This window comes from Neolamprologus brichardi, chromosome 8 (genome assembly GCF_056152115.1).
Source record: "Neolamprologus brichardi isolate AB-2024 chromosome 8, ASM5615211v1, whole genome shotgun sequence".
In the NCBI taxonomy this organism is placed as follows: domain Eukaryota; kingdom Metazoa; phylum Chordata; class Actinopteri; order Cichliformes; family Cichlidae; genus Neolamprologus; species Neolamprologus brichardi.
In genome coordinates this window covers 4,699,235-4,805,658 of record NC_142111.1, presented here as the reverse complement: position 1 = coordinate 4,805,658, position 106,424 = coordinate 4,699,235, and the positions used below count along the sequence as shown (strand labels likewise).

General features: G+C 39.4%; 2 protein-coding genes across 2 annotated transcripts; both read right to left on the bottom strand.

Moving 5' to 3' along the window:
- Positions 1-7,233: 7,233 nt before the first annotated feature.
- rasd1 (RAS, dexamethasone-induced 1) lies at positions 7,234-8,911 on the bottom strand. The gene is made up of 2 exons (XM_006796985.3): positions 8,557-8,911; positions 7,234-8,302 (listed from the first exon to the last, which is right to left on the bottom strand). The coding sequence occupies exons 1-2, from the start codon at positions 8,825-8,827 to the stop codon at positions 7,773-7,775; spliced, it is 801 nt and encodes a 266-aa protein (XP_006797048.2). The 5' UTR covers positions 8,828-8,911; the 3' UTR covers positions 7,234-7,772.
- Positions 8,912-16,789: 7,878 nt separating this feature from the next.
- pemt (phosphatidylethanolamine N-methyltransferase) lies at positions 16,790-98,031 on the bottom strand. Its single transcript, XM_087845303.1, has 7 exons — positions 97,773-98,031; positions 95,901-96,008; positions 64,013-64,128; positions 50,201-50,346; positions 38,495-38,606; positions 21,807-21,881; positions 16,790-18,637 (listed from the first exon to the last, which is right to left on the bottom strand). The coding sequence occupies exons 1-7, from the start codon at positions 97,878-97,880 to the stop codon at positions 18,583-18,585; spliced, it is 720 nt and encodes a 239-aa protein (XP_087701429.1). The 5' UTR covers positions 97,881-98,031; the 3' UTR covers positions 16,790-18,582.
- Between the last annotated feature and the right edge of the window lie 8,393 nt (positions 98,032-106,424).

The following is a 106,424-nucleotide window of genomic DNA, read 5'->3' as shown; positions in this document are numbered from 1 at the left end:
CATTCTGCACTGTATTCTTCATAAATTGGTGTTCATAGTTTTTCTCATTGCATGGTAGAGTTTGAGTTATGTAAGAGTTGGAAGCGTTGTTATAATTGAGGAACAGGACTTGAGTTCTGTTGGGCGTCCAGCCCAATCCAGCCCTGATCCGGTTACTTTGTAATCAAGACTTACACTGTCAGTTTGATCTCGGCATGTCTGAGCTGCAGTGCTCTGCTGAAACATAAATACATTACAGATTAAGACAGCTCACCCAGAGCCCGGGCTACTCATCATCCCTGCATCAGTCAATCATTTCGTGCAAGTGGACAGTCTGGTGTCTCAACAACTGGTCCACTCAGTCTGGTATTATATGATAACAGTCCACGGGCCTGTTGTCTTAGGCTGCAAATAAAACATCTTCCTCTGCTACAAAATCTCTAAATTTTAAAAGGACATAATGAGCTTATTTCTCACTAAATGTTCTGTGCCAACTCAGTCTGTTGGGCAGTGCACTTATTTACAGTTACATAAGGTGGCTCATAACTCAGAGGGCTCAAAGGTTACTAAAGAATCCAGACGAGCTTTGATTTAATTATGCCCAAATGACAAATTACAGTCGCACAGTTTTCCAGTTGACCAGCCTTTTATTAGAAGACTTAATTTGGTGATGTTGCCAGTGAACACAAGGGAGCAAAGTTCCCCTCTGCTAGATAGTGATATTGTTATTTGAACAGCAAATTAAATTTGTGTGGCAACGTTATAAGAAGGCTCCATGAAACAATGTATCTATCCACTTAATCAGGACAGCGTCTAAGAGAACTAAAAATAAGTATTCACTTCATTAGTGCAGAAGCCCGTTGTTTACACAAATATCTAATAAGCCAATCACATGGCAGAAACTCTACATTCAGGCGTGTGGATGTGGTTTAGGATGACCTGCTAAGGACAGAAATTTCACAAATTTTATAGACACTGCCGATCTAGTCGGATTTTCACACAGAACTGCTAAACGAGGGTATCCACAAAAGCCTCTCTGAATGCAACACATGGACCCTTGAAGCAGATGGGATACAGACAACACCGTAACTGACGCACGTCAGGAAACCGACCTATGACTTTGGGATGTGGTGGAACAGAATATTTGCAATATGATGGATGTGACAAATCTGCAGCAGCCGTGTGATGCAATCACATGTTGAATCTATTCAATGAAAAAAACCCAGACAGGTCTGAAGGCAAATGGAGGTCCAACATGGTATTAGCGAGGTGTACTTAAGAAAGTGGCTGGTGAGTCTATATATGTTGTTTGTGCCTGAAGAATGGAGTACATTGCATGATAGCGCAAAACTTAGAGTAGACTTTTTAGCTTCCAGAGGTATATTTTTGGGAAGTAAAGTGAGACATTCAGCAGTAATAAATTATACCAACTGTTAGCATGGTGGTGGTAGCATCGTGTTGGCAGAACTGCTAAATTAAATGAAGTGAATACCAGAGATGGGCAGTAATGTGTTACTGTAATCCGATTACTTTTTCAAGTAACGAGTAAAGTAAGGGATTACAGTTGCAAGAAAGTAATTAGATTACTGTTACTTTCCTGTAAGCACGCTGTGTTACTGCGTTACTAAATTGTGATTTTGTTTGTGAGAGTGTCTCATGATGATGACGTACGATCATGTGACGTCACACACACAGACGTGTGCAGATCAACAATGGATACTATGGAGTGGGGGAGAGAGTACGACCATGCGGCATTTAAAGCGTGGATGTACTTACATTACTTTGAGTTTGATTCCGTAACAACTGCACTGCATGGGAAGAAAACTTGTTTTTACAGCAAAAAATTAAACTTCAAATCTGAGCAAGCAACGAGCACACTGCCACAGGAATGTGACATTCACAGAGAAACCCCCGGATCCCCCCACTGACATGACCACTGCTGCACCGGGCAAACCTCCACCTGCCCCACTGACAATAGATTTAAGAGCGACAGGACTTAGTGCAGCTGGATGTTTGATTTTATTTATTCTTTGCTGTGTTTTACTTGTATCTATTTGAAAGAGTGTAAACACAGAACATTATTTTATTTTGTATGCTGGAATATGCAGAAAACAGGTAAGTTTAAATGTTAAATAAATTTTTCAAAGACAGTTGTGTAGAATTTATTTTTTGCTTGATACAATGTGCATCAAGTTAAAAGATTAAAACTAATAAAACAAGTTTAAAAACTTTTTCATTTGATTCAATTGTACATGATGGATTATGCAGAAAAAATAGAATTGGGCTGAAAGGTCTGTTGCTTTATAAAGTATTCAGGTTGTGTATCATGTTTTTTTAAAAGTAACTAAGTAATAAAGTAACTAATTACTTTTGAAAAGACGTAATCAGTAAAGAAACATGATCACTTTCTTAGAGAAGTAATCAGTAATTAGTAACTAATTACTGTTTTCAAGTAACTTGACCAACAATGGTGAATACTATAACAAAAGAGATAGACCACCCTATAATTTTTTGCATAACCTCAAACTATTGGTTGAGAACTCTGGACAAGAACAAATCAGGAGTCGATAACAATCCTGGCCACATCCTCAGAAAGTCCAGCAGTAACTTCACCAGCCAGGACGGCCTGGAAACCACAGTGAAAGAGGAAGAGGAGGAGGCCCAGGAACACATGGCGCATTAACAGAGACGAGTTTTGGAGAATATTATCCAGAGTCAAAGGCAGCAGGTCATCGGTGGATTATGGGGTAAAGGGACTTAAAGAGCTAAGACGGGTAGAAACTTGTGAACAGGGGTGTTTATTTAGGAAAGTGACCCCAAACACACATTTAAGCCAATTGTGGAATGAATTAAGTTGGCTAACAGTAAGCTGGCCATTCATAAATATGTCATACTTCTTGACCTCTTGCAACCATAGTTATACAAGAAGCTTGTTGATGGCTAGTGTCTAGTTAAGGTGCAACTTACTAATGGAATGTTTACCTGAACATAAAATTTGGACAAGAATATCGACATAGCTATATATTGTATGCTATTTCTGCCTCAGAAAGAGAATGATGCAAAGAAATCATAGACAGTCATTCATGTCCACGATACATGTAAGTAAAAATCCAAACTCCACTCCATCTAATAAAGTGTTTTTATGTTCAGCACTTGGTTAGATTTATTTGTTTACATTCCAACACTGCTCTTCTTCCTTATCTCCCAGAACACCTGTGACAACATCCCTCCACGCATAAAGTTACCTCTTCACCCCTGCTAACTACCTAATGTTCTCAAGCTCTCTGTAAATACGGCATAGTGTTGCATAAGTAGGATCCCACAGACGTCCACTGTATCATTAGTCATCAAGTAAGTAATTACAGCCCCATCTCTCTCATCGTGTCTGCCTTTGATGACGCATGTCAGGCCTGATTGTTACATCACGTCATGACAGCTCTTGCTTCTGTAATAAACTTCTAAGAAGTCTAAGAAACTCAACGATTCTTTATATTTTGGATTGTGCGCAGACTTTATGCAGGCCTTGTACTGTGTGTGTGTCTGTGAGTGTATCCCTATTTTGTATTTGATGTAAATACTTACTATTTCTTTCAAAACAGTTTGGACATGATTATGTGTATTAAGGACAACGCTGTGAATGACAGTTAAAAGGATTTATGGTTTTGCATTTGGTTTTGAAAGAATCAACATTTCTTGAAGGTAAAAATGTTTTGGTTGGTTCTTACTTTTTGGACATTCCTCTAAAGTTGAGATTAGTCCAAACAAACCATTTGCAGATTTACATTTACATTATGCATAATAAACTGAGAAACGTGTACACATATTCCATTTTGCAGAAGTTCAAGGACTGCTTAAACCTTGTAAACGGGGATTCAATACGATACGAATACGTCTTATTTGCAGCAATTTAATTATTATTACTATGATCGGTGACTTAGACGACCTTTTGCAAAACTGATCACACACATAGGTGGCAACACCTGTGTGAAAGTATACCCTTAGATCTGACTTTGTCCTGTGAGGAGCACTTTGAGTTTTAGAACTTGTTTTGTGCTAAAGAAATGATGCGCTGTGTGCAGCAGTAAACATCAATCATGCTGAAAATAGACTTAATTGGTAGACAACGTAGTGAGTATGTTTAAACTACTGTTTATTTTCCATACCTGGGCTTCCAAAGATATCTAGTTTGATTATACAAGGCAGGCCTCTGGCGTTTTTCAAATTCTTTATTCCATATTTAGTGGTGAGTAAAACAAAACAGATTTGGTGACAGTTAAGTTAGGTACAGACAATGTACGTTGAGCGTGAAACAAAGGCAAACGGAGAATGTGTCATCACATTCAAAGAGGATGAAATGACCATAATATAAAAATGAAAATCCAAAGAATTGGGAGTTATAATGAAGTTAATAATCACTGTATGTGTGATGATGTCCGTGCAAAGTTTAGTTGAGAATGCATCCACCTGGCGAAAATAGAGTACATACAGACAAATATCACTATAGCATGTATATCATACGTCATTATAGCAGTAACGTAGATCATTATAGTAAGATTTATATGTACATAAATATGAAGGATGTGTCAACACTTGGAAGTAAAGCCAAAATATGGCAGAAACATGCAGGACTGAAATCTTCTACTGGGGAGACCTGCTGCCTGGCCCAAATGTGAGCACATACCTTGAACTTCGTAAAGTCCAACTGCCGCAGTCTTCGCTGTACTTTTATGTTGCTCACTGAGCACTCATCACTGGTTTTTATAGATAAAGAAAAATAACAATCGGCTTATTAGCTAGCATAAATATCTAATTAGCTAGCTACACATCAGCTAGCTGCTTTTAGCTGATGTGTAGCTATGCCATTGATTAGTTGTGTTCATAGACATATTAAAAAGACATGGACACAGTTAACATTGTCAGCAGTTGGTGAAGTTCTGTTTAAAACCTTGAGAAGTCGTTTTAAAAGTCGTGATCTTGGAGCTTTGAAAATCTATGTGATTATGAGGGGTTAGTCTGACCGAGAAACATAATGCACATCGGCTAACAGCTTGTCAACCAGCCAATCTGGATAATCCTCCTTTCTGATTCTTAGAAAGACTAATAGTTTTAACACCAGACTTACTGGTTTTCTTCCTACGATCAGGGCTTTAAATAGACTTTTTTTTGCCAAAAAAGATTGGAGGTTTAACTTTTCACCCCCGGAAGCTACATCCATCTGTTATACTTTCTATGGATGTGTTCCTAGCTTAACAGCTATTATGTTAGCATTGACTTTATAGTGTGTCGAGCTTCATAAAAACAAAACTTTAAAAAAGGATGCTTTTCACTAACAAACATGTCACTTTGTTGTTTGACCAACAACAATTGACACATTCAAATAAGTTAAAACAATATTTTAAATAATTACAGAGGCACAAAGATACTTAAAACTATACTTAAACAAAGTTAGTGGAAAAACAGAGAAATATAACTTCAAAAAACGTACTTAGATACTTGGAAACCGGAGGAGAAGGGGTTTATCACCTATGTTGAAACCAGCTGATCATTTGCTGTTACCCCTGGGGAGCTGTTCAGTAATTCATTTTTATGAACAATTTATGATTTTTTTTATGCTTTGGAGCATCACTTCTTATGCTTTCTTGATGCACAAGAAAGCATCACTTTCTTGTGCATTGCATTATGGAACAGCACAAATAGATGTGAACACAGACTGCTGGTAGCCAATTGTCTGAGGCCAACCGACCATCAGGGGTGCTAGAGACTAGATGAGTGTCTGAGCATAAATGCACTCATCACGAAGACATGTAGCGTCCTGATTTGATAGAGAGTAATTACTGATGAAATGGAGCAAAGATGCTTGAGACTAAATACCTGCTCTCAGCATGATAAGAAACACCAAACCACTCTTTATTCACTGGAATGTCTGCAATACCTGAGAGTCTGTCATTAAAATACTTCCAGCTAACAGCATTTGTAGAGACATTCTGAGATGAAAAAAGAAAGAAACAGAATTCCAGCGCACTTCCTCGTTGTGCAGCTGCTGCTGGCCCGTGTGGCACATTCTGTCCTTATTTACAATGTGTCACTGGCCTTCCTCCCCGTTCTGATGCTGGTGCGCGTGTTGACGCCTTTGGCATATGTGATGGTGCTTGTTGATAATAATGAAAAATGTGTGTTCACGGGGAGTTGCTGTGTGTAAACGTACATTGTGATCTTAGGTTTTTTTCACTCGAGCGTCACACCAGGCCAATTAGTGTTGCCGTCGTCTTATCAGTGTGGAGATAATAAGATCATTAGCCTGCTGATCTTCACAATGAATGCAGTTGGGAGCACATGGTGTAACTGAACAGTTAGAGGGCAGTGTTATAGTACAGCCCTCTGACCCTGGCCTTTGAGAGACTTTTCCTCTCTCTCAGGTTAACGCAAGATGTTCTCTGTCTCTTTGCCAAGATACAGTATGCAGAATTATTGCTGATAGCACTTAAGACATCACACACAGAGAATGTACCGAACATTGAGTCTCTGCCTTGTCTCGGGGGGAGAAGGCTGGAACTTCTAAATGCAGGTGGCAAGGTAGAAAAACATAAGAACAAATTATTACTGTTTTTGTCCTGAATTTTACTATTACGTTTTTAAAATGTTCCAGAGCACTCAAGGACAGAAGAATCTGGACATTAAAGGGACATGATTTGCATATTTGTATCACAAGCATCCACCGTGTGATGCAAAACAGCTCACTAAAATGCTTTTGAAGCATGTTTTTAATAGTATTTACAATTCCTGGATAGACCTCAAATTATTTTGCAGGTGGGGTAGAGTGATTTTCACATTTTAGATTGCCTTAATTTGGTCTGTTTCAGTCTTCCTGCAGTTAGTGAGGTACTAACACATATGACTTGTCCCCAGTGAGAGCAGTTTAAATAAACATGAAAGCATTGATTTTCTCTGGGTAATAAAGCCTGTTTTTCTGCACTATATTGTCTTTATTTGATTGGAATTAGGGGCACAAGTAACAGATCCTGCTCGGTTCTGCAGGATAAGTGCAAAATGTAGATATTTGCATCAGTTATACTGAAGCGTCCCAGTCCCAGAGAGCATGACATCTCAGAATGACAAGACCAAATGGGAGATGTGAAGGATATTATTTTGGGCTGTGCTTTTTATCCCCCTTCCTTGTTTGAATGCATCTATTTATAAGGTGCCTACAGAAATGTTAACATTATAAAATAGAAGAAACAGAGATAAATATTTGTGTTGATTAGTTTTTTATTACATTTTATATTTTTTACTGCAAAAGAGAAAATTGACAGTGACAATAAATATACATTCACAATAAAAAATACTCTAGATTGCAACGAAACATTCAAGTGTACTTAGCCTTTAGAAAATCTAGAAGATGTAAACATGACCTCCCCGAAACACTGCACCTCCTCACCCAAAGAGTCTCTCTCTCTCTTTCTCCCGTCTGTAAAGGTATAACGTCAACAAAACACATTTACGCATCTATGCGCGAGTCTCACAAAGTATGAAGCCACGTCACACATCGGGCTCTGGTTGACGGAGCAAGCTAACATTCTCGAATGTCTGGTGGGAAACCTTTTTTTCTTTTTTTGGTAGTTTTAGCGGACTCGTGTCCAGTCTGTGTCCTTTATAAACGGAGCTTCACCGGAGCGCGCGGCGGCCTCGGCGTCTCCAAACCTCCGGTGTCAGTTTGAGCGCTGCCGGCTGCTCTGACAAAGGCCGGGCTCTTCTCCCTTCAAACGTGTCATTAGAGTCTGAGCTTCAGCGTCCGCTTAACTGATCACGCACCTCTCTTTGTCTTTGCCGTGGCCGCCTCCGATGGCCTTTTCTTTAATGTACATGAGGTCGCTGTGCACGCTGGGTCTCCGGGCGCACGGGGTCACCACGCCGTACGCTTCCCCGATGTCCTTCAGCTTCTTGTTTTTCAGCGACTTTCTGTGCAGCATGTCACAGTACTGCACCGACACTTTCCTGTGAAGGTCGGGGCTCATTTCGTGAGGTAGTTTGGCCAGGGTAAACAGAGTCTGAAACATCTTATCCACGTTCTCGTTGCGCTTTGCGGAGATCTCGAAGTACGCGCACTTCTCGTCCCCGGCCACCAGCTGCTCGATTTCCTCCTGCTGAACCTCCCGGTGAAACTCTCTGTCACCCTTGTTCCCGCAGATCACGAGAGGGACGTCGATGTTCTCTTTGATCTTGTTTTTCAGGCACATTTTGGTCTCGTAGATCTGCCGCTTGAGCCGCTGCACCTCCTGGAAGGAGTCTCGGTTGTCCAAGCTGAAGACGAGGAGGAACACGTCACCTGAAAGCAGAGAATATTATTTTGTTTAACCGCCTTTGCTTTTGTTTAACGTGTTTTCATTTTCTCCCTGTGTGTATGCACAGTTACAATAAAGCACAGGATGCTCTGCTGCACCCTGCAGCCACGCGCTAAAGCGCTCGAAGTGCGCTCTGACCGAGTGCGTGCAGCATTTAGAAAGCCCGCATTTGCTTTCTGAGTTTACATAAGGATTGTCTGGTATAAAAAAGGAGACTGATAGGAATGTGGATAAGTACCTGTCAGTATTGAAAGCCTCCTCATAGCAGGGAAAGGATGGTTTCCGGACGTATCCAGTATGTCCAGCTGGTAAACGTCCCCCTTGATGCTGTACACTTTCCTGTGAAAGTCCTCGATAGTCGGCGTGTACTGCTCGTCGAATCTCCCGTTCAGGAATCGGGATACGATTGCACTTTTGCCAACTTTGGTGGATCCCAGAATCACCATCCTGTAGCAGTTCTTTGCTGGGATGTCAAAATCGCTTTCGGAGGGCGACATTTTTTTGATCATGTTTAAACCCGGGGCTGGATGTGCACCGTTCGTCTGTGCGTAAAAGACAGGTGAGCAGCTTTCTGTGTGTCTCGGTGCTCTCACTTGCGCTCTAGTGTGTTTCTGTCTAGATGCTGAGCCATATTTATGCGCGAGGCTGACCCCGCCTCTTATCCGCGTCACAGCTCGGTGAGTACTCGGTGCCCAGTTGAGTGCAACGAAAAGCGGAGCAAACTCCCACCGGTGCGTCAGTCTGCCACTTCCAATTAAGATGGGGAGAGAGCGCCGGGAAACAGAACCAAACAGACCGTGCGAAAAACAGAACATTTGTAACAGTGCGGGGCAGGGCGGCGGGGTCTGTGCGTAACAGCCAAACTAAAAAAAAAACTTCCAGCACTATTACCGAGTTAATAATTGACGCTTTTTTCCGGCGTTTAAAACCCGCTTTGGCACACTGTGTTAATAAACAGGCTGGACCTTAGACACCATTAAAGCAGAAAGCGGATACAGGTTCCTCTAGACTGAGCAGAGCAGGTCACGTTGACTGGAACATCATCATCTAAGGAGAAAAGGGAAAAAAGAAAAACATGCTGAGCAATAATCTAAAGTCTCCACAGCTGTTTGCCCACCGCTGTCTTTTACAAACAAGGTCACATTCATTGATTTATTCATTCACATCTTCAGCAAGTCCAGCAGCTGCTGATTCATAATCACCATGCAGCAGCAGCAGCAGCAGCTTGAACGGCTGATCGAGATGCTGCAGTTACTATGGAGACCGAAAGGGGGCACTCAGGGCACGACTTTCATCAAGGTGTCTGCCACGACTTACCTAAAAGGGAAAAGGGGGACAAAACTCAGCGTGGAGTGACTTTGCGTGTCTGTGCGCATGTGTCAGCGTAAACGCAGTCTCCGTTTAGTTTCACAGCAAATGCAAAAAAAAAGGAATTCATCAAACCTTCGATGACCACACGCAGTCACCTGTCACTGTGAAAGTGTGCAGTCGAGGTGGCAACAAAGATTTCTTCAGCGGTTCATAAAATTAGTCGTAAATAGTCGCAAAGTGGAAAGTGTGTATCTATGTTGGGGGTTTGGGGTTTATTGGGCAAAACAGGAGACAGCAGTTGATTTTAATTTTAGCTCACTGCTTCATTGTGTCTCATCCCGTCAGGTGTGGGGAGTAACGCCCTGACTCGGTGACACAGATGTGGAAATGTGAGAACATCTGCTTGCACAGATATGAGATTCTTCTTCTTTTTCAGCTGCTCCGTTTGGGGGTCACAACAACAGATGATCATGCCTGCGCCTCACCCGGTCCCTCTGCGTGTCCATGAACCTCCTCTTTGTGCAGCAGCTCCATCTCCAACGTCATCTGTCCACTATATCCACTATCCCTCCTCTGCACATGTCCAACATGTTCAAATCTCAGTCTTGCCTCTTTAAAAAAATGTTTTAAAAATGAAGCAGTGCATCCTCAGCTAATGTCAAAATGAGCAGCAGGGTTCCATCGGGAGTAGTCTGCTCCATCAAAGCGCGCATGTGGTCAGCGCACATTAACGCTGTGGATAAAAACATCAAGTTCACCAGGGAAGACACAAAGGACGACTGTTTGCCTTTCCTGGACTGCGCCATGCACATTGAAGAGAATGGCAACCTCAACATCGAAGTTTACCGGAAGCCCACACACACGGACCAGTACCTCCTGTTTGACTCCCATCACCCTCTGGAACACAAACTTGGAGTAATTAGGACCCTACACCACCGGGGAGAACATGTTCCCTCTAAGCCTGAAGGGAAAAAGAAGGAACACACACATGTAAAGGAAGCACTCAAAACGTGCGGCTATCCTAAATGGGCGTTTTTAAAGTCAGCAAAGAGGCACAGAAAAGAAGATCAGACACCAGCGAGGGAGGATAAGAAGGACAGACGCAACAACATTGTCATCCCCTATCTAGCCGGTGTATCAGAGAAACTCAGGAGGGTTTTCTCCAAGCATGACATCCCGGTGCATTTCAGACCCAGCAACACACTCAGACAAAAACTGGTTCACCCGAAAGACAAAACGCCAAAACACAGACTTAACAATGTGGTGTATGCCGTACAGTGCAGCGAGGAATGCCCAGACCTCTACATTGGAGAGACCAAACAGCCACTTCACAAGCGCATAGCACAACACAGAAGAGCCACCTCCACAGGACAAGATTCAGCTGTCCATCTGCATCTTAAGGATAAAGGTCACTCTTTCGAGGATGCCAATGTTCACATTTTGGACAGAGAGGACAGATGGTTTGAAAGAGGAGTGAAAGAAGCATCTATGTCCACTGTGAGCGACCATCTTTGAACAGAGGCGGTGGTTTACGACACCAACTCTCTGCCATCTATAATCCAGTTTTGAGATCCCTTCCCAGACGCCTTAACGCCCACTCACACCCTGGGCCATCTGACCTCAGGAATTCGCATGATAAGGTGGGGCCAGGTTTCACAATGAGCTCACCCGAAACTCTGGCTGATTGGGACCCACACCCAGTTTCACACCTTGGCTCAGGCGATTAGAGGATCATCAGGAGGTCCTTTTGTCCCTCTGTGGGGGGAAACTCCCACTAGATTTATATCTGGGACTCTCCACCATTTGACCTTAGAACTGAAGAAGCTTCTCGGATGAGAGGTGAAACGTCTTCAAGTAACTTAAAGAAGTCCAGACGCTTTTCTTTGCAAGCTCCTTTGGCTGTGCTCCATCAAAGTAAGTCAGTGCACCACTGACCAACAGTGATTTCCCAACTTCATCCTCGATGGAAGGAAATAACAACTGACTCATCACAGACATGAAGGCTGTCCGGCTGGAAGCAGAGGGAGCCTGGACTTTTAGTCCCAGGGACAAATATCTGTGAACTTTCCAACTAAATAAAAGCTCATCCACCCCTTTTAGTCTTAGCTAATTTTGTGGTCAGATTTACGAAACAGTGACGGTGCAACCGAAGTAGATCTTTCCACCAAATGCTTTTCTCTACATAATAACAAATGCTGGATTTTGCTGTCAGATTTTTCCTGTGCACAGTGAAGAAAACTGGCTCAGCATCTGCAGTTATGTTATGCAGAGCCATTCTGTTGTGGTGAAGGAGAAGGCAAAGCTGTTGATTTACTGATCTGTGTGTGCTTTCACCCTCATCTATGGCCAGAGGCTGTATAGACTTAAAGAATGAGATTATGGGTATAAGGAGTGGAAATGGGCCTCCTTTGATGGGATGTCTGGCCTCAGTCTTGGAGACGGAGTGAGGAAGTGGGTCATTAGGCAGCACGTCTGACTGTTTGCTCCGCCACAGTTAAAGGCATCTGACTAGCAGGCACATGTCCAGTGTGTGGGCACAGGGTGGGCCCGCCTCATTAATGAATCAATAATTACGATCAAGTAATGTAATGCAGCTGATTCTGAAAGGGCCAATCTAAATAATGACTTCTATGATTGGGCTTCTGCTTCCATGTATGGGAGTCTGATAACACATATGTGACACAGAGGAATTTAATTGGTCTAAGGGTAGATGATGAATGACTGAGAAAGAGTGGGATCCTCCTGCTGCTCGATGTGTAGAGGAGGAACGCTCAGGAGTGCACTCCTGTGGTAACGTCTGCTACGAAGACCGTAATCGAGGAACTGAAAGGTCAGTGTTATAGGCTAATGAGACTAACATTAAGTGGCTCCTGTCTATCTGCTTTGTGGAAAACAAACAGATATGCAATACATTTAAAGAAAAGAGAGTGAAAGGCTAACAAGGCCAGTTAAACTGGAAAATCTGTGCAATCAAAATAGAAAAGTGGGAAAAGTACCATGGAAACAGATGCACACAGACTGCGATCTGCTTCTCAAGCTTCCACATCGCTGGGAAGACAAACAACGGCACACAGATACACAAGAGGAGCAGCGAAAAGAGGAAAAACATGCAGCTTACACACTAAACAAACACATTTATGATATTTCCATAACGCTCCATTTTATTTGTTTCAACCCACGGCGCACGCGGCTTCTGATGTTTTCATAACTGCAGTGCATTCATTTGCATCTTCGTTGGACATTTATCTGAGAGTCGGGGTTGAAATTGGATGGAAATGTAGCTACTGACATTTGACAGCTATCACTTTTGCATTAAAGCCAAGCAATGAATCACCTTGGAGCCTGAATGAGAGATGAGCACATCCATTATGTGCTGATTGTGTTCAGCTAACAGAGTGTCACAGAGACACGTTAAATCCTGAGCTGATACTAAAGTCCTGATATTATTATTTTTTCTTATCTGGTAACATGGAGTGGACTCGACTCGTTTTGGCCACCGTCACAGCAACTGATCCAGGAGTTCATCATCGGTATCCTTACATCTGTCCATTGCTGACTGTTTTATTTTGCACAACTCTTCCACGTTTGTGTGATTTTTCCTTCTTCATCTTTCTGCATCATCTCTTCAATGTCTTTGTACTCATCACAGTAGCATCAAACACGTTTAATGTGTTGAAAGCAGAAACAAAGTGTTTAATGGTAATCTCAAACTACAGAGTCACTCACTCAAAAGCTGCTACATTTCAGATATATATGTTTTAACTTAAGGCGTCCTGCTCAGATCATCAAGGCTTGTCTTTGATGATCCGCAAATAGCCACAGTGACCTTCTGCGTCCCATAATGTGGAATATTTCTGAGGCCTCCAGAGCATTTTGCAATTATAAGAATGTGTACTTTTATCAGTGTGTTGTCCATTATAATCACCAAATGGGAAAAAAGGCACAAAATGTACAGTCCTGCTCACAGGAGCATCAGAGCAAAGAGAAAATTAACCAAAATAATTTCTTTCTCTCCTACACGTGATCTAAAAAACACGTGTAATTATAAGAGGTGGCATGTGAGAGCAGTGAACGGCAGACAGATAATGCCACTCCGAGGACGTCCAGCCGTGGAACGGGAAACGCAGAGAGGCAGTGGAAAAACAAACGGGGCAGACGGCGAGCGGGGTCGTCTGCCAGGCGGATGCACGCTACGTGGAAAGATTTTAGCTGATGATGGTAACACCAAATCATAGACCGCATTTCCATTTTTCATCTGAGAGAGAAAAAAAAGCCTCAAAGCAACACTCAGACAGGTGTCAGTCACCTGTACACGTGGTCACACACACACACACACAGACACAAACACTACAGAAATGTGCCTCTGCCTCACATAATCAGATATAATGGAAATGCACTTTGTGATGTAAGCTGCAAACAAATGCTTGAAGCATCTTAATATGTTCGTCATGCCTGTTTTTGTTGTTAAAGCTCGAATCTCTGCAGCCGGGTGCTTTTGTATTTTCTTTCAGCTGCTGATAAAAATTAGGAAATAAGAATTCATTCTCCAGCCTTTTGGGGAAAATGTGATGGTGATTTTTTATTGTTGTTAGAGCATTCTTGTTAAGAGCTTGAAAAAAGGAGCTTACAGGCTGGAGGAAATGAGGAAGACTACAGAGAGGGTTCATGGATGGAGTGAAGGCATACAGAGGATTGGTGTTACAATGAGGCTGCTCCCCTGAAGGACCAGCTGGAAGAAGATTATTCTGATTTAACCATTAAGTGAAACTCTTGAGATACATCATTTCCTTTGTAATAGTGTTCTGAGCAGACCGGGTAGCGAGAAAACTCGCTAACCAGATGGGGACATTTTTGACCCTTGAGGACCACAGGTGTGATTATGTGCTGACGTTCACTGGATGTTTTCTCTTTTTCAAAGCCTCATCTGTATATTGTAGACGGCTGTGTGGGAAAGTCCCAGCAGATCAGCAGTTTCTGCAGTACTCAGATCTGCCCATCTAGCACCAACAACCATGGCACATTCACTTAGATCACCCTTCTTCCTCATTCTGATGCTCAATTTGAACTTAAGCAGGTCATCTTGACCATCTCTACATACCTAAAAGAAAAACTGTGATGCATCTTAATTCATTAAATAAAACTGTGACGTCTGGTTTATGATCATTTGATTATTTGTACTACGTAGCTTAGCCAAAACCCAGCACCATAATGGTGACCTGGTGGATATCCATCCATCCATCCATTCGCTTCCGCTTCTCCTTTTCAGGGTCGCGGGGGGCGCTGGAGCCTATCCCAGCTGTCATAGGGTGAGAGGCGGGGTACACCCTGGACAGGTCGCCAGTCTGTCGCAGGGCCAACACACAGGGACAGACAATCATTCACTCCCACATTCACACCTAGTGACAATTTGGATTATCCAATTAACCTATCCCCACAAGCTGCATGTCTTTGGACGGTGGGAGGAAGCCGGAGTACCCGGAGGGAACCCACGCAAACACGGGGAGAACATGCAAACTCCACACAGAAAGACCTGATGGTGGAATTGAACTCAGGACCTTCTTGCTGTGCGGCAACAGTGCTAACCACCGTGCCACCGTGCTGCCACCTGGTGGATAGTAAGAGGATAAATGCTCAAAATACTTGTCACATGTTTAAATAATGGATTATAAAAGAATGAAACTGTCCATTTAAATAGTCGTAGGATTTGGATGAAAACACATTTTTAATGTGGCAGAAAGTAAATGAGGAAAATATTTTTCTTTCATCGGGGCTGCTGCTGAGCACACCCTCAATGTGCCGATTGTTTGGCAGTGACATCTCTTAGCCTCAAAAAAGAAAAACCGTGTTGCATAGCGGCTATGAGATTTTTTTTATTAGTATTTTCTTTGATAATGCCCACGATATTTCTCTCTTCCTTCAGTACAGTCACATTAGGCCACTGTCCAACAAAGCTGCACTCCACAGTACTGACTGCAAAATGATGTCACCGTCCTGATGTAAGAAATAAAGAAAAGGAAAGATGCTAATTTGTTCAACACTTTAATAGGTTTCCAAATTTATTTGTAGCACAGATTTCAGCTTAAGTGAATAGAAGTGAAATTGAGTGTATTGTACCCACATGATCACCAGTCTGTTTGGCTTTTCTTTCCACACGTGCTCATTAGTGATTTTTCAACTTTTTAAAAATTCACTTTTTTTTTGTCTATCGTCAAAATGAGTGTTTCAGGGTAACCTGATCAAACCCTAACTATAAGCTTTGTCAGAAAGTAAAGTTTGAAGCCTACTCTTAAAAGTAATCAGGGTGGCTGTCTGTCTAGAGCAGGGGTCCCCAACTCCAGGCCTCGAGGGCCGGTGTTCTGCAAGTTTTGCATCTCACCCTGGGTCTACACACCTGAATCAAATGATTAGTTCATTACCAGGCCTCTGGAGAACTGCAAGACATGTTGAAGAGGTAATTTAGCCATTTAAATCAGCTGTGCTGGATCACGGACACATCTAAAAGCTGCAGGACACCAGCCCTTGAGGCCTGGAGTTGGGGACCCCTGGTCTAGAGCTTTAGATCACCCATGTTTTGGAATAGCACAGAGTCCAAAACTCAGTAAGTGCAGAAACTTCCATCCTTTCAAATTCTTCTGCTTATTCAATTCAGGTTTGCTGTGTGGCTGGAGACTATACCATCTGTCATAGTCTGAGAGGTGGAGTACACCCAGGAATGGATGCCAGTCTGTCACGCAGTTAACTAAATCCCATGCATGTACATGGGGAGAACATGCCAACTCCATACAGAAGTGCCCCAGCTAGTCAGATTTGAACCCACTGTAAAGTGACAGTGCTAACCACAGAACCACATCACTGAATGTTCAATCTTCAAGATCTGAGCTGTGAAAGCAGACTTGGATTGGACACTTGTCCCTGTAGTTTGCAGCTGTATACCAGCACAGTGAATTTTAAATCCAGCAATCTTTAGCCAATCTAATTCTTGGGGTTTAGTAAAATCATTGCATTGTTTAGGAGTTAAACATTTTAAGGCATTGTTATACATATTCCCACCTTGTCATCTGCCCTTTTGGAGACAGATATGCAAAGTCTTGCCTTAAGTGCTTCCATTAGTAGTCTGTATTTCTTGAAACACAAGGAGACCAATGCTTTGCACTCTGACTCATTCCTTTATTACATAAAACATTTCATTAGCATAAAGTAGCAGGCAGTGTGCATTGTTCACTTTGGAATGATTTGCATAGTTGCACTGTAAAGCCAGCAGAGAAACAGCTCCTCTGAAATTTGAAATGATTAACATAATAGAGTAAATACAGTACCATGCATCTTAACACTGAAACCGTCACACAGTGTGTGAAGCCACAGCAAATGCATATACATGTATATTTTTACTATAAAGTACGGATCAGTGGCCTTAAAATTTCTGTTTTACTTTAACAGACATTGAAAATGTTCGTCTCAGTAGGTTTCAGAAATATTGTTTTTAAAAACAAGGTAGTTATCATGTTGGCTTTTGAGTGAACTCAGATTAAACTGGGACCTTGTTACACTGTGGTTTCAGTTTTGGCTAACACTTTAAAAATAAGCAATTTACATCATGTAATATCTAGAACAGTTAACTTCCTACAGGTAAAATTCAGTCATTCAGCCAGGAAAGCGCACAGACACACCTCTGTAGGACGATACACTTGGAGAGTTATAAAACAACAGGGGTCACTGGGACTTTTAATAATAATAATATACAGTTGGAGATCTTAAACACAGATATAATTAAAAAGGTTATTCATGAATTTCTCCAGTCACTTCAAATGCATTTGAATTATACATTCTGACTCACCTGCATAATTCACTAGCACATCTCAACTGAGCAAAGCCCTCTGATATCCCTGCAGGACTGCCCCCTCTGTTTGCTGTTTTGATAGATGTAGATTATAAAAAACATTGAACTCTTTGTCAGGCAGTTATGCATGTTGCACAAAGCGGTTGCAGCAGGTTTGTCTGGCACTATGCATCTGTAACATCTTATCTGTGAAAAGATTTCTGCGCTCCACCTGCCTTGAAGAATATTATGGCTTCCTGTTTTCTGCTGCTGATCTTTAATACACATACAGATAAATATGATACAACATGTTGATAGGTCAAGCAGATTTGCCCTCTGGCAGTGCTGTGCAATACTGCAAGGTTTAGTGTTGATCTGATACCAAGTACATACAGAGCCAGTATTGCTGATACCGATACCTTTAACTTATAAAGGCAGCTTATGTAGGCTGGAGCAGTGCGTCATGACTTAAGAGATGAATAATCATCATTTTGCAAATTCTGAACACATTTTAATGACCACTAAAGTCACTGTGATTTTTACTTTCCACAGTAACACAACAAAAGACACCTTTCAGATTTTCATGTATTTTCAGACTGGGTTTTTTTGGAGCTGGAAGGTAAACGTGTCGTCTCTGAACCACTTCGGGTCAGCTTCTGTTGTTTAAATGCGCTATAGGTCCTAAATTAAACAGACATGACAGTCAACACAAAACGGTTCAGACATGTTTCACAGTGCATGTTTGAGGTATATTTTTAATTTACAAAAAAAATAATTATTTAACACGATTAAGTGGGTTACACACTGAACTGTGGGGATAGAAGCAAATTATTAATCCGATAATAAACCAGCGTTTGAATCGATACTATCGATATTTGGATTCTCGATCTCAAAAGGACTGGTTCCTTTTTTAGCACATCTAAAGTATGTCAGTCATGTGACAGGATCAGAAAAAATCCTGCATGTAGATTCCCCTTTCACAAAATCACTTTGAACTAGCAGAAAAACACACGGATCAGCAATGGGGATGTTTCCTTCGTATCCATGGAGGAGGTCAAATAATGACCAAGGCTCTCAGTCTGTTCACACCGGAGGGAATCCTCATCTGAACCCGAAATAGGACGTGTCCGGGGGAAATTATTCATGCTTGTGGCGCAGACTCCTCTCTCGATAGATCTGTTCGGTGAATGGTCTGCAAATACAGAAAAACAAACATGTAATGGGACAATAAATGAGCCTTGAAGGCTGTACCACTCCGTGCCAGGAGCGCGCCTGTGTGTTGAACCGTGAGGGAGCTTGAGTATATGAGTGAATGATAGCAAGATGCCCTCGTCTCTCCACGTGCTCCACCACTCTGCTGCAGATGGATGCAGAACAAATCTTTGGAGTCCAAGAGCAAAACAGAGTTTGAAGCATTTCTGTGGTACTAATGGCTAACACAAGAATCAGAATCAGTGGACACGCTTAAAGAATTTGTGTATCGTGAACATTTTATAACATGATGTAACATATTGGGACACTGCCTCTTGGTCTCAATGTGTCGTTGCAATCAAGTTTACTGGCAAAAGGAATCATATCCATCCCATTAATTAGGCACACCTTGCTAGTACTGGGTTAGACCTGTTTTACCTTCATTCTTCATTGTATAGCTCCTACAAGGACTGCAGCATCACACAGAAACACACAGCGGCTCCAGGTTTGTCAACTGCACACCAATGATGCAAATCTCCCAATGCACCAACTGTTTATGCAAGGCAGGATGGATCCATGCTTACATATAGTTTACCCTAAACCCTTTGGTGAAGTCATGCAATGCAGGCTTACTTTCCTGCTCTGAGCTAACCGGAGTGTCACCCAGCATGCTCCTATAGCCCATCTCCTTCATGGTTCAACACGCTGTCCATTCAGAGATGTTCTTCTGCATCTCTTGGTGGTAACAAGTGGTTATTTGAGCATACTCAAAGCAGTCTGGCCATTCTCCTCTGACCTCTGGCATCAACAGGTCAGAGAACTGCTGCTCACTGGATATTTTCTGTGCTCTTCTAGACCATTTTCTGTAAACCCTACTGATGGTTGTGTGGGAAAACCCCAGCAGATCAGCGGTTCGTGCTAATCTACTAACACCAACAACCATGGCAGAGTCAGCACCATTGAAATCACATTTCATCCCCGTTATGAACCTCGGGACGCATTTGGAACCATGCTGTCATGTGACTGGCTGAGATATTAGTTAATGGTTAGTTAAACTGTGTCTCTAGCATGGTGACTACTGAGTATATCATTAAAGCGAGGAAATAAGGAACTGAAGTATGATAAAAGTGAAAAAACGAAATGCACAGCGCAGCTTTTTAGGAGTACTCTACAGAGCTCCTGCAGTACTGGATGTCACAGCACTGTTAAGTAATATTTTGTTATCCTGCTGACTTTCAGAGCACCCAGGCTGTGGATCTACCACCATGGCCAGTCATCAGTTTCTCGCTTTTCAGGAAAGTCCATCTCAGCTCTTGCCTGGGTGGAGTCATAGTAATATAATAAACTGTGCCTAAGAATAGATGAAACAGTGTCGTTTCATCCTGGTGTGAGCTTTCACCGCTGCACTATTTGTATCATGAAGATGGCGATTACGAGCTAAAACAAATCCAAGACGCTCTCTGAACTCACTTGACACCAGTTTCCATTCCCTGCATGGCATCAATCCCACCGCCACTTTTACCAATTCCAGTCACCGTGTGAGGTAGAATCCAAGCAGACACCCTGCTCTCCACGTATAGTTTAAACAAATGAGATCATCCTGAATCTATTCCAGCAGCGAAACACAAATATAGCACATGAATCCCAGTCGCAGTGTGTGGTAAAATCTGGCACCTGCCTATCCTTCAATTCACATGTTCAAGCTAAGTGAGACAGCGATGGATCAGTGTTGCCGGATGTAAATCTGTGCGCTCATGCACAGCTTGTGTTTAATGCCTGACACTTTCGGAAAAGCATGCCTCCGACTCGGCCAGGGTTAAAAATCTATTTTTAGACTTTCATTTTACTCAGGTGGAGATTTATTTGGTCTATTGAGGCTACTCAGAAACGCTCAGCTAGACAAGGATAGCAGAATCATTTCTTGCAATCGCTGGGTGAGTTGTGCTGCAGAAGAAGTTGTCCATGAGAAGCAGTGAAGGAAAAAAGTTATAAACCAATCCAAGTTTTGTTGGATTGGTGAGATAGAGCAGGATCTTTTCACATCATGGTGATGCCACATACATACATTAAGTGGGCCGGCCAGTGAAAAATCCCCTTTCTGTTTAATGTAAATAAGTTTAACTGCATATTTAATCCCAGGGATATATTAACATTTCAATAATATATCAATATTATTTATTTATAAAACTATTGACACATTGTAAAAAAACAGACATTTCTATAGTATACTGATAAATACACAGGAACTCTGTAATGTGGATTTAACTGTATGGGTTGAACAGCTACATGCAATATTGTGATATTCCAGAATTTCTGATGCTAGAAAAAGTAACACTGTTACCATCTACATCCTCAGAACTTGATTGCATTTTTTGTAAGTGGAGGCTTTCCAGTTATGTTGCTGTTATTCCCTGTATCCCATATGTTGCTGATTCTTGTTTTTAATCAACAAATGTAATTTTCAGTCTTTTCTAAAAGCTGCTGATGTGACACGTGTCATGAGTAATAACACCAGACCTTCAGGATCCTGTGTTATAATCTGTGTGACTCAGCAGATGCAGGTTGACTGCTGAATAAGTCTGTGCTGAAACAATACTTAAGTTTATTTGCATATTTTTCACATTATCATTCAGCCTTCATTTTTTGACCAGAAAGGTTTTTTTGATCCATGCCCTCTCCTCCTTCTGGTTATCTGCATATTAGAGTCTAGCGCCCATGACTCATAAGTCTCTGCTTTTTTCCTCCAGGTGTCTCTAGTTTGGTTTAATGAGCTGGAAACCAATAAAAAAGGGAGCAGGAAGTTGTTTTCTTCCCTCCTCCACCTTCTAGCCACTACAGCTGCAGGTTTGGTTTTTGTTTTATAACTGATGAATCAAGTCAGTGTATTTGCACATCTTTTTTTTCTTATTTCTTTTGTATGGTGAGTGAATTACTGTTACAGGTCTTTTAGATGTTACTAAATGTTAGGGGTCTTGAATCTCTTTGACTCTTGTTGGTTTTTTGGATTTTATAAGACCTCATTTGTAGCGAGCATTTCTGGGGGCTGTAACCTACAGTTATTATTTAAGGTTATTTTCAGTTGTCACATGTTGCCCTCACTAAACCCATATATAAATGATTTTAACAACAAATGTGATTTAATGACAAATGAGAGATTTAGAAAGACTTACCCTTCAAAGCTTATTGCCACCTTATATGCCACGGCCACTATGGCAGTAAGAACTAGACCGACAGGACTGGCACCACTGCAGACAGAGGGGGAAAATGACTTCGTTAGAAGGGTCTAATTACATATGCTATATACACTAGACCACAGGTGTCAAACTCCAGGCCTCGAGGGCCGGTGTCCTGCAGGTTTTAGATGTGTCCTTGATCCAACACAGGTGACTTAAATGGCTAAATTACCTCCTCAACATGTCTTGAAGTTCTCCAGAGGCCTGGTAATGAACTCATCATTCGATTCAGGTGTGTTGACCCAGGGTGATATCTAAAGCCTGCAGGACACCGGCCCTCGAGGCCTGGAGTTCGACACCCCTGCACTAGACCATTTCTCAGCAAAGTATCCATTACATGCAGTGTAATGTCATTCGTTACCTAACACCCCCCCCCCCCCCCCACCCCCCACCCCGCCCCCAAAACATTCATTCTCTTCCGCTTATCCTTCTCAGGGTTGTGATGGGGGTCTGAAGCCTATCCCAGCTGTCTTAGGGCGAGAGGCAGGGTACAACCTGGACAGGTTGCCAATCTGTCGTAGGACCAACATACAGAGACAGACAACCATGGGCCATTTTGAGTTACCAATTAACCTATCCCCACTAACTGCATGTGTTTGGACTGTGGGAGGAAGCAGGAATACCTGGAGAGAACCCATGCAAACACGGGGAAAACATGCAAACTCCATGCATGGCCCTGGCCTGATGGTGGAAGTGGAAACTCAGGACCTTCTTGCTGTGAGGCAACAGTTCTAACCACTGTGCTACCCTTATGCTTTAAAAAAAGAAAGAAAGAAACAGCCACACAGGTTGAGGCACTGGTTGGGGACTAGCTGGAAACCACTGATCGCCAGAGAAACATGTATTCCACAACTGGATGGTAAGTGGTAGGTTGCTGGCAGTCACTGTGAACTCAGTTACTAAAGGCCCATGGATTAATCTATGCAAATTACAGTGAGAGCAGCAATATGCTAGCTACCCAAGCAATTACAAAGAGGTTTTTGGTGTCACATAAACACTAACGGTCAACAACCTCCAGCAACCACTTGCATACTAGTTGGGGAATACTGGTCACCAGGAAAATACTAGGGTAGCAGACTGCTCTCTAGGCATATGTGACTGATTTCACTAAATAAACATTTCCCACAAAAATGATGTGCAGGGTGGGCCATTTATATGGATACAACGTAATAAAATGGGAATGGTTGGAGATATTAAAGTCCTGTTTGTGGCACATTAGTATATGTAAGGGGGCAAACTCCTCAAGATGGGTGGTGACCATGGTGGCCATTTAGAAGTCGGCCATCTTGGATACAACTTTTGTTTTTTCAATAGGAAGAGGCCATGTGACACATCAAACTTATTGGTAATGTCACAAGAAAAACAATGGTGTGCTTGGTTTCAACGTAACTTTCTTTTGTGCTGAAGCTGGCACATTTCCTGAGTTTTTCCAGCAAGATGGTGCACCACCACATTATGGGTGCCAGGTCCGAGCATTCCTAGATGAACAGTTTCCTGGAAAGTGGATTGGTCGTCGTGGGCCAGTTGAATGGCCCCCAAGGTCTCCCGATCTGACCCCCTTAGACTTTTATCTTTGGGGTCATCTGAAGGCAATTGTCTATGGTGTGAAGATACGAGATGTGCAGCACCTGAAACTACGGATACTGGATGCCTGTGCTGGCATTTCTCCTGCGGTGTTGCTATCAGTGTGTGAAGAGTGGGAGAAGAGGGTTGCATTGACAATCCAACACAATGGGCAGCACATTGAACACATTTTATAAGTGGTCAGAAACTTGTAAATAACTCATGAAAGAATAAAGTTACATTGAAACCAAGCACACCATTGTTTTTCTTGTGACATTACCAATAAGTTTGATGTGTCACATGGGCCTCTTCCTATTGAAAAAACAAAAGTTGTATCCAAGATGGCCGACTTCTAAATGGCCACCATGGTCACCACCCATCTTGAGGAGTTTGCCCCTCACATATACTAATGTGCCACAAACAGGACTTTAATATTACCAACCATTCCCATGTTATTACGGTGTATCCATATAAATGGCCCACCCTGTAGAAGCTTTTTCAGCCGTTTTCACACAGTGCTAACAGCTACAGCATGGCGATGAGCAGCTCAGTGTAATGCTGTACGCCAAGTGTTTATTCAGGTTCCTGACAGCTGAGAAACATTCAACGGTTCGCTTTTCATCCAGCTGTACAATTACACTGTGGAGCTGGAAAAACGCCAACCATCGTATCCTATTTATACAGGTGGAAAACAAGAGTGGAGGAATTAAAATATAGACAACTTAAATGAATGAGTGACATGTATTTTACTTTTTATTGTAGCATTGTACCTTCTATTAGTCTTTTTTACGCTAATAACTCAGAAAGCACCTGTATGTGTCTGAGGAGCTACGCCTTACTCGCAAGCCATCTGTGGGTGGGCATCAGAAACAGCAATCTTACACTCACTCGACACACTGACCTACATATATCTGATCAGGAAGTTGCACAGTGACACACATTCATTGTATGTTAAAGTGTGCTTTTGCACAGTAGCACATGCAGTCTTGCATAAGAGGAGGAAAAGCAGCGGGCATATTTAAGCAAAGACTTGACCATTTTTGACACACCGTCTATTGAAGCTTACCATTCAACGACTTGTTTGCCATTAGGATAAAGAAAAAGGTTAATCAGAATCAATCAGAGCAGGACACGGGGGCAGCTGAACTTGACTTGCTGAACAGGCTTATGAAACTATCCACCCTGACCTAGATAAATGGGCAGTAATAAATTCAGTGCTTTCCCAGACTTTTTCAAATGCAAGACCATGACAAAGGACACTGCACTGGCTCTCTATCTAAAAAACTCAAAATGAAAGAAGAGGAAATTTGTCCTTCAGCTTCAATATGCCACATTTGAACTTTAACTAATTTTAAATCATACAGCCATTCAGTACTCAGTAACCTGTCGCCTTTTTAATGTCAGTATTGTAAGCTTTTTACATTTTGCAGATAATAACACTTATACAAGTTATCTAAGGGGGGACATTACTGTTTTACACATACTAGTTTGAGACACACTTAATCTATCACATCTGGGAACCGTGTGAATGTGTTTGACGTGGTGAGGAGGGTGAGGTGAGGTGCCTCAATGAGGAGACATGATGTTGACAAGATATCTGAATAGGTTTGTGTCTGTGGTATCAAACTGAAAGACATGCACAGCAAATCCTTTAACTTTTCAAATATGACACGGGACCTCTCTGTACCCAACTTCTTATTCTTCTTTTTTTTTTGGGGGGGGGGGGGGGGGGGGGTGTGTGACTTGGATTACAAGTTAACACCCCGAGCCTCTGAAGTTTAGAGTCTCAGCCACACAGACCTAGACCGGTTTGTGACCTCTGGCAATCTCCAGCTAATAAGGTAAAATGTCTATTTCCCTTTTTTTTTTTCAGTAGTTGCTGGCAGTCCAAAGGTGAGATTGGTGAGAAGGTACACACCAAAATGCTTCCTGTGATTGCTTTGATTGCTAAAAGATTAGTTTGGTCGCCCATAGTTTGCATGGAAGATGTTTATGTAAAATGACTTTTGAGTAAAACTTGTGCCTTACTTCTGTAGCCAACATTTTAAAATGCACAACTTTTACTTTGAAGGTGAAAGGTTTCTTGAATGTGTTGCACTTTTTACAATTCCCCCACCACTTGGTGAGAAGTTTGTACTTGAAGACAAGTTGGCATCTTTCTTGCAAACTACTGACAAATGCTGAAAACTGCTAGCTATCGGCAGGGATGGTTTTGATGCAGCACAATTTAAATCTCTGTAACCAACTTTACACTCGTGACACTTCCAGCAACCTCAGAGTCCACAGAAGACACACTTTTCCCTCAGTGTGCTAGGGTCAATAACCAGTCTTTAGGTCTACTTGACAAAGGTTTTAGTAATCAGTTTGACAGCGACTGCCAGCAACCTCCAGCAACCACTCACCTAGTTGGGAGACGCACATGTTTCACTAGTTATGGTAAATGGTAAATGGACTGGTTCTTATATAGCGCTTTTCTACTCTTCTGAGCACTCAAAGCGCTTTATACACCCATTCGCACAAGCACATTGTTCTAAGTGCTTTCTGAGTAACATTCACACACATTCATACTCCGATGGATGCATTGGAGAGCAATTTGGGGTTAATATCTTGCCCAAGGATATTTGGCATGCAGACTACGGGAAGCCAGGAATCGAACCACCAACCTTCCGATAAGTAGATGACTGAGCTACAGCCACCCCAGTTGCTGGGTGCAGTCTTGGCACCTTGTCAGTGTCAATATAACCTTAACCCCAATTCTAACCCTGTGCAATCAGAATATGTAATTTCTGTTGCTATTAAATTGATTTCAAGTCTTGGCAATCAGAAACAAAGAGAGTAATCATACATCAAACATGCAGCAAAAATTATTTAAATTTTTCCAAAAAAGGCTGTTTTGCCTTTCTCCAAAATATAAGGGTAGGTAGAGTCGGTTATTCACTAATCATTAAGTCAGCCAGCGATTCCTAGCATCTCCAGTCTGCATATCAAAGTGTGGTCTAATAGCAAACCCCAATTAATACTGGGACTGGAGAAGCACGTCTGAAGTGATAAGACTGCTGAAAGAGGCCAACACCGTCAGAAAACATGTTTATCACAAAAAGATGAAGATGAAGGCAGCAAAATTGTTTAGTTAGGACAAACAGACACTCGAGTGATCCAGTGATGTGCAAATCATGAACGAATCACTCACAATATATATTTGACACATTTGAGGAAAATACTAATAAAATAAAATAAAATAAATGTTCCCTTTAGAAATCTTCATTTTTTTTGCTCTATAAAAATAGTTGTTTTTCTTTTTCAATCACTCATCTTAGCAGTAGGATTTACATGAAAGGAGAAACAAATTAAGTTTGAGTGAAAATGTAAATTTTTTGTACTCTCCTATAAGGGAAAATATGGATGTGGGGCATAGCCACATTACATGTGTTGTATGTTAGTGATTAATAGTAGTAACCCAGTAAGGTTTATGTTGTATGCTTAATGGAAGAAGATGAGAGCAACAACAGCTCTCCCGTGACTTTAAATTTCTGTGTCAGTTTAGTAATAACTGGGATTATATTTGATTCACATCTTTCCCCAGCTTCAAATTTGACGCACGACACTGGCTTCTGTGAGGCCCACTGATTGCAACAGACCAATCTGACATGGTGAGTCAGTAGACCTTGTGTAAATTTCTATTTAACACTGACCCATATAACAAACTCTCATAATTACAAACAAACCCCCCCAAAACTCCTCATGCCACACTGGAACATCATCGCCATTTATTGGTATGACGCAGTGTTATATTCATCCCATTTTTGTGATTGAAACTGCTCTAGAAAAAGAAGCAGGATATTTCTTATTAGTAGTTCATGACCTTTTAGCTGTCTGGCTTCCTATTCTGAGACAGAATGTTAGAGGATTTATATGAAACAATGGTGATCTCTGAAGCATACGATTCAATGAGACAGCAGTTGTCAGTTTGCTGTAAGTTAAATGTCTGAATAAATGAATGCTATATTTGAATAATCGCAGCATTTTATATTCAGTCCATCTGTAAGTCTCGCTTGACATGCTGTTAGCTAAGTCTCACTGGAAGTATTGTTTATGAATATGAATGTGCACAGTCAGTGTGAGCGATTCCATATGTGCTCTGTGTACGAAGCAGGCTGCAGACGTGCTAATCCTTCTTTGGCATAAGCTTGGACAACCCTGTGTAGTCCTAAAAGTTAGCGTTTCTTTTAAAAAAAGAATAAATTTAAATGTAAAAGAAAAACAACAACTTGCTCCTCAGCTCACGGTTGAGAAAGAAGTAAAAGTATTAGTACTTTGCTATAAAAACTGTAACATGAATAAGATGTAACTGACAGACTACATGTGTATTATACAGTTTGCACACTGAACATGAAACCTTTAGTCTGCAGGAATATTTAGGTCACACACTCATCTCTCTGGCTCTCATTGATTTTCATTGGCACTGACACTGTTCCTGGATAGACCTCAGCCTGGGAAAAATATGGGTTAATGAGTATTGATCTAGGAATAGGCTACTTAGCTAGTCACTGAGTAATGTGGCTGCAATCGACGTCAAGATGTCAACAAAGGCTGATTTTATTTATTTTTGAAATATGGGTTACTATAACAAATAAACTATATTACATTCAGGTTAGCAGCTTTGTGAAGCTCCTTCATAGTCAAGTTATACAAAGAGAACATGTCACAACTTGATTTTTTTGCTGACCACTGTTAAACAACAGAAAAAGGATGTGCTAACTATCAGGTGTATGACTGAAAAAAAGATTTGTAATGTGGTGATATTTGGTGGTCCCATACAAACATGAGAGTCTTACAAAGCCAGTGATGACTGTCAACTGGGTTAAACTCCTCTAAATAGAAATCTGAAATGGGATCCAGTACTCTACAGTACCTCCATCATGTCACAACAGATGTATGAGAGCAGTTTGTTGTGGTGGTGACCTTTGAAGAACAGGTGTTCTAACATGCTGTGAATGACAAAGCTATCATGTTTACTTTCAGCACATTGCTACCTTAGGTTAAGTATGTAGCATGATAATATTTGCTAATTAGCATTGTTTTGCTATCTGGCTGTAAATCAAGATTTCAAGTATTAACAAGAATATTAATATTAACATTTCATCCTATTTCATCCTGATGAAGGCAGACTGCTGGGACGTCTGTGGCATCGTGCTCGTATTTACATGAACACTCCAGTTAGCAAACATGCTAAAATCTCTGCATTCAAGTGTGGTCACCATTATTGGGTAATGTATTACACATTGCTAATTACTTACTTAATTACTCTCTGGAGAAAGTAAATCTACTCGTTACATTACTTTTTTGTCACTCTGTAAAATTACATGAAACCTACTGTCACACAATTACCAGTTAAATCTATAAACCAGAGGCTACAGTTCCAAACTCCAGTCTGTGGATGGACTCGGGAAACTAAGCTAAATCAGCTTATCTGGTATCTTAGCATTATAACCTCTCAGCCAAATCAGGTCTCTGAAAACAAACAAACAAACAAATGAACCAAAAAAACAACAAAAAAAAGCTATAATTAACCATAATGGTAAACATGAGTTTAAACAATTCACAGCATATTTGAGCAACTCATAGAATTAAAAATACTTTAGATGTCTGAGCAAAAACTTCGAGATGAGGAGAAAAAAGTGAATGTCAGAGTCTGTGTGTCTCTCTGGGTCCAATTTATACTATAATCTGACCTAAAATAGCCATTTAAAAAAAGCTTAGCACTGACCATCCACTATCACCGGAGGACATCAAAATCAAGTACCATGTTGGGCTGGTAGTAAAGTCAAGCAGTAATTGGTATAACCTTTGAAGAAATGAGGAGAACAGAAAACATCCTCTGGTCTCAGGTATAGCCGGTTGATGACGACATTGTGCAATTTATACGTAAAACACTGACATGTGGGTTTAAAGGAAAGATTCACAGAGGTTACAGCTTGAGCAAAAATCTAGTGAGTCATACAGTCACACAATATCACCATTTTATAATTGAACAGCACCTTAAAGTGGTGCAATTATATTACCTATGATTGACAGCTCATGTGGAGGTGGGAGATAACAGAAATGTTTATTTGGCACATTCTCCTCTCTACATAATAAGAAAGAGAAGCAGTCTTAATGGGATATTGCACTTCCATAAGTATCATCTCTGATAAGTCTTTATCAGGTCATTTCTTTGAAGCAGATATGACGCATATGTAGATGAAAGATTTATTAAAGCAAATGAAAGTGACAAAGGTGTCACTTCACATCATAAATTCTTCAAGAATTTTATATTATGTGGAAATGGCTTTTAGTGGATCAACAATACCTTTAGAAATATAATACAGTGCTTCTGGACAGTATTCACAGAGCTTCATTTGTTCCACATTTTGTTATGTTACAGTCTTCTTCCAAAATGGATTAAATTCATTTTCACCTTAAATTCTATGCCCAATACTCACCAAAGTGAAAAAAGCTAGTATTGGTTTTCTTACAAATTTATCAAAAATAAAAAACAACAATATAACAAGAAGATAGCCATTGACAGCCTTTATAACATGACACTCAAAACTGAGCTCAAGTGCTTGATGTGCATGTGAGTCCGTCTGTGGCAAATTCAGTTGATTGGACATGATTTGAAAATGCTCAGACTTGTCAATATAAGGTGCCGTAGCTGACAGAGCATGTCAGAGTGCAAACCAAGCCATCAAATCCAAGGAATTGACTGTTGACCCCTGAGAGATTATATCGAGGCACAGGTGTGGGTAAGGGTATAGAAAACTTAATACAGCACTGAAGGTCCCCCAATCGTCAAAGTGGCCTCTATCATCTGTAGACGGAAGAAGTTTGGAATCATCAGAACTTTTCCCAAAGCTGGCTGCTCAGCCAATCTGAGTGATCAGGAGCCACAGGCAGAGATGTGACCAAGAACCTGATGGTCACTCTGACAAAGCTCCAGCATTGCTCTGTGGAGAGAGGACAACCTTTCAAAGGGACAATCATTTCTGCAGCACTCTATTGATCAAACAATGGCAAAGTGGCCAAATGGAAGCTATTCCTCAGTAAAAGGCACATGGAAGCTCACCTGGATTTTGCCAGAAGATACCTAAAGGACTCCAAGACCATGAGAAACAAAATTCTCTGCTCTGATGAAACAAACATCTTTGGCCTGAATGCCAAGTGGCATGTCTGGAGGAAACCAGACACCACTCGTCACCTGTTCCTACAGTGAAGCATGGTGGTGGAAGTATCATGCTGTGGGGATGTTTTTAGGCAGTACAAACTGGGAGACTAGTCACAGCTGCAGGAAAGAGGAATTCAGCAATGTACAGAGACATCCTTGATGACAAACTGGCCCAGAGCACTCTGAACCTCAAACCCTAAGCACACAGCCAAGATAACAAAGGAGTGGATTTGGGACCACTCTGCTGAAGATCCTTGAGTAGTCCAGGCAGAGTCCAGAGTGGAAACTAGGGCTGGGCGTTATGGCCTAAAAGTCATATCGCGATATAATCTGAAGCATGTGCGGTAACGATATATATCGCGATATATTCTTTTCTTCTGTATAACGTATTTTCCACACTATAAGGCACACTTAAAATCCTTTAATTTTCTCAAAAATCAAGATTGTGCCTTATGTATGAATTCTGTTTGTGCTTACTGACCTCGAACCGATTTTGGCGTGCAGAAATCTGTTAAAAAATGTTTTAGTACAACTGTGGTAAGCTGCACTGCTTGATGGATTGTCAGAGCATTACGGCTGCCGTAGTGAAGAGCTTCGCGGAGTAATCTGGGTCCAAAACTCCGTCCATTTCAGGTCCCAAAGTCAAACGAACATTGAGAGTTAAAAACCGTCTAAATTCTTTAATCTTTATTAAAATCATCAGCGTTGCTGCTTTACCAGGTGTAACAATTAAGTTTAACATCCAGGCATCCATGAAAACAGAAGTTATTAAATTTAACAGAGTTAGAAGTTAACAGGAAGTTAGCTCGCTAGTTTCCACCTAAACATTCCATACCATGTTCTGAGAGATTTTTGAAACTAATTCAAACGTACAGCTCTGCTACCACTTCCAAAATAATGAAGACAGAAAATTAAACAGCAGTGGCGTTTGCAGGGTTACTGAAGTTGGATTACCTGGTATATAATGTTGTGCTACGTGATTGCTAGCAACACAGCTATGTTAGCATAACATTAGCACAGTGAGGCTGGAGGATGAACGCCAACTTTTTCCACTCAATAAAAGTTAATGTGAGGGATTCTGGTGGTCAGGGACAAATGCAATCGCACAGCAGGATGGTATACACGGGCCAAACTTCAGTCAGGAGAACAACTGAGATCATTCATCCACAATACGAGGTTAGTTATTAATATACTGCAACAACATGGGAACAGAACAGCTCCGAGAGAATTCAGCATTAATGAATCAATGTTACGGAAGTGGAGGAAGCGCAGTTTTTGGCTTTCCCCATATTTCAAAAGTGCTTCATCTCTTTGCTATGACTGTCGGCATAATTTGCAGATGATAATGGTTGTAGCCACTGCGATGCTTTCGACCAAAACAGGCGCAGCTTGATGACATCATCAACATGCGCTATTACGATAGAGCGGTATAGTCACAATCTCTATCGTTGGCCAAATTTATATCGTTTCTATCGTATATCGTTTATATCGCCCACCCCTAGTGGAAACCCAATTAAATATCTTGTGAGAAATCTAAAAATGGCTGCACACAAATGTTGCCCATCTAACCTGATGGAGCTTAAAGCAGTTCAAAGAAAAATGAGAGAAACTACCCAGAAACGGGTGCACCAAGCATCATACTCATAGAGGCTGTAATTGCTGCCAAAGGTGCTTCAAAAAACTGTTGTTCAATTCTGTCAATACTTATTAATGTGTTATATTTTTGTTTTTATTTTTTTATAAATTTGCAAGAATTTCAAGCAAAAGTATTTCACTTCATGGAGTATGGAGTGTGCAGACTTTTTAGGTGAAAATAAATGTAATCCATTGTGGAATAAGGCTTTGACATGACAAATGTGGAATATGTGAAGGGCTGTGAATACTGTCTGGATGCACTGTACATTATCACTGAGATAGAAAGATAAAACCATCAGCCATCTGCGTATTTTATCTCCCTTTCTTTATCTTCACATTGTAACTTGATAAATCAGCTGCAATAACCCTTTCCAACACTATTTGAGTAGTCTGAGGAATACAAGCATAGATCTAGGCTGTTCCATTGTATTGATTTATGCTGGATAGTCTTCTGTACTGAGTGCCCCACTTGTTGAATGCTGCTCAGCACCCTAATTTTTAGATGAAAGTCTGTATGTCTGATCGAGCCATTTGTTGAACCACCTGCACTCTCTGTTCACATCTATTGATCTTTCTTTTTGCCAAACAGTGGATGATTCACAAGTTATTGCCAATAGATCCCGTTTTTTCTTTCTAAGCCTCATTTTTATATTCTTCACCAATGCTTCAATGCTCAGTTTATGTCTCATATTTAAAAAAAACAAAAAAACAAAAAAAAAAACAACTCCCTCTATTCTGAATGGCATGAACTATGATTGAAATGACACACAGTGGTAGCTAACAACTGGTTGGAAAAATGTCTTTTGTCCAAACTGCAGGAGGTTGCTGGCTGTCCTGGGATGAAATGGGTCACAAAGAGAGTGCAAACTGACAGTGTCCTGATCGCTGTGGTTGCTAACAGATTGCCACAGTTACCTGTAGTCTACATGGAAGTTGCCGAAAGGTCTACGAGCGCTCACTAACTTACCACGGAGCAGAAAATGGAAACCATTTGCTTTCCAAGTAAAACTTGTGCTTCACTACTGAAGCAAACTTAATTCAAAAAGTGTTACATTTACTTTAAAGACAAACAGTCTCTGTTTCTGATTTGTGTCACAGTCTTCACAGTTTCACAACTACCTGATCAAAAGCTGGCAAGTATTTGCAGACAAGTCAGTGTTTTCCAAAGAAACTATGTGCAATCACGGTGATCTGCTAGCAAGCAAACCAATCACGAGAAGGTTTTTGGTGTGACCCCATACACCTTTTTGTAACCAATTTCACCTGGCGACAGGCAACAATCTCCAGTAAACACTCTCAAGCGATCAGTGAATAATTATTTAATAATCATCATCAACTCAGCCACAAAGTAAAGCTACAGATCAGGGTCGCACAGTGCTGAGGCAGATAATGTGGAAAAGTTGCTAATGCTCTCCAGACTCAGACCTTTGCTGGTATTACCTTCAACACAAACACTGTGAGATGGGAGCTTCATGACCTTGGTTTCCATAGACTAGCAGCTCCTGTAGGTCTAGTCTGTTTTTTTGTCCATATAGGGTATATATATTTAAGGGCTTATTGGGGGATGACAAACAGGTGGGCAGCACATATGAAAGTACTTAACAACAGGTGAAAACAATATAGAGAATCTGAGAAAGACAAAGAGAGGAAGCGAAACTATCAGGGTACAAAATACATCAGATTTTCTAAGTAAAACAAGAAATAACCAAAACACACTGACACAGACATGGTTAACAATGTCAAGAGGACCAAGGTGACAACAAAACACAAGGAGGCACAAACTGCTACTAAAAATAGTCAAGGTGTTAAACAGAACACAAGAGATCACAAAACGTTAAATGGTAGAATAACCATTAGAATCAAAATCATAAGAACTAAAACTTCCAATATACTAGAATATGAAACAAGAAATCAATTCAACAAATACCAGACTAATATGACAAAACTAAAAACTATTAACCAAGGATCAAAAATATAATGAAGACAAAACAAAAAAACAAACGTAGGAGCAGTGAAACTGCTTCACGCTGCATTTCAGAGATTTATGATTACACACTGCCTCTGCTGGGACACTCTCCACATATACACCGAAGTAGGAGCCACAGCTGTAAAGCAACAGGCTAGTGCACAGTTGTGTGATTTTGCCAGAAGCAGAGAGTGACCTTCTGAAAGTCAGTGTTGTTGTTCTCTCTTAGTAAGAAATAATAATCCATCCCACAAGCATAACACATGACTGTGGTCAATGATGCAGCTAAAGAGCAGCATTCACCACACTTTTTAATCAGCTGGATTTTACAATTGTAATAAAACAAATGATATTTACTTAGTTCTTATAAAATGTGAGGAAAAAGAGGGAGTCACAGAGGGGTACTATCTGATATTCAATGCTCTTTAAGCAGCTGGTGTTCTGTGTACGGTGAACTAATGTGGACTAAGTCGTGACAGATGATGATGATGATGATACAGACTGCAACTCCAACGCTATGCCATCAGAATTAAGAACTCTCTTTAAGAGAATTAAGCTGAACTCTATGATTAGAAATGTAAAAATTCAACTGCATTTCACTTTAAAATCAAATTTCTGTTACTGTAACATTCCATTGCAAACCTCTGGTACCAGTGCTGTAGCAGCATCATTATTGCAGACAGTCACGGTCATAAACCTGAAGGAAAATACGAGGGCAATTCCAAAAGTAAGGTCTCCTATCATTTTAGAAATACAAACAACCATTTATTTTCCATAATATTGACATCATTTTAAAGCTTGAAGACTTATTTATTTTTCTAAATAATCGCCATTTCGGTTGACGCATTTTTGTAGACGCTGTAGCAGTTTTACAATACCTATGTCATATCCGCTCGCCGCCGTCGCTTTCCGAACAAATGTTCTTTCAACTTTGGGAACAGGTCGTAGTCACTGGGTGTGAAGTCCGAACTATAGGGCGGGTGGGTGATGAAGTTTCAACCAAAGTTTTGCAGGAGAGCGACAGATTGACGGGAGACACGTGGACGCGTGGTGTCGTGGAGAATGCTTACGCCCTTGCTCAGCATTCCTCTTCTCCAGTTCTGAAATGCCCTTCTGAGTTTTTCCCCGTGTTTCACAGTGCCTGTCAGCATTTATTGTGGTCCCAACAGGCAGAAAGTCAACCAACAATGCCCCATTTCGGTCCTAAAACACAGTTCCGCACTGCGCGGAAGAATTCTCAACGACACTGTGCATCAAACTGTTGCTCTCCTGCAAAACTTTGGTTGCAACTTCATCACCCACCCACCCTATTGTCCGGACTTTGCAGCCTGTTCCCAAAGTTGAAAGAACATTTGTCCATAAAGTGATTCTGCAGCGGTGGCGAGCGGATATGACATAGGCATTGTAAAATTGCCACAGCATCTACAAAAAGCCATCAACCGAAATGCTTGATGCATTTTTATGTAGAAAAATAAAAATAAATTATGTAGAAAAATAAATAAGTCTTCAAGCTTTAAAATAATGTCAATAGTATGGAAAATAAAAGGTTGTTTGTATTTCTAAAATAATAGGAGGCCTTACTTTTGGGATTGTCCAAAATTAGCTTTATGTTGTGGATACATACTTGGCTCTATATGAAAAAGAAACTGCTCTCTGTTGTTAAATCATGATTAACCTGATTACTGTCAGACCAGGTGAATTTAAAAAAAAGAAATCAGAAAAGTAGAACAAAGTGAAGTTGTTTAAAAACCTCAAAAAGCAGTCACATCATGATCTAAAGAAACAGCTGAGATATAAAGTCACTGACATTTTCAGTCTGGAAAGGGCTACAAAGCTAAACTCCAGTGAGAGCCACTAGCTACAAATGGAGAAAACTTGTAACACTTGTTACCTCCCTAGAATTCCGGCTGACCAAAATGACTCCAATAGTGATTAACGACTCATCCAGGAGATCACAGAACAACACTGAACAACATCTAAAGAACTACAGGCCTTACTTGTCTCGGTTAAGGTCAATGTTCATAATGCAACAATAAGAAAGACACTGTGTTATTTTTCGTCAGCAGTGGTTTTCTCCTTGGAACTCTACATGGATCCCATTTTTGCCCAAAGGCTAATTTCAAATTTGCCATAAAGCATCTTGATGATCCCCAAGACCTTTAGGAAAATATTCTGTGGACTGACGTGACCAAAGTTGAACTTTTTGGAAGGTTTGAGTCCCGTTACATCTGCTGTGAAATGAACACAACCATTCCATAAAATGGAACAACAATCACGGTACCAACATGGTCATAGTGTAATGAACGGGGCCTGCTTTGATTCTTCAGAACCAGGACAACTTGCTGTATTTATGGAACCAGGAAATCTACGCTCTATCAGAAAATCCTAAAGAAGATTATCTGGCCATCAGTTTATGCCCTGAAGCCCAACCTCACTTGGGTTATGCAGCAGGACAATGACCAAAAAACACCAGCCACCCACCACATTTTGAGTGTCAAGGCCACTTGGAAATGTTGGAAATGAACCTTTTGTAGTGACTCAGACAAATGCTTGACTTAAGGATTGGATTGGCATGACCTTAAACAGGATGTTTGTTCTCAACCCCAATGTTGTGTGCTGCTCATCAGCAGTGACAATACAAAAAATAATTTCTCATTACACAGACTGACATATTAAACATAACTGATAACAAAATTCATAACAGGTAGTTCTTTAATATTTTAAATATCTTAAATGTTAAATTGCTTGCTGGCTATTACTCATGTCAACTGAGGTCAATGAACTTTGACATTAGGGGTGGGGGAAAAAATCGATACTGTGTAGTATCGTGATATTTTGTTTGCTAATAATGTATCGATACAGGGACAGCAGAAATTGATATTTTGTTACAAAAAAGGTTTTTGTTCTCTGACTTCAGAGCATGTTGATCCTTTTTCTGAGCAAGAATCCTGACATTCCTTCACTGTCCAAATGTGTTGAACTTTTTTTTGGCAGCAATAAACATGACAGTTTACTTATTTTAATTGAAGACATGTTTTATTTTAATTAAGTTTAAAACTTTTTTATTTACTGTAAAATTATATTTTGTTTTAATTTACTTTCAAATTCTTCAGTTGCTGAAGGAGCTGCATAGTTTTCATAAATTGCATAGTTCAGAATAGCTATAATTGTACCAGATGGTTGCGTTCAGTTAAGTTGGACTAGACTGTAATACAAACCGTTCAGTTTGTCAACAATAAAACTGAAATGAGAGAAAGACTGAGTGTGAGACTTTGATATTAGATAAAATGAATATTGATAAAGTTTACCTTTATGTACAGAATCTGAATATCGCAAAATATTTTAAAAAATTGCAATAATATCGTATCATGCGTTAAGTATTGTGATAATATCGTATCGTGGGATTTATGGTGATTCCCACCTCTATTTGACATGTTCATCAACTATCTACAACGTTTGCACTTTAGGTCACAAGAGACTGCAAAGTTAGCAGATAATTCTCTAGGGCTTATTACTACAAATGATCCCTTCACATGAAAACAAACATGACTTATTTTGGATGAGAAGTCTTGAAGAACATGACTGCTAAAGATAGCTTCCTGCTGACTATCGACAGGCAATGTGATATTCGGTATTCTGAACAGAACAGAGCAGGCTGAGGCAGAGCATGCTATGATATTTCGGCATATATAATAAAGTTGCATCAAAGATAGAGTTAAAGCAACTGTATGAACACAAGTGAGAGAGATATAGAGAGAAGAGGTGTGAGTGAGACGAGAGCTGAGAATACAGGATAGAGTGCAAATTAAATCCAAAGCAAAGAGAAAATGGGGAAAATTTGTCATAAGAGAAAAAGGACTGAAGATGAGGCAACACTCGGAATGGAGTCCGTATAGCTCCATGAGAGGAAGAATGGGAGGCTAATAGCTTTTCGGCAGCTGGGTCTTCAAAAAGAGAGTGCCTGCCTAGCAACTGCACACGCTGAGCTCGTAGCAGCAGCCTGGTCACAGTTGTCATAGAAACAAGCACATGCAAAAGTTTTTACCGTATTTACAAACAGCAGTTTGCAACTTGAGAAACATTTACAATTTTTAGGTTCCAGGTTATTATCTGCTCTCGCTTGATTTAGAACGACTTTTGACGTAAATCAGGGGACTCATTTATTAACACGCTACAAACTCCTCTGGTTATATTTGAAACAAACATATTGCACGCACACACACACACATACACACACACACACACACACACACTTACATGAGTGCCAAGCCGAGGTAGTTAGCTGTGCTGCCCCAGTACATTGGGTTCTCTGTGATGTTGAAAGGAAAGCCTGTTACCTTCTCATCCATCAGAATGCCAAAGTAGTCACCTGGAAAATACATAAAAGGACAAAACCTGTGTTTCATAACTTCAGTCTGACAGTTTCTTTTTCTTTTCAGTGATTCAGGAAACTGGAGTCTATCCCAGTAGCACTTGGCAAGAAGCAGAAAACATTTCTAAAGTGTCCAAATTTCAGTTCTCCATCATCTTATCAACTGGTCCCTAGTAGACATGTATTCAGTCAGCAAAGCCCTTTGGACTTGCGCAGCGTTACCATGGTTTCTGCTATGCCATCAACTGATGTCTTGTTTTCACAATCCTACCAGACAGATTTTGGACCTGCTTATCAAGTCTACGATGATTTTTGACATGTACCTGACAAAACAACGCAACACTAAAGTCAGACTGAGGATACACTGCCGGGAACATGACACAGCTCTGTTAATGCTGCAGTGTCTGGGTGCTGTGCGTCACCTGGCTGTTATTGGTGTCAACAATACAACTCTATGGGCATGACTTCATGTGTAATCTTTGGACTTTGATTCATAGCTTTTGGTGACCTGTTTTAGCAGAAATATGTCCTTAACTTTTAGTAATGGGATTTTTTCTGACAACCCCACTCTCAGCAATGGCAAAGTGTATGGCAGCATAGTGCCTTAGTCAGAGATGAGACCCACTGATGGGCACTCAGTGATTTAGTTTTTTTTTTCCTCCTAGTACACTAGTGCCTAAAAGCTGGCCTCACAAAGATGTGTTACTGCAAATGGGACTATTTTCTGGTTGGCACCACTGCTTTGTATTTACTGGTGCATCAATCCAGCTGGCTCTCCTGACAATTTTGTCACTGCAGGAAGATGAGGTCAGTACCACACATCATGCGTATAACATAAATCAAAAAGCTCCATGTGTGCATATATATATATACATATATATATATATATATTAGGGGTGCAACGATACACAAAATTCACGGTTCGGTTCGGTTCGATACTTTGGTGTCACGGTTCGATATTTTTTCGATACAAAAAAAATGTTCATGCCTTTTTAATTTGCCATTATTAAATTTTCAAGGCACATTCTGCACCACATCTCTGTGCATTCATCATTTGTTTGAAGCCAGCTCACCTCCTGCAACCACTTTTCAGAGAATACGCGCTTCTTTTGCGGTTCAGACTCCTGACATTTCTTTGGAGGTGGAGGAACACCAAAGTAATTGCTTAAAGGATTTTGCTTCTTGGACATCTTTATTAAGAGTTCTAAACAAATGTCTGTCCTCCTATGTACGCAAACACACGTTGCAACTTCTTATCTTGTGCGTGCTTTTTATTTTGACAGCGAATGCGCACCTGCGGACCACTTATGTGCAGACCTGGTTATTTAGCTCGTCATATTGCAGCCACAGAAATTCTTTTGTCCATGAAACCATAAAGCTGCACTTTCTTTTTGCCTTATAGTCTGATTTGTCATAACTTTTCTGTTTTGTGGTAAGCTTTTCTTTGGCTGTCACTTCTTCACGCTGACCTGTCTTATTTGGCTCAGCAGAACTAAAATATATATCCTGCTGCTTTTACACACGCACTCACATAACGCTCAGCGATTCTCTGCGCGATCAACCTCTCACATGTTTAAGCTGCGGGAGATTTTTTTTATTGTCATGTTTGCATAGTAAGCTAACGATTGATAAGACGATGTCAGAGGAATTGGTGGATATTATCATCACTCACCAATCAGTGCTGTCGCTCTCTATACACAGTTCACGCGATTGCAAAGTGAAAGCAAAAAACAAGCGCAAATTCAAACGCGATTTCAATATGTCACATATTGACAGTGGCTCACCGATGCCAATGACATAATTACCCAGCTACACTTCCGAAAGAATGCAAAAGCATTGACATATATTTTTCCTTCCTACGATAGGCCGACGGGCAGGGCAGAGATTTTGATTGAACGGTATTGAACCGTTCGGTACAGTGCTTTTGGTTCGGTACGCATATGTATCGAACAATACAAAATTTTTAATTTATTTTATCAACTTTTCTTCTGACGATGCTGTCTGTGTTGAGCGCTCAGTGAATCTGTGTTCAACTTATCCGCCTAGGCTGCACTGTCGAGCGCAGACCCACTGAGCGCAGGGCAAGCTAGCGAGACAGAAGCTAAGCTCCTTGCAACATGACAAATTGAACCTCCCCCACCCTAATTCAGATCTGGCGTTTGGAACTATTTTGGTTTTCATGTGATGTATGACCCTGAAGGTAAGGGCGTCATGGACAAAAGTAAAACAGTATGTCGGATGTGCAACGCAATGCTCAATTACATTGGTGGGAACTAGTGCGGTAGCGCAGTTAGCTCGTTAACGTGTTGACGTCGTCCAGCCCCACGCACAGGGTGATCCGCGGTAGCTTGTTAACGGAGATTTGCCGTGTTGTGGTGTTAACGGCATTTCAACGAGATTAACGCTGACAGCACTAGTGGGAACACAACGAATATGACTGCACATTTACGCCGACATCATCCTAGTGCAAAGACAAGTGGAAGCAGACAAAAACAACAAGCAGGCATGCTACAAACTTTACCCGAGTCATTTAGACAGCCGTTAGCACATGATTCTCCTTATGGGGACCTGATATGTTTAGTATGCTGCTGAGAGTATACCCCAGAAGAAGCGTATAGTATAGCTTTTATTTTGGAAAGAGACATTTCTCTGTAATAAACTCTCTTTTTCCAAAGATGAGGGATTTCTCAATCAGATAGATTTATTTTTTTATTACTTTGTTGTTTCAGCAACATTAAATTTAAAAACTGTACTTTTGAGTTAAAATATATATTTATAATTTTAATAAATGACAAATTAAAAAGGCATGAACATTTTTTTGTATCGAAAAAATATCGAACTGTGACACCAAAGTATCGAACCGAACCGTAAATTTTGTGTATCGTTGCACCCCTAATATATATGTATATATGTACTATTGGCGACTGTCAAGCCTTTGAGTCACTGAGCAGCTGAATAGGGGAATAATGTTGACGCACCCGCTGTTTGAAACGTAAGTCAAAGTTCCAGATTAAAACTCCTTTATTTGTTATCAAATCCTTAAAATCCGTAGAAAAAACAGTGATCAAAAACATTCTAAGCTTGAGCGGTCAGCAAAAGTCGACTTCCCCCATCACCCACTCATTCACAAAAATTCCCTCGGGACGTGAACAGGTGATATAGCAATCACTATTACTATTACCGACACCACGTGACCCAAAGCTACGCCTATCCACAACATATACATTTAGGAGTGGCTATCAAACTTAGAACTCCTCCCTATGATGCCTGAACTTTTTTTCACCTGTAATACTATTATATTGTACACAGTATTGTAAATATGGCAACATATATTGTTTGTACTTTATGCAAGTATTAGGAAAATATCCTGTCAAGTCTGTTTCTAACAAAAATCTGACAGCTAGTGCTTATGTTGAGTTAAATGTTAATTTTCTGTGAGACCACTTTACCAGTAAAGACACTCTGGAGTATAGCTTGATAACTCTGACGCCGCCTTTTCACACAGGGCTCACGCTGGCTGTCCACGAGAGTTAGCCATCCCACTTTGTTGCCCTTTGTCATAAATGCAGATGCTGAATAAAAGGAGCTGTTGCTACAAAATTGACCCGATCCTGTTTGTTCATTTAAAGAAACTGAGAAGACCTCCAAAAGTTGATTCTGTTCATCTGGACGTAGCGTTTTCTGGGAGAAATGTTTCGTCACTCATCCAAGTGACTTCTTCAGTCATCCAAGTGACTCACTTGGATGAGTGACGAAACGTTTCTCCCAGAAAACGCTACGTCCGGATGAACAGAATCAACTTTTGGAGATTTAATTTCCTGGACGATTGAGAATGCATCGAAACTGAGAAGAATCTGACACTTACCGCCCTCAGCTTGAAGTCCAGGACTTATTGCTTAAAATGTGAATCAAGATCTCACTACATTTGTACTGCACAGCTCCAACAACAGGCCCAATACATCTTATTCACAAAGGCATTTGTGAATAAGACTGCATAAAGAAGACTGTTGAATGCCCTCTCCAGGTCCTCAAGACACATCTAGACTGGTTGGGTAAACTCCCTCACACCCTTAAATCTCATAAGAGGATAAAAAGCTGGTTTAATGTTTCATGACCAGGAGAAACTGAAAAATCACTTAGACCTCAGAGGTTTAAATGTTAAAGCCATTTTGACATGTCTTTCTGATACTTTTGCCATAAAATAGAGGTGTCTGTTAAACAAATGCATGTCTGTGAGTAAAATGTTAGTGAGAGCAGCTAAACTAGGTCACCACTCAAAGTAACATTAGCCCTTTAAGGTCTACTACGTAAGAAGTACTGCACACACGAACTTTTTCTGACCCATTTTGGGAATTAAATGTAACAGGGCATGAAAATTCTAATATTTCCCTTATACCCCCCTCATACACCCACACACACAAATATTTACACACACTTACATGCAGACTCCAGTAGGTAACACTGACCTGCTGAATTGTGTCCAAGTGTCCAAGTTATATAACGATTTTCATAATGTATGCTCATTTAAACGCCACAGGTAGAGTTGGATAAAAAAAAAAAGATTATATAAACAAATTTCTTGGTTTTGAATAGAAAACCAGCTGTAACTGTCTGACGGAACAATATGCTAACCTCAATTTTTGACTTTCAAAGTGACTATTGTTAACCCGTTTAGATTTAAGAGCTCCTACGTCACTGTCGTTTCAATACGCTTATGAAATTAGGCAATTTGGATTTGGTGGACAAGCAGCTGCAATAACTGTGGTAGTCTAGAGGTTAAAGATGTGGGTCTGTGATCAGAATCAACAGGTTAACACCATGTGTAATTTGATTTTGTTTGGATCTTTGTTTCTAACCTTGTGCCATCAATTTGAATCATCAAGTCACCGTGACTCAGGGGGATTAATATAGAGCATATAAGACATTGAAACACAACATACACCCACAGGCTATGTCCTTCAGTATGTGTTTGTTTATGTGGGTGGAAGGGCAAAGGGAACATGGTGGAACATGGAGATCATACCGAAACACACAATTAAAATCATCTTAAGGGTGAAACACATATATGTAAACTTACATAGACAGAAACTTTCAAATGAATTCAGATTAATCAGTTGGGAAACAGTTGGGAGGAATACAAAGATCTTTATTATTTTATTAACATTTAAAACTCTTCATAGTTTTTGCCCTGTATATCTCATGCTGCAGTCACACTAGACCAGGGGTCTGCAACCTTTTACACCCAAAGAGCCATTTGGACCCGGTTTCCATGCAAAAGAAAACACTGGGAGCCGCAAATACTTTTTGAAATCTAAAATGAAGATAACACTGTATATATTGTTTTTTTACCTTTATGCTTTGTGTGAACAACTAAAGTAAGTAAGTATTATTAAGCGCTTTTCACAGACAGGCAGTCACAAAGCGCTGTACACAAATATTAAAATAAACAATACAATCAATAGAGATTATACACAATGTAAAAGATCAAAGTTTTTAACTGCTTTTTAAAAGAATCCACAGAGCAACTAAGGTGTGTTGCTTATGAAATCCATGAAGTGCTACAGAGAAAATTATATTTTATTTATGTTATTAACACAGTTTGAACTCTTAAAGAAATATAACGAAAGGAAAGATACCCAGCTGAACTAAAATGATCAATGTAGCAAACAAAAACTGTTGTGAGCGCCCCCCTTATATCGCCTTTGGGCTTTTGGAGCCTTGACCTGACTTTTAAAAAATAACTGAAAAAAGCACTATGCTGCTAAAAAATGAAAAATAGATATTTGCAAAATTCTGCCTAAATATGTATTTTACCAGGTTAAGGTGTGTGGCGGGGCGTGGTCTGCAGCGCCGCTGCATGGGAGTCGGATGCACCTGAGTGGCACCCGCAATCACGCCTCGCCGCCTTAAAGTCTGTGCTCTCTCTGCTGTTGTGTTGTCGGGCTGTGAGCTGAAAAGCTACAGCCGGCTGTATGCGTACAGCAACCGTGTGTGAAAAGTGGTCAATAAAGAGATGCTGAAAAGCATGCAAACATCGTCGGGTCTGCCGTGATATGTTTACAATAAGACTTTTCGTCCCGAACCTCTGCGCACAGCATCTGCAAATCGGGGCTTTCATCTTTACGCAGGACTGTAAGCTGTCATCTGTGAGTCGTGAGCGATGTTTGTTTTTAACATAGTTCACGGTGGAGCTGCTGACATAATGTGGATCCGAAGATCCATAACTGGCCTACCTGGGGTCGAAAGTCTCGATAAATGCACGGCGTTTGGCGGGTATACCGGCTTCCGCGAGTGTGACGCTTAGTTTGAGCGGTGAAAAAAATAATAAGATATAATTTTATTTTTATATTTCAAAATCACAATAATCTTCCATTTTAGAACTACAAGTTAAAAAAAAGAACTAAACACAAATAAAATACACTTCAGCTAAATACTTCTCATTTATTTTCCCAAACCACCTGGAGCCGCAGTATAAGGACAAAAGAGCCGCATGCGGCTCCAGAGCCGCAGGTTGCCGACCCCTGCACTAGACAAATGGTGGTTTGAGACCACTCTGTGACCAAAAGTATTGAGACTGTGTGCAATGAACCTGCAATCTTGTTGCCTTGGAAATGGTTGATTAAAAGATGGGAACTAGGTCTGTGACTACTTGCAGTCAGCTGCTGTCTTCAAAGTATACTACCAACTAAAGCAAGGAGGTTTTTGCCAACCAGTTGCAAACCACATGTTTTTCACTAATGACAGGTGGTTGTCAGGGTGTCACTGACTGGACTGTAGACCTGTGTGCAATCATTTGATTTTCCCAGCAAGTGCCATCAATTACCATTACCCACTCAGAATTGGTCAGGGCGTATACATTTTACCCTCATGCCCCAGTGGTTGTCAGATGGATGCAGACTTGTTTGTAGGCCTCTGTGACTGGGGCCTTATTTACCTGATTCTACATTGTCATCGTAATTATCACACATGCAAAATGGTGGACAAGTTAGCATCATGTGGATAGTGGCTGTAAAACCTCAATAGGAACAGAACCAGCATACAGTTAGTTTGTGCTGATGAATGCAACTTGTGTAAAATGGGGCACTCAAATCAACTGAGGTTGACTGCAAAATGTTGTCAATCTTCTGGCACTTATGAAATAGACAGCAATTATATGAAAACCTTCACCTCTCTGTTTGACAGTGCTTACAAAGCAAATGGAAAGTGGTCATTCAAAGTTTGAGGATGTTGCAAGCATAACCTCCTGGTGAACTGTTGGTCACTGCAACTAACCTGCAACTAGTCTCTGAACGCGAAAAACATCAAGGCAATCATAGAGCAGCCACCGCATTTTCCTTGTCACTCGTCTTGCTCTTCGATTTTTTGTAATCATCGAGTATAAATTGCGAATATTAAGCTGTCTGCATGTAATCCCCCCTTCCCAAACGGAAAAGTTTCTACCTGGCGCACTGCGCTGAGCATGTGTGTTGATTTCACAAGGAGGATGCAGAACAAATTGCAGAAATTTGCAAAACATGCCGTAAAACTATTGCTGCTAAGGGTAGCAATACCACATATTTATTCCACCAGCTGAAAGGTCATCCACTGCCATATTAACACTGTTTAAAATTCTGCATGTCAACATCTCCCCACACACCAAAGAAAATGTTAAATAAACCAGTAGTGACTCCTATGACTGGTCAGTAGCTTTTTTTTTTTTTTTTTTAAATTGTCACCATCTACACTTTTGTTTCTGTAATTTGAGGTCATCGCATTTTACATTTTACATTTTACAATTTTTATACATTATAAGCACAAAAAGCACCTTTTTAATTTTTAGTTGTTTTATTTTATCTCATTAATTCTTGCTTGATGTCCTTTTTTGTTGCTGCGATCTTTTGTTTTCTAAAGGTCTAGTGTTGACCACAGAAAGAGACTTACTGTGACGCTATTGTCATTTGTCGAAAACTTCTCAGTTTTGTGCAACCGATGGTTAAAAAATGGTTAAAACATTTCAGTTCATTCAGATTTTTTGTATTCAAAGTAGAAAAAAAATTTGAATGTTTGATTTGAATGAGTATACCAGTGCAATTTTAGGCAGGTTATTTAAACATATCGTGATATACAGGGTGGGCCATTTATATGGATACACCGTAATAACATGGGAATGGTTGGTGATATTAAAGTCCTGTTTGTAGCACATTACTCATCACTATATGTGAGGGGGCAAACTCCTCAAGATGGGTGGTGACCATGGTGGCCATTTAGAAGTCGGCCATCTTGGATACAACTTTTGCTTTTTCAATAGGAAGAGGGCCAAACAGTGTGGGAGCATGTTGACAGAGAACAGAACAAAAGAGACATCCAACATCCAAAGAAGAGCTTTAAATGTCCTTGAAGAAGCCTGCAGAGCTATTCCTTAAGACTATTAAGAAATTACAAAAAACTTTCCCTCAGGAAGTTCAGGTTGAGTTGAAGAATAAATGTGGTCAAATTATTGACTTTCAAGCTCATTATAATTGTACAAACTCTGTTTTTGCTTTATACATTGTATTTAATGTATGTTTGGACATGTTTAAATAAACCACAACATGTTTTTCTAGCAAAATATATAAAGAAATGAGGGACAGCTCAAGGCTTTTGCACAGCATAACCTGTATGACCTGTACATAGCACAGCAGTCAGAGAGAACTCTGAACAATATCCTTACAATATAAAGCGCCATCTGACGTACAAATAGGCATCCATAGAGAACCATAAGCAGTGACATCCACTGCTTCCCATTGTTAAGTGACTGACAAGCTGACCCTGTTCCCACGCTCATTTAGATTTATACTGAGTCATGTACCTTTTCTGGATACAGTATCTTTACCTATTATACTGGGAAACTGACAGTGACCTCATCTCTACAACCTTCAAATTAAGGCAGCTTCTCTGGGCTATAATTAGACCAGCTGTACAAAGGCTAACCTGTGCCATTAAAAAGTAAAATACTCACACTTCCTGCACTAATCGACAATGATCTCAGCATGTCAAATAAAGAATGACTGTGTTCTAATGAATTGCTGGATGTACTTAATTCTTCATTTTCACTCAGCGTGCCTAGCTAATCTAAACAGAAGGTAAACAAAACAATTTGAGCAAATGAACTTTAAAATTAAGATTCGTCTACTGTGTCTAACAATTTAAAAAGAGTTTTCACAGCTCTCTATGCAGTCTTGTGAAAAATGAATTGCATCCCACGATTCAAGAGCTTCAAGTAATTGTTTCTCTTTATGACTTTATCAGTCATCATGGTTACGGAGAAACAGATAAACATTCTATTCGATTCACTTTATTGTTACAAGACAAGCAGACAGGCAGTACAATGAAAGTGCAGAGAACACAGTAACATGCAAGATGAGATAAAATTGTTAAATTTAGGGAAAAGAAAAACATTTCTACATGTTACCAAACTGCCAAAGATTTTATAGACATTTTGGCATATCATCAATCAATTTCCCCTGCTAATTAATTGCATTTGATTAACTGCTTATCAACAGGGAGTTTACACTTATCATTATTTATTCATGTGCATTTGATTAGTAATGCCTGGCTGCTACTTACCCCCTATCCTATGGAGGCAGCCAGCATGTCCATAGTTTTTCAGAGGACTGTATGCACAAACATCAAATGTAACAGCGGCCAGACATGTGGCTTTTACTACTGCTTTTTATTTGAAGGTATATTGAAAGTTGAATTGTTCCTGTTTTATAACTGCAAAATTTATTGTTCCAAATGGTTGGAGAGTGAAACCTGCAAACAGCGTTTTGCGACCGGCTTGTCCACTCTGAATACAAAGTAGACTCCTGTTATCACACATGCACATTCCTGGCACGTCCTGCTGTTCCTCCCGCCTCCCTTCTGTTGTCACAGATAGTGATTAGTTTGAAGCGGAGTGATGGACTGAGGGCATTTCAGTGCACCGATGGACAAATATGCAGAAGAAGCTCAGACAATCTGTCTGGTTCTTGAAGATGACTCATTTAGTCGACTGACCTAAAAAACCAGAAGCTACTGCATGGCAAATGGTCCTGGTAATCTTGAGCTCATGTTCATTTGAAACAATGCCTGCATGTGTTCAGGAGTACATGGAACAAAAACAAAGGTGTTTGTCTCAGAAGGAAACAAGAAGATATTGGGACACGCCATATGCATGGTTATGAAAACGACTATATTCAGAGAAATATGTTGGGGCGCATGAATTGTTCAAATGTGTCAGAGTTCATGTGTCTTTACTTATGTAGAGACATTAACTACATGTCCTCTTTTGCATTCTCCTGTGTCTCATGTGATCCCTTAATGTTACTAAAGGCTGTTTTATTGTAGCTTTCATGTACGAGAGCACAATGTGATGCTTTGTCTGCTCATAGTTTGTAAAGTTTATAGTTTTATAGTTTGTAAAAAAATATATGATTTTATTATAATTAATGCAGTTAAGTGAACACAAAACAAGTGTTTAAAGCCATGCTTGGGGTTGTGTAATGCTTAACCCTGAGCAAAATTATAATTTATGGTAAATGCTAACATCTGCATGCTGTTGTAGCTACAATCTCACTGATGCTGCAAACCGGTTCTGAGAAAGGTGAGGAGCCATCTCTGTTTTGAGCACACTGACTGGGACATGCTCAGGGAGGCTGCAACAAATGGCAACCGCACCAACTTCGAGGAGTAAACATCATCTATGATCAGTTACATCAGCAAGTGCCTCAATGATGTCACTGTGTCCAAGACTATCACAATACGCTCCAACCAGAAACTGTGGATGACTGCAGAGGTGTGTGAGCTGCTAAAGACTTGAGAGTCCGCCTTCAGAGCAGGCGAAAAGGCAGCCCTCAGAACAGCGATGAGTCAGCATACAGACGGGAGGTGCAACAGCTAATGGTTGCTGTAGAGTCAACAACCTGCCTCTGAACATGGACAAAACCAAAGAGATGATTTTGACTTCAGGAGAGCACGGAGGGATCACTGTCCACTTAACATCAATGGATCCTCTGTGGAGGTCGTCAAGAGCACCAGATTCCTTGGTGTTGACTTGACAGAGAACCTCTCCTGGTCCTTCAGCACCTGCTCCTTAACTAAGAAGGCCCAACAGTGTCTCTACTTCCTTCCTTGCACTTGTACTATGTAGTCATGTGTTGATTGTCTGTTATATGTAGCACCATGGTCTTGGAGGAACGCTGTCTCGTGTACTGTATCACTGCACATTGTTGAAATGACAACAAAGCCACCTGACTTGACTTGACTTGATAAAATTCTGATCGTTAGCATCTGATGGTTGGGTTAGCATGTTAACAGCCTGCAAGAATCTATTCAGTACCTGTTAAAGAATTGTATTCAAAACTACAAATGTAAACCATTTAGTGTCACAAGAGGAATCACCACAACATGGGATTCACCCTCTGGGAACAATGGCAATCAAGCGTCTGCTGATATATGCCAGTCTGGATAGATGCTTACAGTTTAAATCTTTGTTCTTCAGTGATGTGTACAGTATTCTTTAATAGGAAGTTATATTTAGACTAAAATTATTTTGTGTCCATTTAATATCTGACACTGTGTCTGGGACTCACCTAGGAAGGTTCCGGTGAATCCCAGAGCAAGGAAGCTGCTCACTACGAGAAGGGTACCAAACACCATAAGACCTATCCCAGCGTAGAAAACCTCCGTCCTCTCCATCACCTCCCACCTGGCCTGGGCCTTCATTGCCACTGTCATACTACAGGAAAAAAAGAAATCACAAGTGACCAGGTCCCATTATGGTGAATATAGTGGTTATATACACAGTACCGCAAAAGCAGAAAAGTAGAGCAATTGCTTTATTTAAGGCCTGTATAATACTACCATAATATCCTAAACTTACATCCTGAATATACAGTAGTACTATACTGTATGAAACAACAGGGAGATTAGCATGCTGCTGCAATTGCAAAACAGAAAAGTTTGGGAGTGGAAAGGTTTGAAGCTTATCTCCTAACAATGCACCACTTCAAGAACACAGACACAGCCAGTACAACAAAGGCCAGCGTAAGGGCAGCACAAATTGGAGGGTTGGAAGCAAGCAGTTGTAACACAGGTGCAGCTGTCACCTGTAATGTCACAAAAATAGAGTATAAGGACAGGTTTAGATACATGTTCTTTTTCTGGAAACAACATGGAAATTCTGTGGGAAAACTAGATATGTTCTTAGAGATGCGGCTAGTACTAACAGCTGCCACCCCCACCCCCCACCCCCACTTGTCGTGACTTTGTTAATAACAAACTTGTTGTCATCTTATACAACAAGTGTGTAACATCCATGCAGAACACATCATACTGGATGTGGCATGCTTTGTGATGCTCCAGGTATTGTAACTGAACACATAATAATGGAGAACTAATGTCTTGCAGCATTTTTTTCATGCTAAAAAATAAGATTTTGCTCTTGTACATAACATTAGCATATCTGGCTTCAAATTTAGTAGCACATGTAAAGTACCTTAGCCATACCCACTTCAGCAGCTTAGTAAGCTGCTGAAGTGGGTAGAATCTGTTTCCTCTTTCCACTCTTTTCTATCTCCAGTGGCCCAGCCTTAATCTACATCTGTCCGAACAATCTAACGGTTCAAAACTGTTGTCATCAGGTGTTTTCTCGAGTGGTTTCTCAGAATTATACTGTAAAGCTTTGACCTTACTTTATAAGATAGCCTGACAGTACTTCTATGAAAGCCTACGCCAGCTGCCATAGACTGAGATGCAGGATACACCCTGGACGGGTCGCAAGTCTGTTGTGGAGGAAGAGGAAGGAAGATCGAGTACCCAGAGAGAACTGACGCAGACACAGGGAGAACATGCAAATTCTACACGGAAAGGCCCAATGGTGGCTAGATGGTGGTTTCAAACCCAGGATCCAGTGAGGCAAAAGTGCTGACGCCATCATGCTGCCCTTACTCTGATATCTTTGAACAGAAAAACATCCAGAACAAGAGTAATCCATTAAAGGTCTATAATTTACAAACTGTTCCACCTAATTATCTCTAATAATACTTGAGAACACATTTTCATTTCGCTTCTTAATGTCCCCAAAATAATTTTGATCATTTATCGAGCTAGTCACCAACTGCAGGACTGGTAGATGATGTGAGGGTTGTGTGTCGGGCAAGTGTGGTCGTTGAAACCTTTTTTATTTTGCATTTTGTGATTTCATACAATGTTTGAATGAAGAGTTTCTAAAAGGATGAAAGGGTCTTTAAAATATGCTTCACTGGGTTTTTGTGTTGCCTTTATGAAAAGATGATACTAGCAGAGTTCTGACTACGAATGCAATTATTGATTTCAATTGTAAAGCATTCACAGTGAGACTTCATTTTTTTGTCCACAGACCATTACCACTTTAAGTGCCACCTGAATAACTGTTCAGACATTGTTTGCTCTATGATTTATTAGAAGCACAACTTCCATAAACATATGTGGACAATTCATATTAATACATGAACACCATTCTAAAGGGTAAAGGCAAGTTCATAATACTAAGGTAGGGATACTGACTAAACCACTCCTTACTTAATGCACTGAGAATCACTAATGCAACATTTATACATTATGTAACAAAGTATCAAATACTTATAGCGGAGCTGTTATTCTCATTTTAAGCTGTCTGGTTTTGTTCTTGGAACATACTAGGGCTGTAGGGTCGCATGATTCACAGTTTTGTCTGAAACCAAGCATTTGGCTCATATAGTCATAAAAAAGAAGGTAAACCTGTTTTATATTTCTAAGGGTTTAAATATCCAAACATAAGATGAAATCATCTGGTCCTTAGCAGGACTCAAAATTAGATAAATACAACCTCAGTTGAACAACAACACATGGCGTCGTTTAACATATTACCCTGTCTGATTAGTCATTTAACAACACCAAGCCACCATGTGTGAAAACCTAATTAGATTCATACTTGAAATGTGCAATTCACTTGCAATTCACTTGTATTTTTATTTTTATTTTTATTCCTATTTATTCTATTTATCCCCTTTGTATATTTTATCTATATATGTCTTTGTATTTATATATGTGTGTGTATATATATATATATATATATATATATATATATATATATATATATATATATATATATATATATATATGTGTGTGTGTATATATATATATATATATATATATATATATATATATAATATTCTTAACTCTGTAACTTCTGTCGGTGCTGTGCTTTTTGGAAAACAAATTTCCCAGAGGAACCCACCCGAGGGATGAATAAAGTTTTATCTAATCTAATCTATCTAATCTTAATGTTTCCAAGTGAATTAAATTGGTAAGTACCAGGTAGGTGCTGCTACTGAAAGGAAAGACAACAGCTATGATCTTTAATAACTAATAGTTGCTGTAAGACCATTTTGAAACAATTTTAGTCCATTTTAAGACACTCCAGCAAATTCATATTAAATGTTAAAGTTCACGATGGGACAATCCGAAAAAGACTAAACAACTATGGCTCGTTTCACCAAAAGGAAATGTTCTGCAAACCCTCTTCTTTCTAAAAAGAACAAGTCATGGATTAGGGTTGTAAAGTCTACATTACAGCAACCTGGGAGAAGTGACTGCCAATTTATTATCTGACTTTTATGTTTTGGGATCTTTTTACATTCTACAGTTCTCTGAATTTTATAAGGACTCTCACATCCAGCTGATCTGAATTGTTTCCTGGCCATGGGATTCAAAAGTAATATCTTTCCAGAATTTCAAAAGCAACACCCACACAGGTGTTGGGGCTGATGACATACATGTACATGTGTGCGTTTGTGTGTCTATATGTGCGTAAGCTTTAACACACCTGTAGCTTTTGGTCTGAATGTAGTGTGCTTCCTGCTGAGGAAAATGGCTCCCGAACCAAACTAGGTTTGCGGTTAATAAGAAAAAAACTGGGTTACGGGATCCGTGCTGTGAATCTTATGCCGTTCCTCCTTTTTCAAAAGGAAGCAGGAAGTGTAATGTGATGTCGCATTTTGCCACGTCAGACACAAAGAGCAACTGCTGGGATGTTTGTTAAGTAAGGTTGTCTGGCAGAGCATACTGCTGAGATTTGGATTGGAAAGGAGGCAGGAAAAGGGGTCAGGGGGACGGGCATATGGGCAGGGGGTTAGTGGGTCTCAGGGACTGACCACTGAACATTTTGTAATGAATGGTGACGAATCACAGCTGGTCCAAGAAATACAGAAAAACTTTCATTAAAATCAAGTTTTCCTGTACCATTTTATGCTATAGCACAGCAAAGTGTCTATTCATGTTAATATAATTGTTTCATCACAATAACGTAAATTAGCCTTATGGGTCAAAGCCATACAGCATCTCCATTAAAGCTTTCAAAATGTGAAACAGAATGTTTGACAAGAGAGAAACGCCACAGAATGAAGAGGAAGTATTTGGAGGTCAGATAAGAAGCTTCCATGTGGGAGTCACATAAAGGGTCTTTCAAAGTGAGCTGCTTAGTTTAAAAGTTTAGAAGTAAATGAAACACAAAAAACAAGGCTGGTTATTTCACATCAATTTAAGATTTAAACCTTGGAGTCTGAGCTATAGTCTAATTGAAAATGCTTGAAATCCTCTCTGATCACTCAGTGATCATATATTTTAGGTAGCTCATGCTTCCATTAGGATCCTCAGTTACGGCAACAACGGGTGCACCATCTTCCCGTTATTTCCTAGATTTCCCCTTCACGCTGCAGCACAACTGTCTCCAGAGAGATTTTTTTCTTGCTTTTTTTCCTTTCCTGCTCCTGCAGTGATGAGATGTTTGCTAGTTTTGCTTACTATTGGCAGGACTACAAGCCAGTAGCAAATGCACGGATCAGTTCACAACTTTCACGAGGAAATGCTGCTGTCTGGTCTACTCTGGTCAACTAGTTGTTGACTTCATTTAGCCAGAAAACAGCAACTAGTCTTTCTTTAATCTGTCTAAGATGAAGATCTCTTTGGGACCCCAAATACATCCTTGAAAATGTGCCAGACAACTTAAGAACTTTGAGACTGTGAAAGGTAAATGTTGTCTTTTAAGATGATTAATAAGAACTTCAAATAGAGATGTCCATTTAGACAAGAGAACTAAATTGACCAAAAGAAAAAGATACCTTGTGCATAATACGAACTCTTACTTTTGGCTCCTTCATGTATCATACATGTACCACATTTGGTTCAAGTCAGAAAAAATTGATAGACTTAGTTACAGATGGGGGCCAACATATTGTATTCAGTGGAGGCCACCTCTTGCAGATTAGCAGTCTTGACTGACAGCCACCTCTGGTCCATCGGTCATGGGCTTAAATGAGTTCTTCTTTCGAGCCTGGAGGCCTACTCTGACTCTTTAAGGAATGTGTCAACAAGCCTGAAATGCTCTGCAGGATCCTGTTTGCTCTGTGCACATTGCTTTAATTGTGCATCTTCCCTTTAGGGGATACTTCACAGAGCTCCAAAGCTTTTACAGAAAAAGCAGGATTATTGAAGCTGATGTTTTCTGTGACAAATGTCTCTACAAACATTTTCCATCAAGGCTGTTCAGTTTATGTGTTTTTACTTTAACACTCACATGTTAAAGCAACAGATATTAGCTTGTTGTACCAAAATTGTAAACACTGATAACTGTCTACTAAGTTTGAAGCTGATGATCCTCTAGCCCTCTTCATCTATCTGTTCTCTGCTGTGTGTCCACGCATCACAGATAAAATCTGCTTGTGTAGCATTTCTCTCGCTTTGATTTCTGTTGTTGCCATGATCACACAGGCAGCTGTTGCAGCAACTTGTATTACTCTCAACTGTAAATGCAACAGAAAAGAGGAGCTACTGCCCTCCATCTTTTTACTACTCCTGCTAGTCTCAGCTGCTCTGTGTTTACACTGAAACAGTCGAAAATGTGGACAGCAACTCTGTGACGCTCTGCTTATGCACTTATTTACGCATCTTGATTCAGAGTTCAGGATGATGTTGGGCAAATAATTGTCCAACATTTAAAAGAGTTCGTTGCAGACAATTTTAAGGAACAACTTGGGTATCTTGCATTGTGTAATGATGATCAATGTAGACTGTTAATGCCTGGTTTTAATATTGCATCACCCAAAAATGATCATATTACAATGCCTAAATTAAAAACAAAAAGATTCTTTACCCCCACCCAAGAAAAAAAACCTCTCAAATGGGTAAGTGTCTGTGGATTTTCTCCCTTACAAAACTACCCATTCAACTCGAGGCACAGGGAGCAACAGTGCTTTTAACACAAGCCTCTGTAGCCACTTTTACTTGCAGAAGTACAACCGAAGGTACATGAACACTTACTAAAAGTACGTCATTTAGTAAAGGACAAAATTTTGAAAGATTTAGTAACATGACTCAGGGCTGCTCCTAGAAGCCCTGACTCACAGTTCAAAGTAGCTCATGTTTGGCCACTCCAAAGTTTGTCTTCTCAGGCATGTTCAGTACAGGCTATCTCTCATTCATCAGCAAACGGAGCTGTACAGACAACCAATTCAATACCTGCTGCCAACCTTTTCCAAACATTAATCAAATTTATATACATGGATTTTTGATATATTCTTGTTACAAATTCAGAGCAATTTGTACGACTGAATGTGTAACCCTTTTATATTTAGCACTTCTAAATCTGTCATTTGCTCTCGACTCTGTGTTAATAGCAGGAAAGATAAACATAGACAGTTAATTGCAAAATTGACTTATTAAAGCTCAGAGAGGTTTATCATTAAGCCTAATCAGTGGAGAGCATCAGTGCTGTATGCTTGGCAGATAAAAATAAACTCCCTTGATACCCTGCATGCCTGTCAAACAGTTATATTTTGGTCCGACAGAGCTATAAAAAGGCGTAGCTGCCAATCAGGTCATTAGCACTGTAAGCAAGTCACCTAGGCGGACAATTTAGCAGCACAACAAAGAGGCTTTAAGGTCAATTGGTCAGTGTGTCTGTTAGCTGGGACTGAAAACAGTCAGAATGTTTTAGGTGGGTTTTTTGTTGTTTTTTCCCCAGAGGACCATTGTATCTGCTGTGGTGAGCAGAGCAGAATTGCATGTTTTTATTTGCGCTTTCCTGCAGAACACAAATCTGCTGAACTGGCCGAGCAGCAGATCAGATCACAGCTATTCCATGGTAGTCTCATAGACCAGCGGTCCCCAGCCTTTTTTGCCCTACAGACCGGTTTATGTCCGACAATATTGTCACGGACTGGCCTCACGGATAAATACAACAAAATAAAACCAGTATCAGTACCAAAAAAAGAAGATTTATTCATAACACACAGGAAAACACCCAGGGAAACCAAGTTAACGCTAAAAATTATAGAAAAAAAAAAAAATAAAAACCAAGTAAAACCAAAAAAAACATAAATTTCACACCCAAGCCTCAACTCTTGCGGCCCGCTACCAAACAACTCACGGACAGGTACCGGTCTGTGGCCTGGGGACCGCTGTCATAAACAACCAATAAGCAGTGGTTCTGCTGAAAACTAAAAAAAAATGTGTACTACTATATTGAGTATGATCATTATTTCTGAGGCCTCAAAACAGATGATCATGCTGGAACTCACAATGCCCTGGGAGGAGCGGATCGAGGAGGCCAATGAAAGGAAACGTGCAAAGTACCAGGAACTAGTGCAGGAGTGCAGGGGAAGGGGCTGAGAGACTTTCTATGAGCCCATAGAAGTGGGTTGTAGGGGCTTTGCAGGACGATCACTCTGCAGAGTCCTAGGCCGGCTGGGTGTGGCTGGAGCAGCCAAGAAGAGGGCCATCGAGGCTGTGAGCCTGGGTGAGGGTGTATGATGTTGTGAGACCCAAAACACCTGATGACCCCAGGATACATCACTGAAGATGCGTACCAGTGCATCCAGGAGATGTATCTTGTATAGTACTTCATTCATCACTCTTCATGGCATACTGAGAGACAATATGAATACAAATGTTTTTTTGGTAAGATAAAGGTTTTATATGAACAGCAGCAGAACCAGCAAATGTAAGCTTTTAGTTGAGAAATGAGGCTGTAGCATTAGTAGAAAAAGCAAGAAGGGCACTGATGTCTTCAACTCTAAAAATAGAAATGGTGCATTCAAGGTGAACAAATGGATGCATGGTTAGAACACATACCACAAAGATTAAAATGTCCTGTTTCAACTACCAGGCAGCTAGACCTTTTCTACAGGTCATGCCATCGTGCTCTCATCCAAGGAAAGATTATTTTGTCATAAACAATGAATAGTATATTATCTGACTTAGTGGGCTTGAATTGACCAGAACAATGCCCACGTGCCAAATACGTGGGTAATGAGTCACTTTGATTAATAAACAAAAACCCAACATTCATTAATGTTTATGTCTGCTCACTATCAGCTTTACTCTGTCTTTGTTACTTTGTTACTATGGTAATTAGCGCTGTGCCTAAATCAAGTTTTTCACTGGGTGAATACGTCATTCAACCTCATCTATTTTACTTGTGGTGTTTTGCTATTCTACACATTTCTGCAGCAATTTTGTTAAATTAAAGTCCCACTGATTTCCCTCACAAAGTTCATTTTGGAGCACCGGCGTGACCACTGTTGTGGTTTCATCATTGGTCAAATAATAAACTCTTCTAGAAAACAGATGGTTTTTAATGATTTTTAAAATGATTTTACTGGTTTAACAGCCATTATATAAATACCAGAATAGGTCTTTATTTTTGTGTTTAATAATATTAAAGAGTCCTGACTAGAAAAAGAAAAAACAGAACAGCAAAAAAAAAAAACAGATGTAACGAACAACACCTTTATTTAACTGAGGACCTTAATACTACATTCACACTACGAAAGTAATGGTTAGAGACTTTGCTATGGCCAAAATTAATGAAACTGTGCAGTTAACTTCGACTCCACTGTTGTTGCGACTGAAGTGGTTGGTTTGAAGATGGGAACAAGGTCATTGATCACTCAAAGTCAAACCACCTTTAGTGGATCATCAGTTTGTTAAGAAATTCCGCCAAGTTGGCAATTACATGCAATCTGTTTATGATAATACAGCGATTAACTGTGATAAATCCACAAAGATCTCAAGTCTGTTACTGTCTACATGCATAGACATTCATAATTTAACAGAAGCACATATTAACTACTTACACTCAGAGTCCGGCCAGAAGCTTAAAGATTTTAAATCAGAAATTCCTCTACATCTAGTGACATAGACACAAAATGACATTGGTGCTTGGCAACCTTGGTTGTACTTTGGTTATACTCCAATATAAAAGCAAAGGTTGACTCAAGTCCCATATTGCAGAGAGACACATCACAGACCTACAGACTGACTTGGACTGATTGCAATGTGTTCACAATCCGTCTGGGTCTATAGACAGTAATTAAATGCAAACCTTTGCCAACCTGTCTGAGAATGAGAGTGTCTAACGGAGACCGTTAATGTGAGGGAGATTACGACTGTTTGGAGACAGGTTGCCTCCAAGAAGGCTACCTGTGCAATCGCCATGCAATTGAAAGTGGTCCAGTTGGTTGGCACAGCTATTGGTAATAAGTAGAGCAGCTAAACTTGTTTGCCTTATTTTTATAATCAGGTTACACTGATTAAAGGTTAAAGACTTTTATGCTGGTAGCTGCAACCATGCAACAATGTCAAGTGCAATGATTTGTATGGGGCTATGCAAGTCCACTCCCTAACTGTTATATCCCCCAGATCTACTGCATGTTGTCTAGAGATTTGTAATTCCCAAATCCAACCTAGCATAAGACTCTAAAAGGTTTTTGTTGAAACTGCAGAAAACACTATGCAATAGACTGTATATACCCAATTATTAGAAATGTGACATTCAAGGAAGGTTTATTTCAATAATCAAGAAAATCATGCTTCAGAATTTGCAAGCAAGTACAAAAAGAGGATAAATAATTTGTCAGCAAAAAATGCTAAATAAAAAAAACATTTTCCACTTTCCAAGGATTCAGTGTTTGTCTTAGTCATTACCGTACAGGACAGACACTAAAAGCATTCCTGCTCAAATATATTTTGTTGACTTTCACATGTGCAGCGCTCATCAGAAGTGCTGCCTGCAAGCCCAACAACTGACTCACTTAAGTCCAATCAGCGACTTCATCAAATTCATTTTTGAATTGAACAAATTTGTTTTCATAAATTGTCCTGGTTCAGAATGCATATATAAAGCTACCACTTCACCTTTATTTATTTTCAAATGTTTACAGCAGAGCCCTCTGTGTGCTGCCCTCTAAACGTGCACAAAAATCAATTTTTTTGAATATTTGTCAAACTTAGACTTACTGTCTTGGATCATCAAAGAAATTTGATATTACACAGAGATAACCTGAGTAAATACAAAATGCAGTTTTTAAATCATTTATTAAGGGAACGGAAAAGGTTGTCCAAACCTACCAATGTTCTATATGAAAAACCGATTGCCCTTCAACCTAATAACTGGTTGTGCCACCCTCGGCGGAAAAATTGCAATCAGGTGTTTGGGATAACTGGCACTTCAGCTACATTGGAGATTTTTGCAATCATGAACGGCCTGTTTAAGGTAATTCTAAAGAATCTTAATTGCATTTAAGTTCACACTTTGTGCTTGAGCTTCTGTGCAGAAACTACTGGACAGACTTTCACCAGGATTTTCTGGTGGAGAGCAGAATTCATAGTTCCATCAATTATGGCAGGTCGTCCCAAAGCAGTTCCAGATCATCACACTACCAGTACTATGGTGGTGCCACAATTGTTGGTATGATGCTTTATTTTATTTTTTTATATGAAATGATGTGTTCATATTTATGATAAATGTAACGGAACTCAAACTTTCCAAAAAGTTCAACTTTGCTCTCGTCAGTCCACAGAATATTTTCCTAAAGGTTTTGGGGATCATCAAGATGTTTGGGGGGCTTTTTGGGCAAATGTGTACTCTTTTTGAACACCAGTGGTTTTCTCCTTGGACTCTCCCACGGATCCCACTTTTGCCCAGCCTCCGTCTTATTGGTGAATCATGAACTCTGACCTTAATGGAGGCAAGTGAGGTCTGGAGTTCTTTAGATGTTTTTCGGGGTTATTCTGAGACCGCCTGGATGAGTGATTGATGCGCTATTTGTGTAGTGTTGGTAGGTCGGCCATTTCTGGGAAGGTGTTTGAAGGTTTCTCTGTTTGTCGATAATGGCACTCACGGTGATTCACTGGAGTCAGAAAACCTTAGCGATAGCTTTGTAACTCTTTTGGCACTGATAGATGTAAAAGACTTTGTTTCTCGGCTATGTCTTTATATCACAGTGTGATGTGTTACTTTTTTAGATCTATTAGCCCTATTCACTTTGTCAGACAGTTTCTATGCAAGCGATTTTTTGATTCATGTTTAGCAGTAATCAGGCACAGGTGTGACTAGTGAAACTGAATTTAGCTTTCCAAAGAATTTGGCCAATCACCTTTAATTCATGATACATGAATGATGCATTTTGTACACAGGATCAGGTAGATTTGGATGGCTTGTTTCCCTTACAATGTCAAGTTTATTCCTGACAAAGAAAATAGTTAATGAGTAATTATCCATTCAGATAACAGGTGGATGTTGGGGCGTGTAGGAGTTGAAGCGAGCAGCAGCAGTGGCACATGGAGGGATATGAAACCTGCACCTTTACACAGCTACACGTACATGATGCAGTGAAGTTCAAGGTGTTTGTCTGAAAAAGCTGACAGGCTTTGTTGTATCTAGGTTTGCTGCACGAATTTACACGAACCTCACAATAAAGATTTCTAAATAAATACGCTCTAATAATTGCTTTGTCGGGGATACATTTGGTTTTAAATATAATTAGCTAAATTTACAGAATGTGTGGGCCAAACCTAAGGGTCCTTTCTAATTGTACTATTAAGTGAACATGCTAACATTTAACTTCATGGCACGCAAACTTACGGTACTATCAGTGTATATAGTTGTGAAGAGAAAAGTATTCATAGGTCAAGGTCAAGGCCAAATTTATTTATATAGCACATTTCAAACAGCCGATGCTGCACAAAGTGCTTAACAATATATAGGATTCTATATTTCTTCATTATGTGTTGCTTCAGTTAATTGCAGTTTGCAAGTGTTTATTTATGCACAACCCTCTTAAAGTGGACATGAAACAGTACATGTATTAAGGCCAATTTACACCATGGAGCCCTATGCTGAAACTGTCACAGCTTTCACTCTGTCTGTGAAGCAGGATCTAAGATATAGGTCTTTAAAGTTAGGGTCACTGGGCTGGCTGGTCGGTTGCTGCTAATAGACTTAAGTTATGTTAGCTAAGCAGTGACAGACCTGCTGACTCAGTGAAAAACAAGGACACTAAAACTAAAACACTGTTGGCTAGCTGCACTGAAATGAGAAAATTTACCCATTAGCCATAATGTTTGGGTTTGCTTTGTTTGGTTTTCATCAAACATGGATTTTCCCAAACATTTTCACTTTAACTCGTCTCTCCAAAGGACTTCCAGAAGTCTTGCCTTTTTTCCTCTGACAAGACATGGAACTTGGGATGGGTATCGAAACCTGGTTCTTGTTGAGAACCGGTTCCCACTGTTTCAATCCTTGGAATTGTTTGCCATTTTTGCAAACGATTCCCTTATCGATTCCAGTCGCCCCAAAATGACGTCACCACGTTGCGGAGTGTCATTTACCTGGCAGGAAACATGGTGGCTAAGCGGCGCAAACGCTCAAAACATTGGTTATACTTTACGAGAACGGATGACAACAGGGCAACTTGCAATACTTGCAAAGTAGATATTTTATTTAAGGGAGGAAACACTAAGAATATGCAAAAGCATTTGCTCACAAAACACGCGATGACCTTACATGAATGTCGTGTTTTTAATTCCGCTCCGGATTCGTGAATCTCAACCCAGCAGCAGCGGTAACGTTTGCACGTCCTCTCCCGTTAATGCAGCAGATAAATAATCAACTAACATTGCATATTATGTTAGCGCAATCTGCCTTATCACAAAACCTGCCATTACTGTGCATTTAGGTGACCATGATGAGAGAAACAGACAGAGTCTGGCTGGCTCAGATGCTGGCAGTTCTCACTGTAGTCTGCCAGTAGCGTCTCCTTTCAGGCCAAGATAGACGAATGTCACCAAGCAGCGACTAAGTTTGTGGTCAAAGGCTTGCACCCATTTGCCACAGCAGATGCCCCCGATTTTTGGAATGTGTTTAATTGTAGGCAGGGACATTACTGGATATTCTTGTGTAATTGCTACAGAATAATTTATGTTATAGTTTGTTATTGCTACAGAAGAATATTTATTTTATTATTTTACATTTACAATTTTCTTCCTGGGGACCCTGTGACACCCCATTGAAGAGCCGTAGGCTGTGGATCTCTTAAGATCTCACTGTTGGGTTTGTAAGGCCATGTTACTCCTAAATTTCTATCTTGTTCAAAGAGAAGACATAAAACAAAGTTCTAAGCTGATCGACCTTAGTGTTCTCCTTTTTTAAAAAAAGAATTGATAAAGAATCGAATCGTTAAACAGAATCGAAAATGGAATCTGAATCGTGAAAATCTTATCAATACCCATCCCTACATGGAACCACAGCTTCCTATTCAGTATCCTTGTTTGGAGCCTTATATGACTACATCCAAATTTATTACAGCATTTAATCACCTAGTTCACATTTTCTCTTCTTGTGAATGAATGAGTGAGTGAATAAATTGCTTTGTCCCACAGCTATATTTAGCTACTCAGAATGCACCGTGAGTTGATAAAAAATTCTCTTCATAAGCACAAGAGTAAACTGGCAAGACAATTTATCGCTGACGGCTAAAGAACCAAATGGGACAGGCAAAAAAAAAAAAAAAAAAAAAAAAAGACAATTTATCGCTTTGGACCAGCCTGTTCCCAAAATGTTTGTTGCCCAGCAACAGACATCACACAGATCCTTTGAGAGAGGGAAAAAAGGCTTGTTGTTGCATTGACATGCAGTCTGTGTGTGGTTTTGTTGAGAATCCATTGTCATCATTTTGACCCACAGGGGGAGGTGTGGGTGTATGGATACCATATAGGAAGTGGTATATGGCAAGCGTGGGGTGATACTGCCACATACAGAACTGTGGGCACAGATAAAGAGCAAGGAGGAAGGAAAAAGGAGCTGTGGAGAAAGCAGAAAAAGAAGGCACAGAGGTGGGACGAAACAGAAGAAGAAACAGAAACAAAGAGTGTAAAAGGGGACAAATTCATGCAATGATGTCCAGTGACCACTGGACTGGTGAAGGCCTGTCATCCAATGTTATGAGAACCAAGGCTTTCTTTCAATCAAAGGTGACGTACAAATTTAAAATTGTTGGACTGGATGATAAACCATATTTTGTTATGGTTAAAAGTGTGTTCCTCACCTGTGGCTGCGGTAAATGTTTAGCAGTATAATGACGAAGCCCAAGCAGCAACAGGCCAGGTAGGGGCTACCAAAGAGCCCAGAGAGTCTTCGTGTACGATGCTCCCATCTCGCCACCTGACAACAGGAAGACAATGACAACGGTATTTACCATAAATATCCAATTAAACCGCATTAAAAAACTGAAAGTTAATGATTGTTTGTCACACTATGTCAGTCTAAAAAACCCTCAAAGCTCAACTTTTTAAACTCAAGTTTGGCAGAGCTCCAGCATTGCTATGTGGAGCGAGGACAACCTTACAGAAAGAAAATCATTTCTGCAGCACTCCACCAATCAGGCCTGTATGGTAGAGTGGCCAGAGAGAAGCTATTCTAGTAAAGTAAAAGACACATTAAAGCCCATTTGGAGTTTACTAGAAGGCACCTGAAGGATTCATCTGTATTCATGAGTAGATCGAACAGGAGGTCCTGAAGCCACTGAAGCCAGTTTTTTGCAGTCCCAGGTCAGTGAGGGAATGGGTTACACCAGTTTTACCAAGCAAGCATACTTTATAGTCCATCTACAAGCAACATTCAACCAAGAAAATAAGCTCCATGCAAAATCCTGTTCATTATATGCCTGAAACATCTAGGTCATTATCACAACAGTTTTGTTTTGTTTGTTTTTGTTTGTTTTTTACAGTATTATGTATGCAACAACAAGACGTGCACATGAAAACATTGGTTTTACTGGCCATGAAAAATCAGAATGCTCTTGACAAAATACTGAAAATGGTCTGCTGGTCAATTTGCATATACTTTTGTGAAGTCTCAAAAGTGCTGCCTTTATCCGCATTTTAATGAAGTTTTCAAAAATGAATAAGATTTTCACTGGAAGTGACAAGGATGGACAGGATAAGAATATCAGACGGACAGTTCAGGTTGAGCTGTTTGGAGACAAAGTTAGAGAGGTGAAGCTGAGACGGTCTGGACATGTAGAGAGGAAGAATAGTGGCTATACTAGACAACGGATGCTGGAGATGGAGCCGTCAGGCAGGAGGAAAAGAAGGCCACAGAGAGGGTCATTGATGTTGTGAAAGAGGACATGTAGAGGGTTGGTGTGACATAAGAGGATGCAAGGGATGGGCGAGACAGAGGCAGATTGTTATGGCCCTAGCAGGGCCTCCTCCTGAAAGTGCCTGTGGGGGCGTGTGTGCCACCTTTCCCTTTTGTGCAGCTGACTCTCATCAGTAATCAAGGAGACTTAAGCCCAGGGAAAGGTTGTGTGTGTTTGTGGTGTTTGCAGCTAGTGAGCTGTTTTTTGTGGTTTGTATCTAGTAAGCTGCTCTCTTTTTGACTTATTTTGTACTTTATTGACCAACGCTTGAGTTTTGTTTGTTCCTTTAAATGGCGATAGCGGCTTGTCCGTCTCTTTTAGTTGGTATTAATAGAAACTTTAATAAAACTCTTTAATTTAACCCTTTTGCCTCCTTGCCTCCTTTTTCTGACCCGGACACTTTTTGTTACTTCCCCCTCACCGCCTAGACCCCTCAGGGGAACATAACACAGATACACTGCTGTGTCAATTGCTAAAGAGCAGCCAAAAGAAGCCAAAAGAAAAAAAATAAAACAGGATGCTTTGGCTACCACAGCAGTTTCTCGTATAGAGACAGAGAGATCTTGTTTGCTTTTGGTATCTGGCTTTGAGCCTTAAATAGCTAAATATTATGACTTTTGTCTATAGTTTTGAAATACTGTGCCCGTGATAGAGACAGAAGAGTGCTGTTTGTTTGCACATGTTGTTCTGCCCTGAAGCGATTATTTGTTCAAGTTTATTTGTTCACCTCTGAAACAGCTGGTGCATTTCCACACAGCTGTATTCTCTTGCTGGCTATTGACAAGTGTTTATTTTTTTTAAGCTCTTTATATAGTACCGTGCATATCCAGCAGGGAGTGACGCCATAGAATCTTATCTAACTGGTCACAGTTGCATTGTCCAAAATGCACTTCTCTCCCAAAAAAAGAGAATGGAAAATAGTCACATCCTACCCATTTATGCAGCACAAAAGGCGTTAAACCCATCTGTCCATATGGTGAACCTTTCAGTGGCATTAGCAACTCAAAGTGCTGTTTATGAAATGACTGAAAAACTTAAAATTACCACCTGACAGTGGGCTAAGGAAATGCATAGATGACTGTAAAAAAAACCCAAAACAACAAAAATGAATCCCACAGGCACAAATGTTACCATGGCAACAGCTTTTCTATGTTCAGGAGCGGCAAGGTAGGAAAAAAGAGGAGGAATATAAATATAAAGGTGAGGTGAAACAAATGTTAAGAAGTGGTAACGAGTCCTTTATGGAGTGCAGCAATCCCCAGGTATAAATTGCATTGTTAATGGGTTAGCGCTACCTGCTCAAGAGCAATCAGAAGCAGCTGAGAAAGCATGCTTAAGCATGCTGAGAAAACCTGGCAGCTCTCTTTGCATTTTTAGAATAGATGAAAAGCTTAAATCAAAGAATTAATCCCCCTTTCTCTGCAGCTCATGTCGTCTGTTTTGTTTTTTAAATCCCAGCCTTCAGCAAGCCTTATGCTGACATTTCCTTTTTCATTCCTTCATTTTTCTTCTGCCTCCTAACAGAGTTAGTGCAGAGAGCTACAGTGGAGGGAATAAATAATAATTAGGTCTGCAGATAGCAGGTTTGTGTTGAAATGATGACGCAATGCATTTTACAAACACATCAACATATTCTTTTACCAGCATTTTCACAATGGTTCTTTTTGAGACTCAAAGTAAGTGGCACTGATCTAAAAAAAATAAAATAAAATAAAGGCAGGATGTGTGCTCAATACAAAAATAAGAAAACCTTCTTTTATATGCTGGTGAGAGCGCCCCATCAGCTTCACAATTCCTTGTATCACATAATAAACTGACTCATTCTAGCACCTCAATTTTGGGATGAATAACCTATAAAAGAGGTCATCTTCTGCTTTACTGCCAGTGTCATATACTTGCTCAAATGTCATCCTGAATTGGTCACTAGAGAAAAGATTTCCTGACCAGTTGGCCAAAAACACCTTGCAAATTTTCTAGGGTCACTCATGGGCTGCATGAACATACAGCACTTATTTACACTATGCCCAGCTTTCTGTGCATTGTGCTTCTGGCATGCTAGAGGGTCTCTTATTTGATAGTTGTTGGCAACCCTACCTACACCACTACACCAGCCCCTACTAGACTGTGCTAAACTATCAGTGGAAACACAAACAGAAAATGCTGTGCTATATGGGCAGATCCTAAAAGATTCCAGCTAAATGTAGCTAACGAATAAAGCTTAATATGATGTTGCTCCAACTTTGGATGTTGAAAATGTATTTAACAATGTGTGTATGCCAAAAAAGTTGAATATACAGATATAAACGAGAAGTAATTACACCTGTTGATAAAATTGCCAACAACTATTTGGTCAATTAATAATAAATTAGCTTCTGCGCTAGCACTCATTCTCCTGAATCTAGTCTTTCAGTCATTCAGGCAGGTTTCCATGTACATCTAATGTTACGTAAGCATATCTGCCCTCCCTACATGTGTCCATTATATCTCTATTATAGGTTTTTCCGGAGTTGACAGAAAATCATAGGAAAACGTCATGACAACCTGGTAATGCCAGAACTAGGTGATGTCAAAAATAAGAGAGGAAACATTATGTAACCATTCAAGTGTCCCTGATAAAACTACAGTTTAAGCTCCAACTGAATATAAATGAAATGTAAAGAGATGGGTTCAAAAGAGGTACAGAGTGTACTCGCCTAAGAGAGGAGGACATTTTGTGACCAGTCAAATTCTTAGCCATTGATATTAAGAGTTTTATTACTTTCTGCTAAATATACCAGATGACTCAGGCTAATCCATGTTATTATACTTTATACATTAATGTGAAAAAGAATGGATACCCTCTTTAAATATTGAGGTTTTATATACTAGGGCATCACTTTTTTTAAAAAATGATCAAAAGCTTATTCAATAGGAAAGATTCAATTCATGACAGTACAATTAGAAAAAGACTGAACAAGTATGGCTTGTTTGTCAGGAGGACAAAAAAACTTCACAAACAATGTCTTTTGGACAGATAAGACCAAAGTGGTCATGACTGCCCATAATACACAATACAGCATATCAGCACAAACACCTCAAACCAACTGTCAAGCACGTTGGTGGAGGTATAATAATTTGGACTTATTTTGCAGCCACAGTAACATGAACTCCTTTGTCTACCTAAAACACTGTGCAGTCCAATGTGAAGCCATCTGTCCAATAGGTAAAGCAACAATGATCCATGCACATTATCAAAGAAAGGTCTAAATAGCTCACAAAAAAGAACGATGTGTTGCAAAACCCAAATCAAATGGTGTGGCATAAACAAATGCCTGCGAACCAACTTTATACAGAAGAGTGACCACAAATTTTTCCGCAACCATGTGAGAGGCTGATAAAGTCATTGGTCCTAAAGGTGTTTCTCCAAGCCAATAAATCCTGCTCTGCTTCTGCAATGTGTCTCATGCTGTTGAATAAATAATGACACAATATCATGTGTTGTTCATTTGAGGTCATGTTTATCTGATTACGACCAGATGATGTTTTTACTTCTTGATAAGTAAAACCTTTCACATGGCAGCACTTTTTACAAACCATTTCAAAAGAGTTTGTCTAACAGAAAAACAAGAAAACGCAACACAGTCAAGAAACACAGATAGATGCACGACAATGAAATAAGATTTCGGAAAAATGAATAAATAAAAGGATGAGGCAAAAAATGCTGGCAGTGTCCAGTGGTACCCCTCAGCCTCATAGTAGTTACACATATGGTATCAATTTCAAAATCCTAGGTGACTCCCTTCGAGTTATCGCACTGACAAGAGTTTCAGAAAACATGACTTCCGACCTTTGACCTTGATGCCAAGGTGACTCAGATTCTATCTCGTCCAAGATTTTAAGTAGATGCATCTATGGCATGGGTAGGCAACTCCAGGCCTCGAGTGCCGGTGTCCTGCAGGTTTTAGATCCCACCCTGGGTTAACACACCTGATCAAATGATTAGTTCATTACCAGGCCTCTGGAGAACTTCAAAACTTCAAGACAGGAGTCATTTAGTCATTTAGCCCTTTAAATCAGCTGTGATGGATCATGGACACATCTAAAACCTCCAGGACACCGGCACTCGAGGCCTGGAGTTGCCTACCCCCGATCTATGGTATCAATTTGAAAGTCCTACTTCAGTCGTTCTAAACTTATCACATTCAAACTTGGCCTGCAGGGTAACGACAAAATCCCATTTGCGTTTACAGCTGAGTACAAAAAAAACTTTAAACCATCTTATAAAGACATGTTGGGTTTTTTGGGGGTTGGGTTGGGTTCTACTGTGTCTTTCCCTCTACATTGACCTAAAAAATATAAAGTAAACTTTAACAAGGAAAAAGTAACTACTGGCACAAGGACGATAAAACACTATAGATGAAATTGCACTGAATGCACTGCTGTTTGGATGTTACAATGCACCAACTACACATTCACCCCAGGGAGCAGACTTCAAACAAGTAACAGCAGTGACTAATTGACCACGGTTTCTCTCGCTGTCCATGTCAAAAGAGAATAATCATGACTTTCACTGGAAAAAATAAAATGACGACTTTGTATAAAAAAACAACAAAAAACCCCCCTCACAAAAAACCACAGTCTCATGGCAGTTTGTGCAATAGTCTCTACTTTTAGTCTACTGTTTTTGAACACCAATTTTCCACGTCTTTTGTTTCCCTAAACACAAGTTTTCATTGATACGATTCACGTCCATGTACATAAAAATCTATCACTATAAAGGGCTAAAATTTCTACTTTTGTGGCTTAGAGGGATTGACAGTGGAGCAAATCCTTTTGCTAGACACATGGATTGTATACTTCATATGTATTATTTAAGTTTTAGTTATTTAATTTAATAAATATTAGGTCTTTATTTAAAATTATTTGGTTATTTTAGGTTAGGACTATAAATTATCTACTGTATCTACTGTAACTATCATGAAAAAAAAAAAAGATTAGCTTAGCTAGTATTAGTAATCTCAAACCCAACAAACATACCTCCATAATCCATGTTAGCAGGCCATTTATGTTAGTACACTCTCTTCTGATCAGGCAGTGGGCCTCTTTGCCTCGTTCAGCCTGATTTGCAACCATCCACTGGGTGATGGCGTATGCTAAAAATATTCAGGTGTTCTGTATGCAGACTACTGATGTTGCTATCAAATCATTAATCAAGCGGTGAAACTAACAGCAGGCACAGATGAGGAGAGTACAGGCAGTGGCGCCACATTGGGAGAACTAGCAGCTCTTCAGCACAAATTCAATCAAGGCTTAGGTAACAGGCTACACCTGCATCCCTATCAGCCCACTTAAATCTGAGATACAGGCACTTGATTGGACTTCAAGTCAGGACAACAGATAGATGGAACCATGTCTAAGGAGGTAAAATGGGAAAACATAGTTAAAAGTAGCCCCAACTGATTATTACCTCAAGACACCCTCTGCAACATAGTAACAACAGAACTCCAAGCAGAGTCTACGGCATGCATGGAGGTTATAATTTTCACACCCTGCAGACAGAATGTCACCTTGAACTTTAGCCTCATAAGAAGGTGAAATTTTTTTGCATTTGTGTGTCTGTGTGTGTTGTACACTGTATTAAAAGACATGCAATGGAGAACAACCTGCACACAGACTCAGCCAAGTACATTAATGCATGGATGTGTGCCGTCCTGGAGTAATGAGGAGAAAGAGAACAAGAACATGGACAGAACACAAGGATACACACAAACTGGTGAATATTTGATTAATTGTCTGCCAGGACAGAATACACAAAGCAAACTAAACTTACACATACGGACAGATTCCTGGAGTCCTGTAAGATTGAGATAAGACTGAACATAGTTTGAATCACTTATAATGTTATTGTGTGTAATCATTTATTGCCCCCAGCAGATGAATAACAAAAAAAACAATGCAAACAAATGATGCCTTTTTGCAACAGGCTGCTATCAACAAATTGATCAAAGATACACTTTAAAAACACAGTCTCTGATTAGTGGTTAGATACAATGCTACTTTGGTTAAGTATGAATGCATTGCACTGAGGAAGATATTGAAAAGTCTTGAAAGAAAACCTCCTTCGCTCAGTTAGGACATTAAACATGAATCACAGGTAGGTTGTCCATCCAGATTAAGTTCATGCAGTTGGCCTAGCTGGTCTCTGGACTTTAAGTCAACAGAAAATCTACTGAGAGAGCTGAAACTTCAGATATCTGTAAAAATTCCCATTGAGAAGTATGGAAACTTGGTGACCAGCTACAAGAAATGTCTGACAGATGTGCTTACCAACAAGTTATTCCACCAAGCTGTAAATCAAAGACTTATTTCTGTCACAAGAATCTACATTAATTTAGGTAACAAACAAACAAACAAACAAACAAACAAAACGTCTATTAAAAATTACAGGCCGCTTTGTAAATGGTAAAAATCATAAATTCACCAGGGGTCAAATACTTTTACCCCACTGTCTATCTAAGTAGGTTCAAACACCTCTACAGTAATTATATGTTGCTCTAATCTTTTAGTAGGTGAGACTATTAATTTGTGGCTAATTATTCTATTTATTTTAGAGGACAGAAAATAGTAACAGTAACAATGAAGGATACTTTTTGTACTAGTTTAAAGTCTAATGAGATCACGCCACAGGCGCAAGAGGACGACTATTATATCACCCCAGTAATGTCACCAAAAAGGATTCAGCTGATATGCTTAAAGGCTTTGTAAACACAGACTTGAATGCACGCAGATGGGAAGACTAAAGGCCTAAATGCTCTCCTTGTATTACTTTGGTCCCGGTCATAACGATTAAAATAAGAGAACAAAAAGACGTAAAAACTGCTTGCTGCTTCAAAGCTGATGATGTACCCAGTTTGTTATCGTCACAGTTACATCACACTGCCCTCCAGGTGCAAAAACATTTTACACTGTGACCTTTAATACTCCGTCTTTATCCATTTTTGTTGGTGTTTGTTAAGTTCAGGACACACAAATAACGCAATGTGATCGACAAAGACTTTTTTTTTTTTTTTTTTTTACAATTAATGACCTATGAAATCAGAACAGGAACTTTTCTGACAGTCCTTTCATCAACAGTATCGTATCCCGAAAATGTATTGTCATATAACTTTTGTTTTTGCTTATTAAATGAACAACAACAACAAAAAAACAACACAAATTTGAAGAATAGTTGCCTGATATAATTCATACATTTTTCTACATTTTTATATAGACTTTTTAGTAACCATTCATTACTAAACTGTTCGTCCTATACGCTTCTACAGCTATAACTTAAATACCACAATGCCAATCGCAAGGCAATAAAATGGATTTTCTAAAGGTATACACCAAAGAAAGAAAAAAAACCTACACTGGTTAGGATGAAGTTTAACAGGGGTATTCGAAAACCTGATGATGTTTTAAGGTAATATCAGCATTGGTAATATGAAAATCCCAAATAACGGCATATGCATTATTTTCACAGATGATTGGTGCTGACATCAGCATTATTAACACAGAAATCTAGTGTAGTATATTAATGATTTTGTGTCATTGTTCTGTTCTATTGATGTTTTAAAGAGTTCAAAGAAAGAAAGTGCCCATGTCTCCCAATCACTAATATATTCCTTTAATGTTGGGAGATGATCCAATGGAAACTAAAGTTTTTTCCTAATTTGTGTGACCCTGACCTCGAAGCATTACATAACTAAAATGTTATTATGTTTATCCATATGATGGAGCAGGATTGGCTGAAATCTTTGGCTTCTATAAGCTATAAAAACTTGAGATTTTAAGATATATTCGTGCAGTGTGTGATTTTGGAAACGTTATGTCTTTAATGTGACATCACAGGACGATGGATTAAAAAAATAACAAGTGTGGCATACAGCTCAGCCCATGCCCTTTTACATGATATATTACCCGATATGGTTTCCTTCAAATTTATGTTAGGGTCAACTTTTACCTTGGGCCCTAACAATGAAGATCAACTTCAAAGGATTAGCCAACCTAGGTAGTCTTAAAGGCCTGGTATATTTTTGTGAAGTTTGAAGACCTTGCGGACAATATAAAGTTTTAACTGATTGTCACGTTTGGTGTGACTTTGACCTGATTTTTACTAAAATGATTTTCACTTCGAGCTCGAGGAGACTGCTAATAAACAGACAGACAGACAAATGGAACTGATTAAACACTCCCATAATGACAAAAATTTAACTCTAAGCAGGAAACTTTGCTCCAGTCCTTCTGTGTAAAAAACTAAGTGTATGGATGCCCGTGATTCAGTGACTTGTTGAACCACATTTAGCACCATTAACTTAACAAACACCATTTGTGACAAGCCTTAGCCGTTGGACAGATTACCGTGCATTTTACTCTGAAATAATTTGGTATACAGAGAAATTCATGGTCAACTAAGTAACTGCAAGTTGCCCAAGCCCTGTCAGTTGGTATGAGATGTTTATGCTGATATGCTGTGATTGGTTTTTGCCAAACATGACACTATGCATTATGGCCAAACATCTCCACTTTGGACCTGCTGTCCAATGGACATCAAATTCCAGAATTTGTGTAATTTGTTTAAATGCAACTTTGCAAACTCAGACATGCTTTTTCTGTTTGTTTGTCCCCCCCCCCCTCTTAATTCCTATAGAGCCAGCAAGTTTGTACTTATTTGAAAAAGAAAGTTCTCAAATTTTTGTGTATATATATCTTAAAGACTTTGTTCAAAAACTACGATGTTTGGGGCTGATGTTTTAGGCCAATTTGAAATGCCAGCATCAGTTTCTTTTAACTATAGCAAATCAAACAGCATATCAGACTTTTAATGTGACAACCAGAAGAAAACATCAACAATCTCGAAACTGTTTCCATTGTGCCCACTGGTGTGACTCACCAAAACACGCAGACATTAGCCTACGCTGTGTAGGTACATCTGAGGTCATGTCTGGCTGTCACTTGGTGTTCGCTCGCTCTGTGGTATAGTATCGCTTCCTGTTCCTGCTCAAACACAGTGGTGTTTCTGAGTAGCTTATTTGCTTAGCAGTTTAATTAACAACTTTTAAATACATTCTTTTTTTTCACAGTATAATCTTCACGTGCTTCATCCGAAGCACACTTTCTGTGTACTCACTACCTAATTTATAGCCAAAGTATTCACTCACTGTCTCTGTACTGTTTCGCTAGCTTAGCTCGTAGCCGACCCGTTAGCACCATGGCTACTTCACCTGTTCCTTCTGCACTTTCTTGCTCATTGTGTCAGATGTTTAGTTACTCCTCGGCCTCCTTTAGCAGTAATGATATCTGTAACAAATGTAGCATATTTGCAGCTCTGGAGGCCAGGATTACTGATCTGGAGACTCGGCTTTGCACCCTTCTCTCACCCTTAGCTAGCCAGGCCCCTGTAGCTGGTGCAGCCGAAGATAGCGTAGGCCCCGCTAGCTGTTCCCCGGCAAATCCCAAGCAGCTGCGGAAAGAAGGCGGCTGGGTAACGGTGAGGAGGAAGCATAGTCCTAAACAGAAGCCCCAGGTACACCACCAACCCGTTCATGTGTCTAACCGTTTTTCCCCACTCGGTGACACACCCGCTGGGGGTCAAACTCTGGTAATTGGTGATTCTGTTCTCAGACATGTGAAGCTAAAGACACCAGCAACCATAGTCAATTGTCTTCCAGGGGCCAGAGCAGGCGACATTGAAGGAAATTTAAAACTGCTGGCTAAGGGTAAACGTAAATTCAGTAAAATCATAATTCACGTCGGCAGTAATGACACCCGGTTACGCCAATCGGAGGTCACTAAAATCAATATTGAATCGGTGTGTAACTTTGCCAAAACAATGTCGGACTCCGTAGTTTTCTCTGGTCCCCTCCCCAATCAGACCAGGAGTGACATGTTTAGCCGCATGTTCTCCTTAAATTGCTGGCTGTCTGAGTGGTGTCCCAGAAATGATGTGGGCTTCACAGATAATTGGCAAACCTTCTGGAGGAAACCTGGTCTTGTTAGGAGAGATGGCATCCATCCCACTTTGGATGGAGCAGCTCTCATTTCTAGAAATATCGACAAATTTATTAAACCCCTCAAAACATGACTATCCAGAGTTGGGACCAGGAAGCAGAGTTGCAGTCTTACACGCCTCTCTGCAGCTTCTCTCCTCCTGCTACCCCCCCAAAAACCCATCTCCATAGAGACTGTGTCTGCTTCCAAAAAGACAAAAAACAAACTAAAAACCAGCAACAAACAACTTAAACATTTACAAAGAAAGAACAATACAGTATCCACATCTGAACCAAAGAGTAAAACAGTGAAATGTGGATTATTAAATATTAGGTCTCTCTCCTCCAAGTCTCTGTTAGTACATGACTTAATAATTGATCAACAAATTGATTTACTCTGCCTTACAGAAACCTGGTTGCAGCAGGATGATTATGTTAGTTTAAATGAATCAACACCCCCGAGTCATTCTAACTACCAGAAATCTCGAAGCACAGGTCGAGGGGGCGGTTTGGCAGCAATTTTTCACACCAGTCTATTAATTAATGAAAGACCAAGACAGACTTTTAATTCATTTGAAAGCCTGATGCTTAACATTGTCCACCCCAGCTGTGAAATTCAGAAACCAGTCTTACTTGTTATCATCTATCGTCCACCTGGGCCTTACACAGAGTTTCTGTCTGATTTCTCAGACTTTATATCTAATTTAGTTCTGAGCTCAGATAAAATAATTATTGTGGGTGATTTTAACATCCATGTTGATGCTAAAAATGACAGCCTCAACATGGCATTTAATCTGTTGTTAGACTCAATTGGTTTCTCTCAAAATGTAAAAGAACCCACCCACCACTTTAATCACACTCTAGATCTTGTTTTAACATATGGCATAGAAACTGAACATTTAACAGTGTTTCCTGAAAACCCTCTCCTGTCTGATCATTTCCTGATAACATTTACATTTACAATAATTGATTACGCAGCAGTGGAGAGTGGACTTTATCAAAGTAGATGTCTTTCTGAAAGCGCTGTAACTAAGTTTAAGAATATAATCCAGCCACTGTTATCATCGTCAATGCCCTGTACCAACACAGAGCAGAGCAGCTATCTGAACGCTACCCCAACAGAGGTCGATTATCTTGTTAATAATTTCACCTCCTCACTACGTACGACTCTGGATACTGTAGCTCCGGTGAAAACTAAGGTCTCTAATCAGAAGTACCTGACCCCGTGGTATAATTCTCAAACACGTACCCTAAAGCAGATGACTCGTAATCTGGAGAGGAAATGGCGTGTCACAAATTTAGAGGATCATCATTTAGCCTGGAGAAATAGTTTGTTGCTTTATAAGAAAGCCCTCCGCAAAGCCAGAACAGCTTACTACTCATCACTGATTGAAGAAAATAAGAACAACCCCAGGTTTCTCTTCAGCACTGTAGCCAGGCTGACAAAAAGTCAGAGCTCTTTTGAGCCAACCATCCCTTTAACGTTAACTAGTGATGACTTCATGAACTTCTTCACAAATAAAATTTTTATCATTAGAGAAAAAATTACCAATAATCATCCCACAGATGTAATATTATCTACAGCTACTCTTAGTTCCATTGATGTTAAGTTAGACTCTTTTTCTCCAATCGATCTTTCTGAGTTAACTTCAATAATTACTTCCTCCAAACCATCAACGTGTCTTTTAGACCCCATTCCTACAAAACTGCTCAAAGAAGTCCTGCCATTGATTAATTCTTCGATCTTATATATGATCAACCTATCTCTAATAATCGGCTATGTACCACAGGCCTTCAAGGTGGCTGCAGTTAAACCTTTACTCAAAAAGCCATCTCTAGACCCAGCAGTCTTAGCTAATTATAGGCCAATCTCCAACCTTCCTTTCATATCAAAAATCCTTGAAAGAGTAGTTGTCAAACAGCTAACAGATCATCTGCAGAGGAATGGTTTATTTGAAGAGTTTCAGTCAGGTTTCAGAGTTCATCACAGCACAGAAACAGCTTTAGTGAAGGTTACAAATGATCTTCTTATGGCCTCTGACAGTGGACTCATCTCTGTGCTTGTCCTTCTTGACCTTAGTGCAGCATTCGATACTGTTGACCATAATATCCTGTTAGAGCGATTAGAACATGCTGTAGGTATTACAGGTATTGCACTGCAGTGGTTTGTATCATATCTATCTAATAGACTCCAATTTGTGCATGTAAATGGAGAGTCCTCTTCACACACTAAGGTTAATTATGGAGTTCCACAGGGTTCAGTGCTAGGACCAATTCTGTTTACATTATACATGCTTCCCCTAGGCAGCATCATTAGAAGACATAGCATACATTTTCACTGCTATGCAGATGACACCCAGCTCTATCTGTCCATAAAGCCAGATAACACACACCAATTAGTTAAACTGCAGGAATGTCTTAAAGACATAAAGACTTGGATGGCCACTAACTTTCTGCTTCTTAACTCAGATAAAACTGAGGTCATTGTACTCGGCGCTGAAAAGCTTAGAAATATGGTATCTAACCAGATTCTTACTCTGGATGGCATTACCTTGGCCTCCAGTAACACTGTGAGGAACCTTGGAGTCATTTTTGACCAGGATATGTCCTTCAACGCACATATTAAACAAATATGTAAGACTGCGTTCTTCCATTTGCGCAACATCTCTAAAATTAGAAATATCCTGTCTCAGAGTGATGCTGAAAAACTAGTTCATGCATTTATTACTTCCAGGCTGGACTACTGCAATTCATTATTATCAGGATGTCCAAAAAACTCACTGAAAAGCCTTCAGCTAATCCAAAATGCTGCAGCAAGAGTACTGACAGGGACTAGAAAGAGAGAGCATATTTCTCCTGTTTTGGCTTCCCTTCATTGGCTTCCTGTTAAATCCAGAATTGAATTCAAAATCCTGCTCCTCACATACAAGGTCTTAAATAATCAGGCCCCATCTTATCTTAATGACCTTGTAGTACCATATTACCCTATTAGAGCACTTCGCTCCCACTCTGCAGGCCTACTTGTTGTTCCTAGAGTATTTAAAAGTAGAATGGGAGGGAGAGCCTTCAGTTTTCAGGCCCCTCTTCTGTGGAACCAGCTTCCAGTTTGGATTCGGGAGACAGACACTATCTCTACTTTTAAAATTAGGCTTAAAACTTTCCTTTTTGCTAAAGCATATAGTTAGGGCTGGACCAGGTGACCCTGAATCCTCCCTTAGTTATGCTGCAATAGATGTAGGCTGCCGGGGGATTCCCATGATGCATTGAGCTTTTCCTTTCCAGTCACCTTTCTCACTCACTATGTGTTAACAGACCTCTCTGTATTGAATCTGTTATTAATCTCTGTCTCTCTTCCACAGCATGTCTTTATCCTGTCTTCCTTCTCTCACCCCAACCGGTCGCAGCAGATGGCCGCCCCTCCCTGAGCCTGGTTCTGCCGGAGGTTTCTTCCTGTTTAAAGGGAGTTTTTCCTTCCCACTGTCGCCAAAGTGCTTGCTCATAGGGGGTCATATGATTGTTGGGCTTTTTCTCTGTATCTATGAAGCGCCTTGAGGCGACATTTGTTGTGATTTGGCGCTATATAAATAAAATTGAATTGAATTGAATTGTATGTCAATCTTGCAATCAGTGTAATTGATTGCAAGTAAAAAAAAAAAATCTAGTGAATAAAATCGTAAAAGCAATGAACTGAAACTTCAGTTCTTCACTCTAGCGATAAATACACGAGTATCTCTTGCATCGCTGAAACAAATGCATCTGCTCTAATTGACTTCAGTCACTTGAGGCCAAAATGCCCATGTGAACTTTCTGACTAGAAGACAAAGATGATGATTGTCAAATCTCTGGTTACGCTCATGGATCCAGCCATCTCTTTTAGCAGTAACACTCTACTAAGTCATTGCTATAATATCAGAGAGTACCAAATCCAAGTTGGTCTAAGCGAATTCACAGAATATTGCTGAAAAGGGTGTGGTGCTAAACTCGAGAGTCTCCAGTTGTCATCATTTTTGTTTTTCCCCGACCTCTGCTGACAGCATTAGCTGATAAGCCCTTTGTTTCCTCAAATGTAGGTCACTGGGAAGCACAGACCTGATGACCGACACCATCTTAATATGTAGAGAGAAGCTCACATGACTATTAATATGCTGTTTGCTCTAGCAGTTTTATCCTCACATACGGTGGGATTAATAATGCATGTGCTAGGTGGCATAATAATTATTTGTTCCACTAAGACCAACCTCTATTTTTGAGGGGAGAACTGGACTGGATATGTTTGTGCCATTACTTTTTTTAAAACACAAAACAATACATATTTATTAATCAAAATCAACATTTGCTAAAACTAAACCAAAAGTTATTTACTTTATAACTTTATTATATTTACTGATTTCTTATCCAATAATCTGCTAAATAGTGCCATAGGAGGCCAAATAAGTTTTAGATTTCCCCATTTATTGTGATGGGGTGTACAGTCCTGCCATAAAGAGTCATAAATTACATTTGAACTGTTGTAAGAACTACCATTCCACTTCAATTACCTTAAAAAAAAAGCCTCCAAAAGTTGATTCTGTTCATCTGGACGTAGCGTTTTCTGGGAGAAACGTTTCGTCACTCATCCAAGTGACTTCTTCAGTCTCAGCTGACTGCAGGTTTCCCCAATCTTATAAACAGTACATTTGCATAATGACTGAAACCAGCCCACTGAAGGAACAATGGGCCTTGAAAGAGTGTCCACTAGCCTGTAGGTGTAAATAGACTGCAGAGTCCTGGCCTGACGAGGTAGCTCTTCTGTGTTGTGCCATCCGCTTCGCCAAAGGTTGTTTGGTTTCCCCAATGTATAAATCCTGGCAATCCTCCTGGCACTTAACAGCGTACACTATGTTACTCTATTTGTGTCGGGGGACCCGATCCTTGGGGTGGACCAATTTTTGGCGCAGTGTGTTTTGGGGTTTAAAAGCCACAGAGACCCGGTGTTCAGAAAAAATGCGTCTCAACTGTTCCGATACTCCTGACACATATGGGATCACTACAGGTTTTCGCTTGGGCATCGGTTGTCCTTCTCTCCTGGATCGGCTGGAGCTTTCTTTAGGTGCCTTTCCAGCTTTGACAAAAGTCCAGCTGGGAAATCACATTTACTCAGGGCCTTTTTGATGTGCTGTTCTTCTGCCTCCCTGGCTGGTGTGTCAGTGGGGATGGTGTTCGCTCTGTGTTGTAGCGTCCTGATGACACCCAGTTTGTGCTCCAGTGGATGATGAGAGTCAAACCTTAGATACTGATCCGTATGTGTAGGTTTCCGGTACACGTCAGCTTTTAGATGTCCCCCATTACTGATGGAAATCTCACAGTCTAAGAAGGCTAACCTGCCACTTTTCATATCCTCCCTGGTGAATTTGATGTGTCGGTCCACCGAGTTAATGTGATCCGTGAAATGTAGTACGTCCTGAGATTTGATTTTCACCCAGGTGTCATCCACATATCTGAACCAATGGCTTGGTGGTGTTCCAGGGTAGGATAGCAAAGCCCTCTTTTCCACTTCTTCCATGTACAAATTGGCCACGATGGGTGAAACTGGGGAGCCCATGACACACCCATGTTTCTGCCTGTAGAACTGACCCTTGTATGTGAAGTAGGTGGAATGAAGACACAGTTCCAAAAGCAAACACACTTGGTCGATGCTGAGAGTGGTCCTGTTGCTGAGGTTGGTGTCATCCTGTAATCTCTTACGGACTACCTCCAACGCTTCCGTGACTGGGATGCAAGTGAAGAGAGATGTAACGTCGTACGAGACCATGGTTTCATCTGCCTCCATAATGACATCTCTCACCTTCTCAACAAAATCCAGGGTGTTCTGGATGTGGTGTTCAGAGCTGCCCACCAGTGGGTTGAGGATCAAAGCCAGAAACTTGGGGATGTTATAGGTGGCAGAGTTGATCATGCAGACAATCGGTCTTAAAGGTGCACCCTGTTTATGTATTTTCGGTAAACCATACAGACTTGGTGTAGATTCCCCTGTGTATAGCCTGTGGTATGAGGTCCGGTCAATAGCCTTACTTGTAGCATATTTTTACCATATTACACCATACTAATGCTTAGTACCCATATTTAAAACCTATTTTGAATTTATTACTACTATAATTAGTATGGTGTCCTTTCAGAATGGAACAGTTGTGCACTGGCTTTGACATAACTAATGACGGGACAAAACTGATATATGGTATCCGTTCAGGGTTTTATACTAGTGATAGTATATAGTTACTAAAGATAGCAAAGAGTTTGAGATTAGCTAAACAAAATGTCAATCTTACCAATGTGATCTTTAAACAAGCTGATATGAATGCTGTGACTTTTGTTGGTGAGCGTGAGTTTATCTGGGAAATTCCCCGTTGTCTGAGGTTTGTTTCGGCCTCCTCAACTTGACTGTTAATAAAATAGCAAGAACCTCTCAAAATCCGCACAACACCAACTCTCTTGGTCCCACTTTGGACTTCATGTCCTAGCAGACTCTTGTCACAGTTCAGTGCACTGACGTATGGGTATGAACTCCTAAAACACACGTACATGTCTGTATCTGTTTCTCTGCTGATAATATTCAAGGACCTGAGAAAGGGAGAAGAAAAGGACCGGTGCAGGAGGACTAAAGAGGGAAAGGCTCAAAGATGTAGCTTAATACAGACAAATAAGTGGCAGCTACAGAGTGGGGCAGTCAGAACTGGAGGCTGAAACACCATGTAATGGCTTCTATCTTAGGATCACTTTCAGTGACTGGCTTTGAAATAAACAAAACTGTATGCGCTATACTTGGTGCTACTACGTCCACATCATTACTTCAAAACATTTTCTTGAGATTTATAGTGATTTTTATATATTAGTGCTATTTCTTACATTTGTAAACTCTAACATATTGTATTATTTAATTAGTTTAGTCTGTTACTGTTACTGTCTTGGAGCAACTGTAACCCACATAACTTCTTTAGGGATTAATAAAGTATTCTGATTCTGAAAAAGAAAATATCGATATTCACGCTGATAACATTCAGTGCAGTCAGGTGATTCATTACAAACAGGGTGGTATTCCTTTTTCTTTGTCCTTGTTTCGTTGAACTAAATGGTGAGTTGTACCGGACGTGTTCATTTCATTTTAAACTCATCGTAGAAAAATTAGCAACAATAATGTAAAGGGTACTAATGGAGATATAATTATTAATGCCTGATAAGTGATTAATTATTAATCACTTACCAGTCTCTCACATTGTTGCATAGAAATTATAGCCCATTTGTTTATACACAGCTCTCCTAAGGTCATGACACAAAATTCAACCAGGTGGATGTCTGAAGGTTTCAGTGATGTCAGCCAGGCTTTAGCCATCAACCAGATGGCCTCACATTTGACTCTTTGGTGTACAGAGGAGTTAATGGTTGACTCGAAGCCCAAATTATCACCCCTCCACCACCATGCTTCACAGTTGGTATGAGGCGTTTGTGTTGACATGCCATGTTCTTTTTGAGAGAAGAGACGTTCGCCCAGAAACTCTTCCAACATGCCATACCTATTCAGCCTTTCCCTAATTGTACTGTCACAAACTTCAGCATTTAATACATTGACTGAAGCTTGTAGAGTCTGATATGTAGTTAAATCTAGTTTCTATCAATTACGTCTAATCTCTAAGGCCAAGCCCTATATACCACATATGGATCTTAAAAAACGTATCCATGCCTTTGTTACATCCAGGTTAGATTACTGTAATTCCCTTTATACTGGTCTCCATTCTGCCCTTGTTCACAAACTGCAGCTAGCTCAAAATGCTGCTGCGCGTCTCTTAACTGGTAGGTTTGAGTCTATTACTCAAGTTCTTTCCGGCCTGCACTGGCTCCCCATTAAATATCGCATTGATTTTAAAATCTTATTGCTCACTTTTAAAATCATAAATAATACCGCGCTCATCTATCTTACTGATCTCCTTAGCTTTTATACCCCTAGGAGAGCGCTTATATCAGCAGGTCAAATGCTCCTGGTGCGACCTAGATCTCGGCTTAAGACCAGAGGTGACCTCTGGAATAGTCTCCCTCGAGCTATTCGCACGTCTGATTCAATTCAATCTTTTAAATCTCGATTAAAAACTTATTTATTTAGCCTAGCCTTCCCTGCTTCCTAGAGCAAGCATTTGTAAGTGTACTGTAATTGATCTTTTTGCTCTGATTAATGTTTATAATGATTTAACCTTCAGCCTTTTGGCTTGTGCCTACTGTACCTGGTGTATTACTGGTTAGTTATGTCTCCCACCTGTCACTATATTTGTATTTGTATCTGTTATTGCTCTTAATTGGTTCTGTGAAACACTTCGACATACCTTTGGTTTTTAAATGTGCTATATAAAGAAAATTGTATTGTATGTAGTTCTTAGGATTTTTGCAAATTGTCTGAACACTGGTATGACCTTTTGGTGTTATTGTTCATTCTGCCAAGGACCAGATATTATTTTATTATGTCCTGATTTATAAAACCAAACTAAAAGAGGATAATTTCTTTTAAGGTCTCTCAATAGGGCATGTGTATCTGCTCCTCTTTTGATAACATTCAAGTGCCAAAGGAAATGGAAAGTGAGAACAAAAGGACAGATGGAGGACTAAAAAAATATGTGGTAGTCATAGAGCAGGTCAGTCACAAGCTAGAGAAGAAGCTAAAACACTGGTAGGTATGTAGGTAGATACTGTAGGTAGAACCAGTACCAGTAAGAAGCAGGATTCATCACTCTACAGAACACATTTCTCCTGCTCCAGAGTCCAGTGGTGGTCTGTTTTGAATTCTGTAGTCATTGAGTCTGTAGAACATTACATTGCATTACCTTGGCACACTGTAAGTTTACATGGTCTGCTGTTTCATCGCTGAATTGCTCTTAAATGCTTCTATTTGCAACAATAAAACTTAGAGTTAATCCTGGAATATCTCGGAGGGAAGAGGTTTCACACACTTAATAGGACGCAACGGTCCTATTAAGTACTGCACTATTTTGAGCTTTTTAGAGTGACCCATTCTTTCCCAACTGTTTGCGGTTGTGAAGGTGGGTCAAGGTAGGTACTTAAGTTTTGTGGTAGTCTCATGGCAATGGGACCGATACCTGACTGTAGAGATTGAGAGGGGTTGACCAAAACTTTTGTCCGTATAATGTAACTTAATAATAAGAGCTTTTTTATTCTGTTACCTCATTATCTATATTTTCTTTTTCAAACTTCAGAATCTTACAGTCTATCTCCTGGCAATCAGTCATTTACAGCAAAGACAATGTGTTAAATTATCATCATTTATAAGCCCTGTCCAGGTTCAAGTAGACTTTGTCAGCCCCTTTTCCACAAAATATAAGCAAACTGTTTTGCAGACAAACATTTTTAAGGTCATCAGAACATGCTTTGCATAAAAACCTTCTTTACCTAGAGCCTGAAGTCAAGTGTGAATTCTAGCTGGAATATGAGCCCAAGGTGGATAAACCAAGAAAAGACAAGCTGACCACTTTCCTACCAGTGAATTAGATACATAGCTCCAAAACATGCATGTAATGCCACCTAAAAAAGATTATTTCTATGTGAAAACAAAATGCGAATGAAGCATTTGTTTTACAATATGAGCAGAAATGTCATCTACACAAACACGTGGTATATTGTACATGGCTGTTGCCATGGAAACTCATTCAAAGGTTTCAGTGATGATAGATGCAAATGTAAATGGCACAAAAATAATGCTTTAAAAATATCTGTGTCAACAACCCTTTTCTTTCACCTAGGTGCTAGTTTTAGAAAGAGAGGATGTAAGCAGAGAGCAGAAAAAGGAGAATGGCACACAAACCTGTCCATGACTGCATAACCGTGACTTGCCTGCTTTGCCTGTGATTCTTTTGAAATAATAAAGATTGTATAAGGTTTCAACTAGAGATGGACCGATCCGATATTACGTATCGGTATTGGTCCGATACTGACCTAAATTACTGGATCGGATATCGGAGAGAAATAAAAAATGTAATCTGATCCATTAAATATCAAAAAAAGCACCTCACAAAACTTGTGACATGGCGTAACTCGGCTCATAACCGCTCATAGTACATCGGAGCATGTGATAGAGCGGCTGTAGCGTGAGCATTCGGAGCCTTGCTACCAAACCAGCATTTCATCTCCGAGGAAGTTTTCCCAGAGAGAAGTAAAGCAAGTGTGTAAGTTCATCTCTGAATGTTTGTAAAGCATTCCAGCATTAAGCTTAACAACAGATATATGGAGCGACTGCCTCTCTCTCTCCCTCCCTCTCCTGCTGCTACTTCAATCGTGAAACTGATTAATGATCAGCTGATCGGCTTTTCTGTCGCGAGTCTGTCTCTCTTCTTTGTTTTTGGCCCACTTTGCGCCAGAAAGAGGAAACCAGCGGCTGAACAACAGCAGCATGTTTAAGCTTGATAATCTGTTGTTAGAATTTATTTATTATTACTTTCTACACCAGGATCTTTTTCTACGCAGCTGACAGCTGGTAACTGTGCAGGGGCGGATCTAGCAAAGTTTAGCCAGGGGGCCCGATAGGGCATGAACAGGGAAAGGGGGCACAAAGACGTCATTTTCTTTCTTATTCTCATTTAAAATGTCTAGCTTTTAATAAATAATTATCCGAATCTTACACCCAAAGTTTTAATCTGATGTAAAATGTATAGAAGTCCATTACTGTATATAGTAACTATTAAGTCTAATATACCCTAGTGAGCTATAGTACTTTTTCCTTTGGGAAGGTACCATCTGTGCAGTCTGCAATTCTGTTGAAGAAAGGTGTTGAATCTATTTAATTATTCTTGAAAAATAATTGATTTCTGTTCATTTTTTTCACACTGCATCAAATTAAAGTTGATTACGTCAATAAGACATCATGAGGTGGAGGGTGGTTCCCTTTTTTTTTTTTTGCTGGGAGTTTGCAACCCTATTAGTTAGGCTGCTTACTCTTTAAAATACCAGAATAGGGAGGATGGAGTAGGTTTAAGTTTATTAGATTGATCAGTTTTGCTGAACTATGAAATATTTTGGGTGCAGTGTATTTTTTTTTTTTTTTTTATTTATTTATTTTTTTTTTACATACAGGTATAACAGAATAGCTTTAGTGTTTGTTTGTTTTTGCTTGAACTTGAGTATGAACTTATACAAAATGCAGGAAGATATTAAAAAAACAGTTTTATTGATTAAAAAACACTATATCGGATTCATATCGGTATCGGCCGATATCCAAATTTATGATATCGGTATCGGACATAAAAAAGTGGTATCGTGCCATCTCTAGTATCTACTAACAACTTTGAGGTACAGGAATGACAGGCTAATATGAATTACTTGAGTCTTTCCGTCATCAATGCCTTAGTGGTTATGCAGATGGGGCAGTGTGGATGAGAGAGCAAGACATACAGCAAAAAGTAAGAGTAGAGCAGTAAAGCAGAGATATAACACTATGTGGAATGGTGGTTGGTGACGAATCTACTGAGAGATGTAAGAGAACAAAAACAAATCATCTGACCATGTACAGATTTGGATCTCTTTAAAAAAAAAAAAAAAAAGTAAAAATCTAGTACTTTGTGGTGCTACCCAACACAAAAAAAATACTATTTTTTGTACAAATTTCTTCAAACCAGTGTAATTTTGAAAGTTAATTTTGATTTAGTTTTATTCATAGTCTTTTGACTGTAATGTCATTTAGTTTCATTTATAATTCAAGAATCTGAATTCTTTCAGTTTTAGTCGGCTAATCATCATCAGATTAACGTCTGGCTTTACTGCACAAAGAGATTGATGAAAGTGTCAATGCATTTCATCATAGTCCTCGTGCATTAGGTTTTATTTAGTTTTCATCTTGTTTTCATAAAAAAAAAAAGAAGTTTGCTGATGAAAACTATGATGAAAATTATTGGTCAACAAAATTAACACTTTTTGAAACACTGTTTGATCGAAGTGGCATGACTGTAAAAATGCCACAGATTAAAGCTTACACACAGGACAATTAAGCCCATTCTAGCTCCTAAAAAGCACACCCATCATTTAACACTACATCCAAGCCTTTCAGAAAATACACCATGCATGTCTATGCAATCAATACAACTTGATTATAAGAGATGATTCACATGTAAAAATCATGAGTAATTAACAATTCCAATGTAATGCTAATTAGCAATCATCACAGTCAGTGTTGCACTGCAGTTAAGAGCATATTCAAGTTTTCTATACAAACTGCAGGTGCAATATCTGGACTGGCAGAGATATATTGCCGTCTTAAGTCTGTGTTCTGGCTCTCAGACAGGGTACCTAAGTCAGTATATAGACAACCTACATACACACACAGGCTCAAAGCCCACACTGTGCAGGTGTTGCTGAGGTCAGTAATGCCTGCAGAGATTCAACCATTCCCTACACACAAAGTGCACCAGGCCCAGAATCGGTGCAACCACAGGCTGATTTCTGGGGCCTAAAGCTCAGGATTGTCCTCCTTTCATAACAAGGTCAATGTGTCACAGCCTCACTCTGGCACACTGCCCTCCTGGCCCTGCTGAGCCTGCAATTTTAGACCACAGGTTTTCCAGTTATTTCTTTAATTCAATTTCCTGGCACTGGATGTGTCATGAATTAAACACACAGGACTAAAGAAAGAGAAAACATGGCTGCAGCGGGGTCTGTTTTAGAGACAGATAGAATTGTTAACATTTGGGCATGATCCTGAATATTTCAATGCTTCAAAGTGGTTGCTGAAGCAACATTCATTACAGCAATTTCAACTCTGGAAAAACTCTGTTTTGATTGGGTTTCTTCAATCAAAACATTAACTGTCTTAAAAAGATGATGTTTGACCGTGGCTGCAGCATTCTCGAGGGAGGAATCGGTTGTGATCGGCAGAGTATTTCAAGAACAACTATCACGTGAGCGTCATGATCCTTTTTATGGATTTAATGCTCTATTACTTTACAGGTTATATAATAGACATTATGAAGAATTACTTTAAGAAGTAGGAGGATTGCTTTTTCTTCTTTGCCAGTATTTTTTTTCTCCTTTCGTTTGCACCCCTTCTTTTGTGATTTCACCTCAAGTATGAGTCATCCTGGTAGAATTACTCACAGCACTCTGACACACGCTCTTGTTCAGGTGAAACTTTACACTGTCATTCCTGCAGTCGCAGACTTACTGATTATGGTTTACAGCAAGGATAGCAACCTTTACCATGAGAAGAGATATGTGGTACTTCGTTTTAGCATTCAGTACAATAATATAGTACTGTGAAAAAGTAATCTGTTCGCATTTTGCTTCCAAGGATCCAGACAATTTTTGTAAAGTGGCTTTGAACAGCAATCATCCAGGCTTTCCGGGGGTCTTTTATAAGTTTTCTTTGGATACTGGTTGCTTTTTCATTCATTTTTAGTACAGCTCTTGTACATGACCATTTTCAAAGACCATCTTTAGTTTTTCAAGCCACTTAACACTGACTTATTAATCATTCAAGGTTATAAATAAGGCACCTAACTGACAACCCATTTTAGATTGTATCTTTGGGTAGTAACAGCCTATAACAAAAACACTTTATCTGAATCTATGAAAAATGCCAAAGATAATGAGATAACAATTCAACAAGCCTAAAATAGTGTTATTTTTTTTTATCTAGTAAGGTTAATGCTATAGAGCAATTAGCCAAAAACTTGGCGTATGTCAGCATGGTATGCAGTGTGATTTTAAAAATGTGAGAAAACTGGACAAGTGGATGCATAAAAAGAAAAAGTATCAGGTGAAGAGTATCTGAAAGTCATGTCTTAGGAAATAAGAAAGAAAAAAATCCATCTACTGTTCGCTGAAGCCTCAGCAGAGACGGTTCAGGGGAAAGGTTGTTACAGCAAAGGTACCTGGGAGAAAAGGCTGAAGCATGTCTAATTACACCCAATCAGTGGCAACGGGTCTAATAGACTGATGAATGCAAATGTGACATTTTTGGTTCAAATGTTGAGAGTTATAACAGTCAGTTTCTACAGCTATTTTCATGGTTTGGTTTAGATTGATGATCATTTTTTTGATCATATGATTATTGATTGTTACAGAGTTGTGAAATATAGTTTTATGATATTTATCATGGTTATAAATCACTGGTTTGACATACGGTAGGGGGGTATCTCTCTGACATGCGTGGGACAACTTCTACATTCCAATATGAAGTTTTATCAATAGTAGCCATTAGAAGATGGCAACTCTAGTATTATTTGCTGGTTTCTGCAAAAATCAAGTCTGTTTTTATCATGTTTGTTGAGCATGTGTTAGCAACAGCCTCCGATTTGTGTTTGACCAAAGGCAGAAGGTTGGACATTCTGATATGTTTGTTTTTCCTCCTGATGTAGAGCAGTTAACCAACCTTGCATTTTAAACACCATTACGATGTTTAATTTGAAGATTAACTGAAGCGCGCCTTGACTTCACGTTGTAACAGGGCAGCTGCTCTGTGCTTCACCTCATTTTAGTTACATCATCCGATTCAGTATAAACGTTGGAACAGTTCAGGGATATTTTGTTGCATAAGAAACACGATTTGGAAACACTAGCCTAGCGTGGCCTCATATGGTGATAAAAAACAGCTTTTCTTTATTTGTGTAAAGTTTGAATGCAAATGGGATAAAACTTCCTGACTGGTACCTGCCGAGCTGCGATTGCTTTTTTACAGGTCGAACCACGTGTGGGTGCACGTATTCAGTAGTACCTCACTGTAGACTTATACCTCTATGCTGAGACTTTTAATAGGTACCTGGAGTTTTCTAATAAAAAGCTGTGTGACCAGGAAATACTGATTTTTTTAGCACTCTATAACAACTTCTACAGAATGTCTCTCACCTCCTGATAGAACATTTCAGTTACATGTTGCTTTATATATAGAAAGGTGATTTTCTCCCAGTTCATTTAACTATTTATTAGGGCTGCACGATTTTGCATAAAATGAGAATCACGATTTTTTGGCTTAGAATTGAGATCACAATTCTCTCACGTAATTTCTTTGTGCCTGCGGAAGTTCGACGTGTATAGGGAAGCGCTGTATAAGGTTCCCGTTATTGATGTTTGGCCAGGACGGATTTTCTCCTGTCACTTTCTCGTCATCCCTGACGTGTTCGCCGTTGTTTTTTCCCTGCTAATTCACGGCACAGCTTCTGTATCACGTGGTATAAGGCTCCGCCCTTGTCATTTGTTGAGCAGGAAGAGTGAGCGCTTGTTTTCATGCAGATTACGTCCCGGATCAAAATGCGGTACAATCGTCCTCGTCTTTTTTTTTTTTCTTTCTTTTTTTTTTTTAAATCGTTGTCATTTGGAAATGAGATCGCACATAAGTATGAATCGAGATCGCGATTTTCTAACGATTAATCGTGCAGCCCTACTATTTATGATACCTTTCCATAAGACAAATCTAAAAATATGGCAGTACTTTTTAAATAACGTTATTTATAACTTAGTTCAGATTAGTTTATATCTTCACATGCTGAAAAAGAAGGACACCCACATTGTCGGACCAGAGTTTAATTGTGTGTCTGAGGTAAAATGCTATTATTGTATTTTCTGTACTGGTGCACACTTTGAGCACTTGCTGTCAGACACAGTGATCTGTTTATTTACATGTGAAGAAAAAAATAATAAAATTAGCAAATTTGTGCAAATTTTTCCTGTGAAATTAAGTGGTTGATATGAATGATATTTGTGCGTTTGGTGTGTTTTCAGAGGTGAAAATAAAACTCAGATAATGGGAGGAAATACTTTACACAATTTTCACACTTGAATATGAAAAACAGGTAAATAGTTGGGGTTCACCTAAAAAGTTTTCATACTTTTAAGCATTGATGATTCCTTTCTAGATGAGCAATCTGGTTATTCTATAAGCACTTATGCACCATCAGAGATGTAGTCTGAAAACAAATTGCTGATAACAAGCAGACTAGCTGCTCCCCTCTTTCATGTTTCCCAAAAGACAATTTCAATTAATCTGACCACAGAACAGTTTTCCCACTTTGCCTCAGTCCGTCTTAAATGAGTTTCAGCCCAGAGAAGATGGCACGTTTCTAGATCATGTTATCTGCATGAACTGTGTTCACAGACAGTGATTTCTGAAGTATTTTGAAGCCCGTGCAGCCTGTCCTATGAAAGAAACATGTCTTTTGTCAGTGCGGTGCTACCTGAGCTGTTAAAGATCATGGGCAGCCACTAATAATTTTTGACACAATTTTCTGCAGACTCTGGGGATTTTTTTGGTAATATTACATATTATAGAGATTCAGTCTTCACAATGTTATGTTGAAGACCATTATTCTAAAATTGTTCCACAATTTGTAGACAGATTTTTGCAGAATGGTGAATTTCTGCCCAAACTCTCTAGGACACCTTCTGCAGTTTCTTTTTAGTATAACTTCCTTTTCCTGTCTATTTTTACAGGTTGCTGCGATAAATTTTAAAGTATGCCAATATTTTTCTTGAAATTGTAAAATGTCTCACTTAAAACTTAAAATAGTTGATGTTTTTATGTTCTTTTGTAAATAAAATATGGGTTTATGAGTTTTGCACATCTTTGCTTTCTATATTTATTTGCATTTAGTAACCCAACTTTTGGCATTATGATTGTAGTTTGATATTTAGGCATTCACACTCAGATCAGCAGGTTGTTGTGTTTGTAGTTTGTAGTGTGCTGTCAACAGACAAGATGCAGAGTGCACTCGTTTCTTATGCCTCTTCCCTATTTTTTAAATTCTCATTTATTAACAGTTACAAATATTAATACAATTATTGGCTGAATATTGGGAACAAATATCAACCACCGATAAATCTTTAAGGCTTTAACCTTCACAATCCTACATAAAACTTATGGTAACCTTAAAAAAAAAAGAAAAAGAAAAAGAGCACTTGTGGTTCTGAAATGTCTGAAACTAGACTTATTAAAAAAACCTGCACATAAAAAATGAAATTTTAAATAACCATCAGCATTTTTGTCAGTCAGTTTGGTAATAAAATGTAAGTGTGCAGAAAGAAGGACTGCCCTTATTTTCCTGACATACTCAAACAGAATAGAAATGTCTTCTTAGGAGATCACACCTAAAGAATTTGGTCCCAAAGCCAAAAGCTGGGAATGTCTTCCAAACTGTTCTTCAGTTGCCTTTAGTCTTACCCGGACATTTAGGCTCCCTCTAAATGTGCAGCAGTAAACAATTTCCGTTCTTATAAGTGTTCTTTTGTCACAATGCAGTGTGACTGTGACCTACTGTAAATTCTGTTACCTAAAAAATCTGCAGACAGCAGACAGACCACAGGATAATTACTGGGTCGTTCCATACTGCAAAACATCTTCAGCTCAGACGCTTTTGCTTTTACAGACTCTCCTGTCAACTCAACCATCTCCTGTTGTGTTAAAAAAAACTAACAGGGCACCGTGTACCTCACACTGCAGCTGTTAAAGCAAAAGAAGCTTCATGTCATTGCTCACTAATAATAAAGTATACTGGCAACTTTGAAGTATGAGAGTGTTGGAAGCTTTCCAATTAAATGCTCATCCTTCTTAGAGATAATTCAGGCTACAACATTTTACTGTGTTAAAATAAATTAAGTAGTCTAAAAATAGTATATGTTAATAGCATATAAATAATATCACACGTGCCAGATTGCAACTTTAAAGTTGGTTATTCGACTGTATGTAGTGCTGGTGTTTATAACACAGAAGGCCATTATGTTTTCAGAGAATCTATTTAAAATGCCCCCAAAGGCACCAACGGCACAAAAACTAAACATTGAGGAGGTCTAGCTTGATCATTTGAAGTAATAGATGCTGTCTAGGCTATGTCAGTCAAAGTGGCCACGCTCCTAATTCAGTTATCAAGGGTTAGGGTGCAATGCTGATGCACTGGTGCCTTTGTTAACCAGCCTTAGGTTGCCACTAGAGCAGGGGTGTCAAACTCAAATACACAGTGGGCCAAAATTCAAAACTGGAACAAAGTCGCGGGCTAACGTTAATATTTATTGAAATATATTTATTCCTCCAGATATAAGAATGAATCTCTTTTATGGACTCAAACACGTTTTGCTGAAAAACTGAATATGGAACAAGCAAAGCTTAATACTAAACTATATATATATATATTAGCTGTATAATACCAGTAGGCCAGCTCTAATAGTAATTTGGTATGGCTTCGCAGGCCAAATGTAATTAGGCTGCGAGCCAAATTTGGCCTGCGGGCCAGAGTTTGACACCTATGCACTAGAGGAACTGCACCGTTTTTGACTTTTTGACACTTTCATCAGGTAGCCTGCTTTAATAAAACTTGTCAGAAACTGAATTAAACATGTAGATGCAAATACACTTAAAAATAATGGCAGCTACCAAAACAACACAAAAAATAAATTCTGGCATGTTTATATATATTCTAATATTACTTCACTGTATCATTATACATATTTGTGTCTTCATACATTCACAAGATGGCTAACCCAAAGCAGAAACATCCCATCTAAAAATGGCCACTTCTGGCACATAGATAATAATGGATAAAATACAATAAACTACCTTCAAAGTAGAAATTCTCAAACTGGTGTCACATCACATTTCACCTCTTTAATTATTATTCACGCTGTTCTCATTGTAGCAGACGTTTTCCTGACTGCTAAATTAAAGTCAAAGTTAGCAGCTAGTTGGTAACAAAAAGAAAATTGTCAATCAATTTATCAGTCAAATATTTCTTGGAAATGGCATCTATTGGATCAGTTAGCAAGAGGAAACTTGTCTAATCCAAACATCCTCTAGCATTATTAGCTGCCTCCATAATTCATCTATTATATTAATTCACAAAAAGAAAAAGTGAACTGGGAGTGTAACATTTACTTTTCCACTACCTTCTATCAAATCACTATATACAATCATCTTCCTTATTCTTTAGGTGACAACAAAGGGATTGTCATTTCTTCTTAAAATCCCACTAGCAGTTCCTTTAGCCTGATGTTGGGGTCGAGAATAACACCATCCATCCCAAATGTGTTAAGTCACTCTTTAACAAGATAATATTCCAATAAAATCTAATTAAACCTCCATCCAGAGTAGTCACAACTTTGACAATTACCGTACTGTAGCTCAAACAGAGGAGATAATAAAAAAAGTGAAAAGTTTGATAACCTTTCTATATGAGCAAATCCTAACGCTGTTTGTCTCACTTAAAGTATAGCCACTTAAAGCTTCTATTGCATCATAACGCTGAAACAGGATGATTTGAAATGAGTACCTCAGTGACATTTACTTAAATGCAGATAATTGGCTTCTCCTTCCATAAGACAAACATGCTGGGGCTTCTTGCTGGGCTGTGCAGGTGTTATGGTGGATAGATTAAATGGCCAAGTGAGTCATCATTAAAAGGTTAATTAAATGAATTTGGAAACCCAACACATGAACCAGTTGGAGCAGTGAAACTCTAGTTAAATTAGGCCAATTTCAGAGAATAATTCCACTGCAAAGCAGTTTATTATTGTTATTGTTATAATGAAAGTTAAGCAGCAGCATCATAGAGTAAATGAAGGCTGCTGGAGCCAATGAGACATATGAAAATGCAATATATCTGTCTGACCTCTTGTGAAGTTTTAATTAAAGATGTATAGTTATACATAAGTGTTTTTTAATCTAACTAATGCTTACGTACTTTAGATATTAATATGTTGAGTTGGCGTTATGTAACATAAGGTTGTATTTACAGTATTATGTAGACTTGTAGATATAATTAGACCACAGTGTTGACTTAATTGTCTCAATAACTACCATCAGTGGGAAAGACGTGAGCACTTATGCCTGCACTTGATACCTGGAGCATCTGTGGAGCGTCACGTAAAGGTTTATGTAATGAGTCTTTACCCTCTGATGATGTAAAGGATTAAAAATATGAATGCAGACTCTTCCTTAGTTACTAATCGCCAACACGTTGACTCCCATACTGCTATTAGCCAAAAACATGACATATCTGAGCATGCTGTGCAGTTAGTCCTTAAAAACGTGAAGAAAGTGGACACGTGGAGGGCAAAAGAAGAACAGGGAGGGCAAAAGAAAACTATTTACAGCAGATTAATAATACATAAAAGTCCTATCCTTAACAAATAGGAAAATAAACAGCAAAGATATGACACAAGACCTGAGGGCTGCATCTGCCCCTTCAGTTGATCCACCTATTGTTCACCAAAGGCTCATCAGAAATGGTCACCAGAGTGGATGTTAAGAAACCATTTTTAAGTAAGGAAAACATGGAGAAAAGGCTGAGGTACACCAAATTACAAAACAAAATCTGTGGCTTCTTTTAACTTGGAAGAAGACAAAAAAGAGAGACAACACTGAGTGTCTAAAGACATCTGTAAAATAATGGAGGCTGTGTCATGGTTTGAGGCAGTGTTAATGACCCTGTTAAAGTTCTGACCTCAACCTGATAACTCATATGCTGATGACCTACATTTGTTATGCTAAAAAACGCAGAAATAACACTGAAGCCATCCTGGAAACTACAAATCCTATTTGCAATAACAGACCTCCAATCCAACTGTTTGGTTCGAGTATTGACTTTCACTGTTTGAAGGTAACCATCACAGGTTTCAAATCAAAAAGTGTAACAAAAATTTATTGGAAAAAAATTGCTCTTTTTGGCAATGGAAGAATAAGGTTTTGATTGCACAGGATGAGAAGTACACACATTAAAACTAATACACACTCTTATTTAGTAGCTAAAAAAAAAAGCTCTACTACAATCTAGAGCAGCACTTACCACATTCCAAAATAAAGGGTTAAAAAGGATGGCAATCACAGCAATACACAAGCGGGAGTCGTAAACATGAATGTGTTTTAGGAAGGCTTCCAACAGCGTCAAGTCCATCTGAAAGAAATAACCACGGGAAAATAAGAGAAACAAAAAATTGACTTGTCAATTAAGGTCACATCCATTCCATATAACACGACAATAAATAACAGATGAACCTTGTTAACCAAGCTAACTAGCCAGAACTAGCATTAGATGACAATGCCCTGGCTCTACCGGCCAATTCCAAGCCAAGTCTACAAAACAATTTTGAGCTCATCTTTCATATACAGTCTATTACACATTATACAACCATCTTCCCTAATCTGACCAATGTGTCCTTGACTTATGGTTTGAACTGGCCAGTTACCGCGGAGTCATGCTTCATCAAAAGCTTTCGTACAGCGCTTTGATATTGAACAAGCAGGAGCAAAATAATCACAGATCACACAGTGAAACACACTGAAGGGTGTGAAGATTACTTTAATTAATTTTTATGAAGTGCAGCAACAGCAATAAAATTTCTTTCAACAGTAGGCTCCTCTGTGTGGTTTTCCACTTTATACCCATTGACGCCAGTGATGGAAAGCAATAAAATCAGTCCTTAGGCTAATGCCCTCTGTTTACTTTGGGTGTCTTCTGTGTTCTTCACAGTGTCAGCACCAAAAGGGAATTATAGCCAAAAGTACTGTGAGCCATTTTGCAATTAGTCAACAGGAAAGATCTGCAGACTTCATGATAGCATCGTCACTACATAAAATTGATTTCTTTTTAGCCTGAAGGCTTTGCTGAAGGAATGGTTTGGATTACAAGAGCTTGGAGGGGTTTGCAAACCCCTCTTCAAGAGAGGGGTTTGCAGTTCTTACATTACGAGGGTAAAACTGAATAAAACTGGCAAATGGTAAGTAAATATCTGCCAAGATTTAATGGAGCAGGACAAAAGGGTGGTAAAAACACTTCACACTACCGTGTGTTTTAATTAAAAGGCTAATCACAGCTAATCTTTTATCTGGAAGGATAAGAAAAGAGAAAAGGGAAATTGAACAGGTTGGCATTACTTTGTTGAGATATATGCAGCAGATAAGATGTTACATGCTCACAAGATTCTGTAGGCTAACAGCATACACAATTAATTTTTGCATTTTGCGTCTTTACATATATTTATATTTGTCATGTGTGGAAATGAAGCTAAACATCTGCACAAAGTTGCCAGCCATCAACAGATACATACACAAATTAAAATATGAAAATAAAATTTTTAAAAAATTACATTTAAAAATGTAAATAAAAATATGATGGGCTGGGTTAGATAAATATAAATAAATAAATAACACCTAACCTTTAATCATTTTTTTAAATTTACTAACACATATTTCGTTTATGGATATGGAAAATGTAAAATGTTCTGCTTGGTATTTGTATTATTACTTCAATGATGATGAAGTTATCTTTGAAATGCACAATTTAATAGCTAGCAAACATGGCACTTTCCCTGCTCCATTTTTTAACCTGCGCCGGTTACATAACCTCTTCTGTTTTTATCAAAATAAGAGCATAACAATACCCTGCATGTGACAAAATATACATGTTATGGCTCAATTAAACAGACAAGAATTGTTACGTCTGTGTTTTATGCTGAAACTGCGTTGGACTGGTCATAGTAAACACGTGTTCTCCGAATGAAGAAAGTCGTGCATTTATTTTGAAATTACAAACTGTACCGACTGTGTTTTCCGGCGGTCAGGGCGGTTCAGTCGGTCTATCAAGAGACAAATGTAGCTTCTCAGGGAAGCGGAGCTACGTTACGCGGAACAACTTCCTGTGACACGGCTTCACTTTTACCTTGGAATAATCGACGTTGTTGAGCCCTCCGCAGCAGTCGAGCAGCGCGGGGTGGTTGTCTGTAGCAGGACTGTCGTTCCGCTCAGCGTCTGCGTTGCTGTCACTCATATACACGCAGAGTGGACGCTAACGGACACGCAGCACTCACACACCGGCGCGGAAGATAAGTGTTGCACAATAAACAGAGCAAAGTTCTAATTTATCACTAAAAACAGGCGGCAGTTGTGGGTATCTACACAAGTCCAGATAACCTCCAACCTTGCAGTGCATTGTGGGAAATGCGGTTCAATTTATTCATTTTATTTTATTTTTGCAGATGAAGAAAATAATAACAAAATAATGTTTTAATATTTATTTGAATATGTTTTGTAAAATATACCTGAACATTTAATATTTGATTTTTTTTTAATGTCCTTTTTTTTCCTCTTCTGTAGTAAAAAGGATCGCCTGTCGCTCTAGAGTGACATCTGCTGGATGTAGGACCCCCTCCCAGCTATAACCTCTATAAACCGTTCAGTTGTGAAACACATCAGTTTAAATGCAAGATTAAGATTGAAACTGATTTTTTTGTAAGTGTTTTTTCATTTTTTTAGAAGTCTAAATTAAAGGGTAATAACAACTGAAGCAGACCAATTCAGCTTTGTTTCCCAGTTGGCTGAAGTTAATCATTCCTCTTTCGTTTCTTCCCTCACTTCTCATGTTGTCTTTTTCTTCTTTAACTTTTATGTCCTTTCTTCCACTGAGTTTCGTTCTGCTTTTGCCTCATTTCTGTAAGCATCTTCTCTCCTTCCATCATTTTTCTTCTTCCACTGTTTCCAACTCTTTGTGTGTTTACAGTTCTCTTTTCCTGTCTCACTGTCTTTCATTGACCTCTTTCTCCCGACCTACTACCACCCCTGATTCCTTTTAACCTCGTCATTTTCTAATCTTTTTTAAAAATGTTCCTACAGCTCTTCTTCTTTCCTTTCTGCTTTCTTCTTACTCATCCTTCCACCTTGCTTTTATCATCCTATTCTCTGCTTTTTTCCATTACATTTTTCACACTTCCTTGTTGTATTGTCTTCCCATGACCTCTTCATTTGCATCCCTTTAACATCTTTTTTCCTGTTCCTGTTCAACATCTCAATCTTTTTTCCCTTCCTTCCTCATTCTCATGTATTCTCATTTAATCTATGTCCATACTCTGTCCTCTCTATTTTCTCCACCTTTTCCTTTACACTGTTCTTTCCTTTTACACTTCATCCTCTCCTCCAACTGCCAGTGTTTGTTTGGAGTCAGTCATTAAACAGAAGACACCCCATGTAGAGGGAGAAATAGAGGAAATGCACTGAAAGCCTTGCAGCTCCCTGACAGAGCATACCATCCATTTATCATCGCATGTAAGCCGACAACTTTGCCACATAAAATAAAATGAACGTGAAATCTGTGAAGATTATGGCCATAATTAAGATTCTCTTCCCTCTGTCTCATTCAGCTCTGCTTGTTTCTCTTCCTTGCTTCCTTGCTTACAACCTCCATAAGACACGTGTAATCACAACATTACATTGTTGTGTTTGTGTGGCTAATATTCTGAAGCCTTGATGTTAGTAACAGCAGTGGTACAGTAACAGGTACTTCCAAAGAAATGCACTTAATATTTGATCATCAACAAGTGTGGCCACTTCAATAAAAGCTGAAGTTTTCAGTATGCAGGTCTGGAACATTAAAGTGTGTGTTAACAATATTCCTAGGAGTGGACATCCCACCAAATTTACCCCAAGGTCAGACCATATAGTGGTTAGAGAAACTGATAACAAAGCGCTACATCTTCGACTCTGCATCCCTCCATTAGCGGGTTAAATGTTAAAGTTCATGACAGTACAAAAAGACAGGAGGTAAAAGACTGAAAAAGTATGCCTGGGTTGCCAGAAATAAGCCTCTTCTCTCTAAAAGAACATGGCAACATGGCTTAGGTTTGCAAAGGTGCATCTGAAAAAAATTACAAGAAAGTAACACTCGATAATACAGCTGTAATTAAATTGAATATCAGTGTATTTTATTTGAAATTGCAATGTAATTATAGTTACAACTGTAAGTAAGGTTATAATGATACTAGAATTTCAAACTACTACAAAAAGAACCCAGGACAATACTCCATACCTAATAACATTTTTGATACCATTGGGACGATTTTGACCTCATCCTGCAACAACAGAAGGAATGACTTAATATTCTATCCTTGATTTGCAGTCAGCTAGCCGCTAAGTTAATAACAGGTGGTTAATGTGGCTATCGGGTAGCTGCTAACAGTTGAACGGCTAACGTTAACGTGTGCGACTTCAAGGTGACATTTATAATGACTGTCTAATACTTCAGTGTTATTGAAATGAGAGCCGTGGTGACCTCTTTAAAATTCTTTTAAAGTTTTCTTCAGTGTTATGAATGTTAATTTCTTCAAGTGTTAGCGGGGAGAGGAGCTGTGTGCCTGTTTGTATGCAATGGTGCACTCTGAAGTACTGTGTCAGGTGGAGGAGGTGACAAGGGCACTGTTTATATTGATATTCTTGCAAATTAATATCAAATTCGAAAATAACTTTAGTGTCAAATAATATCTGAGTATCGGTTTTCTTTGACATCCCTAAATGTAAGTAAATTTAAGTAGTGTGTAATTAATTTTAAAGTAACCTACTGCGTAATGTCCTGGTAATTTAGCAGAAAAACAGACAATATTTCCCCATCTTAGATACAGGGGCGTTTCGGGCTTACAGTATACTTAAAGTATACCTGGAAATTAGACAAGATGGAGCCACTCCATAATACAGCTCACACCCCAAAAAGTACAGCATACTTACAATGTGAGAGAGAATTTTGACTAAAATACAGTTAAATTCCATTTAATTACACCCTTAGGGCCAGGCCATTCTGGGACAATGTCCTTCAGATAGAGATGATTGCCCATAGTGCACTTTTGGTAAAAACCAGCCACAGCATATTAACAGAAACACCTCATGTCAAATATCAAACACTGACATGAAGAAGTGATGAAGCCACAGGATCTGGGCGCCCTGCAGCCATTAAGCTGACCGTGAGCTCTTCTGTATTCTAGATTCAAATATGAGGCCATCTGTCCAACAGCTAAAGCTTGGTCCAGACTGATTTTTCCAGCGGGACAAATATTCCAAGTAAAACAGCAAATCTACAACAAAATGGCCAAAGAAGAAAAGAACTGAGGTGCAACAATGACCCAGTCAAATTCAAGACCTCAGTTGGATTTAGATGCTGTGCTGGGACTTAAAGATAGCTGTGAATAAAGGTATGCCTGCAAATTTCAATGAACTGAAGTAACACTGTAAGTAAGAGTGGGAGATTGATCAAATTTAATCAGCCATTCACACTGATATTAACTGAAATATTTTACCTGCTGCAAAATATGCTCAAGTGCGTAAATATGGCTCTATGAATAGTATTTTATTGCAAGCAACTGTGAATAAGCAATATGTGGAAGTGATTGAGAGACACTAAAGTGACTAAAGATAACTGCACTATTCCTAAGCGACTTGTCAATTGTAGGATAATAATACATTTTCTTAGTCACTTTAATACCCTGCTTTATTTTTATGCTCTAAGTAGCAACATCATTTACAAAATAAACATTGTGCTGTGTTGAAGATACTTTATAGCAATTGAGATGATAAAATGATGATAAACTCATTCAATTCATAAAATAAATAATTAATTATTCATTCCAATAACAAATCGTACATTTTGCAGCTGAATTTCCTACATGACTAAACTGTCTTTTTCAATAATATAATCTGTTACCTTATTTACTCATCCTTATTGGACAAAATTGCTGCTGTGGTTATTAAATTTAGTATGCAGGACCAGCAGAGATTTAAGTCATGTGTTCTTAAGCAATGGCAGTAGCTGCTTGCATCACTGTGACTGTACAAATGATGGTTTTTTTCCCCCAAAGAGAGTGACTGTCATAGCAAATGTTTGATTCTAACTTTCCTCCTTCATTGCTAAGGATCATGAAAAAATATCACATGTCTCTATTTCTTTGCTCACTAACATGATGTATGTTTTAATATAGTTCTTCTCAGAACCATATTTCAGTGTGTGCTTCAAAACAAAATTAGGACAATTCCTCCACCATATTTACTGTTTTACATTTGGCTTTGACACTTTAACACCTCTCTCCTTCGCACACATCGATAACAATTTGATCCAAAGATTTCAAATTTTGATTTATGGATTCATTGGACTCAATTTGGCCCTGCGACAGACTGGCAACCTGTCCAAAGTGCACCCTGCCTCTCATCTACGACAGCTGGGATAGGCTCCGGCGCCCCCCTCGACCCTGAAAAGGATAAGTGGAAGCGAATGGATGGATGGATAGATGGATTCAATTTGGCATACCTTTTCTCCCTCTTTCATAAGAATGGCTGCTTGATAGCCACCTTTCAGCTGAGACCTTCTGATGAGGGTTTGGCAAACAATAGATCGATCAGCTGAATGGCTAGATGCATCTGTCAGGTCCTGTCAGGTCTTGTATTTCTATTTCTTATGGACCTGACTTCCAGATACTTCTTATTTGCTGTGGACAGTTTTATGACTGCAACTTCTTTTATTTCCTCTTGTCCAGTTTCATTTTGCCAAGATAGGCCACTTTTTCAGTTAATAGCTCTATGCCAATCACCTTATTGCTGCAAAAATACGACATTATGATTATCAAACTGTGATATCGAAAGAAATGCAAAATGTAAAAATGGTTATTTTCTAAGTTGTCTGTTACATGTAGGCTTAGGTGACTTTAATATGTTTGAATAAGCCTTAGGTCATTTTTAAATGGCTTAACATATTCCCCTGCAAATGGTTGTATATAAGCACTATACTGAAAATGAGTGAAAAAGCAACAATACCATAAGAAAAGATCTTGGTCCTGGGAAGCAACATAAAAAGAAATGAGGGATTTCTCATAAAATTTGTGCAGTACCTTTTGCTTAAGTAAATGCACAAAAACAATTTTGCGGGGTTTAGCTTGAGAAAAAATAGATGGCTTCAATGATTATGGTAACAGGCCGTTACGCCATCCCCCCTGTGTTTTTTGACCCATTTATCCACCACGAGGTCCTCACTGCACAGCCGAGGAGAGTTTGTTGGCTTTATTTCGGCCGCATTTATTACACACACCTGTCAAAAAACGACGGTGCACCTTTGATTACATAGCTGGCTGAATAATGGCATAGACACATCTGGTCAAAGTTTTGAAAGGCCTGTTGGGTTTGCAGGACAAATAATTGTAGCTATTTCCATGTATAGTTAAACATTAATCCAGCTATTCACATAAAAACCACTTCTTGTAAATTTACATGCAATACACATACAAGAGGGTCAAGTACCACTGAAATATCACTAAAAGAAAAAAAAACACACACACATTTTGCAGGTCTTCCCTTCTTCTGCTGTTTCTCTATCTCATGCTTCAGTCTTACAGCCTGCAGGAACTCTTTATTTCCTTCACCTTCCTCTCTCACTGATATATCTATTAACACATGTTGCTATGAGGTCTAATTGACTGCATTCACTGCTCAAGACCCAGGTCTCTCAGGCAGAAGGTGCATACAGAGTAAAGCTGTCAAAATGCTATGTCAACATCAGTTACTCAGTGGAACATGTTTGTATTATATATTTGTTTCCACATGAAAGGATCTGCAAATCATTGGATAACTGTATCAGTGAGATGTGGTTCTACCTGCTTGCAGTGTTACTGTTCGTGCGCATTAATCAATCGTAGCTTTTATCCTACGCTAAGGAGATACACCACCATTCAAATTCACTGAAGTATGTATGTAGGTGAGTGAATCAGTATTCAAGTGCATTTATACAGTCTATACAAGAGTAAGTGCAGGTAAAACCATGCATATATTAACTGTTCCTTTCATAGCTGAAGGGGCCGTGGCAAGTTGTTGGACCTTTGATGCATTTAGACAAGTGAACATTTGAAAGAGTACCTACAGAAAAAAAGGTAAGATACTCAGTCTCTTCTTTAAATATCCACAAATATAAAAACTAGCTACAACTTTGGTATCAAAGGGCAGTCTTTCTCACTACAGCAATACATACATATATATATATATATATATATATATATATATATATATATATATATATATATGAAGGTAACGGTGGTCCCCGTGGTAATCAGAGCACTAGGTGCGGTGACTAGGCGAGTGGCTCCAGCAGAACAACAGCGGAGATCTCTGTCCAGAAGCTTCCAGGCCTCTAGTAGAGGACCCGAGCTTGAAGGATAAACCGCCCGCAGGGGCGTGCTGGGTGTATGTATATATATATATATATATATATATATATGTATTGTCCACCTGTTTCTGGCATCAGCTTGCTCATTTTTTTCACTCCCATCCATATAAAATTGCTTCCATTTTAAAGTTTCCTTGCATTTACTTTTCCTCTCGGATGAGAGGTGAAACGTCTTCAAGTAACTTAAAGAAGTCCAGACGCTTTTCTTTGCAAGCTCCTTTGACTACGATGACCTGGATGACTGAGAACCTTCACAGACTCTTGCATTTACTGGTTTCTCTTCCTTGTACTGCCCAATATAAAACTCCAGTCTTCAATCTAGACTGTCCATAGGTCATTCAATAACAGTCTGAGCAATTTGCACAATGAAAATAAATAAAATAAGCAATTAAACGGACACTTTTATTGCCCGAGTTAACAAATGAATGTTGTTAATTCATATTATTAATGATTATTTATATTTTGTAATTGTATTTAATTATATTTTTTGAAAGTTACAAATCATTTTACGGCGCCCGTGAGATTAATCAACCACATTATGTATTATATAGTTATTGGTAAATGTTTACAAATGGTGAAGCATCCATTTATGAAACATATTAGCCTATTACATATCTTTAAAATAAAAAATTAGCACCGTGACTACAAAGTAGATCTACAAAGGTACATGTTACACTTTTCAGTTCATATTTTACGATTCCAGAACTAAAAATACCGTTGCTTTCCACAGCAAGATATTATTTCATTTTTCAAATTTGACACTTGCGAAGTCATCCAGTGGAGAGATTGGACCGTTTGAGCCAGTTCTGGCCCTTAGGTCATGGCATTAACCCAATTTATTGGCTACATTAATATTCATGAATAGAATACTAGGTAATGATAACGACACCTTTCCCTTTATTTGTTCCTTTTCATATTTCTACTACCTATTCATTCATTCATTGAAGAATATATATGTTTGACACACACTCTCCCAGTAAAGCAGTAAAAATCATGCAGTTAATCTGTTTAATCTTTGTTTAACTATTGCTGAGGTGAATGGCTGCATGGACTGACGTGCTTTACCTGATTAATTATTTCCTTTTTATGATATTGTTGTTAGTTTTTTCACTGGCCCACTAACATGTTGTATATGTAAATGATTGCTTTGTTGTCATGACTCTCCTGGAAATGTCCTGCGCTAGTTTCCATATGTATTTGCTCTTTGTTTTATGGGAAGAGGTGCGTCTTACAGCTGATTAATCACTGTATAAATAAATAAATTAATAAATTGTCAGCGCACAGCAGCGGGTAGCAAATTGAGTCTAATAAAACTTTCTCTGTTTGTTTGCTTGCCAACAGGACAGAGGAAAAGTGTGCCGAGAATGAATACACCTCCTGCACTCAAACAACAACATCCGTTACTATACACGATGAGTCTGATATCCTTAAATGGAAGATGCGCTTCCTTCTGGATTACAAGAAACTGCAGAACCCTTGTGCTATCAGTACATCTTGTTTGCGAATGTTACTGTAAGTTGCATTTCATAGGGATCGATATGTTCTTTGCATAAGTGAGCTCTTTTGCGTAAGTCGAAATTAGCGTAATAACTCAGGGTTGTTAGGAATCAGAGATGAGGTGTTCGGTACTAAACTGAACTGCTGATGAGTTTCAGCATTACGTACTCTATTAATTCAGTAAAGCTGCTAAAAGCATTAGGAGGAGAGCCCGAAACATAAACAGCAGGATGGACTGCCACTGTTTCCTTTAGCAGATTTGTAATTCTTATCAATTTCCTGTCTTGTGCTATCTGATCCCTTACTATTGACATCTATTATTCTGGTAATCTAACACTGTGCAATGGACGGCCGAGCAGGCAGCAGCTCAGCAGGCTGAAGCTTGTAATAGCCATGGGGAAAAAAATCATTACATTAGAACCATTAAGGAGATTATTCATTAATGAACAGGATTCAACAGGAGATTCTACTGAAATTACACCAACATTAAACCAAATAAAGTATATAACTGTCACTGACAATTTGCATGTAAAAAATTATATTCGGTGCTAAATGTGCGTCTGGAAACGCTCTAAAGGGGTGTGTTGTAACCACTTTCTGTCGCCTCCATTTGTGATTTGGAATAAAGTCAGATTTACTTATTTTTGTTTGGCGTTTCAGTGCTTTCACTTTGGGTGAGGGAATTGTGGGAAAATAAATGCAGAGCCTTCCGCTTGTTGTCATTCCGTCGGCCTTTGACCGTAAACACGAGAGAAAGCTGGAAGAAAACGATGTCACCCAGCGGCTGTTTTGATAAATAGTGTTTAGCTGCACTGAATCCTGTGGGAAGCTGTCCATGTGTACTGTATGCTG

Coding starts and splice junctions, on each gene's coding strand:
- pemt (XM_087845303.1), bottom strand. CDS start 97,880: ATGAGTGACAGCAACGCAGACGCTGAGCGGAACGACAGTCCTGCTACA. Junction 50,347..64,012: donor AACATTTACCGCAGCCACAG/GTGAGGAACACA, acceptor TTTTTCCTGTAG/TATGACAGTGGCAATGAAGG. Junction 18,638..21,806: donor GTGGCAATAAGCTTTGAAGG/GTAAGTCTTTCT, acceptor CTGTATTTGCAG/ACCATTCACCGAACAGATCT.
- rasd1 (XM_006796985.3), bottom strand. CDS start 8,827: ATGATCAAAAAAATGTCGCCCTCCGAAAGCGATTTTGACATCCCAGCA. Junction 8,303..8,556: donor GAGGCTTTCAATACTGACAG/GTACTTATCCAC, acceptor CTCTGCTTTCAG/GTGACGTGTTCCTCCTCGTC.